We start from the raw sequence: 144,179 nt of genomic DNA, 5'->3' as shown, positions 1-144,179 counted from the left end.
CCAGAGTTAGACAAGACATTTCAATGGTGCTCTCTGAAATGTCATGTAATAAGCAGGGCAGCTGACATTTGGACATTAAAAGGTTTTGTTTTTGCTCAAATCTGACAGCTTAAGTTGTCGTCGTCTTTAGTTTTGCCCTTAAATGGAAAGATAGGCTTTTTTCTCTTCAGTGTCTGTGTGTTTAAGTGTATTTATGGTGGTTTACAGTGATCTATGTCATCTTGAATGGAATGGTGAGATGCGTCGTTCCTGCAAGTTTTATCAAAATCCAGTCAGTGGTGTCTGAAATAAGGATGATTTAGAAAGTGTTGGAACGCTGTTGTGAAATGCATCATTATCCCAAGTTTCATCAAAATCCAATCAGCAGAGACTTGGGTTTCTATGTGACACATTTGACAAATAGAAATGGGCCTCATGGGGGGGTGTTTGCTCATTTGTTCCTCTGTTTCTCCTTTTTATATATATATTTTTTGGGAGTAGTCCTATGGTTTGGTTGCCATTAGTTTTTTCTTCTGTCATTGGGGTGTCACAGTGGGGGACAAAAGATGGTAAATTCTTCCAGGGTAGAACATTAGAGCGTTAGACTGAAATATGTACACAAACCCCAAGTGTGTAGAAAATTGCCAGAAAACGGTGCATGACACCAACAATCTGAACTCCATTGTTTTTCAACTCTCCTGTTTCAACAAAAGCACTGTGTTTCTCTCTATTTCCATGGGAACAATTTGCACTTGACAGAGAGCAAAGGCTCTGCGGTGGAGGAGGGCAGCGAGGGAGGCGGCGTGCTGGCAGGCAGCAGGTGATGTGTCTGCCTCCTGAATGCCTCCACATGCTCTGTGTCCGTGGATTTATGGCCGTGCCACCGTTGGCCCGGATCCCCTGCCAGGCCGGGGGGGGTCAGAGGGCACCGCGGTGCCCTGTACAGCCGGCCAGCTGGTCCTGCTCGGCCCTGCCACCCACCAGCTGTAAAATGGAGAGCTACACACACAGGCATATAGTGCACTTCCGCACACTCACCGTCACGTACTCCTGGCCAGATAGCCAACACAGATGCCCATGCAGGGCAACCACGTCGGCATTGATACATCCTTGAGCGAGTTTGAAAATGCAGTTGGGGGGAACAGGCTGGTAGCAGACGCACTTAACACAGAGAACTGTACAGACAGGGCCTCACACTCTGCATAATAAGATTGTTATATTTGATTCCTTACTTAGCAATAGAAGTATTATTTCCACTTTCCTGCGTTCCACCTTCTTGCTGCACTGCAGTGTTTTTGAGTCCAATTTCTATACTTATGAAGTAGCTAAGTGGAATGAGATATTTCAGGTGTACATGAGTATGTGTTCTGCATAGACAATGCTAGTTGAATGGCAGTTGCAGCACTTCAAGACCTGGATGGACATGAAACTCTCCTGGTTAAACCATCAGTACAGACGATGAAGAACTGCATTGGTTCTTTGGTGAGAATGTGAGACTTCCGAGAAGAATTTTGGTAAGAAACATCTAATCATTGAGCTTGATGCCGTCTTCATCATGTCACGTCCTAATTATTGTGTTTACCCGTTTCTGTTCATGTCACAGCCCAGCCGCCGCAATTTTTTTTGTCATTGCTGCAAACCACGGGAACGTTAAATGTGGACGTTTGGGATTGACAGTTATTGGAATATGTGGTATAATAACAAGCAGGCAAGAAAGTCCACTAAGGGCGGGTGGACGGGTCAAACAAACACAGGACTTGTTTCCTGGAGACCACTATTCATGTCCTGTGTTAAACCAGAAGTAATTGTGGACTTATTATTGTTATTACTTAACATTATATGTTAGTTACATTTTTACGGTATACGCTTTGTTGTAATGTTATTATTTGAACACAAGCCATGATCTTTTTCCTAACCTTAACCAAGTAGAGTTGTTGTTTAAACCTAACCACAACGTTTCACAATGGGGCATTGCTACTGTGGTAAAACAATATAAACATATTTTCCATTAGCTGATAATAGCCTGTATCGATTGGCAATTAACGCATTTTTTTTTGTCTTGACACATACAAAGTAGAACAATAGTTTTTTTTGTGTTTCTAGAGAGAGAGAAGTAGAAGAGACCACCATTCAGTCTCTTGCTCTCTGTGATCACCTTTACTGTGCTTTAATTAAGCCAAATTCATAATATAGTTCTTCTTTACATATTTTTCTGTCTCTGTTGTCAGACAACTAAACAAGGATGACATTTGATCACAGCTCATGAATACAATGATGACCAGCAGTCAGTAAACTGCTCAACTGCAGATGAAATTATTACTTTACAATCATGACTGACAAAATAAACAAAAGTCCAGGTCAATCGGCTATATTGACTCTTAAAATGGGCGATGATAGATAGATTCATGCTTGTAAAACGAGGAAGATGTCTATGAAAGATGTATATTATAAATGCGGCTGCTGATGAACAGATGCTCCGCTTCTGAATTGTCTCCAGTGGACATTGAAACTGTGATGGAGCTGTGACTGAGCCAGAGTGCAGCCAGATGTACATTCAGCTCTGACTTTGCAATCCTAGATTGGATAGTGATGACTTAGCTTCCAGGTCAAAGACCCCATTTGATAAGACTCTGCTTGTTGGACATGATTTAAGCCTTTGCACACCAATTCTGAATTTTTGGTCCAAAATGTTCATTATTAAAAGTAAAATAAATATTAGAAAAATACAACCTCAGGTTGTGTCAATCATGTTTACACACCGTTTCCGAAATTTTTGGCCATCATTTAAGTTTTCGGAACAGGTTTTATTTTCTCCCTTTCTTTGCATCGGTCAGAGTCGTTTGACCAATCAGAGCCACCGTTAATGCAAACGTCATCATCTGATGAGCCGATTCACCTCGTTCATTTTTCTCCCTGCACAAAAGACTTGGCAACAAAACGAAGGAAAAAAAAGTAAAGAATACAGAGCTGCAGAGTTTAAAAATAGATCGTGGCCGGTGATTGCAGAACAGTTTGTAATCGGATGGTCACAAAACAAAAGATGTAATAAAAACTAGACTAGTTGTGTTCGTGCTCCAGGCAGCTAAACGATAGCTTCTTGATAATGCCTTGTTTGGGACTAGCCCTATCCATTGCACCCACTTCATTAATTCAGTTTGGTCTTAAATTGCAGATTTTCACAACAAATAGAAAAATCGAATGCATCGGACTGAGTGTGCAAGGGTTCTGTGAGTAACTATTTTTATTGGATGACAGATTGGAAAAAAGGAATATGAAAGATACGGACTTGGTGTGCAAAGGCCTGAAGACCAGAATTCTACAGTTGTCAACTACAGATGAGGAGATAACCATGGAGGAAGTGAAACCTGTGATCTGGATAGTCAATCCTGTGGCTCTTGCTCACATTTGGCTCACTTCTATAGTGAATTAAATAGCGAAAATATTATTTCCCATTTTTCTGGGGACCCCCTGATACTCCCTCAAAGATGGTGGATCTCGGACCCACACCTCTGCATGATAATAATATTGTGGATCCAAATAAATATTACCTGAAGACCATTGTTGTCCTTCTTTCAGTGTCATATCTGTCCTCTGGGTGCTATTCTAGCCAGGCACATCCATCAGCTAGAACACTGTTACCCAAACTTCATTTTCTGGGGACCCAATTTTTTAAATGACAAACCATTGCAACCAAATTCACAATAAACCTTTTCTATAAATTGTGAGAAAAGCAAATGTATGCTTAACTGAACAATTTTGTACTGCCATTTCAACATCACCTTATATACTGTAAGTTTGATAATCTAAAACATATACAACATATTTAGACTAAATAAATGCATTTAGGGGGAGATAACGGGCTCTTGTTTTTACCTCCTAAACAAACAGAATGTACACCAGCCATTCATACGAGATTCAATGTTAAAAGTAAGCTACAATTATTACAATTATAACAATGCCAACATTCAGCTTCCCTCATGTGGCTCAAAAGTGTTCTGCAGATATAAATGTACAATAAAAGTCTATGGAAGAAATTTAGCTAATTTATTGCACAACCCAAATAAAATCTCCTGCGACCCACCTGTGGGTCCCAGCCCAGTGATTGGGAATGACTAAGCTGAAGCAAAAATATTCTCTCACTCCTCACATAGTGGTTCCGACCAGAATCCGGTCAAAGGCCGGCCTGCCATAGACAGAAATTAGAGATGAATGTTAGAAAGGTGATACCGGAGTATTGTGGAGGCACTTGTGGCGTTACACACACACACACACACACACACACACACACACACACACACACACACACACACACACACACACGCACACACACACACAAATGATAATGTGTATGAGGTCAGGGCGCCCCCGGATAATAAATGAGTCTCCAGTGATCAATCCACTCAGATGGTGTGTGTGTATGTGTTTTTACATCTGTATGAATTTGTATATACGAGCCCCCCCCACACACACACACACACGCACACACAGGTCAGTGCCTTAGCCCTAGCATAATAAACAGCGGCTGTGCGTATCCACTTTACAACACGACACTCTCCATTCACAGCGCTGTCATCCTGCAGCCAGTTATCGCCTCCCATAGCGTTCTGCTGACAGACATTTTAAATTAGACTAATAAATTGCCTCGCGCTCTGCCTCGTGCTTTCTAAAAGAGCCCCGTTACCCGGAGACAAATTAGCATGCTGCAGGTATAAAGACAGGATTCTGCACAAAAGGCCATGCTGTTGTTGTTTAGGCAAGGCCTAAATATCCGAATGAAGACGTGAGGGTCGTCCGAGGAGGGTCGTATGAACGGAGAGCGGCGATAAGGACAAAAAGGCTTTCATGTATTAATGAGGTGTGGGCGCATAGTCAGTACAGTACAACGCATCCTGCGCTGATAGGATAGATGTGTTTCAAAGTCAGTAAGAATGTGAGAGGATGTGTTTTGCCTTGTGATCTGAAGCCGGGGATGCTGCTGGCTGACTTCCAGTCAAAGCAGCGGAGAAGCGAGAAGCAGGTTTGAAGTGTCTCTCCGCAGAGCAGGTCCCGTTGTCGCGGCGCTTTAGTCTTTGTCGGCGCTCGTTCGGTAGCATTCTTTCAACTCTCTGAGCGAGCCTTAACGTCCCTCTCCAGATGAATTGAGCCGCACTTAAAGCCCAGAGTGGATGGGAAATTAAGCGCCTACACAAAGCGTGGGCAGCTCCGCCAAAGCGCGTGACAAAAGTGGAAAGTGTTGTATTTCAAGCCGTATAATGTTTCTCAAAAGTGAGACGATGCTGCCAGCGCAAAAAAAAAGGGAAAGTGAAGAGAGGAAAAGAAAAAGGGAGAAGGAAAAAAAGAAAGAATAATCTGTATAGCCAGCCAGATAATTGACACTCTCGGAAAAGAAGCCAGCACTTCTCCTCTTCCTCTCGCCGGCTGATGCCGTGCTGTTGCCAAACTTATTGTGCCCATTGTGAGTCCACAAAGCAGGGAGGAATGTTTGGCCGGCTCTCTGGGAAACGCCACTTCAGGGCCCACAGCTGTCACAGCCTGGGGACTTGAATTCTGCCACAGGGAGGTTCAATGGCGAGGAGCTGGCAGAGGGAGATATTCTTCTTCAACTTAAGGGTGGCAAGCTGCGAGAGGACTTGATGTGAAACCAAACCCTGGCTGCTCTGATATTCAGTTAACTCTGCTCACCTCGGTAGCATGCCGTCGCCGTCATTCTCTCCCATCGCTCTGAAACTCTTTAAAACTTCTCCTCTTCCTCTCTCTTTTCAAAAGCTCCGTCTCTTTCTGTATTGGGCCTAAAGTTGAATAAACAATCGGCTCTCTGTGACGAGAGCTTCCCATCCCGCTTCCTAAAGGAATGCTGCCCCCAGTCCTCCGCCTCACCATGGTTACGGGGAATCTGCTGGGAATCACGTTTTTGCATCGAGGTGAATACGGGGCACTTACTTCAGAGAGACTCTAAACACTGCACCAATGTGCATTTTTATAATCCTGCATGCACTCATTTGAATTCAGCCTTTGATTAAATCCTTGGAAACAAAACATGAAGTGTCTTCATGTTTTGTTTCCAAGGCAGGCAAAATCATGAAATGACAACAAGCAGGTGCAGAGTTGATCTGACATCAATTAAGTGACATCATTGCCAACAGTGAAAATGATTGGAATCACTTTTTTGACACATTAATAATCCACTTTTAAACATCAGCTTTTGATTTAAGTGACTAGAATACCAAAACATTTGTTGGAGTGAGCTCTCAGTATTAGTCGTAGACTATTTATTTTTATGAAAATATGAGAATTTCTGGATGAAAGACACTCCAAGGTCAGTTGAATAGCCATCTTCAAACAGGGCCGTCGCCATGTTGTTTTTTGGCATCCAATGAACGGAAGTTACTTTATTTGGAATATGGATTAGTGACGTATTGACGACGGATACTTCTCTGGTAGCAGCAGCGACCTGTCAATCACAGTAAGCCCCGCCCTAAAGCATACTCTGCTTTATGGTGTATTTACTCTAAATGGACCATCATTTACTAAATGAACATCATGCTGTATTGAAGAAGACTTGAAACTAGAGAATGAGACCATAAACTCATGTTTACAATGTTTACTGAGGGAATAAATCAAGAGAGAAGTAGAGTCATTTTCTCATAGACTTCTATACAACCACAGGAGTCGCCCCCTGCTGGTCAGTAGAGAGAATGCAAGTTTTAAGACACTTCCGAATCGGCTTTAATCGGCAGAACCGGACGTCGCTGCCTGCTTTCATCCCACATGATCACCTGAGGACCCGTTTTCATCCAGAATTTGCCTGATGATCCCAGCATTAAACAAAAAAGTCCCTTTTGGTCCAACAGCCTTGACATCAAATTCATTTTAAAACCTTGATTCAGTCATTGTGTTGGTCCACAATTGGCTCCAGAACACGTGTGTTTTGGTTGTAGTCTACATGTTGCAGAGCCTCTTCTCTCATTATGATAATGACTGAACCCTCACGTTCCTCCGCGGTGATCCTGTTTGTGTAGCACAATACGTGTGTGAAACCAACAATGTTTTGGCAAACCAGAGAGCCCTGGAGATCTATAAAGTTCAAACACTTCAAGGATGACGGGGGAATCGGAGGGCAAAGGAAACATTGCACCACGCTGTCTCCGTCTATTTGTCTCTGAGCAGCCTTGGTCTGCTCTGCTGAGAAGACATCGTCTGTCTTCGCTTTAATAGCCTGGCAAGGTTGTTTCCCTCCACGCCCCTCCACCTACCAACAATTACAGCGCTGCTGCTGGGTGCACGTTGTGCCCAAATGTGTTGGTGAGTGATAGAATTCATTATCAGGCATGAGCTCAACACGTGTGTTACTGAATCATAAGGAGGAGAAATATATAAAGATATATATATATATATCTGATCTTTTCTTTTAAACAAAAGACTTTTGATTGTTTCATTTAAATCAAGATAATCGCTGAATTCAAAGTAACGGGTAAAATGCTAATGGTAATAGGAGGCGTAAAAAGAACCATTGTATATATATGTATATATTAACAAAAAATAAATCTAAATATTACATTTGAAGTACTGCTTTCAAAATCACATTTCAGTAAAAAAACAGAAGTGCTCATTGTGCAGAAAAATGTCCCATGTGACTGATTATATTGTTATATGCGACATTATTACATTGATAATTCTAATTAATGTGTAAGCAGAATTTGAATAAAGAAGAATACAAAGAAGAGGAAAAAGAAGTTTATCAATCCTCTTGTCATATCACTCCGTTGTTACAAGGTCCTCCTGTGATGGTACATTATATATTTTGTCGGCTTGGATTTTGGAAATCCTCAGTTTTATTTTGAGAATGCTACATTTCAGTAATTGTTATTAGAAAAAGGCTAAGACTTTTTACAACCGCTAATCCCAAATGTACACAGATTTTTAGTAGCATATTTGTTTTTCAATAAGCTGCACACGGTACTGGAGTGAATAATTTAAATTAAGGGAAATATAAACCACTCAAGTACAGAAATCCCTCCTACCCCCACACATACACACACACACACACGACAAACACTCGCATATTTCTCTAACAATAATGCAAATCAAATTTTGTGCACTTCCATCTCTCCTCTCTCCTTCCTTACCTCCCCTCCCTCCCCCGGCTCTAGCTTTGCCATTAGAGCTATTTGCATCTGACTGAGAGGCCATTAGAATAATAATTAGCCTGACCCACCAGAGAGGGAAGGCCTTCGTCAGCTCTACACAAGCCTGGAGGCGCGCACACACACACGGACACACACTATACTGGCTGAGAGAGAGAGAGGGAGAGAGAGAGGCCAACACATATATGTAATTCCATTAGCCAAATACATCTCCGCAATCAATCTGCACAAACAAGGTTTCTGGGGTTTTTGTTTTTGCCCAGGTGGGCTGGAGTGTTTGTGCATAAGTTTCTTTTCTTTCTTTTTTTGTGTGTGTGTGTGTTGCAAGAAAAAAAAAAAACAAGCGAGAAAGCTTTCAGTTTAGTTTCGGAGGGGACCGAAGAGAATGCAAGAAAATGCAGCATGACTCGTCAGAAAATCTCCCTGAAATCACTAATGCATACTTACTGCATGACTTTTTTTTTTTTTTTTCACGGAATTACTGAACTACTAGACTCCATACTGGCAGCAGAACGCACTCCTGGTAAATGGGATGAAAAATGGGTGTCACATGCTTTTAGCGGCCACGTGCTAATGTGTCCAATTTCCAGGCTCATTATGGCATTAGTGTCCAAATACTCTGGCCTGGGTGGTGATTATTCACATTGAAGGCCGAAAGAATCTCCACTAATTAGCTGTGTTTGAGTATCGCAGAGACCAGAACCCTGTTTTTATCGAATGTCATCGTGTGTCCTTGACAGACTTTGAGGTTTAACTGACTGATGTGTGCATTAGATGCAAAGGTATGTATAGAAGAAGCCCTTTCCTGCAGCAGTAGCACCCCTGTACACAGTTTAAGGTTTCTATTGGCTATTACCTGCACCTATTTATCACGATAAATGACTGCGTAAAATCGTAGGATCTCACCAAAGTACGTGAAGTGACTCCAGCACCACGGGAACAATGCCAATTGAAAGTCCAATTGTGATCCTTTGTCAAGGTGGACACACAAATCCCCAGGTTCAACAGAGAGATCTTTTAATCAAAGTGTGTGGAAGAGGTCAGGGTGGATGCTCAAACACAGGACATTCACCTGTGGACTTTCAACCTCAACCTCAACAATGTTTTTAAACCTATGTGGGCTACGTAAGATGTTAAAAAACAAAAACGTAGTTCTTTTAACCCAAATGGATTTTTTAACTTACGTGGGCTACGTAAGCTGGTCCATGACAAACATAGCTCTTTTAACGCAAACCATGCTTTCCTGAACCTAACAAACGTACAAACATTAGGTTTAAGAAAGACGGAAACGTTTAACTGTTTCAAGCGGTTACGTTGCACGTAATGTGAAAGGGGGTTGGCTCAAAATGACAAACTCACAAGTCCTTTTCCATTTGTTGTGTTTATCCTCCGACGCATTTCCTAAATTAGTCCTCATACCTAAACATAACAGACACAATGTCAAACATGTGGTTAACGTTGTTAAATGGTTAGAGTTTGGTTCGGTCTTTGGTCAGCTTAGCAACATGTAATGAGAACATGAAAAGGTAATGCTACTTAAAATGTAATGTTGTCGTATACATGAAAGGTCACTACCTACAATTTGGTAAAGAACATATAGAAGTGCTTGAATTTGGTTAGTACACTATTTCTATCTTTGTTCCATGCATCAGCGAACCCTCAGCGTTAAGGAAACGGAGTGAATGGCATTTAAAAATGTACGATTTTGGTTGCAAAACGCATAAAAATATGGATTAATAGTCTTAATATTTTTTTCTTTGGACCATGGTCAGTTGGCAGAGGCAACAAGCATGTGTTTTTAGTTTGTTAAATGATTCAGGTATGCTTGAATCTATTGTGCGATTTCATGCTAACACACAAAAGCAGGACATACTTTAGTTAAAGTCCAACACACACACGCGCGCATCGTGTCCTTTGGCATCCTTAGATAAAGAGGATTGCAACCCAGGACCTTCAGGGAAAGCCGCCTGGTGTTAGAGGGAACCAATCAGAGCATCCCTCACAGGCCTCCTCAAGAGGAATGTGTGTGCGTGTGCAATGAGAGCCTCCATCTGTCTAGTGGCTACTGTGTATATACAGTATGCATGCATGAATCCTTGCATATGTTTTTGTGTGTGCAGGTAAGTCTGGCCTTATGCCGTCTGGCTGTGTGTGCACACAATTATGAGCTGTGTGTGTGTGTGGAGTAAATGCACCGACATTTGCACGCATGTGTGTACGCATTAAGTATGTACATGTGCAAACATCTAGTTAGTATCGTTTCCAGTGTACACATGCATGCCTGTGTGTAGCAGACTGCTGCGTCTCGTTGTATTTATGTGTGTGTGTGTGTGTGAGCGTGGTTGCTGCAGGCAGGTTGAAGATTGTCTCCCCCCCGAGGGCCTCTCTCTCCCTGCAGCATGTGGGAACCGTGGCGCGTTGCCAGGATACAAGCCCCTCGTCTGTACTGACAAGAAGACATGAAGAGCAAAGATTAATTATTTACAAGCAGACCCCTGTACGCCGCGTCTGGCTTGGCACTTCTCCTGCATTAAATGTCACTATCTATGAGGCTGTCCGTTTTATTGCTTATTCTGGTGAAGCACTGGAAAATCTGTTGCGTCGCCCCGAATACTGTCATATGGAATTCCAGCAATTGTTCCGTTTCAATAAGGCTGTTTTATATCACAATAACCAGCTATGACGATGCTTTTTTTTTTTTTTTTAAAGACGTCTCTGCACAAAAGCCCATTTTAAAGACCAGAATGCTCTCTGCTCGTTCTCTCAGCTATTTTCAGTGTGGTCGCACGCTGGGATCAGCAGTGTCCTCTGGGCAGCCCCCCCCCCCCCCCCAGCTTCATCTAATATTTATGGCGTCTATATACGCCGCTGACTGACTGGCAGGTCCGCCTCTCTGAGCAGATATTTAGCAAAAAAACATATCCGAATGATTCAATTACAGTCGCGGTTCGTCTTCGGCGTTCCCTCGGCCTCCATCTCACTAAATGACGAGACGTCCGGAGTCACCGAGAGGGAAGGAGGGGGAGATAGAATGAGTTTTGAGTTTATCGCCCTGTATTGTTTTCATTGTTGCTGGAGAAACAGACGAATGCGTATGAAATGCGGACTAAAACACACGAATACTGTATCAAAAGTCAAAGAGTATCAGATGCATATACAGTATATTCCAGTATTATTAAGTTGTTGTGGTTGTGACAGAGCTGGAAGTGAAGGCATCTGTGCTGCTTCAACCCTGAGCTGCTCCTTTGTTCTCATTCCCTACCACCTCTTTGTTGTGCTGCTGACTGTCTGTCTGTCTGTCTGTAGCCGGCCAGGGTTTATTTGCATTCCTCAAGCACATCCATATTCATGATGGAAGCGGGTCACTCCACGTGGAGGTGTGTGTGTGTGTGTGTGTGTGTGTGCGCGTGTGCAGGATTTAATTGGGCTGCGGTCAGAGGGGATCCTCCACACTGAGTCCCAGGTGGAGAGGGAGCAGGGATCCCACTGTTCAGAGCATTATGCATTTTTTCCATTGTTTCCCTGCTCGCTCCTCCCGTACGCGTCGGGCACTCCCGCAGCGACGGCACAAGACGCCTTTTCATCAGGCTGAATTCGGTCTGATCCGGCGCTAATTCCGCTCATATCCGACGAATTGATTTCAAGGACCACAGGCTGAGAAAGATGTATCTCGCTGTGTTGTTCAAAGGGGAGGGGGGAGGGGGAGGGACAATAAGGGACAACATATTTTAGCAAACACTGTGGGTTATTATTGGCTCATATGCAATTGTGGATTTTTTTTTTCTTTGTTGAGAAACAGGAATATTAAATGCAAATCTCTAAATGTACTGCAGGAAATAACGACTAATATTCAACATGTTACCCTTTTATTAAATGACACGCATCACAAAAAACAAAGCCACCTTCCCGCCCTGCAAGCGTTTGTGGCTTTGTGCAAGGGTCTTTTATTATCACCACCAATGTAATTGGACTGTTGTTGAAGGACAGAGGACGAGAAGAAGAAGAAAAAAAAGGGATCAGGCTCTGAGATATAAAGTAGGCTATACGTGCCAAGCATTGAAGCCGAGCCCACTTCTCTCCTTTCTATTTCCCCGCCAGTCTCTGTGACTTCCTTACATGATGGGGCTATTGTATCCCCTTAACCCCCCTGTATGTCACATGTCAGGAGACACAATCGTCGCTGCAGCCTCCTTCAACCCCGAAGTGGAAATGAGCATCAACGGCGGGCTGGGATTGTATTGCAGAACAAGGCTCATTACGGAGGTCAGCCGCTCGGGCTCACACCTATCAACGGTCTGGGGAATGGAGGACAGAGCCTGCTTTGGTTCTAACATGACGATTTCAGGTCAAGGAATATGTGTCAGGTGTTTTTAATATTGATAAATGATCAGATAAATCAGTCTTTTAACGGTGACATAAAAGTAAGCCTGTTGTATTTGTGTAACGCTGCAGGATGATGGTGTTAGGGGCTGTAAGGAAATTATTAGGAGGAGAAAGATGGGCAAAAGGGGGGTTGGGTTATTTCTATTTTAATTTGGGGGGGGGGGTAAAGAAAGGGTAGTCTGAAATATTTGGAACAGCAGAAGAGTGTTGATTTTTATTTTTATTTTGAGACAGTGAAACAGAACAGGAGAGCAACGTGCACATATCTTCAAATGAATTGCACACATTTGGTATGCTGAGAATGCTTAGTGAGCAAAATCCGATAAATCTACTCCGACACAATTCATAGCCGGCCACTCGCAACCTAAACACGAGCTCAGGGCGATCATTCCTCTACAAGTTCACCAGAAGATCCGTACAATAACCTCTTGTGAGGATTCCTGGATAGTAATTTCATTTTTGTTTTGTTGTTGCACGTTTGGCTTGTACATTAAGGCGATTGTGTCACATACAAAGTGACACTTAGCTAACACCAAGAATACATCGCTTTTTGGATCCTCACTTGAACAGGAGGCCAGAATGTTGTTGTTGATGATCAGTGGACATGACCACAATAAATGCAAATACATGCCAGGTTGTTTTTGGCACACGGCAGAACACGAATCATCATATTTACTTATTGTATTACCTTATTACCATAGGATTTATTTACTCTGGGGATTTATTTGGCATTGTACAAAACAACACGTGTTGAATATTCATTGTAGTAAGAAGGCGCTAAGAATGGATGTTGGTTGATTCCAAAGTATTTTGGTTCTCTCTTCAAAGACCTGCATCTGTTTCTAACAATAAAATCATCAACTTTCTGGAGCGCTCAAAAGAGAGGCCTTACACGAAGAGGTTCTTCATTTCAATGTTCTCTTGCTGACATATCTACTGCAGCCTTCCTTTGAGCTGCTGCCTGTGGTAACAACTGCTCAGGTAGTGGCTCTTGGCTCTTGGTTCAGCTTTAGCTTTTACGATGAAACAAACTGTGCCAGTTCACCTGTGAGTATTTTGGAGATTTTAGTTTTTTTTCTACATCAAGGTAAGTGTCAATTGCATTTTTTTATTGAGTTGGGAAGGCCCTGCTTTTTTTTAAAAAAGTGAACCATATGTTTCATTTCCATACAGTCTCTTTATTATGAACTAACTTTCTCCCAGAAACACAGCTGTTACAGGTATCCACCCTCAAACTTCCTCTGTGACAAACGGTGAAACTACACAGGAAAGAAAAGAAGAAGAGAAACGCAGAAATCCGTCTCTCACCCCTCTCCTGCCAAACACCCAAGCTGTGCATATTATGACGCCGCCTCTAGGTAATTTCACGTGAAACGCTCACAGTAGGTCTTAAAACAATTAGCGGCTTTTGTTTGATGGGAGGAAAGAAAGAGAGTCCACGAGAACTGATTATTGCGATGGGATTTTATATTGCTTTTTAAAAACCAATTAACTCCTGAGAGCTTAGTGGCTTCTTTCGACAAACGGCACGTCGTTAAAGTATTGTTGAGAAACATTGTTGGGCGTGATAATTGGCATCCATTCAGAGCGGCCCTGGCAGACTCTTAGAAAAGGGTGTCGGCGAACAATCAAGACACTCAGAGACAGAAGCCTGAGTTGGCATTTCTCTGGCCTTTTTCCCCCCCTCATCGCAGATTCTCTCTCGCAGCCATTCCTCAATCCTTATCTCTGCTCCAGCGCTGCAAGTGCTCACTCTTAACGGGCAAAGTGAAAGAATACCTTCGCTGTAGCCGTTTGACACACAGCGCCAGTGACATTAGGTGTGCGTATTGTCCGTTCCCTCTTGACATTGAATTTTAAAAGAGCTGTTTGAATCATCCCGCTGTTTCATACATTTCCTAACAAGTTGCGGAGATATTCTCATTGTCCGGCGAGAGTACCGCAAATGTCAGCAGTCTTTTTCTTTTCCTTTCCTCTTTTGAAAAAAAGAAGTCCTGATATAATCTACGGTCCTAAAAACGTCAGCAGTATTTAAATTGAATCTTTTTTTTTTTTTTTTTTTTCATTGGCCATGGCCAGATGTTTAAAAGGCATCCTAGAAATACAAGAATGCAAAAAACATATACATATACTATACATTAGTCTAGCTGATCAAGTTGAGAAGAAGGCAATTAATATCCTAATGCTGACATATTTGTTTATAAATGAGCCACATTTTTGGAGATCTGTGCAGCAGGGTGAACAGGCTGTGGCCTGGTGAGTTGACGATACCGTGGTGACGCCAACTCAGAATGCGAGGAATCTGGGTGTGACCCTGGACGACCAACTGTCGTTCTCAGCAAACATTGCATCGGTTACAACACACTCCTGCAGATTCCTGCTCTACAACATCAGGAGGATTCGCCCCTTCCTCACTGATGAGACGGCGCAGGTGCTCATCCAGGCTCTGGTCATCTCCCGCCTGGACTACTGCAACTCACTACTTGCCGGAACCCCGGCGTCGGCCATCAAACCTCTGGAGCTTGTCCAGAAAGCTGCAGCTCGTCTGGTGTTCAATCGCCCCAAGTTCTCCCACACAACTTCCCTTCTCCGTTCTCTACACTGGCTCCCTGTAAGAGCTCGCATCCAGTTTAAGACTCTGGTGCTAGCCTACAGGGCAGTGAAAGGAACAGCTCCTTCCTATCTCCAGGCCATGATCAAGCCCTACACCCCCGGCTGACCACTTCGCTCTGCTGCCTCGGGGCGATTGGTTCGCTCAGAGGTCCCTGCGGCCGATCGACCCGGTCGCGGCTGTTTTCTGTCCTGGCCCCACAGTGGTGGAATGAACTCCCCACTGACGTCAGGACAGCAGAGTCACTGCCCATCTTTCATCAGGCTGAAAACTCACCTCTTCAAGAAGTACTACCCTGAGCCTTCCACTCAGCACTTATTGTATTCGTATTAGTTTGTTTCTGCACTGTACTCTTGCTCTGGTTTATGCTCTTAGATGCTTGTTTAAAAAAGGAGATGCACTTGACTTCTGGTGACTAGTAGTTCTCTTGAATACCTATGTTGAACTCACTTATTGTAAGTCGCTGTGGATAAAAGCATCTGCTAAATGACTGTAATGTAATGGGTTTTGTCTTTTAATGTCCTTTGGGCTCTTCGCAGGCACCTCCTATCATCAATATCGCCGATGTTTGGTAGATGGGTAACAATGATGTTCCTTGTGGTTTTTTTCGCCCACTGTAGAGCTTACCTGTCCTGGGCCGGGCACCATTTCCAGTCAGGATGCTTTGTATTGCTCTACTTTAAAAGTGAACAAGAGCTTAGCAAAGGAATATTGTTTTTAACATTCCCTTGTTTCTATAAATTTCCTGTTAGAAATTCAAGAATAACATGTCATTTAAAAACACTCCAATCAACCAACCTGACATAAGTCTCCACACACTCAACTTTCCTTTTGGAAATGGAACAATAATCCATATTAGAATGTGGGGGTTCACACTGACACAGAGTTGGAGTAGGTGATCACTAAAAGCTGCTTCGGCACACTGAAGCTGATTGGATGGATGGAGAACACCCCCCCCCCACACACACACACACACACACACAGAGACACAGACACACACCTGCTGGGTTGCTCTCCATCTCTAATCGAACGGACATGTCGAACTGCTCTCTGGGGCTTTCTGAGGCCCGGACTCTCTCTCTATAGAACATCAGACAGACAGACAGACAGACGTTCTCCTGGGAACTCAGAGACACAACAGACACTTTCCTCCCATCTTCACTCGATGTACTTCCCATCCTTTTAAACGAGCCTCAACTAATGTAACTAATGACAATATCTATCCTTGTAATGGGGATTATTGTCGGTGTTATTGGAGCATTTCAATCATATTGTTATTAATTTTTCCCAGAAATATACAGTTCACCTGAAACATATTGAAAACCATATTCATCATGCAGTAAATACACATTTACCTCCCCCATCTCAACTGTCCCTCTACTGACCTGCTAGTGCCACACAAAAGGAACAAATAGAGTTACTACCCAAACTATACATACCGTACATATGTATTTCTCCAACATCTACATACACACATTCCTACTGTATTTATAGACATACACAGACAAAAACAACAACAAAATAAACTTGTAGTTGCACAAAACACATCCAAAAAAAAACCTGTATATCTAAATTTGCAATATCTGCATATATTGTGCATTCCAACCCACAAAACTGTACTTGTATATATGTTTTAACACCACTCGTGTGTTTGCACAGCCGAGGGCACTTTTTTCTCTTCATCTGTATTCGGTTCACACTTTTCTAAATGTTCTAATGTGCTTTTCTCTTGCTTCTTTTCTCTACTCAGTCTCTGTTGACTCATGTTAGTCGTGTTTCTCTACAGCAAATGTTTTTTATGTATGCTAATACATTTAACACTGAGTGCTTCAGTCTGCTTTCAGTTACATGCCTTCTCCTTTTGCACCTCTTTCTGAAGTGCACGCTGAAAGAGAATCTACTGAACAGTAAAAAGAGGAGACGGGTGATCAAACATGAGTATTTGAGCGGGAATGATGTATTTTAATCACATTATAATAAACAATCTGTAAATCTACGATGGTCAGAACCGGATTAAACGTTTGCATTTTAACAACATCAGATGTGTACCATTCAAATAATTTGGATTAAAAGGTAATCTCGTATGTGTGCCGTCGTGAATTCAACAACTTTCCCCCATCTCAAGTCAAGGAAACAATATTCCTTTGTGCTGCAAGTACTGTGTAATGAACCCAAAGGCGTTTTCTGGTGGCTGAACCTACTGAGAGGAAAGAGATGAATAAAAGATGAAGACGCGAAATACAAACCGCAGCGAATAAGAAGCGGTAAGAAAAAAAACAGAACTTTGAACACACCAAAAGTTTGCAGTCTTGCATTAAAAAGACATGAAAAATCCTGTTGTTTGCTTGAAGAAAATGGGCTTCTCTTTTTTTTTTGATCGCGGCTTTGATCAGAGTGACACAAACGGATCCAGAGAGAGAGACAGAAAAACAACAACAACAAGAAAAAAAGAAACTGATTGACAGCTTTAATTAACAAAAGCAGCGCGGGCTCTGTGCATTTCCTCCCGCGGCCTCTGGGGGCCCGAGCAGCGGTAACGGGGAAAACAATACCTGATTTTTAAAACACATTATCTATTCTCCGAGCGGTTGCATTCATGTATCTTTGTGTAGGATTTTTTTTTAAATGAGGACTTTAAATTTGCTGAGCTAAATCAAACTGGAATCCATGCTGCTTGATAGTGTGGAGACAGCACCTAAAACACTGTATTCTCTTAAGGAAATGAGTGAGATACCATATGTTTCTCTCACAGTTTCACCGTGATATCTGTATAGAGAATGTTCACCGTCAATACACATTTGATATGATAGCAACAAGTTGACAATTAATTCCCTCATTCGGAGGGGTGAATGTATCAGCTGCTCCATTTGAATCATTTCATTCTACAAATAAGATATGTGTGAGTAAGAGACCTTTATCCATGAAAATCTAGTGGTGTAATTACAGAATCTGTTATTCTCTTCCCCGGCTTTGAAACAGACCTTCATGCCGAGGAATGAAATGAACAGATAATCAGCCTTCAACTGAATAAATACAAAATATTTAGGCTCTTTCTTTGTGGTGTCTGGCTGTACTCCACCGATTTTACACATGGTCCATCTGTTTATTTGTTACATTTGTCAGATAAAAAGAAAAGGCTTTTACATACTGGAGATGAACAGTTTCAAAGACATGGGCATTTACCAGGCAAGAAGGGACAGCAAAGAGGAGAGATGCAACTGAATAGCATTATGGGATATGTAGGAATAAAGGGACGATATCTCAGCCTATGCTCCTTTAATCAGTTTCTTGTGAGTACTACGGCCTTTAAGGGCAGAACAAAATTGCTCAAGTTCCCTTTTTAATATTTGTCATTTGTCCAACTTTTTGCCTAATATGGGCATGAAATTGTGAGCATTTCACAAGGAGCTTTCATTCAACATAAAGCTTTTCATTTTCATGAGAGAATTTTTTTTTTAAATCAGAGAATTTGACTTGATCTATATTAATATGGTCTGCCGCTTATTTTGAGGCATAACATGAAATCTTCATATAACTGATGTATGTATATTTTTGGGATTCTAAAACATTTGTTCTTCCAAATAAAAGATTCTCCCTCATTTGAAGGTGAAATAGCTTATAAAACAGCCGCGTGTTTCATTTAAAACGGATCACATTCATCATGAACAGGACTGTTTTTGACTTTAGAGTATATTACCTGTGAGGAGCAGGGTTGGTCAGCGTTTTTTGTATGCAGCAGCTTTCCGTCAGCAGATTTCTCATTGCTGCAGACATTTCTCTGAACGGTAACCTTTAAACAGCAAGGAGTCGTTACAAGAAACAAGACTAGAAAGGACCAGTAAGAGGGGCACAAGTACCAGGCACTAGCACGATGTAAACACGGTGACAATGGACTCCTGTATGTACTTTCAGTGCAGCATTCCCTCCATCCAGATCATTACGTGCAGCTCGGGAGGGGGGGGGTGTTCGGGGTAACAGCCACTGATTATGGTGTAAGGGAGCGGAAATGGCAAGCAGGCATTAGCGCACAGCGACATTAGGGCCGTCCCAGACAGCCTGTTAGCTGAAGTGGGTTTTAATTAGCTATTTTCTAGTTAGTAAATGGTGGAATTATCAGTGGCCCCAAAAACAAGATTGAAAAGTGAGTTTGCAGCCAACACACGCAGCACAAAAACACACAGTCACTCACATGCGTTCACCTACTTGCATGAGCATGCATGAGCCCAGTCACACACACCACCTGACACACACACAGACACGTATACAAAGGCTGCGGAGTACAAAGGCAAACACTCCAAGTAAATGACAGATACAGGCGTATCATATTAGCATAATGCGTGGCTCACAAATGGAAAAACCTATTATCGAGTTTTAGGGACAAAAAAATTTCACCTGCCTCCAAACAAATCAGAGCGCGCTCAGACAATTCTATGCTTACTGTAAGTGTTTAGAAATGCAAGATTGCTTTCAATTTCAGCCCATTCAGCCGGTGAACGGCAGGCACTCCTGGGTTTCTTCTCCTCCTTTATGGACCTGCTCCGAGCCGTCATGGCCGAGGCGTCGCATCAGGATGATAACAGAATGCGGAGGTTATTAGCCAGCTTTTTAATTAGATTCTGCCCTTCCAACCCAGTCTTGTCACCTCTTTCTTTTTATATGTGGGCGCACCACGGAGGCATTATTAATATTTAGATGAGAAGCCCCTGCCTCTTGCCTCGGAGCAGGCTGTCTCTAGAAGCAGCCTCCCCCCAATAGCGTCGGCTGGTTGGATGGAGGGAGGGATGAATTCCCCTGATGGTCCTTCATCTCTGCTGCTGCCACGGCCGTGCAGCTTCTCTAATAGGGGAGACGTGGATTCGGGCTGTTTGTCGTGCAGCTATACCATGTGGTGCCGTGCAGGAATTCTACTACAATACTGTTAAAATGAACTCTGTATTATGGGATTACTATGCTGTGTGTGGGTGGATGTTTTATTTTATTTTTGTATTCCTCTGGATCACTGGCCCACATGACATGACACCATGTTGAGATATTTCTAACACTGCTACAGTGATGCTTGATAACAGACAAATTACATGGATTTTTGAACAATCACAAATATTTGCATAATAAAAAAAGAGTCATATATATTATATAATCCGATATAATTTGAGTGTTTTCTTTTTTATTAATGATATATTATTGCCTTATTATGAAGATCCTGTTTTTGGATGTTTGTGTTTGTGCATCTCTGTGTCTGTCTGTCTGTCCACGGCTAATCTCGCATACTACTGGACCCATCAGCCCAATAATTTCTGTGCTCGTTTATGACGGAATTCTCACGGACTGAGGGGATTCACATTTAAAAAATATATATTTTATTGACTGTTTAATACTGTCATTGATTCCTGACTGCTCACTACTCTTAGCCGGCCGATAGGGGCCGCAAGTGATCAACAGCTGCTTCCCTTGATTTGCGCGCCAAGGTAAGACAATGTATAACTATCGCTCAGCAAATGAAACAACTGAACCGAGCACTGACTACAAAGGAGCACGTCTTCTTGTGTTGGTTGCAGTGGCGGAACGTGCATTTTATACCTGGGCCTTCACTGCTGTCCTGCAGCTGAAACACAGCTACGGTTATTATTTGTTTCGTGTAAAAATGAAGCTCAATACCTATAAATACACTGACCAAACAAAAATCCATCTTCATAAAAACAAGTTGTACAAATAATAATATATAAACAAGCATATTAAAGCTACTGCAGATGTAAAAACAAAAGCAGTTCACTTACCAGAGCTGCTGTTCACTATTTAAAGATAAAGTCCATCCTCCTTTCTTTGTTAACAAAGAGTTTAATCTCACGGTTGTTCAGTACATCCGTGCGTTTTAGTTCCAGTAAGAAGTCCTTCTCGATTCATGGACGCCAGTGAAGACAGTCGAGCCTCCCCAGTTGTATTTCTTGAATAGGTTTTAATGCGTTTGAGGCTGAAAATGTCCGCTCGACAGAGGCAGCAGATATTGGGATTGTCACCGCTCAACATGTCATGCTAGCCCACTGACCAATCACGTATGGCTAGAACAGCTAGAAGGCTCTGACATGTCAAAGAATACGCCCAACATCTCAAACTAAAGATCTGATTGGTTGAACACTATGACAATCAACAATATCGTCCCCATTCACTTAAACTGCACATGGATTCACTTGTGAGTCTGCAGGCCTCGGGCCTCTCTTCTTACCTAGAGACACAGAGGTGAACTCTGATTGGATAAAAGCTCTACTTAAAACAAGCTGCACTGGAAGCAGAGCAACTGAGGAAGACAGTAGCTGTGCAATGAAAAAATAAGCTAATGGGAAAAAAATGTATAATAATGCAGTGTATTTATGAAAAATTATTAAATTATAAAATAGCTATAACTTTGTGATTCTGTCTAGGCCAGCAGAGAAGGCCTTGCTGGCCCTGACGGCCCACCACTGGTTGGTTGTAAATATCACTTGCACAAATTTTTTTTTGAAGCAACTTTCAGTATTCAATAATTTACACAAAATACTTTACAAAATAAATAAAAAAATCTGTGTAAACACTGTAAAATCAGTCGTATCTATAGCTGTCAAATAATGCAGTCTCGAAAAATACAATATTTCCCTCTGAAATCTCATCTTGGAAACAAAGAGGAAGTAGCATAATATGGAAGTACAAATACATCAAAATTGCAGTACCTTATTTGGGTAAATATAGTTGTAAGTCACTTTCCAGCACTGCTTAGGGGTGGGCTATGAAGGCAAATCACTGTCAAAATTCACTCTCGCGAGAGCAAAAGTCACTCGCGAAGCTTAAACCTGCTCGCTCGCAAAACTTTAACCTGCTCACTTGCGGGTAGTTTTTCTTTTTGACAGTAAGTGGGCGGACCCAGTCTCCATTGTATCTCTACATCTAATTGGTTACAATCCTCGTCTTTGGATAAACCGGATATCACTGACGCAGACGCTCGGGGGAGATTTTCAGATTGCAGGTCAGGGGCAAATAATGTACATTTTACTGCACGGGTACTTTTACTTTCTGCACATTGTACATTTTGCTGATAATAACATTGACTAAGGTTTTGAATGCAGGTATTTTACTCGTAGTGGATTATTGTTTCATCAGTATGGTATTAGTACGTTTACTGCAGTGAAGGATCTGAATACCTTTTCATCCACTAACTACTTGTCAGTGATTTAACAGTTAATATACAAACAGTGGTCCCTAATCTTGGCTCCAGATCTTTGAGCAGGTCCAAATTGTTGCTCATATTAAATACAACTATATTATATCTCTTCTGTAAACACAACAGTATGATTAAATATGATCACATCATGTTTTAATCAATTAAGATCAAAGAGTTTCTTTGAGCTGTTTGTCACAAGAGGTTTGAGTATCAAACACGCATTGTCTGTAATAGAATGATGGAGTGAACTTATATCAATCTGAGCAACTTGACTTTAACACATTTTTAATTATTGTATTTAACAACTCTATTAATATAATTTGTATTTCATCAGCCTCTACAGTCTGAAAAGTTTACAAAACCTGTCAGACAAATGTAGAACATCCTGAGATGTAGTGGAGTAGTGTTTAGTGGCGGATTGAAAACCACCTCTATCAGAACTAGCGTCTGTGTCAGAGTGATATCCGGTCTATCCCAAGACGATGATTGTAACCAATTAGATGTAGAGATACAATGGCGACTGGGTCCGCCCACTTACTGTCAAAAAGAAAAACTATCCGCAAGTGAGCAGGTTAAAGTTTTGCGAGCGAGCAGGTTTAAGCTTCGCGAGTGACTTTTGCTCTCGCGAGAGTGAATTTTGACAGTGATTTGCCTTCATAGCCCACCCCTAAAAAAAGTTTAAGTTAAAGGTTAAAGTTTAAAGAGTGACTTTTGCTCGCGCGAGAGTGAATTTTGCTCGCGGAGTGATGCAAAAGCGCTCGTCAAAGTAAAATACGTGCGCGGCTGTTTGATTTTCGCACGCGCATGGATCTCATTTGCGCTCTCGGATTTTGACAGTGATTTGCCTTCATAGTGGGCAATATAACTGAAATCAATATCAAATTGTAAATAGAAAAGAATAGAATATGTTCAAATGTTGACATATATCTCATCAAATTGAGGATCAGTTGTGTTTTTGTAATGCAGACAAAGTAACACCTAAAGCAACAACTTTGATAATGCATGTTGTTGGTTTTCATGTACAATATTATCATTTTCTGTGCTCACATGTACTGTAAAAACAGCTACATGTATTGAAGAGAAGAGGTCTAAATATTCATAAATACTCATAGCATTCATAAATGCTTCAGCCCGACAACCCAAGGACATTTCAATCACATTAACACTGAGGTGTGCTAATCATGCAAACAAACACTGTGTGTGAGTTCAAAGGAAAAGAGTTTGCAACAGACAGCAGAAAGTCCCGAGGCTTTGTCTAACTCTTGAGCAGACTTATTGGAGTGAAGGTAGTTTTAGGGAACCGAAGCTGAACAAACATCTGAAGCCTTTTCAAAATGAATAACAATTAGGTGATTCAAAAAAGAAAAAGAAAAAGTGTCCCAGTCCAAATGGTGTGTAGGAGAGACATCTGTTTCTGCAGGTTAGCTGAGGTGAATCCAGCGGGATGGAGACAAACTCCCTGTTGTTACAATGTAGCTGTCGACTTTCTTGTTTCTTAACTTTGCCAGGGCCCGGCTGTATGCATCAGGTTGCTTTTACACTTATTCCAGTTTTAAAAGTGATAACAGTATAACAATAAACAGACACTCAGGTGATCAGTGATGCCCAATGGCTACCAGATGTTTGATTCCTTTTCAATAACTGAACTTTGTGGACAGAATTACTAATAAACAAAAAAAAAACGATGTCATGTTGTGCAGTTTAATAACATACAGTGTGTCAATGTACAGCAGGTCAAGGCTCACAGCTGGTACAATCCCGACATTAAAACGTCAAAGTTACAGCACGCTGAATGAATAAACTCACCTCTTCAAGAAGTACCCTGAAGTATCCACGTAGCACTTATTGTATTCGTATTAGTTTGTTGCACTTATTGTATTTGTATTAGTTTATTTCTGCACTGTACTCTTGCTCTGGTTCATGCTCTTAGATGCTTGTGTAAACAAGGAGATGCACTTGACTTCTGGTGACTGGTAGTTCTCTTGAATACCTATGTTGAATACACTTATTGTAAGTCGCTGTGGATAAAAGCATCTGCTAAATGACTGTAATGTAATATAATTATGAAAAAAAAATGTTTTGGTATCAAAGTGGTTGGGGCATTAATGTATAAAGAGAACAGGATGCAGTGTCTCAGGTGGCGCCCTTTTCATTTCTGTGAATGTTGCTCAGTGGCGCATGACACAAAAGAAAAGTTTGACTTCCGAGTGTAGAATTCAGATAAAAGTACCCGGATCTTCCACATTATGGGGCCCATAGAACAAGAGCACTTTCTTTAACCCCGCCTCCCAGCCCTCGGTCCTGCCTCGTTTTCGGGCTCACTCACATGAACGGAGGAAGGGAAATAACTCCGTTCTTTTATAATCCGCTGATTTACAGACATTTCTTTCCCCTTTCCTATCGGGGAAAAAAGTTTTTTTGGGCCCCTTGGCATCACGCGACGGACCAGGAAATTGTAATTCTACCGTTTGTACACTATGTAAAATTTGCTTCGAATCCTGGCACTCTTCCTGGGGGGTTTGGGTTGGGGGCCTGACCTTGCACTATGAAAACAAAGTGTTAAAAATGTAGCAAAGATGCGTTAGCAAAATATTATTGAAAAGTTGCTCAATGAGCAATGGATCAAAATTGTGTAATGTGAAAAGAGTGTTTTCAGTTGGGACAGAGCATAGACTGTATAAAACATGAACGTAGTCTTGTCGCTCCTGATGTCAGCAAGTGGTTTCTGAAGAGCTGCAAAAAACCAAGATGGCGATCGGCAAAATGACAATTTTGAGGCTTCAAAAAGGCAGTCCGCAAACCGATGGGTGACGTCACAGGTTTGACTCACTTTTGGAGCCCACATCAAGTGATTGCACAACCTCATGTTAAATTAGTCTGTAACAACATTGGAAAAAAAATCTAATCTACCCTTTAATCTTAATGTGTCATTCTTACTCAAAATGTTTAGTGGCCTATATGATAGCTCTCTGGTCTGAAAAACAAATAACTCAAATAAAATAAATCCTGAGCTACAGTTTATAGAAGTTTGAAAGCTCTGATCCTTTGAATCAAACTAACTCGCTGCATAAATTAGACCCCTCGTGAGCAGCTGCCATGTAAACACTCCCCCGTCTTTCCCAAGTCGCAGCAGTCTTGAAAAAGTCATGTGGCGGAGTCACGGTGAATTCTCATCGACTGTGACATCTCTGTGATTTAAATGGAAGACCTGTGTACCTCCGAAGTTTACCACCATCAAATATAAAACAAAACAAAACCTCCCCATTCCAGCGAGACCGCTTCGCTGCTAAATATTTCAAAAAGCTTCCCCCTTTTTCCTCTTGCCGGCAATCAGGAAACAATCTTTCCTTGTCTCTCCCCGGCATCTTCAGGGACTCTGGGTACAGAGTGTGAGGGAAGACGTCTGAATGCGAGATGACTGCTCCAGATCCGATGGCGGATGGGTGTAGCCGGTTGGAGGGAACTTTAATTGGAGATGCGGCTGGCTCCTGCTCCAGCGGAGGGAGAACAGGAGCACGAGTGGCTCCCAGTGGCTCGGCGCATCGCATAACCAGTGACCTAGAAAAAGCAACGCCGATCACTCCCCGGAGTTGACTGGGAAGGAGCCGCACCTCTAACGAATGCACGAGTCTGATCAGGGCAAAGAGAAGCATTGTGGGTATGCGGGACAGGCAGCGGCGAACGTGTGACCCCAAAGTGCTGAGGTGGAAGAGATGCAGTGAGTTACTGTGGACTGCTTTGTTCAGATAAAGGATGCACGATCAAATCCAGTTCATAGAATTTACAAAAACAAGACAGGAAATTGTGGACAGAGCTGGACATTTGAGGACATAACCTGACAGGACTTAGCAGGGACAATAAGACGTCTAATCCGACGCAGCCTCAACCTAAAACAAACACAGGACACTCTTAATTTCTAAATTTCTCTCATTCACAGCGTCTGTTAAAAACAAACACTGTACTTTTATTTAGCAACGATACGAACACTTTATACAACATTATAGTTTAGTTGTAAGCAGTTATAAGCATTCAGTAATGTACAGTCTCAATGATTATAACTTCCTATAAGGATAAAGAATTTATTTGATTACAGTAATTACTCTATTGTCATTCAATATATATTCATGATTTACATCAGCTTACAACTATCTAATAGTGTGCTATTAAACATTTATTTAATGTTTGCCTCTAATTGATCAATGGAGGGTTGAAGTGTTGGCAGGAAATCTTGAAAAATACTTCCGACACTCGGCTTCCTCGTGCTCTCGTCTCATCATCCATTCAACTGCACTTTTTACTTCCTGCCACAACAGTACACTATAATACCTCCATGGACCCAGACTTTCAGTCCCCTATACCATTTCATTATCTAAACAAAGTTTAATGTCATCTAATTGATTCATTTGACAGAGCACAATGACTGAACTAGACTGCTGAAATTAACATCTGTAAGGGGACGTAATGAGAATTTCAACAAATACAAGATAATAATCTTTATGAGGAAGATTACCCACCCTAGCTTTAAATGGCACTTGGACTGCCCACAACCACAACGTGTATCCGGTATGTTAATGAACCATTATTTCTGTTTTTCACCCTTTTTCTTTTTCTCAGTTTTCTATACAAGGCTTAAAATGCAGCAGAATACTTCCCGTCTCTCGACACGTCAGGTCAAGTTGGACTGTGCCACGTTGGGGAGGGGCCGTGCATTTACTCCCCTACTGCAGACTGGCCTGCAGCGTAAGCAGTGTGTTTGAATATGGAGAAAGACTGGAAATGCGAGCACACGGCATAGTCAGCTCAGTCCACAGAATGGTACCAGCCCAATGGGGGTGTTTCATAGACCTACTAATTGCCACCCAGCCACTGGGATATAATGTTACAACATGGGGCTGAACAGTTATCAGTGCATGTGTCATTTACAAATGACTAACGAGACAATATCTACTATATAAAGAAATGTCTCAAAAGGCTGCATCTCGAGCTTACGTTTCCCCATCTTTAGGTACCGTGTGTGAACATTTCCTTTATAATGAGGTGAATCAGACAGAGAAAGAGAGAGAGACTCCCATTAGTGGTAGGGGGGGGGGGGGACTCCTGCGTTTTCTTCCATCAATTAGCACTGCAGCCAAACCAGAGCAGTAGCGCCGCTGATCGCTAAAGGAGCTGCAGCAAGCCAGCAAGACCAGCAGCTTGGTCACTGGATGACTTCTGATTCAGAGGGCCCAGATGGGGCAATGACAATCCCAAGCTGGAAATCACTCACACGCCTAACCACGAGGTTAGCTCCCAACGCAGCCAGTTAGTCCGTTAGCCATGCCATCAGCCAGACTGGGAGATGGTTAGCCAGTCCTCTGACGCCGATATTCAGCCTCTCCCCACACACTCTGGATGTTTCTATACATGCTGTGCTGTACAATGAACGTACATATGAATAAATCAGACAACAACAAAAAGCAATGTGTCGTGATTGGGTTTCCTGGTTTGCAGGATGCTGTTAGCTGCAAAGTACATCATGCAGTTTGGAAGAGAGGTTCCCAATTTGAATCTCCTAGTGGTGACAAGAAGAAGAAAAAAAAGGTTATTATATATCAATGTCTTTTTTATGTGCCTGTAGTCTTTTATTATTTTACATTTTCAGGCCTCTAATGATTATACAGATAAATCAAGGGGCTAAATCTGACCTGGACGTAACACATCTTTAACATGACAAAGGGCCACAGGTAGCCTGTGCTGTCAGGGTCACAAGCCCAAAAAGGTCGGGATAACATAGGCGACCGCGTTATTCACCGCGATTTGTCCAGAATTGAAAAGAAAATGTTCGACCGCGTCCTCGCTTCCCTCCTCAAAGAAAAAAGCTCTCCCCTTCCTTTCATTTGTCTCCCCGTCGACGTGCATCACAGCCTTCACATTAATCACCAGTCTGTCGCTCCGCTCTCTCCTCCTCCTGGTCTCAATTTATTCACATTCCTCTCTTTTCCCCTTCCTTTACCGTGAATCACGCCTAATTAGGCGCTCTCCAGATCTGATTTTCATAAAAGGCCTGGGGGGGAGGGGGAGTGGGGGTGGGTGCGGGGGCGAGATTTGGTTATGACAATTATTTTTCATATATGGAATGGGGACAAAGGATAAATGGTTATTAGTATTCCGCACCTAACGAAAATCACAGAAAGATCCCGCTCTTGATTCTGCAATTACAAAGGGACGCTGCTGTTTTTTTGTTTTTTCTTTATATGCGAGGAGATGAGACACGGCAGATAACGGTCAGTAACGATCGTGAAATGAAACATTAGATTTGATAAGAAAACAATCACGGTAAAATACCGTGTTCACCGGAAATACAAATTCTTGTAGAATTTCAACAGTAAGGGACTCGCTAAATATCCGCCGAGCCACATTGGACTGGGTGTTTTTCCATGTAGAACTGATTGGGTCTGCATCTGGCTCTCCTCAACACCGGTCTCCTGCAGTCAGCTTTTTTTTGTCCCAATTAGTGGCTACCATGGTTGCAAGTGCAGCCCTCTTCAGCGGATCCGTATCAAGACGTAGAAACAGAAGGCAGCAGAGAAAATGACCGGCTTAAAGGGTGAAATGATGCCATGATGTGCATATTCCACACACACTCATACACACACACATTGTCCAGTTTTTCTCATGCATTGAATAAGTGAGTCTCTACATTATTCAGCATGTATTAAGAGCAGCAGCACCTGACAGCCTCGGGGCGGATGCAGGGGGTGAGAAAACATTGGTTTAGGTGGGGAAGATCCGGTGACGTCCCCTGTTATATTAACAACAGACACACACACACACACACACACACATATATATTTATGTACACTGATGATGCCATATTGAGTGGGCTCTATTGTTTACGGCCCCCTGGACAGGGTCTCCAGATGGCAGGGTGCCTATTACTGCGGCCCCTACTGTGAGGGCCCCACTGTGTGTGTGTGTGTGTGTGTGTGTGTGTGTGTGTGTGTGGTTGCATGTGTTCTATAAATGTGTGTAGATGCAAATACAGAGAGATGTTCACCTCGATATTTGTGTGCATTTCTGTCTATATGTCTGCAGGGCAGGTCATGTGTGTGTGTGTGTGTGTGTGTGTGTGTGTGTGTGCGGGGTGAGGGTGAGGGTGAGCCAGAGGCGACGTACAGTGAGACACCGGTGTGACATTCCTTCAAAGGCCTCATCAGAGCCTTTTCGCCCACAAAGGAGAGTGCAGCGCGTGTTCCTCCGGGGGGATTAGCTCGGGCATTGGTCATTAAGGCCTCAGCCAAATGGCTCAGAGGAGACGCTGATCTATAGCATGAAACACACACACACACACACACACACTCACACGGCCGTATGGTGGGCCCAGCTCATGAATATCATTACATAGTAATGGAGGATGCAGGGATAAAGCCCGGTGTGCATCACACTATGTTTCACTGACTATGACTCAAGACATAAGTGTGGACATTAAATTAAAAGTCTGTATTTTCTTTTTCTTTTTTAAGATTCTTGTCTTTGTGATTTGGGTGAAATGTGTGGAGTAAGTTTATGATGCGATGTTTGAAACTGAACATAAGTATGTTACGTCCTCTTCTGGTGGGAAACTGAAGAAGAAGAAAAGAAGAGAAAACATGTCTAGTCATGGGGGGGGGGGGGGGGGGGGGGGGGTTCATCTCCATCAGCTCTCATTGACGTCTATCATCCACCTCTGACCTTTTATTGCCGATCAACAATACAACACATTGATCAGCAGAGAAGAGCCGTGGCGTCAATTTGTCAATCAATCGCTAAAGGTCACTGAGGGCCAGAAACAGATTGCATGTGATAGGATCATGACAAATTGGATTAAAATAGATTGGGGCTTTGTTAGCGTTACTGAAATGAAGGAGGTTCAATGGTTCTAGTAATGGAAACGGTGAGATTATGCACAAGGTCATTTCATTGCACTTGTGTACTTGATAATATATGAATGTTGAGTACGTCAGAAGGAAATTAGAGTTATGGTTTAGAGCTGAAAATGATATAGCAACAGAGTTGAGGTGCAATTTACTTTTTTATGTAAAAATGGCAAAATGAATCATCAGTTCCACGTTCCCAAAATTGCTCGTATATTTGCTTGGTTTTTATGGTCTTCTAGTCAATACTAGCATTTGATAATTGGGTTTGGACTGGTCCGATAAAACAACATTTATTTTCGTTTTTCTGACATTTTAAGAAATTGAAAGAATTATCAAAACATCTGGAAAATAATGAGCGGATGATTCAATTAGGAGAATAATCAGTAGTAACTTGTCTTTTTAAAGTTTTTATGGTAATCGGTTGTTGAGTTGTTTCTAGATTCTTTCTACATCTGCATGTTTTTTTAAATTTATTTATTTATACCCAGTTTAATTTGTCTGCGTCTCTCTTTCACGATCTAATGTACAGACCACCATGGAATCATCAGAAAATGGTACATTTCCCGCCTGGACCACACCCTGACGGTCACTTTCGACTTTTTGAATAAGGACATCTGACATCTAGCAAGTCTGTCAGATTAACTTAAAATAAAGCCCCCCCCCCCCCCCCCCCCCCCCCCCCCCAGTACAATTTAAAAAAATCTGTCAAATCTGCTCTGTATACAAGTGACATAAGAGGGAAAGACTGACTTGGACAGATACACAGGAGAACATAAACATCTAGAGAAGCTTCATGGATCAGTATAAATATATACCTCCTGCCACCCCAGTGACATATCTGAACTGTAGACAATTCATTACCTGCGCGGAAAGCTGACAGGACGTGCTGCGATGCTTCCTTTTGTATATGGCACAGAGACACGCTGACATTTCAACATAATGGTGCCAATAATGCATTCATCTGTTCACCGTTTACGGACCAGCAGTCAGGAGTGATGTGATGTCATGATATGTACCTCAAGCTGCTGCCGCATCTTTTAGATTGGGGAGCGTTTGACTTTTACCATTTGGATAAACAATGGATCGAAGAAGATAAATGGAGACAATGTGGGTTTTATAGTTTAGAGTTCTGCTATTGGAGACTGTATTAGCGTTCATCACACATTTTCATCGCCAGTAATAATCTTCCTATCCTGGCCGTCTACTCTCCTCCGTCTCCATCATCGGCATTCTTTGCACAGCATTGCTGTTCCCTCCTTTCTTCAGTGGGTGATTAATTATTTACACAGTGGTATAGATCTACGAGCTCTCAGTGCGTTGCGGTTGCTGAGCCACATGGCCCAGAGGTGGAGGAAAGGGGGTGGTTGAGACGGGTGGCCCGGTGCATTTTTTTTTACGAAAGAGAGAGCAAGCGAGGCGAAAATGCAGCGCTCTCCGAAAGGTCATCGCCACCCACCGGGTCTGCTGTGATATTTTCATTATTGAGGTGAAAAAAAAAACGCCCGCTCCGCCACACTCAGCTCTCTGTGTATGTGCACCACCTTCAGGCCTGCCGCAGTAATCCCCAGTGGGCCACACTATGTGATGGAAGGGAAGGGATGAGGGATGTTTGGTTTGTGTGCATGTGTGCGTGTGTGTGTGTGCGTGTGCGTGAGTGCGTGCGTGCATGCATGTGGAGAGAAAAAGTAAAGGAGAAAATGCAAGCAGAGGAGAAAGGAAAGGAAAAAATTTGGAAACGGAAGAAGAGGAAGGAAAGCAATTGAGAGAAAAAGGAGTAAGAGACCAAAACAGAACAGAAAAAGGACAGAGAGAGAAAAACAGAAAGAAAAAATAAGTAAGGAAAGGAGGGAGAAAGATGGAGGTGTGAGGAGATAAAGGAAGGAAGAGAGACTTCATTACATAGACGTCTCTCCGGCTAAAGCTGGGAATCAGATAGGCTCTGATTGTTTTTCTCAGATACACTGTAATCTGGCTGATCTCCAAACAGTGCTGTAATTGGATTCTTCTGGGATGATCAGAAAAGAAACGTCCTATTAACTGTCTCCAAACAACAGGACCCAGAGAAGTAACGACGATGACCTCAATGATGGTTACAGGTTTGGATTTTTGATAAGGAATTCGATTATTTTGTAATAATTAGGCTTTGAGATGTTTGATACAGCGTCACATGTTTCGATGCTGAAATACATATTTATTATGATATTATAATTACTGTCAGACATACTGTATGTGATCAGGAGATCTGCTGATATTTTGAAACATATGCTTCCTTAAGAAGCAGGACGTCCCCGTACTGATGATGTTAAATGTTCAAACACAGCACTGGTGAGTCCATTTGCCTCTTCACTTATTGGAGTATCTCTCCATTAAATATGAAGCTAGAGCAGGCCCCCAGTTAGCTTAGCTTAGCACACACTTAGAAACAGGTAGCAGCACCGCCTAATTAACAAGTTATATCGTGTTTGTTTAATACGTTCGAAAATAAAAAGTAAAAACCACAATAACTTTGTGAGAGGTTATCTTGTCGTTTTCACGCTTGCTAAGTGTTTCCTCCGGTTTTCAGTGTTTGAGCTAAGCTAAGCTAATTCCCATGTCGTCTCATAATTAGAGGTTCTAAATGCGAAATTGAGAACATACCAATTGCCTCTCAACGACTTTCAACATGGCAATGGCTGAGCCGGCGGCTGGCAGCTAACCATGCTAACAGCGGCAACAGCACTGAAAGAGCTAACCTGAGGAAGAAATGTCGGCCGAGACGGTATTATCAGCTGTAACCGTCATATAAAAGCAGTGCAGAGCGGCAGCCGTGAGCAAACCAGTGGTGCACGCTCACATGCACTAAATCAACCCTATCTCTTAAAAAAAGCCGCTCCCATACAAGTAAACTGCACTTTCAATTACATTTTGAGGGAAACATATTTTCCTCCGGAGCTAACCGTCGCAGTTTAAAACAATTTGAAACACGTGGTTATGAATTGAAACAAAAGTAGAACAATGTGACAACAATCACAATCATGTTTGTTCCAATTCAGTTCGAATTACGTGCAAACGTCTTCAGTGTATTTTTCGTAATTTTTGTTAGGATCTCTTACAATAAATCATAAATGACTGTATGTTATCTATGTGCATGCTTGAAGAAAACGACAAGATGAATAAAAAAGGGATGGGATTGATTTTTTTCTCTGTATCAGAGGTCAGTGCTTTTTCCACCACACACACACACACACACACACACACAAATAAATACACGGAACAAACATCTGCCACAAACACTGTTTGCATACAAAAATACAACTCCTTTATTAGTTATGACGAGATATTGTTCTTTGAACATTTCTCGTATAACCCCGAAGCAATTACTGTCACTGAAGGTGTGTGAAATTGGTGTAAAAACACCGAAGCTGACTGTTAATTAAATCGTCCTTTGAAATGGCATTAAAACTCCCCTGAAAATATAAAGTCCTAATTGCCGTAGTAAACTCTTCCAGGGATGCTGAGGAGGATATAAACCGGGCCAAAGCAAAACAACTTTGCCGTAACAGGTTCATTTGAAAGCTTTCTTCCATTAAGGTTGTTTTTTTTCCTGACTCCTTCCTCTCTGCCACGGGGCGGGGAAGCGGGCGAGTGGAGAAGCCGGAAACACTTTTAAATTTCCCTTTCCTCAACAATCCCAGCTTTTTTTATTTCTTCCTTTCTCTTAACTCTACTGCTCCTTTTCTCTCCATCTATTTCCGTCCCGTGTCTCTCTTTCCCCCATCGGCCCCTCCTTTATTCTGGAGCCAAATCCTTTTAAGGGTTTCATTACAGGTTCAAATCAACTGATGCTCCTCTGATGCCAGCGCCTGTTGGAACTTATTTTGAGGGCATCTATTGATCTTCTGGGCTGGTCCCCCCCCTCTCTCTTTCTATGTCTCTCTCTCTCTCTCTCTCTCTCTCTCTCTCTCTCTCTCTCTCTCTATATATATATATATATATATATATATATATATATATATATATATATATATATATATATATATATATATATATATATATATATATATATATATATATATATATAGTAACACCGCTTTCTATTTAGATTCTACACACCGTCCGTCTCAAAGGCAGACACCCCAGTGGAATACTGTAGGGTAAAAGATACGAACACGTAACACAGCAAAAGTAGCCAAATCGGGCTACTTGAATCGTGTGATTACAGAGCTAGAAGTAGGGTGAACATCTTAGATGAGTGAACAATTCCCAGTCAGAATAACGGGAGGTTTCCCCCCTTACTTCTCAATCTGCTGACCAGTTTTTTTCCCATGACACAATGATGAGAGGCCGCTGACGCCATTAAACTGTCTCTATGTCTACATGCAATATGACAGGAAAAAAGACAGGAAAAAGAAACTAAAAACGAGGTTGACTAAATATGATTAAAAAAACTAACTCACGAGGACATCTCCAAAACTAGGCAACTCACACCAAAACAATCTAGACTGATAAATAGCACTACAAGTAAGGGGAAGATTCTGAGGTGAACTGTCCCTTTGAAGTTTCATGAAGCAGTATTTGACCCTCACCTTGATGTACTTGATGCTGCGATTATCAAACAGTCTCTGTCCCTCCAAATATTTCATATACTGCTTTTCCTGCTTTTATCTTCTATTTCCTTTTCTTTCATCCTTGTCGTCTTTTCCTCCTCTCCGTTTCTTTCTTTATTCCTCTTTCACAGTCTCAATCGCTCCCCTCTGCAGCTTCACACAGCTTTCTCTCTCTCTCCGCTTTCTTTTGATTGACCACCGTTCTCAATAGCGGCGGCCAAGGTTATTTGGCAGCCGCCACAGAGCACATTTGTTTGTCCCTCTCTGCGACTGAAGAAGACACTCTGCTATTCTAATGGACTCCAGAAGAGAGAGTCCTTTTGAATTGGTTTAAAAAGAAAGGCCAGCAGAGTCCCTCTTTCCCTCTCTCCTTCTCTGCCTTTGTGGATGCTGACAAAGGAGTCTCTCTGTGCTTGCCATGGGACCAGATGCACCCAGGCAGTAGACAGGATGCTAACCCCTAGAAGTCCTTATGGTCCTCCTGCTATAGGACATTAAAGCTACACGGGGCAGCTTTGCATATTGGCAGCTCCGAAAAGCCGTGTGAGGTGGCTAGAGACCTGATCCTCAGTGAGCATAGAGGACGTAAGGTGACCAAATTGCGCCTCACTTCAGTTTCCGACAAGGTTGGGCTTACAATGACGGAAACCGAAAGGCACCGTTACAAATCGCTGTTAGTGTATCGATCCGTTGCGTGATGGGACAACGTTGTATAAGAGGTCTGGTTAGTTTAAGGCACAAAACAGCTGCTTGGTTAGGTTGAAGGAAACATCGTGGTTTGGGGGGAAATGATGACTTCCTGAAGGAAAGAGGAGCTCCATCACAATGGCTAAAATAATAAAACACGTGGTCATGGTTAGGGAACAATAGTGGTCGTGTTTCAAAGGAGAAAAGAAGTTGAGTGTAAACGATGAAACACAGTGTATCCCGTGTTTAATCCAAGCGTCTCACTTTAAAAAAGTACATCAAATGGACGAAAGTGATACATTTAAACCGCGGTGGTATTACAGGTGGGGTGCAGGGGGAAATGCAGACTTTTTTTATTTTTATTTTTTAAAGTAATTAATAAATACATGGCGAAATGCCTGTACTTTCGTGTAAATGTTTACGTTATGCCGTTAACAGGTTACGCTTGCGCATGCGCGACGGCCATGATCCTTGGCGACTCACATGTGTGGCTTAGTGTTCCAAATGAAGAGACATTTGGCAGGCGGGAACAGAAAACAAACCGCAAGCGATGCATCCGAGATGAACAGCAAGCAGCCAAGAAGAAAATATGATGATGCCTATCTTGCTCTGGGTTTCACAGTGAACGCGGTAGGAGATGAGGAGAGACCAGTCTGTGTTTTATGTCTGAAAACTCTAGCTGCGGATAGTATGAAACCCAACAAATTAAAAAGACACTTGGAGACATTACACCCCACTCACGTCAATAAGCCACTGGAGTTCTTTCAGAGGAAACTTGATGAATACCGCAAGCAAAATGCAGTGTAAAACTCTTTATAGCCAAATATTTGAACTTGTTTTGTTTAGTTTTTCACAGGGTGCACTTTATTGTTATCTTGAAAATATGTTTAGTGCAAAACAGGTTAATTGCAGCCAATTGCAATAAGCTATTTTTTGCCAAATTGTAGTTCTTTTTTTGCACAGATATAACTGTATTTGCATTGTTCTAACAAAGTGATTGCACATTTTATTAGTTTTTGTCTGATGGAGCAATCTGGTTTACTTAAAAGTGATTGCAATTTTCTTTATTCTATTATTTAAAAAAGCACAGACAGAGGAGTCACAAAATGTTATTTCAATAAAAATTCAACATAGACCATTTTGTTACAATTTTGTTGGGGCGGTGGGGCATGAACATTTGTCTTCCTCCAAAGTGGGGCGCGACAGAAAAAGTTTGAGAACCACTGCCTTTGAGGACAAAAATGTTGTCTCCCTAAAACTGCTACAAAATATGATATATTAATATAATTTTCCATTTTCATTTAGATTTTGTAACCGACACCAGTTCTGATCATAACTTCCAAATATTCATTTATTTTTTTAAATTCAACCCTTAGAGTTTGTTTCCATAACACCACCAGAGAAAGGATTATTTTCGGTATACTCAATGCTATGGGGATTTTTTTTCAATCAATGATTAGCAACAATGCTGATTTTGATGCATTGCATAAAACACATAATGCAGCAGCAATGCCACGAGTGGTGACCAGTATAATATCATGTATTTGAGCCTTTGGGCAAACATGAGAAAATGAATCAATGTGGTGGAAAATGGTAAAAAGCATTTTGAAGGCAGGGCTCTGGATTGACTGGTATGATAGAATGCATGATTTTATGCTGGAATAGCCTTGGGATCAAAACTTGTGGTTTTAATGGGGACATTTTGTACTTAAGGGGTCTGATTGTCTGTATTTTTCCGACACAATTTATTATGAACTTACTATCCCCCCCCCCCCCCTTGCTTCTATTTATGCCGTATGCAATTACACGGGCAAAATGATGGAAAACTTAAAAAGCCAAAAATGTCCCTCGTGACCTTTCAGTTAACAGTCGAATGCGCTCACCAATTGCGCCACAGAGACAGGCCTGATACAAAGTTGGTTAGGCCCGAACTGCAGGGCCCACCCACTTGCATTTGCTATTCATTGCTAGAAGGTTGGCCTCTACATTTTGTAAAAGTTTATTTTCCTGTTTGAAAAGTTCCCCTGGAATAGCTTAAGGTGCGTTAGCTTTCAAGAGATTGTAGATAGATAGTACCAAGGACAAGATTTCTTAATTTGTTGGTTTTTGGAGCTTAGCTCTGATCGTGCCAACTACCTTTTTCACCCATGTGAAGTCTGCTCTTTTTATAAGCTCAAAACATCCCTGGGTGGGCTTGAACCACCAACCTTTCGGTTAACAGCCGAATGCGCTGACCAATTGCGCCACAGAGACAGGACTGATACAAATTTGGTTAGGCCCGAACTGCAAGCCCCACCCATTTGCATTTGCTATTCATTGCTAGAAGGTTGGCCTCTACATTTTGTAAAAGTTTATTTTCCTGTTTGAAAAGTTCCCCTGGAATAGCTTAAGGTGCGTTAGCTTTTAAACTATTGTAGATAGTTGTACCAAGGACAAGATTTCTTAATTTTTGGAGCTTAGCTCTGATCGTGGCAACTACCTTTTTCACCCATGTGAAGTCTGCTCTTTTTATAAGCTCAAAACGTCCCTGGGTGGGCTTGAACCACCAACCTTTCGGTTAACAAATGCACAAGGGTTAAATATGCATTCGTGCACAAGGGTTAAATGCACAAGTGTTAAATATGATATTTTGTTGACCCTCCATTCACCCTGACCCCTTCCCTTTGTTGCTCATGACTTCCTCCTTTGCTCCCATCATAGTTACTACGGCCGCTACAGGTTTTAGTCGCTTAAACAGATGTTTTTCACTTGCTGAAACCACACCCAAAAGTAAATGGACTGAACCTCAATTACTGAAACTTATGGCAGCTTGGGTGATGAGATCGAGCTTCTCGGTGTGGTTCCTCTGCTGTTCCTGTGCTTTCTATCTCCAGACCTGATTGAGTTTAATCAGCAGCATGGGACACACATGGCACGCGCTTGAAAAGCCTGAGCAGCAGCAGCAGTGCCGGGCTAGCAGAGCGCCTCCCGCTCCATATCTCTGTGTCACGACTTTGTGTTACCTTTTCTACTTTTTACAACACAACATACATGCTGCCCATTCTTACACATCCACTACAAGCACTCCTGAATCTATACAGATTGGCTTGACTTATGTTTTGGTTGTTAAATCACTTTATTTTGTTAAGAAAACCTGCGTCGCTGTCATTTTTGTCACAGTTTCAGAGCTGGGCAATGTAAAAGTCTTAATTGTGAAAACCTAAGTTGTGATTTAGAAGTATCGCTTGTAGCTGACCGCAGCACCGCTGAGTTTGTGCTTGAAACCAGAGACATTAGAAGAAGAACTCATGTCCACTATTAGAACAGATTTCAGGTATATCAGACACATTTATTGCAGGGCTCTGTCACAGTCTCAGGAATACACACGGTCTAATTAACACCCTCACACGTTTCCCTCTTCCATAATTACATTGTTTTCAAAAAATTTAACTATTCATATAACCCGCAAAAAACAGCACATAATCAGTGGTAATTGCCAAATTCAGTGAGGGGGAGATAAAAGACATGGAATAATCCCACAAAATGTATTCCACTATAGAATCACTTCCCTCCTCACTTGTCGCATGCAGTATATTCCAGCTCAGTGCTAAAGGCCTGACAGTGCAGCCCCATATCCCTGCTGCTCGAGGCACACGATGCAAAACAACCCGGAGCTGGATTGAAGTCGTGCAGGGGTCAGCGGCTCCCTCGTGAGAGGAGTGGGAATGTTTTTTTTCTCTGGCCTATGAGGGGGGGGGGGGGGGGAGGGAGCAGAACCCGATTATTTGATAAAGATATGATAGCAGCACAGAGAACTTCAGCTTTTCTCTGAGCGACAATCACATGCAATGGTGGTTTTGTTTGTGCGTGCGTGATGTTCTTCTAGGCCGATATAAGTCGAGGTAATCAAAGGACTGCACACCGAGGGGTCATTTTCACATCACCTATATTTCTCTATGAAGCATTCCCTTTATTTCACTGATCAGTGTAGTTTGATGTCTGTCCTTTGGGTATGCATTACAAATTTATTCATTTCGTATTTATTTGCTCTATTTAGGATTTTTTTCATTCAATTACGCATCTTTGGTTTCTTGTTTGCTTTGATTTCTAATGTGTTGACAATCTGGACCGTACCAAGTGGTATGGTTGGAGGGGGGGACAAAGCAATGGGTGGACATTTAAAACTAAATTTATTGACAACTTCAATGGATTCTTTTATGTCACCCTTGCTGTTAGCCATTAGCTAGGTGGTTTGACCAGGGAGCTTTTAAAACTCTTTCTTTCAGCAGATATTTTACGTATGGACCGGGAAATCTTCTCTTTATTTGTTTTTTGTTCGCAAACATCAAAATATGAGTGGCCCACTCAAGAGCCAGTGTCTGGTTTGTCCACTCTGGGCTACTGTAGAAACATGGATGTGCAACCATACACTGTAAGTGGACATCGTCATCGTGACGTCACCCATTGGTTTGTGGACTGCTGTTTTAAAGCCACGAGTTTGGTGAATTCGTTGTCGCCATCTTGGTTTACGGCTGTCGCCATGTTTTTTTTTTTCCATATTTGGAATGCGAAGGAGTGACGTAGCGACGCCGTATATGGCTCTGGTAGCGGCAGTGACCTGTCACTTACAGTAAGCCCGCCCTAAAGCATACCCTACTTTATGGTCTATTTAAATCGAAATGAACATCATGCTGTATTGAAGAAGACGTGAAACTAGGGATTGAGACCATAAACTCATGTTTACAATGTTTACTGAGGTAATAAATCAAGAGAGAAGTAGAGTCATTTTCTCATAGACTTCTATACAATAACATTTCTTTTTGGGGCGACTATTGCTCAGAAGGTAGAGCGGGTCGTCCTTTAATCAGAGGATCAGCAGTTCCCCGGCTCCTCCAGTCCATGTCAATTTGCCGCCTGGGTGCAACATTGTGGACTCCGTAAAGAGGACCCGCTTGGCTCCCTATGCAGAAATGAAGGGCCCATTCTAAGCTAACGAAAACGTAGCTTAAACGTAAAGGTGATTATACACTAATGATAATTATGAATATTATATTACATTTTCGTTAATAGATCCCCTGAAATATTACACACTGGCCCTTTAAGGGTTCCAGCTAAATAATATCACTGGCTTTTAAATCCATAACCAACAGACAAACAGACACTTTTCCCACCGAGATGTCCTCCCGGTCCAGGGATTGAACGTGCAACCTTTTTGTCACAAGCCTACTTGCCTTCGAGTTCTTTGCTTGGATGTATAATCTTTTTTAAAAGATAAATAAATTGAATTCCATTTTAATCTAAATAAACCAGTCAGCCTGTGGGAAGATCATGTGTTCGGACGTGTATGTGTGTGTGTGTGCCTGCATGCATCAGTCTGTCTGTCTGTCCATGGCTTATCTCACATACTACTTGACCCGTCACCCTAAAAGTTTCTGGGCTCATTTATGACTGTATGCTCAAGGAGCTCTCGAGGTTGCAGTGATACGCCATCTTGACTGTAAAGAAAGCCAGGAGGGACAATTGAGTGAGATTCAACTTTTCTTTGACAGGCAATTCTTGTTCCACAAAAATAAAGTTTTCCTCAGTGACAATAAAGTCAGTTTATCAAATGATTTTGAACCATTGTGTGGGGCTGCCCTCCATTATTCTTAAAAATGAAAGAGTTTGAATATGAAACGTATAGCAAACGTGGTCCTTTGTACACTCATGTCCCACAGTTGCAGGACATCCCACCACTGCCACTTCGTTCATCAAGGTGGCGTCAACGCTCAGGGGAGGATGGGGAGGCGGGTCGAGGATGCCGTTGCCGTATTCTCTCGCATCGAACAACAAGCTCATTAAACTGCAATGCAAACTGACATTTCACCCTAACTTCTCCCTCCCTATCTCTCTCTCTCTCTCTCTCTCTCTCTCTTGTTTCACATCATTACATGTCGATGCCGGGCTCAAAGGTAGCCGGGCAAACTCTTTGAGGAAAAGCAACGTTTTTGATGAGCTTGTCACTCCCTCACCCCAAACACGCCTCATTAGTAGTTCAGTCGAAACACCTATCTGCACCCCCCCACCCCCACCCTCCCATCACACACACACTGTTTCTGTCTCTTTTCTGTCTCTCGCTCCGTCTCCCATCTCCCTCTCTGCCCCCCCTCCTGTTTTTCGCAGCACTAATTAGCTGGCTTCTCCCTCTTCTGTGCTTCCCCCAGTCACAATCTCAAAGGGAGACGGATATGATTTTTCTTTAACCCAAAGGCCAACTTAATCAGCTGAATTAATGACTTTATTACCCGTTAGGCTCCGGGCCATGCAACACATTTCCCCTCCAATGCCCGACGCTGTCTCCCTCTGCCGCTCCTTCTCTTATCCTTACTCTTATTTCAAAAAATAAATAGACGAGAGAAAGAGAGTCAGCGTGACGAGGAGGTGGGTGGCTGGAAGATATGATATATATATATATATATATATATATATATATATATATATATAAATTTAAATATTAGACAAAGATAACACAAGTAAACACAAAAAGATGAGTGGGCCAAAATTCCTCTACAGCGCTGTAAAAGACTCATTGCCAGTTATCACAAAAGCTTGATTGCAGTTGTTGCTGCTAAGGGTGGCCCAACCAGTTATTAGGTTTAGGGGCAATCACTTTTTCACACAGGGCCATGTATGTTTGGATTTTTTTTCCCCTTAATAATAAAAACCTTCATTTAAAAACTTAATTTTGTGTTTACTTGTGTTATCTTTGTCTAATATTTAAATTTGTTTGATGATCTGAAACATTTAAGTGTGACAAACATGCAAAAAAAATAAGAAATCAGGAAGGGGGCAAACACCTTTTCACACAACTGTATATATATATCATCCATTCTGTTATTTAAATACGTTTAATTAATTACCACCTGTGTCTGTCAAAGATGGCAACACACACACCCAAACACACACACATACTGTAACCGCAATGAAAATCCCTGCTTTTTTTTTGTAATGGCTAAAACGCTGTAATTAGTTGATACATCAGCGTCTGTCAGTAGACGTATTACCACAATTGAAAAACACAACTGATAAGGAGATGCGCCATTAGTCTTCTCATTTACTTGAGAAACTCTAACGGAGCCCAGAGGCCTACACATTGTGTGAGGTTCACGCGGTGACAACGCAATAATGAGGTGGTTTTGCAAACTAAGAGGGCCGGGCCTTGAGGAAACCAGCTTTTTTATTGTCTGGACCGCTACCAGAGATGAGCGTCGTGAGCCGGGGACTCATTTTGTGTAAAAATGACTGGACTCATGGATCTGTAGTGGGTATGTGGATAATGAGTTATGAGCTGTTTATTACCCAATATCTATTGCACTTCAGTCATCCTGATAGAGGATCCTCCTCTGTTGCTGTCCCTAAGGTTTTACTCCCTGTTAAAGGGTTTTTAGGGGGAGTTTTTCATGTTCCGATGTGAGGGTCCCGGGACAGAGGACAGAGGTATTTGTACAGATTGTAAAGCCCTCTGAGGCAAATTTGTGATTTTGGGCTTTAAAAAATGAATTGAATTGAATATGCGTTAGTGTGCACACACCTCAGCAGAGTTCAGCCCCTCTTTTCTCAACATGCTGAACATTCACCGTGTGTAACGTACGTGGCCTTATCATCTTACAGTAATGCTTCGAAGCTGGAAAAGTTCAGATCATGTATATATTTACGGTATATTCCTGTGAAAATGGATGGACACCACATATTCAAAACTGATTATAATTTAGGTTCAGAATAGTGAGCATGAGGCATAACACATTTGATTTTCAAAAGGTTGCTTTTTTAAATTAATTGTTGTAAAAACAGAAACCAAACCAGCATCCTCAAGGAATTTTGGGACCTCAATAAACTAAAATGGTACTTACTCTCCACTCACATATTTAGTAAAAACAGAAATTATTTCTCAATGAAATTCCGTCTTTGACCGCAAGGCATAATAAAACAAACACGGCACAGTAATACGCCAAATTTGGCTGCGAGCTGCGATATATATTTGTCCCAATCAACACCATCAATAGAGACTGATGTTGCAGTTATTGGCAATACTTGTGAGCTGCAAGGGGGTTTGTCTGCAGATGGAAAACACTCATTAGCAGCTGATGCCACCTCAGAATAGGAAGACGGTTATACAGTATGTGTGAAAACCAACGTGTGCCCACGATAATTAAAACGGAATCGGAATCAGAATTTCCATTCTGTCTACATCCACTTCATCACTAACTCCCAAAACACAGGCGTTTACACTGTGAAGCTGATAATTCATTCATTCAATACGTTGTCTTTCCTCTTCTACGTGTGACTGTAACACACACACACACACCAACAGTTTATACAGAAATATTGAATAGGATACACTACAGGTGAATAGGGTAAATATTTTAACTAATAGATATCACCATGAAACTTCCCCAGTTGATTACTTACATCAAGACAAATGTTTTTTGAATGACAAGTTTTCTGAAATGTTACACTTAAATAATGTAGGGCATGATCTACTAAATATAATCTGTAAAGCCCAAATGTATGTTTTATTTTGTTATCATATTAGAGTCAAAGGATTTTACAGAGGAAATGTTGGATATCTCTTTGTATCATTCCATAAATCAGAAAGTACTGTCAACAGACATCAAAAACAATCTATTCCCACCATGTTTTTAGTAATAAATGTAGCATAAATCAGGCTGTGAATGATATATGAACAAACCCCTCAGTACAAACCTTCAGACTATAGAGAGGAATGAAAGTGTAAAGTTTGGTGCATGTAAGAGCTACTGAAGTGGAGATTTCTGCATCAGAGTCTGAGAAAAAACTCATTTAGAGAAGATGGCATTTAAAGATATGAATATGACGTAACAGGTGAGTAGGGTACAAAATTGAGATATCAGAAATGAAAATGAGGCATTATCTAATGGTAACGTTTGGTGAATTTAGGAGAAATCTACAGACGCAAAAAGACAACGTAGTAAAATAAACAACTAAATGTGTATTGTGGATGTGTTATTTCCACTATCTGAAAGAAGGCATGTTATAGAAGCTCAACAGCCCCAAACCTCTAAACTGACCAGCGCTTGAAAAACAATGTTTTTGCCTGAATGCAAACACTGCGTTATCAGCAGCGGTGTTGAGATGCGAGGTGTGAGTGATGGTTTTGTTACACTATAGAAACCCAGCATCCCCTCTCTCCTCTCTTCCGGTTCCATACATCCCACAGGACCTATTAGTCAATTACACCTGAGTGCTGCTGTTTAATATGGGCTGAACACATACCTGAGTTCCCAGCATCAAACACTTCCTCTGCTGCACGCTCTTCCTGTGGTATACAGTAATGAGTGAAACGGAAGTGTGTGTGTGTGTGTGTGAGTGACATTCAGTAAAAGAAAAAGGGAGGAATTATTCATTAGCTCTCCATTTCGCTCTTTCAGCCTCCCTCCTGATCTTCGTGTTCAACAACTCTGGGGCAAATGCAGAATTGCAAATTAGCTCCCGGAAAAAGAAGAAAAAAAAAAGGAATTAATTGGCCATCCTCACAGGCTTCTTGTCAAAAAGTTTGGGGTTGATGTGTCAACGATTCCCCCAGAACCTCCAAACAGCACGGAGCAATATGGCGGGGAGCGTTTGAAAAAAACAAAAAACAAAGCACACTCCATAGAAACAAAACTCGCCTCTGCATGTCAATTAATAGAGCACTTCAATCAGGGCACAACTTTCCGAGTTGACTTCCCCGAACTGCACAATAACTCACTGAACCAGGCTGCTGTCACTTTGCCCTCTCTGCAATTTCACAGTCGGCCTTGAATTAGGCATCGACGCCGGCCTGTGGGGTTTCAGTGGCTCTCCAGCCAGAACAATGGCTTTACTGTGGCTTGTGAAAAGCCAAACATATCTTCAAACATAAAATAAAAATCAATTTAAATCTGTTAGTTCTCCCTGCAGTGGGGGGAGGGGGTTCTGCATCTCTATTGATTTGATCTCCACCAGGCAGTGAGTGCTGGAGTGGACCCGTGAAGTGACCACGTGTCATGTTAACCTGTCTGAAGACGCTCTGAAGAGGGGCTGCCGGCTCACAGGTCCACTGTGTTTGCATCCAGCAGCTCAGGATGCAACAGAAGGCCACAGCTGCATCCGCCGAGCCAACGTCTGTCTTAACACACCATCTAGTGCCGAGTTCATGTATTACAAGACACGGATATACCACAGAGGATCCCTCAATGGCTTTGGCTCAGTTTTCACTCTTTTATGCAAAGAACATTTCTAAATTCTTACCTGCAATCTACAATATTCAGAGCTGTGTTTAACGCTCAGAGCATCAATACAGCAGCAGACAACTTGTTGCTATGTAAAGATAGATATAATGGAGTGATGTCAACCTGTGCAGAGAATGACGTTAATATTAGCCTGGCAATGAGCAGCATTGCAGCATAATTGCTAATTACTTCACCACCACTGCCATGAATTTTAAACATGGTCGCCAAAAGAGAGAAAAATAAAATAAATGCAATTTCTTTCCTTTTGATTACTGTTAAAATGTTGTGTGGAGTGTTAATCGTGCTTTAATGTTATATCATTTCCACCATTACAGCATTATTGCAGCTTGCTGTATTTTACATGAGTAATCCTCAGAATGCGGGCAACTCATTATAGCTGTGTGTGTTCTTTAATTAGAAGCTATTGAGAAGTCAAAGGTTTGATGTCTTGAAAAGCAACAAACTTTGTGTTGGATACAGAGCAGGTCTTCTGCATTCTTTTAATTTGATGTATGCATGTTTTTACTTTGTGTGCTGTTAAATGTTCTCATAGTCCGTCTCCTTTTATATTACGGCCACCTCAACCAGGTCAAAACAATCCAATCCAACAATTGTTCCCATTCTATGTATCATTTTTGTCGACTGGATTCTCTATTTCTATTTTATTACGTTGGTTATTCGGTACACATGACGTGTGTTGCCCGTCTGTCCGTAGGATCCTTCTCAGTTGCTCTTTCTTATGTTTCTTCCATTTTCTTTGTTTAGGCGTTTCTTTATCCAAAGTGAGGGTTGAAAGGACAGAGAATGACTTCAATAAGCTCTAAAAAGCACACAGTGAGATATTAAATAAAAAGTTCCATTTATTTACAAAAATAGATATCTAAATACAGTTACGTGTAAACATCTGTACAAGTCTATAAAGGCCTGAGGATCACAGCAGAGACAAACATCTGTCTGAGTACGAGTTCATTTCATTTCAGTCTCATCGTGGGTCCAGGTCCTCTGATGGACTAGCACCAGGTCCTCTGATGGACTAGCACCAGGTCCTCTGATGGACTAGCACCAGGTCCTCTGATGGACTAGCACCAGGTCCTCTGATGGACTAGTACCAGGCCTGTGGTTTCCCTTCTGTCTGGTACTTTTTGGGGACCGTCTGTGCGACGGTCAGAGTACACAGCGGTATTTACATGCAAACATGAGCCACACTGCACATGCGTTCTCCGGGTAGGCAAACACACGGGCGCGGACCGCGAGCCTCACATGGTCACCACGGCAACACACTATCTCCTCACAGAACACAGACCTGCACAGGAAGTGACAACAGACACAACATATGATGCACTGCAAAGCTTTACGTTTCATTCATTTCACTTAAAAGCAATACTAGATATGCTGGAGTGACTTTATATATATTATATGATATCTCAGTTAACCAGCAGGCTGCTTCCATTCATTCTGTATTGTAAACCATTTTGTTTATATTAATTAGATGTTTTCTTTAAACCTTTTATTTTGCACACAGCCCATGTCGGCTCGAATGTTCAAATCCCAGTTTCCCCTATTAGTTAAAGGACTAGTGTGTAGGATTCAGCGGCATCTGTTGGTTGACTTGCAGATTGCAACCAACTACATCTCCCTCCACTCATTCCTCCAACCAACTACATCTCCCTCCACTCATTCCTCCAACCAACTACATCTCCCTCCACTCATTCCTCCAACCAACTACATCTCCCTCCACTCATTCCTCCAACCAACTACATCTCCCTCCACTCATTCCTCCAACCAACTACATCTCCCTCCACTTATTCCTCCCTTTCCCAGCATGTCAGAGAACTACAGTGGTCTTTAGGGAACGTGAAAACGTTAAAGGCCCTCTGGCTAAAGAGCCAGTGTTTGGTTGGTCCGTTCAGGGCTACTGTAGAATCATGGCGATAGAACCCCCAGGTTGGGTTTTAGATGGAACCCTTCTTAGCACCCTTAGAAGGTGGAAAGGTTCTGGATAGAACCTCCGGAGAGGGTTCTGGGTCTAACCATTACACCATAGAAGGGTTCTCTGTAGAACCTCTATACAGGGGATTCTGGATGGAACCTTTCACAGATTGTTCTAGGTAGAACCCTTTACATGCTTCTAGGTAGAACCCTCTAGAAGGGTTCCAGGTGGAACCTACGTGGTTCTAGTTCGTACCTTTTATTTCTAAGATTGTCCGTGTTAATGAACACGCCACACACATTTATTTGGCAAATTAACGTCAAAGAGCGTTGTGTTCATGAACAAAGGGCTTCGTCTTCAGAGGGTCAATCAAACTGCTTATGATGTCAGATGTTTTGTGTCTATCTGCATATGACATGCTAAATACAGCCTGAGCAAATAACCCCTAGATCAACATTGTATTCCCATCATTTACCGTTGATTCCTCTTGAAAGTTTCCACCTTGAATATTTCTGTGATTTTGCAACCCTATCAGGAACCCTTGCAGGCACAGAAACCAGACGGGGGGGGGGGGGGGGGGTGTGACTCTTAAGCCAGATTTCAATCTTTGTAGCCAGGAGCTCAGGACACAGTGGAGCACTGTGTGTTCAATACTGGCAGGATTTGTAAGAGAGACGTGGAATGTTGTTCCTATCGGGAGATTTTCTTCTCTCTCTACAGGGAGCTCTTAGTTCAGGATCTGCTACAATACGCTGCAGCTGGTGGGGATTTGCTGCCCTAAGCCTGAGGTATAGTGCAAACAAAATCGTCTCACGGGGGAAAATGGCAGGCTTTTTGCAGTGCTGCCTCGGGCTTCGATCACTGCAGTACAAGCATGCTACTTTCCAGAATTTGTCGAAATGGTCCCACAGCCTCCTCGCTGAAAGGGGTTGAACGATCAGATTGAGGGATTCTTCTCACCACGCGTTCACCGTAACCATGCACTAGCTCACCTGAGGCAGGTGGCAAAGGCTCTGCGAGCATTGCGGTGCAAGAAGTGGATGGGGAAGCCTTTGAAGGTGTGCCCGTCCGGCACCGCCCTCCTCACCGCGTCCTGGAACTCCTCGTTGCCGCACGAGACGCCGGTGCAGCGCTCCAGCTCGTAGGCCGACAGCGCCGAGGACAGCAGGTAGGACAGGTGGTCGTCCCACACGGTCGCCACTTCCAGGTCCTGGAGTACAGACAGACAGACGGACAGAGAGAGAGGAAGAGAGAGAGAGCACCACAGAGCTCAACACTTTGCCCAGTAAATCTCACACTTAAAAGGGTCCTGAATCCAGCTAAAATAAAGCAGTGGCATTTCTCAGTGACTCATACATGACCTAAAACTCCCAGACTCTAAGTGTCCTCATCTCGTCCAGCATTGTGTCTTACCTTCCTGTGCTCGGAAACCAGGAAGCGCATCTCCAGCTCCAGCTGGTTGCTGGCAGCAGCTGGATCCAGAGATGGGGCACAGAGTGGAGGCAGAGGGGGCAGAGAGGCGGTGGAGCCCGGGGCGCAAACGGACTTCAGAGCCTCTTCGCTCATCGCCTTCCACCGAGACTGATTCTGGAGGAAAAGAAGGAGGGGAAAAGAAAAAAATGAAGCTGATGCTTTTATCTTTATTCTGTGAGAAAAAGAACCACTAGAGTGTAGCCGCTGGGGCTTCGCTGCCAGCCTTCAGGGTAACACGACAGGACGGTGAGTTGCTGATGAATGGAACTGTTGCCGATTTCATTTCCCTGGCACCCGCCCACTGCTCTCTGCTCCAGGCTGTCTGACTCCCACATTGCACTAGATTTTCTCTGGCAGATTCAATATGCGGTGTAAATATATTGACACTGTTAACACAATACCTGGCAGAGAAAACAACTGCGGCAAGCATGATGACATTTTTTAATAGTCAATAAATACAACAATGGACATATAAGTAACACACGAGAGACGTGTGAGGGACACCGTTCTGTTACCTGGAAGTCAAAGACGCAAAGCTCCACAGCGTCGGAGGGCTGGCAGTTGGCCAGGAAGGTCTGGTGGTTGAAGACGCAGCCCACAGTCCGGTAGGGGGAGGAGGGTTTGGGCTGGGGGGCCAGGGGCGGGGCGTCCGGGTCTATGGCCCGGTGCAGGTATCTGAGCACACATATGGGAGTTCAAGGCTAATTACTGTCATGACAAACACATTAACAAAATTGAAAGAAAAGCCATTATCATCAAATCCAAGAGGCCATGCTGTTTTGAGGGCGCGACTTAAAGAATAACTTTCAACCTGGACCCTGTTTTCCCATGATTTTGTGTCTAAGTGACTACTCGGGACAACAATTTCTTTAATTGCAATTCTTTTAAATACAATTTAGTGTCCTAATATTATCAGTACAATTCAACATCAAACCCTATAGTGCAACACTGTACAGCACAATACAATACATAAATACAAAGACCTCATCCTTGGTGTCCAAATCAGCTAAACATTCAGCCATGACATTGAAACACTAAGCTACGTTTTCTCTCCTCAACACAATAAGCCGACACTTTTCCGCCGTCTCCCGGCAACAAGTGACGTCACCAGATTTCAGAAGGAGACTTCTCTTTGAGCGAGACTCTTGCCATAATGTCAGACACTTATAATACCAACCAGAGCCTGTCAACAGAAGAGATGAAATCAAGTCTGTCTTCATAATAAGATCAGTGAGTTATGGACAAAAATTCCAGAACTAAATAACCACCAAAATGTAACTGTTTCTCAGCCCAGAGTCTGACTGCGACAATTTATGGAACCGGCTTTCTGATATATCCTGCTGACTAACACAAAGACTGGCTCATCAGCTAAACTGATGCAAAACAAAAGTAGTTCAAATGATTCCTCAGTGTTTGGTTTGAGCAGTTACTAAATAAAAATGTGCGCATACATCTTTTGTATCCTACACATTAAAGGGGGAGCAGTAAAAGCAGCTGTGTTACAACTTATCGGCTGTCTGAACAACAACAAAAGAAAAAAGGACCTGTGTGCCGTCAGACTCTCCCAGAAGGTGATGCTCCCATCAGTGCCGCGGGTCAGGACCCAGGTGTGGGGCGTTGCCTTGGCTTTGGTGCCCACGCACACGTACGCATCCAGGCCAAAGCCCAGCAGGAGGCTGCACAGCAGGGCGGTGTGGTCCTCGCAGTCCCCCTGGGGAGCACAGACAGGGATGAGCTCAGGTCCTTTGAAACTACATTATAAACAGTGTGTTTAGTGTTCAGAGCTCTCTTAAAGTCAGTTCTTCTAGAGCAACAGGACTTTAGAGCTGCACAGGTATGACGGATTCTTTTAACCCTAGTGAGACAAGCAATGAGGCTCTAGTGAGCTCCACTCACAGAGGCTCCACATCCTAGTAGGTAGACCTATGAACTTCCATTATTTAGGTACACATCATAAATCCATATTCTTAAAGTCTAAGAATTCATTTCCATTCTCAAATAAGCCTCCATTTTTCTTTGAGGGTGGCTACGCGGCAAAATGAGCGACAGCGTATTTGAGCATTAACATCTTAAAACATTACAACTCTATTCATGAATTATTCAGATTTTATAATGCAAATACTCTTAAAATATTGTGACTTCATATGCCTATAATTACAACTCTATTCTATATAACTATTGTCGAAATGTTCCAACTTTATTCTAAAAATTAAACAAATTTATTCTCAAAAAATTACAACTTTATTCTCAAAATATTGATCTCTATTTTTTTTAGAAGTATTGACATATTCCAAGTCCCAATATTGAGACAGATTTGAAGATGTTTACGACCGTCCTCATACCATCTGCTTGACTAATTCAACATGTCACTGCATGATGAATTAGACCAGTCTGTTTAAACAGAAATACAACAGTCGGGTTTCTCTGCACTGTTAGTCTTTCTCAAGTGTTGAACACAGACAAGAACAGTCTGCTGGAGATTGCCAGTGGCAGTAAGCAAGTCTTATTTCACTCGTACATGTTTTCCGGTAGAGAGGCCTGGGTTTGTGCTGCGGCTGTATGCTGGCTCGGGCTACTGGCAAGTCAGAATGATAGATGTTCCCCAGAAGTGCTAATATGGACGGCAGCATCGGAACAGGCTGGGGACTGATGAGGCTAAATTAATTTTCCCTGGAATGAAACCCATAAATCACAGCTGACTAGGGCCACTTTGCGAGAGTTGCGTTGTGTCTGTCCTGCCAGCCGCTCACAGAGGAGAGGCAGGGAACATTTATCCTGTGGTGGGTCTGGGAAAATCCCCGCTATCTAGCAGTGATGAAAACGCATCAGTCAGTCGACTCTGCGCAAATCTCTCTTTCTCAGAAATGACACAATCGGCTGTGCTCAGAAATGGAGTGAATGTAAACGCAGCTGGGCCGAGTTTATGTGACGCCTTCTGACTCTCGGAACAAATCGTTTTAGGACACCATTGATATTAGTTAGCGGGGGCAGACTGAGGTTATATGGGGATACGGTCAACGACACCTTTTAATGCATTCTGCAGATCACGTATCATGCATTCACTTCACTTTTAATGATTATGATTCTTCTCACACTGTTCCTCTCATCTTATCAGTCTCTTCTTTTACCACACATCCTCATCAATAGAATGAATTACAGATGATTTTAAAAACTGTAACTCTGAATCTATTCAGTGATTTTCTCTGATGCCGTATGTGCTGGTGTTGAATGTTGCTAATAGTTTAGCCTTCTGCTAAAGGCTGCAGCTAAGCTTTTAGCTACAGGCTCAACTATTAAAGAGATGGACAGAAAATGGCGTCTAAGCCCTTGGCTATGGTTAGCAATAGGATACACTAATAGAGAGATTGAGAGAAAATGTTGCAAAGAGTTGAGCCTTCTGCCAGCGGCTGAGGATCAGCCTTTAGCTACGGTTAGCAGAAGGCTAAACTCTTCAAGAGATGGAGAGAAAATGTTGCTAATAGTTTAGCTTTCTGCTAAACTTTGGGCAACACTACTGCTTACACTCTGCTTAATCACTAGCGCATAAGGCTACAGTTAGTAGAAGGCTTAACTGGCAGAGAGATGGAGACAAAATGTTGCGAATTGTTTAGCCTTTTGCCAACAGCAGCCGAGAGCCAAGAAAGTGAAAAAGAGTGTCAAGACAAGCGCAGTAAAAATCTGGTCTGCACTTGTTGATATGCTCAACAGCTAGCGCTGTTTTTTTGCCCAGGGACAAAGATAAAACCTGCCTACCCCAGCTTTACCAGGAACCGTGGTGTGCATAACTCTGCCATTGTCTCTGTCTTTGACAGTTCAGATCTAGCAGCACAGTAAGTGCATTTGTCTTCTGAAAAATGAACCCATCTCTGTTGTTACTGCCAAGACGTCGGCCGGTTCCTCACCTTCCCTCTACACAGGAAAGCCATTAATGAGCACCACTGCTCCTGCTTGCCTCCTCCTCCCACCATTGGGGCCTTCTCGTGGGCCAGCAGGCTGACAAAGCGGGCCGCCTGTCGGGGGCTCTCCAGCAGACGGCCCGCCCGCAGGACAGACACGTAAGAACACGTCGGCCGGTTGCCGCCGTTCTCGTCCTGCAGAGACAGACAGACACACACACAATGAGACAGGTTGGAGCAGATATGAATTCGAGGAGTTCAGGATTCAATATTCCCTAAACTGGTTAGGAATATGAGAAGTCCTCTCCCCAAACCACTAACACACTAAACCAGGGAAACAAATGAATTAGGTTGTTCTGAGGAACTCCCTCAGCAGTGTCTGCTTATACAGTACATGCAACACATCTATTCAGTCCTCAGGTCTAAAAAAAGAAAACGTGTCGAGAAACAAATGTCCTTCAAAGTACGAAAAACCATGTCATATAAGGGTTGAATTTAGACGAACCTGGGCAAAGATCTTGACCATTTTGGATTGGTTTGATGGACGTATCTCAAGGAACTCCCTCCACCACTGTTTGGCATAAACCAAGAAGAGCCTCTCCTTCTCTGCCGTCCTCTGCCTCTCCAGTGATTGCTGAATGAGAAGCACACAGTGACATCAGTTACTACATATAGCTACAATGCTGCCTCTAGACCGGCTCTGAGGAAGATCCGATTCTCAACAGCGTCGATGATTCTCTGTTATCTCACGGTGCCGTTTTATTAATGAATACTGAAGCCAGCGAATAATAAAACACAGACGAAGAGACTCCGGCGTGCTGACCTGTGTGCTGATGACGGCAGCGCTCAGAGTCTCTGTGAGAGGAGGGTAGAGCTCCAGACTGACGGTCAGAACACCAGCCGGGACTTTGCATTCACTTCCTGGAGACACACATACATGTTACTGGAAGCTTGTTGCTGCAACACTTACGAACGAACCGCAGAAGTTTTTCGAAAAACATATATTTCTAGCATACGCAGACTAATTTACTGGTGGTAAACAGACAGAACCGTTAGCATTGTACAGCGCTGCTTTCCAGCCTGGGGACTCCAACCCCTCCATGGATTCACAGGATAATCAACCGGACAATAAATATGGTTTGTGTTATTTTGATTTAATTTTCTCTTACCTTTATTGTAAAATACTACAGAAGTCTACATGTTATGGCCTCTTCACAGTATAACTGTAAATGTTTTTCAAAAGGGTTGGAGGCAGGCAGCTTTTAATGCTTTAAGGGCTCACCAGCCAGAAAGGTCGGGAACGATGTGTTCTGTGTATTTTGACTGCAAAAAACACAAGAGTTTTCATTGTGTAGCCGGGATGATGAACATGATTTATAGTAGATTACAATACATGCAATTTATAGTTTACTTCAGAATAGTTTCTAAAAAGGCCAATTACTTGATGGCTGTGTAAATAAACCTATTCATAAACAAAATCGTATAAATTACAATATTTTTTAAATATATTTATTCTTTATTTATGCAAGGGGATCTTATGATTACCTTATTTAATATTGCTTGTTTATTTTTCACCAAACTTGATGTTCACTTAAAAAAAGTGAACATCAATAGTGACCTATCTGTGATGCAATAACAGAATGTAAGGTCAAGTGATTCCAGTATGTTTGAGTGTCATTTGAAGAGAATTTAAGCAACTGTTGATGATTATCGGGATAATATATATATCACAATCATTTTTAGATCATCCTATGCCTAGTTGGTACATAATACTACACTAATGTAGAGCATAATGTCAAAAAATAATGAAACCAAAACATCTGTGTGTGCACAATTGACTTATTTTACTGCTTATTGTATGATAATTTAAAGGCTTTTAAAAAACTAATTACATCGTCTTCCGATTGGATGATTATGAAAATTTTAGGAAAGGAGATTTTTGTGACTGATTTTATAAATAAAGGTTAGTATGGGAGAGGAGATATTCTTTGTTTGGAATGCAATTGTTTCACCACTTCAACAGTCTGAGCAGGGCACTTGTGTATGCAACAACAATAAACTCCTCTACTCTACCAATGAACGGCATTAATCATTCTTCACTCCTCGCTGTAGAGATGTAACCTTTTAAAAAAATAAGCACATTCATAATTCAGTATCACACTGTCACTCCTGCATTCACCGCAGCAGAATCACAGATTCTCACCAACTCCCATCAGCTCCATGGCAAAGCAGGTCTTCCCGCTGGGTGAGCCGAGGACCGCCCTCCAGTCCAGGAAGTAGGACGAGACCAGCGCCGTCTCACCGGAGGTGTCCGTCCTGATCAGCACCAAGTGAACCGGGTCACACAGAGACAGCATGGTGGTGGCGTCCGCCATTTTACTGCCCTCACCTACGGTACCAAAATTTAAAAAATGAAAGAATCACAAACTAAGTATAGATAGCTAATTAAGCAGCACCATAACAACCCGTCTGTCCCGACTGACTGACGTACCTGTGCCGTCTCTGCGGATCTCGAGGAGGAAACCCTCCTTCAGGTCAGGTTCGCAGGCGCAGGGCACCGGCTTCGAGCGGAACCTCTGGTTGCGGAAGTGCAGGTAGAGCGTCAACGTAGAGCACACCTGACCGGGTAAAGGCTCTGGCTCCTGGAGGTGCTCCAGAAAGGCCTTACCGCCAAGCACTTGGATGTACAAGTGCCGCCTGGAAGGGTCAATATTGGCTGAGAGAATGAAAAGAATGTCTTCACTTAACCGTTCCAACATTAAGAAGGACAACTTGAGGGAAAGGAAATAAGCCATGCTATTATGTTGGTTTATTTGGACTTGTACGGGACGTTACTTACTTTTTTTTAGCGGAGTAATATTCTTGTCAACAAAGTGAGTAGCAGGCTTTGGAGGGGACCCTGTTTCAGCATCTGTTGTGCCTTCCTACCAAAGCAGACCAACATGACAAAAATACCAAAACAGTCAGCTGGTAATTGAATTGATACCAATTTGTACAATTTAGAAATTGTTATCTTCATCTGGGTTCAAATTAGTATGACATTATTTAAGAAAGTTTGTTATTTACATTCAGTTATGAATCAAATTAATCTACATGAACTGCTTAATCGTCAAGCATTCAAATCTGAAAAATTGCCCGTTGAGTGTCGGCCGACCTGGGTAAAGTGTAGGTCCTTCATCACGTCCTCTATGATGCCCCTGCGCTGCAGAGCGTGTAGGAAATCAGTCTCAGACAGCGGTCGATGTGCCGGGCCTTGCACATCCCTCACAGTCTCGGCCAGCACCTCTCGGATCCTCCCGTGGATGTCCATCTGGTGACCAAAAGAGACCGGATGAACACACCACTCCCACACACTTCTTCCTCAACAAGAGTCACAAGCAGATGCTGCTGGGGTCAACAATGTATCAGAATATCTTGTTAAGACAGACTACTTTTCCCCACCCCCACAGCAGATTCACCATTGATCAAATTGGACTACCGCTGACATCACACACTGACAAACTTCATCCCCCTTTGCTGTGTTGTGTTGGGAGGGTGGTGGGTGAAATGCAGCAGTGATCAAAGTCTTGAAAGTCTTCACGAGGAAGAAGTAACCCATCAGGTTTATTATCAGTAGATATTTTCAGACATGAATAGCTTGATGCAAAGACAAAAATAGTGGTCCCATAGTGAACCAGTTGCTAGGATTAATCATACAGGACCAATACCCTATTACATTAATTCTAACACTGTCCATTAATGTATCGGTGCATCTCTACTCATCTGACCTACTTCTTCTGTACTTCACAGCCTGCTTACAGACCTCTGTAGGCTAGACAGGCTAATAGCAGTTAGCGTAAAGTGCACTAGCTTGAAAATACCAACCAAATGTTAAATAACGTCATCATATACATATTTGGTACAGCCGAACTTAATACAAGATTACGTTGAGTTGTGCCAGATCTTAAAAAAAATATTTATAATGTGTACACTTTTCTTCAATGAGGACGTAGACTTCAATTTGTGTATAGTTTGAATGGCGTTTGGTGTACCAGCCTCCCTTCAAGAAAACACATGTGTAACTATTAAACCATGTATCTCTAGAATTATGGCACACAAAATGACCTTCTTTAATAACATACACGTACAGAAATAGAAGTAAAGTAGTTCGCTCACCTTGAGCAGATGGTTGCGAATGATTTGCTTCAGTTCGGAAGCTTTCTCTGGAGGCAGAGACATCACAGTAACAGTTGATGAGCTCGAGCTGGTTTTCAAGCAAAAAATAGCTAGCTACGTTAGTGATAGGGTACTATCAGGAACGTTACACTTGTGTTTGAGCAATACTCGATACTTGTAAACATTGTGTCGTCTGTAACATAATCCAATTTGTGTGACAGCCGGTGGATGAGAAGCACCCATAACCAGCACAACTGCCAGTTTGAACTGTGGCGGAAAAGCAAGCGGGAATACGGCCCTACTGATGCCTGACAGCGTCCTGCGCTCAATGTTGTTGTATTTGACAATTCTGGCCTGGAACGAAGTAATATAGATCGAGTGGACTCTGTCACTGGATGCCCCCTTTATTTTAGGGAACGTTTAACTTCATTTCGTTTGAAGAAATATGACATTTTATTCAGGGATTGCATTGGTTGCCCTATTGTCGCGTGTGCTACGACAACCCTTAAAGGACCCCTTTGTAGTCCAAATTGCAACAGCCCAGTTACATCTTTTTACCAGTTATTATTTCATGTTAAATCAACTAGTTTTATATTATAAAAAACATTCAGTTGTTTTGCTCTCCAATATATAGCATTTATGTGGTTATGTTTATAGTACTCAAAAGGAAACACAAGTAGACAACTAATACAACAAATACAGTACTTCCTTCTCCACATACGCCAATTCCATCCCAAAGACAAGAGAAAATTAAATTACTACGGCAGTCGATATGAGTAAGACCTCTTCTTGAAATATTGAATCAATTCCTGGAATCCATGGTGGGAGGCCTCTAGTCTGGCTGCATTGATTTAGCTCATGGTCGGAATGAAATTACAACTGTGGCACAGCAGTGCAGCACAGGGGAAGCAGAGCTGTGGTGGACACTGTCAAGCTGCTTTTTACTGACACAAGAAATTAAAGAAAGAACACAAGCAGACAAGAAGGGTTCGGTAAAAAAAAAAAAAAAAAGATGAATGTTTTATTTTAGGAAGTATTTCATGTTTTGTTTGCTCTTTTTTTCCTCTTTCAAAAACACCATCCATCATGTTCTCACTGCAGCATTTAGCAGTGTACAAAAACTCCCCTGAAACCTTAGATGTGGAAAAACAACATGAATGGAATGTTACGGTCAAATGCGTCTCTTCTGGGCTAAACGAGTCAAAACCATGTCCAACGGCGGCAAATGGCGAATCAGCCACACACCCATTTCATCTCAAGGGGTCAGTACATGCTTATGACACATTTGGTGTACAATCAACTCCTGATACCACTCCCTGTACCACACCTCAAGTTGCTACAAACCGGTGAATGCAGCGCTAATGTGTTACGTGGGAAACAGCAGCTCTCGTGAACCTTTATCTGATCATGCTAGGGAACCTTGGAGCACAACCATTTTTGTTTTCTTTTCTTTTAATTAAATTCACTTCAAGGCACATTTAAAGCTATCTCCACCAGCGATCAAACACCTAACGATCTCCCGACTACAATCCCAAGGTGCTCTGCTCCAACTTCTCAATTGCACCATTATAGCTTTAGATTGGTCCCAGTCAATTCACAACCAATTTGTCGCCGCTTCAATGTGTTCAAATTAAGAAGTCGCCCGTGATATTTGTGTCAGTTATGTTCAAGAGATTCCAACGGAAAAAATACATTCCAGGACAAGATTTCATTCATTTAACACCTTGCCTGGCTGTTACAGACACCTTTGCTTTGGTTTTCCTCAAAAAAACAAACAAAAACACCCTGAAAGTACACACATAAACCCATCCAGTGGGTAAATACACGCACTAAACAGTGACGAACTTTTACGATGAACGAGACAACCAAAACTTATGAAAAAAGGTGCTCATATAACAGAAAAAAAGAGGTTTGAAACATCAGCAGGGCAGCTCTCCATGAAGTATCCAGTCACACAAAAATATATATATCTGGCCGTATCGGGATGCCCTGCTAAATGTGAGTGGAAGAACAAGTGGTGCTCTGGAAAAACCTCTAAATGTGTGCATGATATGCACATTTCATTGAAGAAAAAAAACAACTATTTGGCTCTAGACTCTGGGTTCTCATGGTGGGGCGGACAGTCAACGCAACAAGTCATTTGAAATGTTAACGGTGTCCACGGACGATCGACACGCACCTGACCGTTACAAATAAGGAAAAAACTAAACGCGTCAGAGTTATTATTATTGTCTTGCTTCGCACTGCACCTTTCATAAGTTTGCTCTCAAAGCGGTTCGCTATGATACAGTACATTCATCGAGTGGCAAGAAGGAAAATGAAATCGTCGTGCTGGCACCAAGATCCTGAGATGTTACTAATTTTTTTTTTGTTTGTTAAGATCTTAACATGAAAAATATACACACACACACACACACACACACACACACACACACACACACACACACAATCGTATTTTTGATCTAGCGCTCCCGCAATTTCTGACCTTAAGAAATAAATACCCTCAGTTATGCTCGTGTTACCGTCTACGTCTACTTAGGGGAGTACCTAATCCCAGGTACTGGTGCAAAATAGGAGTCCATTTCTTTTTTTGTTTTCTTTCCAAAGTGTGTTCACTGGGAGTATATCCAGCACACCAGCAGGCCGACGGCCACGGCCGCCCCGGCGCCGACGTTGAGCAGGATGGGTCTCCAGTACAGCCACTTGTCTCGTTTCCTCTCCGAGTGGCTCAGTCTTTGTTTCATCTGCTGGACCTTCTGCGCGGTGCTGGCGATCCTCTCCTCGCGGTGCCGCTTTCTGATGCTGAAATAAGAGGCGGTTAATGGGTGAGTGGTCGGCAAGCGGCGGCGTGGGAATCCCATCAATACTGAGCTCAATTATTACAGAAGAATAAGAAACGGAACTGTAGGGAGGGGTCAGGGATCAGTTTCTCTGGGGTCCTAAAAGGGTGACATGCATAGATGACCTGACAGCGAGCTTGCTACTTACTGCCCCGAGTCCTCTGCCACGCTGTGGCCGTCCGGCACCCCTGCCGACAGGTGGTCTTCCGAGGCGGCCTGGAGCTCCAGACGGGGTCCTGGTTGACCGTTGGGCATGCTGTCGTTGAGGTGAGGCCGGGGTGGAGTTGGTGGTGGGGGTGGGGGTGGAGGTGGTGGTGACGGAGGGGGCAGTTCTGGCACCTCCAAGCCGTCTCTGGACATCCCTGTCTGCTTGTTCTGCTGCGAACAGGGGACGAGACACAGAAACGCAAAGTTACGACGGAGAGGACGGACGTTGGCGAGCTGAGAGAACATTTTTGGACTCCACAAGACTGTCACGTCTATTCACAGTAAATCTCTAGAAGAGCAAGTTCACCTTTGTGTTTGTACCATTTCAATTTACAGACTGAAAGCTTCAGAATAGCTATGCTGAACTTACAGAAATGCTAAGTTTGTTGTTGCTTTATGGGGGCCGTCTCAAAGGCAGACCGTTGGTGGCAAATGCATTGCTACAACATTTAAATAATAATAATAATAATAATATATATTTTAACAGATTTTAGCCCAAGAAAAAAGGACAGGGCATTGTTGCAGTTTTAATATATCCATTTTGCTTTCACGCCATTATCAGGAGCCGGTAGAGGAAACAATGTAAACATCAGGTGTGCTGGCTGATTGCATAATGATGATGATACTGATAATGGTTTAAAGTAAAAACAAACAACCAGAAGAGTGATACTGCAACAATGCCTGTTTTTTTAGGCGCGGTTGCAGCCACAAGGATTCATTTTGATTCATTTATTTCTTTTTTATTTGTTAGTTCTAATCAGAGTTTCACAAAACTAGGGTTTAAAATGAGTTAATCCAGATTCAAAATGAAGCAGAGCTCTGTCGCACAATTCAATAGAATCTCTGTTTGTTTTTATCAATATGAAGCTTGCTTGACCAAATTACAATGAGCGTGCCGTCATGTCCCATTAACTATACAAGAGGAGGGGGGCCGTTAACTTTAGGCTGCTTTGTAGTCCTTAATAAAACAGTACATTGTTTGTTAGCTAGTTAGCTAAAAAGTCAGCTAGTTAGCCCAACGTTACTCGTGTCGACTCGGCAGAAAAGTTTTAATTTCTCCTCCTTAAAAAAAGAAATTGTTGGCCCAATAATTGGATCAACATGGCCAAATATTATAGGATAAAAAACACAGCCAGGAAAGAAAAGAGACCACCAGTTGGTTCAATCTTCCTGTTTCAGCTCCAGAACAGTTTCCTTACTGGACCGGTATCTAGAGAGGAATTCAGCAGCAGCATCATAAAGCTCAGCTGGTTGAGTCCGTCCCTGAACTTTCTTCGAGGAACTTGGATGATTTTACTCAATCCATCTCAAAAAGGGGCAGATATTGTTAAAGTCAAACCCCCCCCAAGTGTAAGTTAAAAGTTAATACTGGATCACGTATTGGATCAAAATTTGAGTTTTGGTGCACAAGAATTCAATCTAACGAAATTTAGAGTGAAAAACTAAACTGATGTTTAAATAGAGGCTTGAATGGAATCTTTTTAAAAGTTCAGTGCTACGTGATTGAAAGTTAATCCCAGATTTAATGGAGTTTAAACAGCTACCTGGGCTACTGAGTTTACTGCTGGGATGAGCTTGGCTCCCTCGATGACGGCCATGTAGGAGAAGCGGAGCTGGTCGGGGGTCTGGATCAGGCCCATGCGGTATTCCCTCATGTCCAGCAGCACCTTCTGGATGTCCACCGACGACGGGTTCTTCCTCCTGTCCATCTGCCAAAACACAAAAGAAATGTCACAGGTTTACACTGAAATCCACTTCTTTGATTAAATTAAAAAATGACCTCTGAAGTATAATCCCAACATGCAACAATTTCTCCCTCTAAAACGATCACAGAGTACATTCATAATGTCAACCCCCCCCCCCCCTCCCTCTCTCCCCCCCTCTCTCTGTCCTCACCAGCACCAGGCAGGTGTCAACCAGGGCGAGGGTCCCCGAGCGTCCGATCCCGGCGCTGCAGTGCACCACCGAGGGCCCGTGCTCCGGTCCCAGCGAGCCGGACTCCCGGACCTTGAAGAGGAAGTTGAGGAAGGAGGCCGGGGATTCCGGGACACCGAAGTCAGGCCACGTGGTGTAGTGAAAGTGGTAGATCTCCCTCGACTCCCCCGTCTGCAGCGGAATGTGATGTCAGGCCGTGTTTAGCAGCATTGTGGAGACAAGAGTTCTGCATGACTCGAGGCTGATTTGTCACTTGGAAAAACATCACCCCCCACCCGTCAAGCAGAGCACCGATCATCTCCATACGTTTTAGACTAAAGCTGTGGCTGCACTCGTCTGTTCAAATCAGCCAGACCACATGCAGAGGTGGGCCCGGCTCGCATTGAGATTGGATATCAGTGAGGCTTGGACAGCATCTGCACAATTTATAAAACTTCCATATCGTCTTCCCTCCACACTGGAGTTCTTCTCCCGAGGAGAGCAAAGGGGAGGAGACCAGCGCTGAGACCCGAGCTGTGTTCCAAATCACTAACCTTTTCTTTTTTACTTCCAGTACGTACTGCTGCTGCCCTTACAAAGTACGTACTGCTGCATGCAGTGTGCATTCAATAGGGACATACTACTTCGTCATAACATTGCATCTTGACCCTCTTGCTCATGTATCCGCTGTGCAGAGGATTGTGGGTAAAAATCCCCAGAACAGCGTGCTGACTTGCACAGTGCAAAATGTGGATGCAGAAGGACATCCTGGTATGTTTTGGCATGCTGCATTTGACATACTATGTTATGAACACACTACATCTTTTTTCTGGCATACTAAATAGTGTGCAGAATGGGTACTGGGGTATATTGTGGAGAACTTTGAGGAATATGTGCTTATCGCCGAATGACATGAGCTTCGTTAACAAGCTATAACAAGTCCACCAATAATGCAGGGAGGAAGTCAGCAGAAAAAAAGACTTGACAGGAAATGAAACCTGTTAATCCACCATTTTACAGCCGCTCCTATGGCCGCAAAATTTTATCCTATCTGTATCCGATCAGGCAGTGGACACACACACATGCCCCCAAGTAACGCAAGCAAGATCCGGTCTCGGATCAGCTAACTATCAGAACTGGTCCTGGCAAGATCGGATGACAAAAGTCGCATTGAAAAGACAAGTACAACCACGGGCTGAGATGCTTCACAACAGCTACGACCACGCGGGATAACGCGAGCTGAGAGAGGTTAAGTAAAGGTCAGAGCCAGTAGCTGTCCGGAAAATTTAAATCTGGATGAAGTGACAGAAGCAAAGCAAGAGGGAGAACGGATTCTTTACACAGTTAACACCCTGAACTTTTCCACAACTAGACACAAAGCGTTTTCCCCCACCGACAAAATATCAACTCTAAAGATCAAACTATATTATAAAAAAAAGTTTCTATCTCATAGTTTGCCTCTCGTGCTCACCACTGTGTTCTGCAGCTCCAGCACCCGGACCGTGTAGTAGGACCGGTCCTCCTCTGAAAGCAGCCTGACAACGAACCCCGTGTCCGTGAAAGACATCTGCAGCTCCTCTGTGGTGGGCCAGTACTGTGCACACTTCTCCTGTTGAGACAAAGAAATGAATTAAGTTAGTCTTGGATAAGAAAGCCACTCGCTCCCCCCAGGCCTCTGAAGGATGAGTGGAGTCTTGCGGGATGAAAGCACTTTGATTGAGGATCCATGGCGTACTTCATTCCTAAGAAGATTGCATGAATTCAGGGAATCCATCTTCTCTACCAATGTAAAGGAATGCACTGTGTACAAATAACACTTTGGATCACATTACTTTCCCTCAGGGTCACTACAGTCAATAGTGCTGAGATACTATACCTGATAGGACTCGGCAGCTTGTTTACCACAAGTCATAAATAAGCAGTTCCCACAAAGCATTGCAACCCTGATGAGACCCAGTATGAAAGTTTTGGCTGAAGGGGGGAAAGTTTCTCTGTGCTCACCTTAAAGGGACAGTTCACCCCAAAATAGAATAAATAAATGCATATTTCTTTCCTTTTACCTGTTACCTATCAGTCTAGATTGTTTTGGTGTGTGTTGCCTAGCTATGGCTATATTGGTAGTAGAGATGTCTGCTATGGTTGAAAGAAAATAGTTCCTACATGAGCTTGTAGATTAGCTTGAGTAACCGGCTCATGCTTTCTGGAGAGAGACATTGCTGGAGTTTCTCAAATGTTTTTTGCACTTTGAGTACCACAAGCCGAGTGCCATCTAGTCCCATTATATTCAAGAGAGGAAAAATATGTATTTTTGAGGTGAACTGTTCCTTTGAATCTTAGTTAGTTTGGAAGCCAATCATTACACAAGTACAATGTGGAAAGTTTAAAACCTCCAGTGCACGCACTTTTAAAGTGAAGTAGGAGGCATCTTGTGTCCAGTAGTTAAACTTTTGAGATGAAAAGATAGTACAGTATATATTTGCATCTTCATAGTTTCTAGTTTTCACCGAGGGAGAAGGAGTAGATGTGACTTTTAACGAGGTTCTTCCATCTTTTCTTAGTGGAAAGAAATGACAGCGGACACAAATCACTATTCAAAGCAGAGGAGGGGATCATTTGGGTCTTAACAGACTCTTGAGAAATAGCTATAGAGGACTGATGAAGCGTAATGATGAAGTGTTCTTCAATAGATGACCAGAATAGGCAGACCTTTTCTAAAGTTGGAAGGTACAGTATGTTCTTGAATGCATTCATTTGAGTAAAACCAGTAGCTCATATATTTCCAGCCTTAAGAATGACTGATAAAGTAGACAACCATAGACGATGTATGCAAAGTGCTCTGTGTGTAGCAGGAACATCTACAGCTAACGCTATCAAGATCTGACACCTGGAAACAAGAAGATCTACTCACAGATCCCTTTTCAATGACTCTGTTGAGCATTATAACAGCTTTGGAACACTGCTCCCAAATCATCAGCCAGAAATGACCACAGGTGTTCCTCAAAGGCCCCTGTGGACGCAAAAGAAAGAAATATACAGAGAGAAAAAAAGTCCTGTCGTTATCAAAAGCTCACGTAAACATCAGAGTGAAATCCTGCACATTCTTCTTCTTCTTCTTTTAAACGTTTACTTATGCAGACACTGCTTGTGCCGAAGCCGTACCTGAGAGAGAATGTAGGCTCGCTGGGCTTCCTCCACCATGACTAAACTGGCGTTGATGTAGTCATTTTCAGAGTTTTCGAGTTTCACCCGACTGTGGTCGTCTGAAACCAGGTGGAGACAAACACGGAGCGATTACAAATCACACAGACGTCGCTCACTTCGCAAGAACACACGTTGTATATTAAGAACCTCGTCCGTCTCATGACTCACATGGGCTGACGTCTCTGTAGCGGTTCAGATTCCGATTCGCTGGAAGCTTCGCCACTTTGTAGGGATATTCACTGGCCTGGTTACGGATCTCCTGCCAGAGACCAGAAACAAAAGATACAAGTGGGAAGTTAGGAGTGTCCCATTACGTTGATGAGGAACCAACGGCGGTGGGACACACGCTGTGAAACAAACCGGTGCATACGTATAACATACACCTGCTGTCTGACTGAAGTGGAGGCCGGTAATACAGCCAACACTAATGTGCATACCACACAATGATGAAAAGGTCTTTAGTACAATATGTATGCTGTGCTAGATTCATAGGAACTGTGGTTGTAAGATGTTCACGGTACGATGACCGTCACAGAAAATATCAGTTTGCAGTATTACACTGTTATAAATATTATGATCCTTATTATCAGTTATAATGACCTTAAAGGAATGAGAACGGCATTATAAAAAAAAAACTAAAAAAAAACCTGATAAAGTATAGCATGGAATCGTAATGTTATATAGCAAGTTTACATGCATTTTGATTATTATTACTAATTAACATAAACTGTAGATGCGCCACAGACTATACCTTTAACTGAAACACACACTCACTTATGTCAATATTACCATCTATTTAGTTACCGGGTCTGATAGTTAGTCAAACATGAGAAAAGCAATTCCCCTTCTCATGATATACTTATTACACTCTGCATAGTTTTAGACCTTTGACTTCATTAGTACTCTATGAAAATAGATTTATATACAAGCCCGGGACAGTTTATCCAGCTTTAGCCATCTACTATATTTATAATCGTCTTTAATCTATAAAAGTGATTGTTTACGTGTGTTTCTCTGTAACTTCCAAACAGGGCAGCGTTAACTGTTAGCTACAAAACCTCTCCAATTGCATGTTATCCTCGGGTTAGTAGCTTGCTGATTATTATAGTTCAACAACCGGAACAGAAATATTATAAATGCTGAGCTCTCTCAGACAGCTGGTGGTGAAACACATGCGCTATTCTCTGGAAGTCCTGATGAGTTCTCAGAAACTGCAGCTGACGTCTGCGAGCGTCATCCAGCATTAGCTAGCTAACCGAGCTCAACTATGCTGCACGTTTTCTTGCTAACGTTACAAGCTTTCTAGCTACGGAAGTCAGGGACTACTAGCGCGGACTGCTAGTTTCTCATTCGTCCTACATACGTGCATAGTACTGTACATAACCTCTACATGACGTGATGAAGTCTATAAGTCACCACAAGTAACTGAGTCGACTAGAGGGCTAAAAGTAACCAAATACTGGGAAAGGAGTCTAACGGGTTAGCTAACCAATTAGCTCGCCAACTAACGTTAGGTTAGCAACTGATCGTCATAGAAACACGATAGGCCCAGTGTCCCGACTTACATTGAAGAGGTTTTGCCATCTCCCGGACGAATCGATATCTTCAAATTCTTCCTCCATTGTGTCGTTATTCGTGCCCCGAGACACTTGCTGGATGATCACAGAGTATATGCAGCACCGTTCACTAAGTTACTCCTTTCTGTCAGCCATCTAAACAGCGCTGTGTGTGTAACCCTGGGGATCCCTGCGGGGAGTCTGCTGCTCAACACAATACTGCATGCACGCTGACTGACTGGGTTGCCAGTTATGTGATTTTGTCAACCTACCAAAAAAAAAAAGACGTAATCACATATTGCTGTATTAAACATATTGTGGATGTTTTATTATATATATCGACATGTGTCAACACTGACTCTTGCAGTAAACTATTGAATTATGAAAGTTTGTTCAACCCTAGTTTTTTTTCACATTATACACAAGGCATGATTAGAATGACAAATAAAGCACCACACAATACAAAATAAACATTTGACAAACACTTCTGCCACTGATCTCTTGTCTTAAAGTGTTCAATATGAGTGTTAATACAAAATGTAGATAAAGACTCCACCAAACTTGGCAACCCCAGTGAACGGAGGAGGAGGGCAGTTTACTTGGTAGTGGAGCTAAAGTGTAAATTGTTAGAGTAAACTAATTTCTCAGCTTTGCATTTTCACATTTTTCCAAATTATATTCTGGTTGCTGTTCAATTCGACACGACAAGTTTCAACATAGACTTTATCATAAAGTAACTCGAAACATGATTTACCCACAGGATTAAACAAAAATTGGTTTGAATGCGCCCCTCTGTGGTCAAGTCGGGTAATGCGCACACACTGCGAGGACCCGCCAAACATTATACACGCACACGCGCGCGCACACACAAGTTACGTTTAGACACATGACAGGCCTACAAAGCAACCAGGTTAGCTAGTTTTGCTGCTAGCCGGATATAATCATGTTTGTAGCGCGTAGCATTGCAGCAGATCATAAAGATCTAATTCACGATGTGTCGTATGATTTCCACGGCCGGAGAATGGCAACTTGCTCCAGTGACCAAAGTGTCAAGGTAACGTCAGTTAACATGACGTATTATTCAGCAGTTTGCTAATGTTAACAAGCTAGCGTTAGCTGCTAGCCTGTTACAAACACCCGTATCTCGTTATTGGATTTGCTGTCTATCTCCCACCACTTGTTGAGAGACGTTACGTTAGTTAATTTGCTAAATCTGTTGCTAATTCTGACTATCGCATGCAACTTCACTTTATTACATTTAGCTAGTTTGCCTGTAGCATACAAGCTAGGGTAACGTTAGCTGTAGGTAACTTAAGCTGTGTAGCTAATGTAAACACTGCAGAAATACCCCGTGCATGTTTAGTAAGTTTACACCTGTAATTTAGTAAATGTTACCTAACATTACTTGTAGTTGTAAACCTAAGGAATGTCATTGAAGGTCCCATGTTACCAGCTCCACAAGCGTGCACACAGAGCCTATCGTCTCAGCAATATGTCCTATCATTGTTTCACATCTTCTTTCTCTCAGGTTTGGGATAAAAGTGAGAATGGAGAGTGGCACTGCACAGCCAGCTGGAAGGTAAGCCTCCTGCTGCTTCATTCATTTTAACCATTAAAGGCTTTCCTGGTCAAATCTGAGTCTATAAGACAGCGTGCTTGCATAACAGCATATCAATGTATGTCCTACTCTCTCTCTTGTGGTCTTACTGATTATAGATACAGCTTGAAATGTAAATTAGTGTTATGATTTATTGGTTTGTGAAAAGATGTATTCCCTTGTGTGCAGACACACAGTGGATCAGTGTGGAGAGTGACCTGGGCTCATCCAGAATTTGGGCAGGTTCTGGCCTCGTGCTCCTTCGACAGGACAGCTGCTGTGTGGGAAGAGATTGTGGGAGAGTCCAACGACAAGCAGAGAGGACTGAGCCACTGGGTTAGTAGCATCACGGCTGGTTATCAGGCTGGAAACCAGGCATCAGCTTCTGGTTATCGAAGCTGAAACTATTGTTGCCATTTTAAGTCACCTTGTATATGTCAGCCGAATAATGAAGCGACTTGTACACATGTTATGTGTGTGTTGCGGATGCTTTGCAGTATAATTTTACTTCCAGCACAAAGATGCCGGGATACTTCTCCTCTGGAGACTTCACAAATTTCCTTTTTTTTTTTCTTTTTCAGGTTCATCTCGTTCTTTGTCAGTTTGAATGTATTTGTTTGTGATGTTGATGGTTATGTTTTCACCCCAAAGTCAAATAACTTAATTAGCTTAGCTGCCAGTGCCAATTAGCCAGTGCAGCTTTATTTCCGGTTCTGACTTTAACAGCAATATTTACAATTTCGCTAATGCAACAAATATATATTATATAATATATTTAGTTTGTTGTCCCTATTTTTGATGTATTAAAAAGACTTTTCTACAGTCGTCTGTTCGAGCCTGACCAAATAGTTTCCACGCTGTTCCGTTTTTAGATAAAGAGAACCACTCTAGTGGACAGCAGAACCTCGGTGACCGACGTGAAGTTCGCCCCTAAACACATGGGCCTGATGCTGACCACCTGCTCCGCGGACGGAGTGGTGAGGATCTACGAGGCCCCCGACGTGATGAACCTGAGTCAGTGGTCCCTGCAGCACGAGATCTCCTGCAAGCTCAGCTGCAGCTGCATCTCTTGGAACCCCTCGAGGTTAGACCGCAGTGTGACTTTGTTTGGGGGGGAAAAAACAGTTGAGACATTGAAATGTGTAGAAGATTTACGGTTCTTCAGTTCCAGTCCAAGCTGTAATGTACCTCGCCTTGCAATAAAACTTAGTATTGATCGGGGATTCGCAAGATAAATGGAGGTCGGGTAAAGACAAAATATAGGATCTGAAGCGCAAGTTTAGTTGGGTGGAGTTGGAGGATGTGGGCGAAACAAAACGGATTAATTTACTTAAATAATAATGAAACATGACAATTAACTTTAGTCGTTGTTTTTTGATAATCAATAATACATTAAAAAAATCGTTTAGGGGCAAGTAGAAATTGACTTTGGGCAAGTAGACAACAAGCATTGATGTTGAACCCTGTCGTGGCTCGCTGGGACACTTGGATTGATCATTCATGTTAACATGTCTGCTGTGAAAAAGGCCTTTTGTATTAGTCTGAAACCTAATACTTCCTGTCTGCTGTGTTCAGCGTCGGAAATACACGAGGGCAAAGGGCAAAACTGCTACTAAGAAATATAATTTTGCCCCTGATATCACTAGGAGAGGGGCAAAAAATGCCCCCGAACTTTCTAAACTAATAAATAAATGGAGCGCTTCTTCATCAGACCTGTGACTGCGAGACTGCGGTCAACTCAGCAGACACTTCAATGTTAGTGCACCTATATGCTGAAATTCACGGTAAACGCATTCAAACGGCACAGATCGGGAGCGAGCGAAGGACTTTGAAAGTTAACGGAAAGATTAACGTGAAACAACATCCGGTTTCTTCAGACGAACATCCGGTTTTCAGAATAAGATGCCAACAAAGTATACATATTGCATAATGGAAATTAGATTAAATGAATTATATTCACATTAAGTATAAAACATGCTACCTGCATCTCGTGAGTTAAAGGTAAAATACACCTAAATTGTGCGCAAAGTGTCTTTATTCTTTGATTTGAGGGTTGCTGGAAATGAATAATACCTGACTGACAGTCAATTAAGATTTTACTAAGCAAAAACTCTGAACTGAATTTGTACCTTCAAATGGCACATTTTTGAAATTTTTAAGGTGCTATAAAAATGTTTTTCTCAAAAATTCCACACAATGACTGATGCATAAGTTCAGGACAAAAATGGGTAATATCACAATATTTAAGGTGCGACAAAAATATCTTTCTCAATAATTCCATACAATGACTGATGTATATGTAATCAAGGCATCGTTGACTTAATAATTGTTCATAGTTGTTTAAAAAATGTAATAATAACAATAAATAACTACAAAGAAATAAGAATACAATTGAATATGATTGTCTGATTTATGTTTGTTTTTTGTTAAAAAAAATCTAAGAAAACACTTTGAATCTGTAGACTACTGCCTAATAGTCTTATTATTGCCATTTGATGACAATTGCTCATATACTGTAAGCCTAAATAAGTATATTTATTATTTTGAACAAAGGTTAAATGTTATTTCACAAGTTTCAAAAAGTGCGGGGCAAAAATTGCCCCCAAAAAAATATGTAAATTTCCTACCCTGGCTGTGTTACTGCCTGTATGTGCTCCTCACATGCTCTTATTTCCAAGTTGAAAAGTGGAGTTACAACTTAACCCACACAAAAACACACAAAACTGTGCAACAATTATTATCAATCACAATACAGATGCTATTCACCCCAGGCTGTGGGATGGAGTAGGAAAAGTGTTGCTCAGTGAACTGTTAGTAACAGAAACAGTCATTTATGCAGGATGTGAACTCTAAAAAACCAATAACTTTGTCTTAATAACCAGCTGTGTGTAGTTCTGGAGTTGGACATTCAATTAAATCATTTGTCTTCACATTAATAAAAGAAAAGAGTTGGTCCTATAAGTAACATTCTGGCAGAGCGGTGTTCAATTCAAGATGTTCTGTAAATTACCTTTTCAAATGGAAGGTTCTCTCTGCTGCTGACCTTTTTTAAACATATGAACTGTGACCTTGTGACACTTGTCTCGTGTGTTTCCATCCTACCACCCAGCTCTCGTGCCCACCCGCCAATGTTTGCAGTGGGGAGCGATGACAGTAATGTGACGTACGGTGGGAAGGTTCAGATCTATGAGTATAATGAAAACACCAGGAAATATGCCAAAGCAGAGACGCTGATGACGGTCACCGACGCCGTCCATGACATCTCATTCGCCCCAAACCTGGGGAGATCCTTCCACGTGCTCGCCATCGCAACGAAAGACGTCCGAATCTTTAAGCTCGTTCCCATGAGGTGACTGATTCCATATGCATGCAACGTCTTAACGGACGCGCTTCTGCAGCCGCAACCGATTTAAAACTATTCTAAATGACAGAAATGACAAGCTACCGCTGTGTAAAAACATTTTCTGATCCATCGGACAGGAAGGAGAGCACCTCCACGGGACCCAGCAAGTTGGAGGTGCAGATTGTGGCTCAGTTCGACAACCACAACTCCCAGGTGTGGCGTGTGAGCTGGAACATCACCAGCACCCTGCTGGCCTCCTCCGGTGACGATGGCTGCGTGCGCCTCTGGAAAGGTAAGACGTTACTGTTGGCTTCGGTCGACGACGGCTCGTCTGTGTTCCTTTAAGTTTGGTGACGGCTATACTGACAGCAGTTTTTATTTTTTTATTCCAGCATGTTTAAAATGCTAGTTGGAGTGAACTCTCACCAGGTGTTGAGTGACTTTGGCCTATGCGTTGTTGGCATCAGTCGTCGGGTCGCTCAGATACAGTTATTCTCAAATCATCTGAGTTGTTATGATGTACGGTACATTTCTGTATAATTGGGCCAGTGTACAAAAAAAGGTTTCACACGAAGCCAAACATGGGACCTTACCAGTGTGCCGTATTTCACCACTAGGTGTCACACTTGACTCAGCTGCCGCTCCTGAGTGGAACCTAAAAAGCAAACCAAAAGTTCCAGTCTGGGTCACTGTGGGCCGACTGTCTCAATCTCACATTACGCACATGCACACTTTTACACACACACACAGAGGGAGAGAGAGTTTTCTTCCCTCTCATGGAAGGTTGTGTGTACTGTCTACTGTGGCATCTTTACTCACTGAGCATCCCAGTAGCACCGCCCCCTCTGTTCAGTTCCAGTTCAGTCGTTCAGTCAGGAGTGCAACAAAACGTCAAGCAGGATTTAAAAAAAAATTTCTCACACCTGTGGTAATTGTTTACTTATATTGTACTTTACTTTGCCGTTACTGTCTAATGAGACATGAGTGCACAAAATGTGCAATGATCACATCAAATTACAGCGATGGGACATAAAAACGAATTAGCCCACATGCATGGCTATAAGGTAGTAAATGAATGAATAGTTTGGAGGATTGGGCAGCAAATAAAATAAAAGACCTGGCCTTGTTGAGACTGTCTGTCTATTGACACACACAGCAAACAGCGCAATCTGTATGAGAATAATTCATAATAATGAATGTTTACTGAATTCTGTGTGATTACTTTTCCAAATGTCATGAGCTTTATTTTGGGGTGATGCAGCTGCATCACGTGGTGGTTGTCCCTCGGCTCCCTCTCATTTCTGTCACATTTTCATTCTCCATGTGTGGAATGTAAAAGAAAGAAAAGTACCAAATGACACATTCCTCCATCAGCTTTTTTCCACTTTATGGAGGAAATGATGAACTCATGGTCACTTGTCAATCATGTTGCAGCGTGAACACTCACTTTACCATCCCCCGCCCCCCCGCCCTGCAGCAAACTACATGGACAACTGGAAGTGCACGGGCATCCTGAAAGGGGACGGCAGCCCGCTCACCGGCTCCTCCGGTCAGCCCACAGCCATGAGCACCGTTGTGGGCTCCTCGGTCCAGACCTCCCAGAACGCCCTGAACGGGATGTCTGCAGGAAGGTAGGTGGTGTGGTGCGTCCGCCGCCACTCACCCAGCCCGACCCGAGCCGGTCAGAACTGACAGCTTATCATGCCTCACACTGACCGGGACTGCAGCCGCTCACTGACACACCTCCTGGGCCCCACACTGACCAAATGATGCACTCATGCAAAGAGCTTGGCTTCCGAGCCTGCGGAGTTGGATGTGCTGTGGTGTGTTTGTTTTGTTTTTTCCTCTTGACTTGTACAGATGCATGCAAGAGTAGTTTCCACTTTGCATTGTCAGTGTTAGCGCTAACCACACTCTTGGTATAAAAAGTTAAATAAACCGCTTTTATATAAATTCGATATGTGACGATTATTTCAAATTTATATTTTGGGATATGCAGCAGAACCATTTTGGTGTCGGGTGACATTATTTTGTAAATATTGAGAAATCTGATTAGCTTGAGGCGCCTACGTCTCAATTGGCATTTTGAGATGTAATTCTTCTCATTTCACTTTTCAATTTCAATGCATCCTTGAGCAAGTAATGCCCAACTCTTTGCTGAGCAGAAGGACTTGAATGAAGCTCATTAACCAACCGTAATAACAATATGAGTATGAATACAGCCACTGACAGTTATGACTCTAAAGCCAGACGATGTAACTTGTCACAGAAGAGATAACGGCCTTTCTTTTATAAATGAAATGTTGAATTCATAAGAAATAAAAGTCACACTTTCTCAATTCAGTGCACTCAGGTTGTTGTTGCTCCGGCCTTTACTTGGTCTGGTATGACCAGTCGCCTTAAGTGGCTAAGTGACTCTTCATCTGCTACAGGTACAGTTCATGTTTTGGATTACAAATGAGTTAATATTGGATGTTTGTATGAAACGGTTTCAAAAGTGTTTGAGCTCATCAGAGTCGGTATGTGGCTGTATTTATGTTCAACTTTAACAACCCTCTTAACTTTACAAAACCTCTGTATTTACCAGCTTTGCAGTTTCCAACTTAACTCTAGAGTCATCTCTAACCTTATTAAACATCTGCGTATGACGTGCTCTGTTGCGCTCTAAAACCCAGATTTGATTTTTGTAAAATGACTTTGCATAAAAGATTGTCTTGCATTGCGTCGGGCTTGTTGAAGTAATGTGGTATTGTACTGCTTGTTGCATGCAGGATTGGCAAGAGAGCTCCCTTTGCCCCTCCTCTGCGGCAGCAGCTGACCTCTCCAAAGACAAACCAGCATCCTGCGTATTACTAATGTCTCTGCACCAGCTGCCACTTGCCCTTGTGTCAATGCATTTGAATATGTCATGTCCTAGCTGAATACTTGCTGGTGAAGGGCTCTGTGATGGAATGTATACCCTCACGGTTCTGCTTTCACAGCTTCCGCTTTGTTTAGGTTCCAACCTGTTTGTTAGAGAACAACGCACATCCACCTTTTAGAGAATAAACCCTTATCACTTCTCTGTCTGCCATTCTCCCCTCTCTTTTTTCAGTTTCTAAAGCATACATGCATTCTTTTTAAAATCTCTCATTTCTACTTCCTTTTGACGTGTTTCCCCCTCCCCTATTCCATCGTCTTCTCCCTGTCCGTGTGTCTGTCGTCTGCGTCTCCATCCGTTTTTTTGTGTTGCTTCAGGTATTTCTTTCCGCCTCTGGATCCTCCCAGAGCGGGGACCAGGTATGGTCACCTGCTGCCTCCCTCCTCTCTCATAGAGCATTGTGACGCTGAGCCCGCTCAGCCTCAGCAACAGCCTCTTCCCCACAGACTCTACTCTCGAGCACTGCTGCCCTTACCAGAGGCTGAAGGACTGTGATTTTTGGGGTGTTTTAGCTCAAATAAAAAGGGATGGGGTTAGGGAGGAGGGATGGGGTTAGGGAGGAGGGGTGGGCGGGAACAACACAACTGCCATTCATTTCTAATAAAGATTCTGTTTTCTAAATGTTTTGTTCTTTTTCCTTCATGGAGATTTCGTGAATGTTGCATTACACGGCCAGTGAAGCCATTTTGATAACCATTTCTATGTATGTGAACAATCAACTAAACATTCCCCCTATTCAGTTTTGTGTTCTAGTTCTTTACGTTTTTGGAATGTGCATTAAAAAGCGCATATAGTTTTCGTTTTTTTGGGGTCTTGAGACGGCCGGTAAGTTTTATTTTTATTTTATTTATTTATTTTTTTTTTTCCCGAAGGACACGGATGACCCGCAACCCTCAGTGCCTGCAGAGGAAGTGTTATTGCTCAGTGGTTGAAAATCGCTCATGGTGGAAGTCAGAATAAACGCCACAAGATACGAAGATAATTTTATTTTTGAATAGTTTTCCTTCCACACACACAAAGTGACAGCATTCATTCATGAGTGACTGATTACCATGTGGGACAGCTCCTATATAGAAATAACACATGATTCATCACATTTCTTTTGTAGGACATTGATCCACTCTATTTTTTAATGCTAAGTTGGGTGAAAAGTCAATTATTGTTGACACTTTATGAATGATATTCTAAAACGTGTGAACTGGTATGGTTCTTTGAAGGCAACTGGATGTGGCCTACTTCTTAAACTGAAAAGTCTTCTCCCAGCTTTACTCTGAATTAAGGGAAATAAAGGGCATGTCATTTGTTTTGACAGGAAGGATAACATTCATTAATTTCATGGCTCACTCGTATTGATGCCTCACAAAGTGGAATGCTCGTGATGCAGCTGTCTGCTAACTAAGACTCCTGCAGCTGCTTGGGAGGAACACTTGATCCAACAAACCACTCTCAACCTGCAACAAATATAATGTACTTTTATGTCCCTCTGTATGGTAGGAAAGTAACCTAACTTAAACTCATTAGCTTATTTTTCAACCTAATGCTGGATCTTTACTCTATAAATTTCCACAATTTATTGTATATTGTTGTATTTTATATTGCCATTACATTATGGCTGCAGTCTAAAAATACCCCCCCCCCCCCCTCTCCCTCTCTTTCATTCATCTTGTATGGACAAACACGATGGATGCAGTGATGTGCCGATGCCCAAACTGTCTAAAAGTCCAGCGGAATGACGTGAATCCCAGCCTATCGAGATAGACAATTCCCTCCTCCTCAGTTTAGTCGTCCAACCAAAGCGGTTTCAATTGGTTAAGTCCCGCCCACGTGACATGGACGCTCACGCGGGCTTCCTGTGGATTCTGGGCGCTGCTTGGGTCCTCCGAACAGTTGTGCGGGTTGTTTGTTGTGCCTCCTTTTAAGAGATAATGACTAACTTAAGTATTTGGGAAGTTTCTTTTGGAACTTAACGACGCCTCGCGACGTGTCCGCACCAGTGTATAGAGACAAACCTCGAGTTGGACAAGAGCCGAGCTCTCGGCGGTCTTCTGGAGTGTCGGACGTGAGTTGAAGTCCAACTAACGTGAACGTTATGATTTAGCGCTAACGTTAACTCTCTTGCTGAAATGGCTTTGTGGTTATGGCAGCCCAGTTTTAGTTAACTTATCTGTGTCGTCTGTAACTTGTGTTGCAACACTTGTATCGAACTTAATAATGGAAGATAACGTCAGTTAGCTCAGATTTTGAGTGTGTTGGTGCTTTTGACAAACCCCTCTTGTTTTTAGCAAGGGGCGCTATACGAGCTAGCGTTGAAAGTAAGCTAACCTAGAGAAATCAGGTTAGCTCGTTAGTGTTAATTACTTTAGTAGCTAGGCCAAACTTTACACCCGTTGAACCAATATGCATGAACATATTTTTTAAAAAGTATTCGCGGTAAACTACTTTTCTTATCTGATTTTCGCAGCTGTGAGGTGGTATCAACACGCCGACATACAATCTAAATGGTCCCATCCCTGCCAGCGCACTGTAAAGTTTGCATGTATTTTACTTTCAGTTCCTAAAGTAATACCGACCTGCCTTTTACGTCCCCTAGTCCTAGACATTACAGATGGTCTTCACCTGCTGAACTGAGGTCGAGCCACATTTGGCTGTCACCCTCCATTCCAAACCATGGCGGAAAGTTTCTACAAGCTGGAAGATGAAGCCTTCCCCAGTTTCTTCTGCAAGTCCCTGGACAGCACCGGCGGCCGCGCCACCCTGGGGAATGTGACACTGGGTTCAGGCCCAGGACTTCCAGTGGCTGCCTCCACAGTGGCTAAAATTAAACCCGGCTCTGACAACAGGTGGGATCCCGCTGCTGCTGATCGGGACAGATGTGGCTTTTTGTGGAAATGCTCTCATGCATTAATCTGTGACTCATGACACAAACTCTTTTTGACTTAGTGTGAGAATGAACGCTGACATCTTTTCCCAATTCCTGTTTTGGGAAGTTTGTGTTTTTACAAATTTAAGCATTGAAATGCAACTGGAAAAATGAAGTATTTGTATGCTAAAAATAGATGAGATAGGAATACATTATGACAAAACACTGAGACATGATTGCCAAATATAGAACTGCATATGGATACATGTTGCAGCCCTTTCTGGTGTCTTACAGTTCCCACTAAAGTAACAGGATGTTCACAGTGAGTCAGTGCTCTGTTGCTAAATGTCATTTTGGAGCAGTAACCCTGATGTGGAGCTGTTTAGCATGATACAACCAGTTGTTTTGTACCATCAGTGCCATGTGCTCTTGCTTTACAGAGGAGATCCTGTTGAGGCTTCATATCTGGAGGCCAACTCGCAGTCATCTGTTCGAGAACAGCCCAAGTTTGCCCTCAGCTTCAAGGATGACTTGTGAGTATATAAATACATATAGTTCACACTGCTGATTAATTGTTTTAGCAATGTTGTCGGGGAAGAAAAAAAGCTGATCTTGTGTTGCAGTTCGTAGAATTGCTTTGTAATAGCAGATTGTTTTTCTAAATTAGTTTTAATTGCATTGCTTGTTGACTAATGTCAGCATGATTTAAATCAGTGCAGGAGATTGTCACCTAAAAGCATAAGCCATGCTATGAAATGCAATTCATCTAAATATTCATTTATCTTTTTGTGAGTCAACCCGTCTAGGTTGAATTATTTCACTACGTACTTTCCCAGTTATGTACATTCGACAGTTGAATTCAATTACAGTGAATCATGCTAAGAGTATCAGCCTACTTTTAACTCATGAATATATATTTTGTGTGTAACTATGGAGGGATGGACATTCTTAATGTCTTAACTATATTAGTTTATATTCCACCTTCTTTTTCCATCTCATTTTTGTGTGATTGTTTACATCCCGCCTGCTTTAAAGGGACAATGCGGATGACTTCATTGCCGCCCACCGTCTCTCAGACATGCTGGTGAAGATTCATTTGGATGAAAGCGCATCTCAAAACCGAGGCTCCATGCTGGGGCTCCCTACCACGCAGATGGGCTCAGTCCATGGCCGGCACACAGAACTTGGGACGGGTAAATATCAACGCACCGGTCTATCTTTGTTGGTGGTTTTATTGCCAATCTGTTGCTGTGGCAACGGCTTTGGTCCACGTTTCCTTCCTGTCAGCTCGTGCACCAACAAACATCATAACAGGAAATACAAAGGAGTCCATTTAGAATGTGTTATGATGTAAACGGCCAATAGGTATAACAGTGTGGCGATACTCAGAATCAGCCTCAGAATCAGTAATTACTCTTTTCTTGATTGGAAAACTTATCAAAGGTGGGTTCACCGAATACTATATGGACGTATATTTGTGCTTTCTGATACATAAAGATGAAATAATTCTCATTACTAGATGAAGACACGTTTTCTTTGAATGATACTAATGTACTTTGTCTTTCCTGTCTCTTCTGACAGATCTGTCAACAGGCCTTCTGACATTTGCTCATTTTGGACATCTAGACAGCACGGATGCAACGGTACACATTTTGGTAACTCTTGACCAGCTGACAGTTGTACATTTTATGTGATTGCTCTTTTGCAGTAACTCGTAGACCCAAAACTGGGCCATATAGATCATAAAGTTATTTTTTGCTCATAAAAACGGGGACCTTTTTCATGTGCATATCAGAAAGAGAAAGCCATGTGACCCATGTTGAGGCTTAACTCGTATAATTGAAAACCCTTTATGTTGCTTAATTTTCAGTTTAATGTCTTTATAATTAGGCATATTTCGTCTTTTTAACTAGTCTCGTTCTACCCCGGTTCCTTACAGGATATAAAGGATTTTAAAAAGTATTTTTAAATATAGGTTGGTGTTTTGGATTTGAAACAATGTTTCTCGTGTATAAATGCTGTTTTGACCTCCAACAAATCTCTGATCAGGTGCCTGCGAATCCGTTCTCGTTTCCTCGGCAGTTCAAACAGGCTCAGCCTTTACCAGCTACAGCCGAGGAGGACAACGTGCAGAGTGAGGGAGAGGACAGTGACCATTTCAGTGGCAGCAACTCGAGCTTCCTGGTGAACGAGAAGCTCATGTGTGTGGACAGCATGAACAGCGACATCACAGGTTCATGCAGCCTTGATTTTATTTGTTAAACATAGATTACAGATTTTGTCAAAGCTTGAGTCCTTTTGTGAACGTGCGTTTGATTCCCAGATGATGACATTGATTCGAACGACTTGCCTGATGATGAGCTCGAGCAGTATTTCAATAATCTGGTGCCTCCTGCCATGCAGAGAGGCAGAGTGGAGGGCCAAGAGATTCCTGCAACAGTAAGTCCCCTTTGAAACACTTTGCCTCTTACACCGTACCAGCACTAGTGAGTCATTGGACAACTGTTTAAAGTGGCTTTTCATTCAACTGTCATTTACTTGATCTATTTGTCTCACTGTCCCCATTAATATGTATATATTTGTTCATAGGGACTCCCCGGTGTTACTGACAACACATCAAACCCAAGTTCCACAGAACCAGACCAGTATAGACACCAGTTCCTGGATGACTACAATCAGGTGAGCACATTGACGCCCTTACTGTTTTGTGCCCATGTGCTGCTTCCAGCTTGCATGGAGAAGAGTATGAATATGATCTTCCTGCCTGAAAATACTGTTGAGTTTCATGAATATCAGCTGGAAATTTGCGGTTTGGCAAAGGCTGCCCAACTGGTCTGACTATCTACCTGCAAATCTGTCGTTACTTTTGTGAATCATATATTTAACTCGAATCAAAAGACCAGTAAATGTTTTCCCCCTATCATTGATTCTCTTTTCTCTGACTTTTCGTCAGGAGGACTTCCAGATGCCGGATGTGCGTCTGGCTGCTACGGGTATGGACTCGTGTCCTGCCAGCGACGAGGACACCGAGGACGAGCTGGAGTGTGTCAGAAGGGGCAGCAGTGCCACCAGGACCCGGCTGCTGCCCAGCACCTCCAGACAACTGGTCAGACATAAAAACCAATATTTTCAGACTTTAAAAACTCTCAAATATAATAATCAGTTAAAGACTAAAAAAATCCTACATCCAGTAGCTCCATCATTTCGGATTGAAATGTACTTTACAACAGAGTGTTGCTTTATGTCATTTCTGTTCGTATCTACGTGTGCGTGTACAGGTTGGAGAGAGTAACCGTCCCAGTTTCAGGCCGGGCTTAGAGGGAGGCAGTTCTGATGACGAGGCTTCCAGCAGCCGCGGCGGTCCATCTCTGTCTGGGATCGAACACAGACGATCTGCTGAGGGACAAGTCATCAACCCTCCAGTCACGGGTACAATATGCAGCTTCAATCACTGTCCTTCACTGCCTTATTATTCCTTTTTGGTTCTCTGGCTGGCTTTCCTGTGTTCTTGATGAATTGCATGTGCAAGTGAATGCATGTTATATGTATTCAATAGTAGTTTTGAGGCCGCTTTAATGTTAAAGTGACCACCGTTTTTTGTGTCATTGCGTAACTCCAGGGGATGGAGGAGGTGGGGATGGGAGCAGTGGGAGTGAGGAAAGCGGAAACGACGGAGGAGTTTCGACCATCCCCCTCCCGACGCCCGTCGTCCAGACCACCTATGATGTCCTGCGCGGTCTGGGGATCGTGGGCAGCAGTGCTGCTGGCGAGGATGAGGACGGCGACCTGAATCTGCCAGGACACGGAAGGAGCGGTCTCTCCAGACATACTGAGGTAAGAATGAGGCTCACTTCTGGCTGCACTCCGGTAGCAGCGAGGTTGCTCATCGGTATCATTAATGTTATCAGACACTTGGGCTTTATCTGCAGATTTTATACACACTTTAAATCCTATTGATGGCATCTTTTTCTACACCTCACATACTTCCTGTCTGCCCTCATAATGTAGATTTTTATTGGCCCACTGTTATCTTCCATAGTTTTTTTACAGTTTAATCATTCCACAACGTTTGCAGATGGGCGACCGTGTGGGTCCTGTAGGAATAGGAGAGGTCAGCTCTTTTGGACCATCGAGGGGAACTCGGAGGCTTTCTCCCGTCAACTGGAGCATGGTCCTGGACCGACAGGAGGCACTGGTGAGTACAGGTGCACCACAACCTCCAATGTTACTATAACAGCCCCACTGGCGGGTCATTTAATCGGGCATATATTGATTTTATAATATCATATGGTATTTTTTTATTTTTTTTTTATTACTTCAATTGAATGGTGGTGATACTTAGAGAAGGTTAGTGAAAAATAAAAAGACAAACTGTTGAACAAGAAAACGCTAAGCCCTGCACAATAGAACACAGTATTAAAGTTAAAGCTGCAATGGCTAAAATACTGATGAATATGATTTATGGCTCTGTTTGTCAACGTGGTTCTGATTTGAATGGCAGGATGCGATGGAGAGCACCGAGTCTGGGCCCACTGTGGACCGACTGCTGGACTCAGCCTACCTGAGGAGTGGAGCTGGACTCAGGAGACCTCAGGACTCGGCAAATCTAACTTTCTCCCACCTTCAAGGCACCCAAGGAAGCTTCCACCTCTCCCAGGTACAACACGCTCAACATGTAACATTGCACATTTCAACCCATTTTAAAATCAAATTGAGAGCTCAGAGACAAGTATCCAAACAAATTGTCGTTGTTATGCAGCCTTATACCTTTTGTCAAAAAACTCACCCTTAGGTGCTGCTGCCAGAATGCGATGATGATGATGATGATGATGATGATGATGATGATGATGATGATGATGATGATGGAGTAGATGAGCCTGATGGATCCAGGCCTTGCTTGGGCCTAAGGGGTGGGCCTTGTGGTGAATTGACAGCAGCAGAGGCCTCGGACAGCACCAGTGAGGACGGCAACAATCCCCTTTCCACCTCGCTGGAACTCAAGTACTTCTCCCAGAGCTTCCACCAGGACCGAGAGGATTCAGATGACGGCTGGAACCATTGCCCAGCCAACCTGGAGATGGAGTTTCAACAAGGTTGGCTTTATCTGTGACGTTTAGATCTAGGTAATCAAACTTAATACACAATGGGCCTCATGCAGCAACATTCTCTTAAATTCATCTTGTATTTTCTCTTAATAGTTTGTTAAGAGAAAGAATAGGATTAGTCAACTCCAGATGCACAAAACAGTCTTAACCATCCAAATATGCTTATTATTATTATTATTATGTTTTGGGCATTTTATGCCTTTATCTGACAGTGCTAGTGGAGTGGGAATGTGGGCCGAGAGAGTAGAGGAATGACGTGCAGACACTCCGTCTAGCTGTGAATCTTACCTGGGAACCTCTGCTCAGGGTATTTACGGCCTAATCGCTCGGCTATCGGGTCGCCCCTAAATGTGCTTCATGTCTGCTGAAGGATGAACCCCACATGATCATAAATTTGAGGCACGTGGCCATGTTTTTTTATTAAACACTATATAAGGGCCGTGTGCAAATACTCTTCATCCAAATGAATCTTTACCATCGTGTCTGAAAGTCAATGGGCTGCAATGAAGTCATCAGTATTGGCCCTGCAATGCGGGCGGGAATTGAAATAATACTTGTTAGGATCACATCCAATTGACATGGAGAGAAACGGTAGAATATAAGTTATTATAGTTACGACTTTACTCTGGCACAAGCCCAAGAATTGAAGAGGCCACCAAAAAAAATGAGGAAGAAGAAGAACTTCAGCATTAGTGAAATCGATGTACTGTTTAATAAGCTGTTTAAATAAACATGTGTCAGTAATGGTGTTTCAGGAAAACCAGAAAGAATCAAAGAGCAGCTTGTAAGCCATTCAGAAGCTGAACACATGCCATATCGCCCAGGGGTTTTATAGAGTTTGTTAATTGGACCCAATGGACTCACAGTATTTTCTTAATAATCCGATCATTATGATTCCTCTAAAACATATGATAATCTACATTATATGGTAGTCATGCTTTCTCATTTAGAAATGTTTCCTTGTTGGATAAACAGTTTGTGGACTGTGAAAACCAGATGTTTTTTTTCTTATCTTGGTAAGAGTGCTCTCGTAAAATGTTCTCTAACCTAAGAAGTGCAAAAAAAGAAAACATTGACGAATTCCAGAAATCAATGGATACCAACAGAATAGGACCAAATCTTGGATACGAAACAAAAACAAGAAGAAATTTGTTTATCTATCATTTCCTTCATGAGGCCCATCGTTGCGTGGTGTAAGGTGTTCACAGCATTGCTTGTCTCTTCAGGGGCCAATGCCACTCATAGTGTGGTGTACCAGAACGAAGAGGGGCAGTGGGTGACCGACCTGGCATACTACTCCTCCTTTGAGAAAGAGGTTGACGGGAAGACATCGGAGAATGTTGCCCAGTTTCAGACTGAGGACTTTGTTCCTGCCAGTACGTACAAAGGCCACAGCTCTGTTGCATATACTCAAAGATTACTCTAAGTTAGCGTTACTGTTAGTGCAGGATACTGTTGATACATTGACACTTATTTTTCCTCCTTGCAGGTGATGCTATAGGAAAGATAGTTAAGGATCAAGAGGAATTTGAGAAGGAGCACCAATTCATGCAGGTACACAACGGCCCCATTTAGTCCTTGATGTGTTTGTGCCGTATCGTGAGAGAAGACACTAACAGACTGCTAAAACTCTCAGCTACCATGCATTTTCATAAAGCACAGCCGTTTGTGGTTTATTATAAGTATTGCTGTTTGCACAGGAGGAGCAGATTGAACCAGCCAGCAGCAACAGCACCTTTCAAAGCGACTCCTCTTGGAAGGCCCCCACCAACAGCCACGTCCTGATGAGGGCCTCCCAGGTCTCCTCTGAGTTCAAGCAGGGGGACCACAGCTACCTGCGACTGACTTTGGGGCAGTTTTTTGGACAGCGCTCTGAAGCCCTGGGCTGTCTGGGTAGCGCCGATGATGTGGATTGGGTGAAACGGGTGAATGTTTTGTTTTTGTTGTTGTTGCTGGGAGACTAATATTTATGGCAGGGCTGAAGAAGATTGTTTTAAAGTCTGTCTGACTGTAACCTGTATTAATAGCTCCATCTTTGTTCCGCTAGCCGTCCTTCGGCTACATCATCACCTCTCCAGAGAAAAGGGAACCGTTTCCCCTGATTCACCCCTCAGACTTCTCAGCTAGTCACAATTCTCCTCACAGTGACACCATGGAGCTCAGCGAAGCAGACAAAACCCTCAACCCAGGTGTGTTCATGGTATCGCTCGGGCTGAAGAATCTCTTTCTAGGCTCATGTAGTAGTACTGGCTGTTTTCTGTGTTTTCCAGTAATTCACACTGTGCTGTTACTCATGATCATCTCCTTGCAGAGGACCTGGACAAAACTCTCGAGGCACCAGGTGAAAGGATGTCATCGAAAGGTGTTACTGATCCAGAACCACGTGAACAGGAGGTACAGGGACTCTTTGGGATGAGTTGATGCTTCAATATCTCCATGTAGGGTTACATGCATGGCAGTATGGCTTTCTGACATGAGATCCCTTCTCCTCTTTAGGACCACGCTGGTAGAGCTGCACTACCTGACCACACTGAGGCCTCTGGCTCTGATTCGAGCCCGGGAAACCAAAGCTGCGTGTCCCCCAACAACAACAACAACAGCAGCCACCTGATGCTGAGTATTAGCACAATCGCTTCAGCCATTGCCGACGCGTCCATCAGCACCGACCCTTCGCAGCTGGCTGCCATGATCGTGGAGCTGACCAAGAGGAGCAGGGCGAGGAATCGACCTGAGTCGGCAGGACTTGTTGGACCTGCTGTCAACAGCACAGAGGAACCACGCTCTGCTGAGCATGTAAGGCTTTGCTTTTTTTGTTGTTTTTGTTCTTCAAATATTAGTCTTATAGTTAATAGTATGTACCTTGATTTGGTCATTACCATATGCTGCAAAAGTGCTCTCAATCAGAGTTAACATTGTTTGTTTTCTGGTCTAAGATCAAAGAACGTAATCGACAAGATTAGTGCTCCAATTCCATATTATGAAATATATTAATCTCTCTTAATATATTATGTCTCACTGGGACAAACTGAAAACATACATTCCCTTGAAAGTAATCATCTTTAGAACTACACAAATTTGTTGACGTTAAATACTTAAATTACTATCTGTCTTTGTGCTGCAGCGATCGGCAACATTGAAAGTGCGATCTCCTATCTTCCCATTCCCAAGTGGAAATGGAAAATAAAAAAACAAGATAAATGTTTCCCTCTACATAGATCCTCCCTGAGCCAGAGCAGAGCGGCCTGCTGGACACACTGCAGAGGACCTGTGTCGGAGAGCTGAGCGCCTTCGACATGGAGAAATACCTGAAAAAGGCCGATGTGTCGGGCAGCAGCGATGTCTCTGCGGGGCACACTATCTTTGACCTGACCGGCTGGGCCGACAACCTCAGCAGCTCTCACAGGAGCCCCGAGGCAGGACGTCCTCAGGAACAGGGGAGCTCAGCTCAGCGAGTGGATAGCGAGACTCTACAGAAGCCCACGAGAACAGAAACAGAGGACAAAGACGGAGGAAGAGAGACGACAGTAAACACTAGCTCATCGTTATCTCCAGGTCATAAGGGCCTCTCAAAAAGAAGCTCTATTCCTCGTCCTCGTACATCTTTCAGCTCTTCCAGAAGGTCTGTGGGCTCAGGGCAGGCCTCCACTGTCTCGCCTCCTGCAGACAAAATGACAGCATGCGAGAAGACATGTGCTTCCTCCAGCAGGACCCTCACAGAAAATGGTGTAAAGCCAGGGGAACTGAACCCACAAGCATCCAGCAATACTAGGTCTTCCCTCGAAACATCACAAAAGAGTGATGAAGGCTCTGCCGCCTCACCTGGCTTGCCAAGTATCCCACCAGGCCTGAGGACAGGTCAGTCAAGCCTGCCTTGTTTTAAAGGTTCCTCTCCTCCGCCACAGAGGGCGAGGACTGCAGGCCAGCAGCAGCAGGACAGACGGAGTCATTCTCCAGAGAAGAAACCACCACCACCCAGGAATATCTCAGCCGCTCCGCTACCTCGCTGCTCTCTGGAGAAACATGTTGGCTTCTCTTGCCAAAACACTCAGCCTCCACTGGACTCTGTGTCCGGTGAGTGAAAAGCAGAAATGACGGGGCTTGTGATTTTAACAGCACACATGCAGCAGTTGTCTGGGCAGTCATCACCTTTATTCAAACAACTGTAGAGATCAGTAGACAGCATGTTGCACATCATTTGAAAGTATTGCCACTGTGAGACTATTGAGATGACATCTAGGGCTGTAAGAAAATATCAATACTTTGCTATCTAGCAGTAGGGGGGTTCAAACACAACACTAAATGAGCCGCGTTATCTATCTTCCGCCTCCGTAAAATAGTGAATACAATAGAATACAATCGTTTAATAAAAAGAGAAAAATAATTCTTTCTTTTTTGGACAGTAGTTTAAATTATGAAACATGCATCAGCACAAGGGCAATTTTATTTCTCCTGCTGTCCACAAATTTTATCGAAATTGGGTAACTTGGTACATTTCTGGTGAGGGCACGCAAGAGCAATGAAAAATGTGTCGGGAGGAGGAGAGAGACTTCATTCGATACCTCCACAAAATCTGGCCTTAAGGCTCGTACATATTTGACCCACTTGGTCCAGAATTTAATAAACATTTTTCTGAATACAAAGGAGAAAAATAAGTAATAACATGAATGTAATTTACTATATCTCTCTGTACCCCTACACTCGTGTATCGTACAGGAAGTAACCAGCGTCTTGCAAGTGCTTTTTTTACAAATGGATATTGAAATGCCAAACGTGTATCCATCAGGACGCCTTGCCTGAAAATCTAAATTTCCTGAAAAATGATTGTCGTGGCAGATCAGTGTTCAGTATCCTTCCAGTATCTTAGTATGTAGAATCATAACCCTTGTATCATATGGCCAGAGGCTTGCCCATACACAGCCCTGATGACATCATGAGTGTGTATGTTAACGATAACCTTGTTCCTCAGAACTGCTGAAGGGTTTCTCTGAGCCCGGTGTGGAGGAGACTCAGTGTAACTTCAGACCGTCCACCTCCCCGCTCACTCACTCCTCTCCAAGTCAGACCTCCGTTCCCAGTGCTGATGGGTACTGTATCACACATGGTCCTAATATATCAAAATAATTGAATATTAGTACTTTTTGTTAAGTAGTAACTTTTTATGGCTTCGGTTTTAACTTTACCCAAATGGATAAATTGATTACTTGACAAGAGAGTAACTGAGTAACCATTCATCTTAAACATTTAGTCTCTTGTCCGGTGTAATTTAAGTTTCTACTACTGACAGACAGGACGTTTGTATTTTGAGTTATTATTTATTACTTTGTCTTGTCTCACCAGTATGGCGTCACCCGCGTCGTCCAGCGGTGGTCTGGCAGACAACCGTCCAGGTGTCGACCTCTCTCCTCAGTCTGCCTGCTCCAGCCCGAGTCCCAGCAGGCTCACGTACATCTCAATGAACGATGGCACTGTCGTACCTACACCTGACAGGCAAAAGGTACGGTAGGACAAGGTCCAGCGTACTGATCTCAGCTGCAGCAGCACTGAAAGTTCTGTTGAAATGAAGCAGTCAATATGTGGTTGAAGTGTAGACTTTCGTTTTCTTTTTTAGACCATAAGTGTCCTTATGGCCCTGACTGTAATACCCATCCTTATGCGTGAGACATGAAGGGCAGTTCTCTTTTGAAATGAATGTTGCAAAGCCAGGTCACTGTCAATGTTGTTGAAATCTGGAGACATGCTCTCGACAAAATACATTTCAAACGCTGCAGTTTGACTGTACTTGTTAATGTTGCAGAAATTAGATGTTAAACATGTATTTTTAAAGGAGTACATATGCACTCTGACCTAAAAGGATGAAATAGTGAATTATGTTTTCTGCGTCAGTTGTTTATTGGAGAAATGTTTTTAGTTCTTTATTAATCATGAGTGTGGTATTGAGCGTCGTGGGTTGTTCTTCTTGTTGCCGTCCACAGAACAACTGCACCATGGCACTGAGCACCACCATCATCCGATTCAGTCCGACTCCCCCCATGGAACCAGATGCACAGTCCGACCTCGATATTCTCGGCCGGCCCAAAAGCCTGGACCAGGTGCAACCACAACATTCTAAAAGTCTCGACCCGCTACCAGCACAGCAGTGTAAAAGCCCGGAGCCCTCCCGCAGTGCTTCTGGTCTGAGCTGCACACGCAGCCAGAGTGAATGTAACTACCACTACCATGGGGACAGAATTGGAGAGCTCTCAGCAGGTTGCAGGAACCACAAGCAACTCTCCGAGTACAACGCGAGACAGCTCACTAAACAAGTGGACTCTGGCTACTGCAGCAATGTGAACATCCAGCAGAGCAGCAGCAGCGCCGCAGCTCCCCAGAGCTCGCAGCAGTGGGGCGCTGCTAGCTCGGTGTATGCTGGTGGGCTCGGCATGCCTCCATCCTACTCGTCAGACGGACTTCACTATGTGCCCATCCCCAGCTTTAAGCCCCAATGTGCTGGCTTGATTGACCTTCCCCACCAAGCAGATATGCAGTCCCTCTTCACTGGGCGCTCTCTCTTCAACCCCCAGCTGGCTCAGCAGTATTTGGGACCCGAAGCTCCACTGCATCCTGGTGGCTACCATGTGGGAGCAACAGGAAATAGTCTCTTCAGCGTGTCCTCCACAGGCATGTCTTTTCTGTCAGCTTTCACAAATAATGATGCCGAGTTATTTGTGGCAAAACGGTAAAATACCGATAATGGAGCAACTGCCTCATCTTCTATTTTTTTTCCCCAGGCATACCCAACAGTAATCTCACAGTGAGACACGTCCATCCCGCATCAGGTCATCTGGGGATTTCTGGGTCTGCTGGGTCCCATCACCTCCCCAGACCCCATCAGGGCCAGCAGGACTTACCCTACAGTCACTATGGTTCAGAGCCACTGGTGGCAGGTGGTCTTGAGGAGCTGAGAGGTAGCAGTGGATTTGGTGTTTATATGAGAGTTAACTTCCTTTACCCATTTTAATTCCCTGTGTTGTCGTCTTGTTAATATTCTTTGTCATACCATAACTAATTATATATGTGGTCAGTTTGTTAAATGTAAGGGAGATGATCATTTTCTTGTGCAAATCAGAAAATTGCCACAAACGGTTTAACTCTTAATTTGTAAATCCTGCGATAAATTATAGTGCTCAAGTCTTTGCATCTCTTACAATCACTGACAGTAAAGCATTACTTAGCACTTCTTCTCCACAGAGGGGCAGCGTTTCCCCGTATCGGCTATCCCTGTTCCTCTGTCGTCCTCAGGCCATGTGGTGGTGCCAGAAGAACTGCGGTTCCCTCACGCCTGCTGCGTCGGCATCGCCTCACAGACCTCCCTCAGCCTCTTCAACCCCTCCGAGAGATGGCAGCAGGTGTCGATCGCTGTCACCAGCCTGGCCATCGATGGAGAGAAGGTGAGCAGGAAGCACAGAGTGGTGACAGATTCAAAGGATACGCTAGAAGTCTCTTCAGAATTGTTTTAAAATATCCGGCTAAACCAGCTCTATTAATCATCACTTTTTCTTCCGTCCCCGATGCCAACCCCTCCAGGTGGACAGCTTGCCGTACCAGTGGCTTATAGTGAAGAACAAGACGATCATTGCCCCCAAGAGTACAGAGGAGCAGAAGGTGTTGTTCATCCCTCCACAGGCTGGCGTGTACCAGTGTGTCTTCAGCGTTTGCTCCTGGCCCGCATCAGCGGAGACTGAGGTCGCTGCCAGGGCCAACATCTTTGCTAAAAGGGTGGTGCTGTTTGCCATAGCAGAGAATCCTGCACTAGAGGTGGGAGCCGCTACTGAAGGACCCGCGAATGACATTTAAATATGTTGCATAGCACGTGGGACAGGATCTCAACTTCATTTTGATTCTCAGGTTGAAGTAAGCAAATCTGGCTGTCTGGATTTTGGAGACCTTCCTGGAGGCGGCGCCAAATCTCTTCCTCTCAAACTGCTCAACAGGACTCATGCCACAGTGCCCATCAGGCTGGTCATCAGCGCTGTGAGTCAACAGTGCTTTTCTGCCAGAAATGCACCAATTGCCTTTTTATTAGCCAAAGTCTGACCCGCCGATTCCAATTTTCTTTCTAAGAACTAATAGTTAGTAGCTTTTTTCACCAGCGTCCCACTCTATTTTATACTGCTGTGAAAACCTCTCCTTCACTCTGTATTCTAGTTTATCACGATAAGCCTCAACAGCATGACTGGAATGAATTACAATATAATATGTCTGATTTAATTCAGTTTTTTCAAAGTGAACACGTTTTATTTTGCAGTTGTGAAACATTGCAGAATCACAGAAATATATTTATCTGCTGCCGATCGATAAGTGCATCTGTAATTTCTACATATTCTTAAACATAATCTAATTCTAATCTAGGTTATCTAAACACTGGATTCAGTTGGTCCTACATCCAGCATAAATCTGGTCTTAACTCTGAGGGACTGAAATGGTTTTATAACAACTTGCTTTGCAGCAGAAACACAGCAGTGAGCTTAATAAATGCTATCTGAATGGTTCACGTTTGACCTCATTTCTCCAGAACGCTACAGCTTGGCAATGCTTCACCTTTTCCACGCAGCCTGTCTCCGCTACATCTGAGGCGGCGCAGCAGGCTGGACACATGACGGCGGTACCCTCCCCCTCGGTGATGAATCACGTGATGCATGCCAGCTACGGAGAGGTTAGAAATGCTTAAAACATCCTTCAGCACCTCGGGTCACTGATATTATTTGAAGCTGCATGTATCTAAAGCTTGCTGAGGTGATTGTGGTATTTCACTCCAATGAGTCAGTGTTTTTGTTTGGTTTCTGAAGGAGAGGCAGAACATTAAGATATGGGTAACACTCACCTATTAAGCAGTGAAACTGGCTTCATCAGTCTCATGATAAGTTGTATTTATTTATTCTTTTTTTCAGAATCCACAGGGCTTCATGGTCTGGGTTCACTTCAAGGCCCCTCAGAAGTACACTGTTTCTTCAGGTAACCAACCTTACATCGACACTTAATGTTTAGGCTAAAGTCAGCGGGGTGTGTTAACTATTTAATATGTCACTTAAGGTATAAAGTACAGTGTATGCTGTATGGGCAATTTCCAGGGGGAAATGAGTATTACTATTTTTAAAAATACAGTTTAAAAAGGAATATAGTACAGAAACAAAAGCAGTCATTAATTTAAATGTATGTATGTATTTATTTTATTATTATTTATGCACGTAGCATAGATGCGGGTAGAGGAGGTGCAGCACCTCCTAAAACCAGGTATTATAAAAAACATCAAAGTTTAATGTTAGTGTAGTACACTAGTATTTGTGGTGGGAATGAGTATTTGCTTTGTCTTTTACCCCCTTAAGAGCTCAAACCATTTAGCACAAAAGGTAACTGATTAAATGCGGTACAGGCTATTTGCCTACATACAGGTGTCCTCTCACTCCCTCTTCTCTTTGTTGCATCCAGTAACTTTTTTTTTTTTCTGTGATAAAGAAAAGCACCAAACAAAAGCTAGTCATTTGCTGCTAACACTAACTGCTTGTGGTTGTGCTCGTCAGGAGAGCTTGGTCCGGCTGATGAGTACAGTGCTCGGGTGGACATTGAAGTGGACTCTCCTGGTCCTAGTCATGTGATCAGGAGTATTCTCCTCAGGGCCAGGTCTGGAACGGCACGGGTCCATGCTCCTAAAGACCTGCAGGTACTCAATCGGCCATATGGCTATTTGTTTTTTCAGACTGATAGTGTAGCTCTGCACACAAATACGTGACAGACATTATTTATGCCATGTGACGAGTAAGTCTTTGTAGGAGTGAGATAGAGCAGCTGGTTTTCCATTGGCCAATCAAATGTAACTGACAAGTACTGTACCAGCACAATGTATATTTGAAGAAAAAGAAAAAAGTAGGTCAAACAAAAAAAAATGGAAGAAGAATACACGGGGACTATTGTCATTAGCAGTGACCAACTTAGACAAGCTAAGCTAAGCTAATCAGTAGTGTTGCAACGGCCCGTAGTTGATCCGTGATGTGTTCTGTTGGGGTGGTTGAAATCATGTCAAACATCAACAAAAGCAAAAGAACATCATCAGGGCAGCTCTGACAGTTTCATTAGTCCTCCTTTTTTATCTGCTGATCCGATCTGTGACGCAGTCGATCGTAGTTTACTTCACAGCGGGCAGATGAAGAATGAGTCTTGAATTTGCAGACCGCTTTAACCCTCGACCATTTTTAAAGTTCATGTCAGCACACAGAGCCCAACTGTGAAAAGTTAACCTGACGGGATGCAGAACTTTTTGAGGTACATCATCATGTTTCATTCCTTGTTCAACTTCCCGTGTCCTCTGAAGAGTTTTTGTGCTACTTCTGTCTAGACTGTCAGCCTGTCTGCTCCAGCGGGTAAATCCAGTCAACAGACGCTGCCATTAAAGAACGCAGGAAACATTGACGTGCAGCTGAAGCTCAAGGTAATTCTGACCTTTTACGTTTCCTATTAGATCTGGGTAAGCCTCTGTGACATTTTGGGCTCAGACTGTGGCTCATGCAGTGGGGATTCAATGATATTTCGCTCCTGTTTTTCTTGTTTTCTCAATTTAGTGCTGGACGATGTGGCCGAAAACTCTAATCTCAGATTTTTCAACTAGGCCGACAAAGGAATTATTAACTTTCATCAAACTTCACTTCAAAAAGAAAAATGAGTTAAAGATGTTTCTTTAAAAAAATGCATTCCATCCCTGAAGAACAACACTTTTTTTAAATGAGATTAAACACGTTGGCATGTTGGATGCCATTCTATTCACATCAGCCTTAACCATGGTGGTTGTGTAATTACCCGAGTTAAAGAGTCCTAAACTATTCAGATGAATTGATAAAATCAATTTATGCCCAGCTCTATCTATTTATGTAACGTCGTTTTCCTCCTTGTTGCCTCCCAGCGTTTCTTTGCTGTCTTGTCCATAGGTTTGCCCTCTTCTTCTCATTGTCTCTCATTCATTCCTGTTTAAAGGGCAGCGATGCTGAGGACAGTTTCTCCGTGACACCTGATGAACTGTCTCTGCGAATGGGAGAGGAGCAAAGCATCGTGGTGTCCTTCAAAGCACAGGCCAGCAGGAAATGTCGAGAAAGGTATCCAAACATTTAGTGTGTGTGTGTGTGTGTGTGCGTGCGTGTGACACCACGTTTCAAATGTGCATAATGTGTCTTAAGATGTGTATGACATACTTGAGACTGGTGAAAAGAAACACAAAACTTAAAATGTGTAACTGTTTTTGTTAATAGAGTTTAACATGAATGCATACTTAATGAAAAATGCTCGACTCACTACTTGTGATGGACTCTGTTGTGCTGGTTGTGTTGCAGCCTTCTCACCATCCTGGTGCTGCCATCGGGTCCTCAGTATGAGGTAACCCTGAGAGGAGAAGTTGTCCCAGAGGACTCTGGGAAACCTGCCATTCCCTCTGCTGCCGTCTTTGGTCCCGGCATTGCCGATGACGTTCCTCCAATTCTCTCCAACAAGCAGTTCGTAGCCTGGGGAGGGGTCACTCTGGGACGAGCTGTGTAAGCAACTTTTCATTTCCTCATTCATTTCACCTTTACTTGGTTGCAGGAGAAAAAAAAATTACTTTTTTTTAGTTATCAATTATTCATTGGAAAGTAATCAATAAAAAAAAGTCACGGCCCGATGGGCCTTCTTATTCTATTAGGGCTTGTATAATGTTATTCATGAGAAGGGACAGAGGGTCTCTACAGGGAGTGTTATTTCTCAGAAGCTATTTCAACATAATGCTCAATTTATTTATACTCATTGAAGGGAGGTAAAGTACAGACAGCAGTAAGAAGGCTGAATCCCCCACAGAATGGATGCATTCTTTAAAGGTTTAACTGGACGCAGGGTTGACTTAAAGTAGGACATTGAGATAATGACTCAGTCTCAATTCAAAGTTTTTCAAAAGCATCGAGTTTGACACAGAACTCCTTCACACCAACTTTTGTCACATAACCAACGGTCGCCATTGTTTTCCAGCCAACAGAAGCTGGTTCTCAGGAACAACTCGAGCCACTCCACACAGCAGCTGCGGCTGCTTATTCGTGGTCAAGACCAGGACTGTTTTCAGGTAGGTTGTAATATTTGCACTTCTCGAAAACATCTCATCTCAATTCTTCCTTGTTCGGAGCGTCCTCGCATGGTGTTTTGTGTGTTTCGACTCCCTGCTAGGAATCACATGCAGAGTTTCATTTCCACAGTGTTGTTATTCAGCGATCCACTGCAAGCGTTTGTGACCAAAGCTGGTTTTATTTAATCAGGATTTTCTTTGTTCAACCGACTGGACCGCACAGACGCATGTAGCTCGAACCAGATAGGAAAGAGGGCCGAGGTGAATACATTCATGTGGCATTAAAGGAGTACTGCACCGAATAGCATTGCATTCCTATAACATTGCTGGACTCATGATGGACCATTTTAAGTAATCGTTTTAGCCGAACCAGAGACGTTGTCTTTTTTTATTCTGTGTATTCTTCTTCTTTGAGCCTCGATCACAGATGAGAAGTGGCCTACAGAGGTCTGCATCACTTCTACTTTATTTTCATATTCAAACAAGTAGTCTTCAACACCACCCAAAGCTAACGCAAATACTGGTGGAAACAGAAAACTGTGGAAACCTGCATTCTCTCTAGTGTCCATCAGGGGGCGACTCCTCTGATTGTATAGAAGTCTATGAGAAAATGACTCTACTTCTCTCTTGATTTATTACCTCAGTAAACATTGTAAACATGAGTTTATGGTCTCAATCTCTAGTTTCAAGTCTTCTTCAATACAGCATGATGTTCATTTAGTACATCATGGTCCATTTAGAGTCAAATAGACCATAAAGCAGGGTATGCTTTAGACTAAGTGACTAAGTCCACTTCTTATCGACAGTCTATGCTCAAGTGACATCATATGAGACAATTTATCAGACTCCACACAGCTCCCTCCGGAGCCACACAAGGCTTCATACAACTGTTTTCAGAAAAGACGAGTTCTCCCCAAAACCTGTAAGCCGACTTCGATGTGTGAAATCAGTGGAGTTCCCTTTTAAGGGTCCCATTTATTTATTTATTTATTTTACTTTCTCCTGACCCTTTTGCAATTGATATACCATCTAATAAAACAGAAATGCAATAAAACCATGATGAAGCATTTGTTGAAGATATAAAGTATATACACTTTTTTTTTTTTTTTTTCCTCCCTCAGCTCCAGAGTATGTTCAGTCTTGAAGAGCGTCTGACCCGACACGGGGAGCTGTCCATCCGTCCCAGAGAGGACGTGACCGTCCACCTGCTCTTCGCTCCCACCAGGGTGGCGTGCATGTTGGCCAAGCTGGAGATCAAACAGTCTGGAGTCCGGCCCTCTCAGCCCGGGGTCAAATTCACTGTGAGGATGTCACCGTTTGTTCCCACCTTGATCTCTGGCTTCTTTCTCTGTAGTCTGCGATCTCTTTACATTGTCTCACTTCTGACTCTCTTTTCTTGCCTCGTTTTTTTTAAATGATTTCTATAGAAAGAAATGGACTTAAGTTTAAGTGGGCTCCTATATTTCCCCATCCTCAGATTCCTCTGTCAGGCTACGGCGGGACGAGCAACATCATCCTGGAGGACCAGAGGAAGCAGGCAGACGGCTACGTGGCAACGCTGAGCGGCATCGCCGTCAGCCGCGTCAGCAAAGTGTGCCTGTGCGTGAGGAACACGGGCTCCAGAGCAGCGTACATCAAAGCTGTGGCCTTCTCCGATGTGCAGACACGATCGGTCATGGAGCCCTCTGTCATCAGCCTGGCCCCGTCACAGTTTGTACTGAAGGAAAGGACGCAAGAGGTAGGAGAAGTATTATGATAACACAACAATATAGCGATAAATACAGACTTTCCCTTCATTTAGTCTTATAGCTATCGTTGGTACTTTTCTTTAGAAATCTCTGATTCTTATGCATCTTGTCCTTGTTGCTAATACTGTTTGTGTGTGTTTCCAGGTGATCACTGTGCTAATGAAGTCCACCCAGAGAGAACAGGCCCTGTGTCAGTCGGCCAATGCACTGCTGGCTACTGTCTGTCTGTTTTGTGGAGATGAGGTCTCCAGGCAGCAGTATAGGAGGTGAGACCTTCCAACGCAGTTTGCTTTTATGCTGTTAAAGTTGTAATGCAGCGAGTTAGTAGTCAATTATAGCTGATAATTAAATCTGACCCGTCCTAATCAAAGGTTTATTACAAAGCTCTGATGTAACCAAAATGTCCTTTTGCATTTTATCAGTTTGCTCCGTTCACCACGACAGCACTGTTCTGTGTGTCATGGAAAGTTAAGTGGAGACACTCCAGGTGTATAAACATTGTTTTTGATACGCTGGTCAATTGTAAGATTTCAGGGCTGTTTAGTGTCATAACATCTTTCAGACTAGTGGGAAAGAAAACATTCAGTTTTTTATTTTACTACTCTGAAAGAAGAAGACATTTTTTTTTTTTACCCAAACCACATGCAGTATTTTCAAAATGTTTGGAATTCCACAACTCATTTCTTTAAAGGCAGTTCTCTGAATCCTAAAAAACAGGGTGAAAGTTATGTCTGTTGTATTTTTGCTGATTTATAGAGTGATACAAAGATATTCAAAAGTCCCTCAGTAAAACCGTTGACTCCAATATGTCTCCAAAATGAAACAAGAATTTTTATCCTGGCTTTATCCAATGTTTAGATGTCTGCAAATTAACACATATGTGGTAAGACGATACCTAATTTACATATTTAAACATAGATTTTCAGAAAAATTATAATACAAAACAAGATAATGGTTTTAATGATAGACGTCAGCATGAAACGGTCAAAGTGGATTACTATTAGTTTTTTCATTTTTCCTCTCTTCACCTTTATTGCCTTAACTGTTTCCAAAGAAAACATGTGCACTTCTAACCTGGTTGTACCAATGCAGTAAGAACAATGCAGGTGAACTGAAGCAGTTGACGTTGATCAATTCTTTCATTTTCTAATTTCCACAATAAGATCAAAAACAAGTATTGTCTCTGGTCAGCTTTGTAATGCACAAAGCAGTATTTGTGTGATGCACCTGCCTACAGATGACTTGTATGCTGTTATGTACTGTATAATAATAGAAATCTTTAAAAGTGCTGATTTTATAAATCCGATTCCAGATAGCTGTGCTTTTGTCTTCTCAGATTGCTTCAGAGTAAACCTGAGGCTGTGCGGAAGGCTCTGTCTGAAAACAGTCTGCTGAAAAACATCAACTTCAATGAGAAGTTCCTGGGAGAGGACATCGTCACAGAGAGTAAGATGTCCAGATAATGCTCGTCAAAAGATATGTTCAGTCTCCTCCTAAAATAAATAAAGCTGAGTCGGCAACCCTGTTCACTATGACCTCTCAGCTAATACTAAAAGGTAATAATGTGCAAAGTTTTCACATGCTGATTAATTACTGAAAAGTGATTCGTACCCAGCAGTCAGTTCTTCAAAGCTTCTATATCTGATACTCTATACGCTGAGGTTGGCGAACCAGTTACTATACATGTACAGGGAATGTACTGGAAATAGCAGATTCAGTTTAAATAGGGTTGTTGGAGTACATGTCTCAAATATTGGTGTCGCTGTAATTCTCCACTTGTTCTGTAGCCTACGACCTGCCCCAACGGCCCAACGAGGCTCACATTTTCTACGGAAACATGAGCAAGGTAGTGGTGTCGTTGCTGGGAGGCACGAAGAGCACGGCCGCTGAGCAGAGTGACCACACTGAGCTGCTGCTGCTGCCCTCCTCCAGACACCGTCCAGAGACACACAGGTACTGTCCCACTGACTTCTAACAGGCACTGTACTCCGACACAACACATCCATTCATCACAACACATCCATCCATCCATCCATCCATTTTCCTCCGCTTATCCGGGGTCGGGTCGCGGTGGCAACAGGCCAGGCAGGCTGACCCAGATTTCCCTCTCACCGGCAACATGTTCCAGCTCATTCTGGGGGATCCCGAGGCGTTCCCAGGCCAGCTGGGAGATGTAATCCCTCCAGCGTGTTCTGGGTCTTCCCCGGGGTCTTTTCCCAGTTGGACGTGTCTGGAAAACCTCCAGTGGGAGGCGTCCAGGAGGCATCCTAATTAGATGCCCGAATCACCTCAGCTGACCAGCACAACACATCCATTAGTCTTTAATCAGTATTGTAATGCATTTCAGTAATTCTACTTTAAAGGAATGCATAACGGAATAGGAAGCAAAGGGGTCTCTTGTGTATCAATGACTCGCCCCGTCTTGCCTCGAACTCTTGGAGAAAACGTTGTTGTTTTTTCTCGCATGTCTTCACGGTGAACAGAGAATCAAACTGAGAAATGTCTTGATGAATCAATGGGGGCTGCTTTTAACAACTGTAAAGGGGGGTTTTGATACAGTTTTACTAACTCACACAAAACGTGCAGTACAAGCCAAGTCTCCTGTATCCAGTCGTATGCTCGCTCCTTTCTATACATAACACTGAAGCATAAACAAAAGTGCTCTTCACCAATACGAGGTAACGCAAAGAGAGTAATTGATGAAGTGTTCCTTTTTAATGCGCACACTGATTATGTAAAAAGCAATACTGTCAGACTGTAGGTCTGTACATGTTTTTAAAGTGAGCACATTAAATGAAATGCATCATATTAGACGCAATGTACCTTTTAATGTTGTGTAATACCCAGCAGCTTGGCCAACAGCAATGTGTCTCTGGACGTGCTGCCGGTGAAAGGTCCCCAAGGTCCAGCACTGAGAGTGGCAGAGCCCTCCTTAAAGGTACCAGAAGCCCCTCTGTAATGGACTTTGATGGTTTCATTGTGTTCAGTAATGAGATGCTGCTTCTGCTGGATGAGATGTAAACATTTCTTACACTGCATTTGACATAAACAAAGAAAATACTTCTCAATGCAGAATGCCTCTTTTCCCTCCAGGCTTCAGAGCCATTGCACAGGCAGTCTGAGTCCTGGACCATCCACCCAGAACAACTTGTCCTTGCAGCTCCCACCATCAGTGAGTGGAATCTAGATTACAAAAGCCCGTTATGTGCCATTAGATCGCCTTAGCTTTCTATTAACTACAGATTTTGAGTATGGTTGAATAACCCCTGACCCTTAGGTGAGTGACACGGCGCCCGATGAGGAGCCAGCAGCATGAATTTCTTTTGTTGCTGTTTTCAGACGGCACAGCCAGCACCAGTCAGGTTCAGATCTGGAACAATACATCCAGAGAGCTGAGCTTTGATTTGTCCTGGCCCGCTCACTGCCTCACCATCACCCCTCAGCATGGAGTTATCGAGCCCCAGTAAGAACATACGTGCTTGTGGTTTCATTTGCATTGTCCACACTGTATAGGTGATACCATACGCTAAATGTTGACAGCTTCATTTGAGGTGTATGTATGTAACCGGGGCAGTGCAGCCCTTCACAGCTATCGTCAGCACAGCTACACTAAAGAACAATTACAGGAAGGAAGTCCCGTCCTGATGTGATCCTAATCTTATGTGACTGTGTGTATATATGATTTTTATTAATCCACTTGTGTCCTGTTTCTTTATTAATGTTAAACAAGGTGCCACCTGCAGATTTTGATCAGCCCCAACCCTTCACTAGCAACGAAGTCTACCCTGCTGCCGTGGAGCGGACAGATTTATGTCCAGTGTGACAGTCAACAGAAGGTATGGGACACTTAAGACATTCAGCTTTTCAAACCTCCAGTCAGTCAGTCATCTTGTCATGTGCTGTGAGAGCTGAAAGGGATGGTTTTGGTTGTATGAAGAACCAGTCGGTGTATTAGCTACAGTAGCTGACACACAGGAGCAAAGAAATGTGCTGCTGTGGACGGTTTAGGTGTCTGCTACATTTAGAATAGTTTCACCGCTATGCGTTGCTGTCAGACAGACCTTACTGATGATGTCCATGCTTTTTATCAAAAACGTCAGATTTTGTTTGGTATTTTCTCAGATGGATATTTTTATTCTTTCTTAAAAACGTTTTATTATATTTATTGTATTATGTCTTTTTATATCTGCAATTAATTCATTTTTTCTTTTATGGCGCCTCCCAACAAAACCATTTCACACAATTGTACTTAAACCAGGGTAACAATAAGCATATTGTATCTTGAAGTCACACAAACTAACCAACCAATCAAGCCAGTGGTTTAGGTGTCTAAAATATGTTTTGCTGTCCCCGTCCACATCGTCCACATTGCTTTGCTCTTGTGCTGGTACTTCCGGCTGTTTCTCCAAACTGGGGACCTGCCGACCGACATCAACTGTAACTAATACACCGACTATGGAAAAGAACCTCATACAACCACACCAGAACAAAATCCAAACTGTCCCTTTAACGAGAGCTAAACGTGTGCATTGTGACCACTGGTTCAGTTTATTAAGGTCCAGATTCGCGGGGACCTGGCTCTGGATGTGTCCGCGACCCCAGCAGACACCACCCTGTCAGCCCTGCCTCCTCAGGCTGCCACCCCGGTGCTGCCTGTGGCCAGGCTCGCTGCCAGGCCCTCGCTACCTCCGCAGGCCCCTCAAGCCCTGGTGGAGATCAGCAACAAGACCATCATGTTCCCCACCACCCCCTCAGGGGAAACATCAGGTGAGCAGGTCACTGACCAGAGGACGGAGGTGTCTCTGGTCATACACATTTTCATCTAGAAGCCTAAAATCTTCACACTGATGTGGTTTTAAGTCTCACTTAATACACTTCACTCTCCACCTTTTGTAACTTGAGGCCCACTTTTGGTTGTTTAAAAAAATACAAGGACCACCTTCTCAAATCAAATCAAATAAATGATTATAAATAAGAAACATGAGAAAGGAGGAAATATAAACTGTGCTTTAAATATGTGTTACGCCACTGTCCGCTGTAGGGACCAAAATATATTATGAATCCTAATTTTATGTATTCATGGTCTTTCCTCACCGCATGCTTTGGCACTCTTACTGGTGCAGCGTTGTCTCCCACAAAAACGATCCATTTTGTGTCACTGCATCCGACGGAATGTTAGCCAGCTAACGTCAAATCACCTTTGTGATCACCTGATGTGTTGTCATATTTAAACCTCACTGGTAATTGAAATGGAGCATTTTGATTTGATGTCCGATATTCATGTGAACTCTATATTTAGATATCAAAATAACTAGCTTTGTAAATTGGCAAAAATTGTGATTTTTAATTTAATCAAACCGTTTAGCAGTAACTCCTCAGCCCGGTAGATGGTGCTCTGCTGCCCACTGTTTGAGAATATCTGCTCTAGGTAGGTGTGTGTGTTCCTGTGGGAGACTAAGACTCTGCTCCTCTACTTCAGAGGCTCAGCTGGAGGTGCAGAATGGGGACGGTGAAGTGAGGTGGTACCTGTCATCATTTGCTCCTACATATGTCAAGGTGCTTTTCTTTTTGTATTATTATTATTATTATTCTCTCTTTCTTCTGTCATTCTGTTTACTGTTCTTCTCTTTATTATCTGTACTCGGAAATTAAAAGATTTTCTTTGTTTTGAAGTTTAGTTCCAACTTCACTAAACTCTCCTCTTGTCTCTTGACTCACTTTATTCATGGGTTTATTCTGTAGCTTCACATGTGGCCCGTTGAGTGGCGGCAGTGACTCGGGTCAAGCTGTGGTCTCTTCTCTCTCCTCAGGGCGTTGACAAAACGGGAGACGTCTACCGGGCCACTTACACTGCTTTCAGATGCTCCAGGATCTCAGGCGCTCTGGGAGCTTATGAGAAGATGCAGGTAGGCAGGGAACAGCCGCCTGTGCTCCGTTAAGTTAAGTTTAGACTAACGGATCAAAATAGTCTGCCTACCGGGTCCACATATAAACACACATTTTCAGGGCATCTAGGTTAACAGATTAACATCACCAATAGCTAGAACACAGTCATAATTAAAGACACACCAGTATTCACTTTATGAACCCTGTTGATATTCTTTCATGGCGTTTGGTTGTTGGTCCAGCTTCTGTGGCATAATTCATTGTTTGTTTATTATTGTTTATAGCCAAATAAAACAAACATTTCTTTTCAATGGCTACTTTTATAGTTTAGGACACTTTACATGTAACAGACTTCAGTACTCTTGCAATTATAGTAAAGGCTTTTATATACTATTTACGCTTTTTTGTGTTAAATCATTTTCTCAGAGAATATTTGAGTTTCTCTTAATTTAGCACTTTAATATGCTGTCGTGAACCAAAGTCCTTTCTACCACCTATTTACCTGAATGGCTCTGTTCCATTTAGGTGTGTCTGTTAGCGTGCTAGAGAGACTGTACACAGCACCAAGGCCTTGGAAGTGGTACATCTAAATAGAATGCAGCCATTGTTTTAACTGACCAGTCGAAACACTGTGAAGAGGGCCTGGAGAATTGAACCGCTGGTGTTTTAGTCTTTTTTCCCGGGGCAACAGCACTTCACCAAATCCCATCTTGTTTGGAGCACCTTGTCAAGCCAGTGCCTCAAAAAGTTCAAGCAAAACCGTGTTCTGTTGTGAAAACTGCTATGAAACATTCTCTGAGCTAATCTATGCCTTTAGAAAGATCTAATTATAAGCTATAGTTGCTGTATATTCCACCTGAACACCTTGCAGCAGTAAAACTATATCGAGTTATGAGGCAGTTGGTGAGTTAGATTTTCCTGGAGGTCAGCCTCTGAAAACGTAAACGAGTACAACGATCATTTATACGGTGAAATCCAGTCGGTGTGATTGTTTTCTCTGATTCTCTTGCTCTCCCAGGTGCCCATTACTTTCCTGCCCAGGGACAGAGGGGACTATGCCCAGTTTTGGGACTTGGAGTGCCACCCTGTGTCTGAGCCCCAGCAGAAAACCAGAATCCGCTTCCAACTCTGTGGCACTGTGAGGACTCGAACACTGTACTACATAGAGCACATAGTCTTTCAGAGTTTTAGTTTTACTATAATCACTGTTTTCTTATTTGCTCTCCTTAAAGGGTTAGATAGGATTTTCTGAAGTATGTTTGTTTGAGGTTCTTATCCATAGTCGGTGTATTAGCTTCAGTCAATGACAGCCAGCACGGCCCAGTCTGGAGAAACAGGAGTTCCAGCCTCAAGTAAAGCAATGTAGTGCTGTGAAAACATCTTTTTAGACACCAAAAAAATCTATTTCAGTTCAGTGTACGGTATATTTAAAATGTTTTCTCCGCTTTATCTTGCTTAAGACAGCCTGACGAGGAAACTCTTAGCCGTTATCAACGCTTTCTTCAACTAACCAGACTCCTTTGACAAAAAGAGTAAATTTACCTCACAGAGCATGGCCGTTGTTGGTCTAAATATGCCTCGATCGCTTAGTTTGTATGTGTTATTGTGTAACTGATGTTTTTAAAGGGCACGTTCGGATTCAACAAAGTCTCACAATAACACAAACAAACTAGCCAATCAAGGCAGCGGGAGTAGCAGCATCCCCTGTGTGCTTGGGAGGTAAAATGACTGTTTTGGGCAATAGAGTTTGGTGGGTTCTGAAGCTTGAGTTCCCCATCGGGTACACTTAAACCGATAGTGTATTACTACAGTCTAAAAAATAAATAATAATAAAGAACCTCATAGAACCCCACTACAAAAACTTCAAACTTTAACCATGCTTTATCTCACCCTTACTGAAGTACATCCTTCGTTCCTTTACAATGTGGAGCAGAAATGTCCAAATCTACATTTATCTTCCATATTTATCAGACCTTCTGTTGAACTAATCACTATTTAACTTGTTTCAGTGTTTTACAGCAGCTCATATGGTAGTGTAGTACCTTGACTGGCTTTGTAGTGTTACAGAATTAACAAATGAGAGAAGTGGGTTGTGGGATGGTAAGGAGAGCCCCCCTCCCCCCCGCTGAGATGGGGCCCCAGGCTTTGCGTGTGCGCCGCTTTAATGTGAAGTGTTATGACAGACCCAGTTAACTTAAGAGCATACATACACAGCGAGTGGAATGTCTGATAGATGGCTCCACATAAAGCAGGTTAAGTGGCTGCGATGGTGGCGCTTTTGTTGTCGCTGTATTTCTTAGATGCAGCGTTTATAAAAAAATAAAAATAAAAAATAAAAAAAAGTGCCAAATCCCGCGGTGGTGTTAAATGCTAATCTGTGGCTCTGGTTCTGCGAGGCTTTGATTCAGATATGCGCCCGTCAGTCTGATGTGGAACTAAAATGGGTGTGATGTGTTTCCCATCTAGTTCTTAATCATGTCTGCAGTAGATGTAGCAGTGCATGATTTACTTGAAAGATGTTTGCATGTGTTTCTTCCAACCAGCTAGTTTTGAAGTGGAATGGAGATTATAATTATTTGTTTTTTGAATTTACTAGCCGTGATCTTAAAGATTTGTCTGTGTGTCTAAAGGGAGTGAAGTCTGGACCAGTGGAAGGACCACAGGAAGGAGACTGCTCTCTGGTGAAGACCGAGGCCACGGTCAAGACCCGGAAGAGGGCTGATGCTTCGGCAGGCAAGACCAGGTGAGACCCGGGTTACAAGCACCCCCCCACTCTCTAATATCTATTTGTGTTGCTGTGAAAACATCTCGAACAACTGGATTTGGTCAAGTTTCTCACCAACACTGCATTTTACGAGATCACATGTGAACACATCATCACGTTCTAATTCACCTTCGCATCCAGTACTCAATAATTCAAAGTCATTTATGTTTTGTCCTTATTTTAAAGTCGACGTTCTTTAAAAGAGTTTAGTGTACCGTAGCTTGTGTTTTCTAGCAGGTGTCTCACCTTCAGGTGCTGCTTGTGCTCTCTGTTAAAACACATTTTCTGCCTTTCAGTCAGGAGGAGGCGGTGAGGAGGGGTGTGTACTCCCCACAGGACCTCTACACCTTCCCGGCCACGCGGACGGGAGAATCCAGCACCCTGAAGGTCAACATCCGCAACAACTCGTCTGACACGCATGAGGTGAGGCCCGCCTTATTCTCGGGAAGACACGGGGAGGACAAACGTTTGCTTCCTCACTTTGGTCCAATCTACAGGTGCTGGTCATATAATTAGAATATCATCAAAAAGTTGATTTATTTCACTAATTCCATTCAAAAAGTGAAACTTGTCTATTATATTCATTCATTACACACAGACTGATATATTTCAAATGTTTATTTCTTTTAATTTTGATGATTATAACTGACAACTAAGGAAAATCACAAATTCTGTATCTCAGAAAATTAGAATATTGTGAAAAGGTTCAATATTGAAGAGACCTGGTGCCACACTCTAATCAGCTAATTAACTCAAAACACCTGCAAAGGCCTTTAAATGGTCTCTCAGTCTAGTTCTGTAGGCTACACAATCATGGGGAAGACTGCTGACTTGACAGTTGTCCAAAAGACGACCATTGACACCTTGCACAAGGAGGGCAAGACACAAAAGGTCATTGCAAAAGAGGCTGGCTGTTCACAGAGCTCTGTGTCCAAGCACATTAATAGAGAGGCGAAGGGAAGGAAAAGATGTGGTAGAAAAAAGTGTACAAGCAATAGGGATAACCGCACCCTGGAGAGGATTGTGAAACAAAACCGATTCAAAAATGTGGGGGAGATTCAGAAAGAGTGGACTGCAGCTGGAGTCAGTGCTTCAAGAACCACTACGCACAGACGTATGCAAGACATGGGTTTCAGCTGTCGCATTCCTTGTGTCAAGCCACTCTTGAACAACAGACAGCGTCAGAAGCGTCTCGCCTGGGCTAAAGACAAAAAGGACTGGACTGCTGCTGAGTGGTCCAAAGTTATGTTCTCTGATGAAAGTAAATTTTGCATTTCCTTTGGAAATCAGGGTCCCAGAGTCTGGAGGAAGAGAGGAGAGACACACAATCCACGTTGCTTGAGGTCCAGTGTAAAGTTTCCACAGTCAGTGATGGTTTGGGGTGCCATGTCATCTGCTGGTGTTGGTCCACTGTGTTTTCTGAGGTCCAAGGTCAACGCAGCCGTATACCAGGAAGTTTTAGAGCACTTCATGCTTCCTGCTGCTGACCAACTTTATGGAGATGCAGATTTCATTTTCCAACAGGACTTTGCACCTGCACACAGTGCCAAAGCAACCAGTACCTGGTTTAAGGACCATGGTATCCCTGTTCTTAATTGGCCAGCAAACTCGCCTGACCTTAACCCCATAGAAAATCTATGGGGTATTGTGAAGAGGATGATGCGAAATGCCAGACCCAACAATGCAGAAGAGCTGAAGGCCACTATCAGAGCAACCTGGGCTCTCATAACACCTGAGCAGTGCCACAGACTGATCGACTCCATGCCACGCCGCATTGCTGCAGTAATTCAGGCAAAAGGAGCCCCAACTAAGTATTGAGTGCTGTACATGCTCATACTTTTCATGTTCATACTTTTCAGTTGGCCAAGATTTCTAAAAATCCTTTCTTTGTATTGGTCTTAAGTAATATTCAAATTTTCTGAGATACTGAATTTGGGATTTTCCTTAGTTGTCAGTTATAATCATCAAAAGTAAAAGAAATAAACATTTGAAATATATCAGTCTGTGTGTAATGAATGAATATAATAGACAAGTTTCACTTTTTGAATGGAATTAGTGAAATAAATCAACTTTTTGATGATATTCTAATTATATGACCAGCACCTGTATACAGAACAAGATGAGCTGAGTTAAAGCAAGGTTTTAAAAGAAATCCTTTTAAGTTTCTGGACATTTTTATCTCTGGGTCAGTGTACAAAGAAGATCTTAGCTCACATTGTTTCATTTCATTCAATATCGCCAATACAAATTGCACGACTGTCTTGTCTTTTGTTGTACTAAATGATGAATGGTAATAACTCCTAATGATTGTCATTGGGCTTTGCATGGATTTGGTATTTGATGTGTGGCTTCTCTAATTGACTTGCAGCTGAAATTTGTAAACCCTACGGAGCCCTTCCACATCAAGCATTCCAAATATTCCCTGAGGTGAGTCCAATGGTCCTTATCCCAGACTCTCTCTCGTTCTACACTCTTGATGGTAGCTAGGTGACGCATTGGGAAGATAACTCATGCCAACTTCTGTTTTTCTTTGTTGCTACGCTTCCATTTTAGGTTATTTTTTTGTGCTCTACACAGATTTCTCCCATGGGTCTAAGTAGCTAGGTAATCATGTTTAGTCAGATATAGGACACACAACTCTAGACGTGCTCTGTGCTGTAACGTAGAGTGTGTCTTTGGCCCGTTGCGACCGCTCACTGCGGGCGACGCTGGGACCCGGAGGACGTTGCTGTATGCGGGGAGCACTCGAGACCTCGGAGACCTGGTGTTCCCTAACTGAGGCCTGTGGGAGGGGGGTTGCCTGGCCACCAGTCGTGCTCTGCCGATGAGGGACTGTGTTCAGAATGAGCACAGCATGTGTTTTTGTGTTGTTGAAATCGGAATAACAATGTGGTGGGAAAAAATAATATACATCGAACTTTATTCACTTCCTCGACAAAAGCGTTGTTGGACATACCGTTTGTGTGTCATGACTTTTTGTATCTCCACTGTGTGTTTGCCACAACCTGAACCTGAGCAGCCCTAAAGCAGGTGTGTTGTGAGGCCCCCCCGCCCCTCCCCCCCCCCCCCCCCCCAGCATGTTGTGGCTCTTGTCATGTACTCTCATTACCGTGGACCGCCCCGCTCATTTGTTATGCTGTAACATTTTGTGTGCATGTGGATTTCTTTTTCTCTCTGTATTGGGGCTATTTTTTGTTGTCCAGCACAGGGGTGCCATTATTACATTTTTTTATTAGTGTGCCACATCGACATCAAGGTAACATTTAAAAAAGCATTTTTCTCCAATAATCAGGACATTATTATTATTATTATTATTATACAAGAAGACTGACCTCTTTATGAAAGCATCCTCATCTGATTGAAATCATTAACCCTACCGACCTTCCACCAGCAATAAGCTTAACAGAAATCAACTCCAGTACTTTAAATGACGGGGCAATTCAACGTTTCTAAAAAAAAAAACTGTCTTGCACGCGTATTGCTCGAGTGCCACAGATTTAAGCTGCATGCTGTAGGTCGCCTACCGCTGGTCCAGCATGTCATGGTTCATAAAGTGCAATCCCAAGTACTTTATTTTAGTTTTATGTGAAAATGCATGTTTATGTTGTGTAATCATGCTCAACATTTCAAATTGAAATCCTTTTTTGTAACTATCCATCTGTTGACCGTCGTTCTTCTTTGCCACCCATTAGGTCGCAGCACTATCTGAAGCTGCCCGTCCACTTCAAGCCCAGTACTGCAGGCAGACACGCTGGCTTGCTGCTCATCCAGTCGGAGACAAGTGGAAGTCTTGTTATTCAGCTGACCGGTGAGGCACTGCCTTGAGTCTAACATCCTACTCCACCTCCTCATGCTGGCTGGCTCTCGGTGGACGAGAGCACCAAGAGAGGAAAACTGCAAACGGCTATGGATCAAATGAAAGCCTTGAATCCGTCCTATATCTGCAGCTCTGGAGATCTACTTAGTGGCTGATTGACTGGAGAGGACTTGAGACTCTACTGCCAACACGCCCCGTCTGCCTCTGGATGTGGCACAGGTGTCCTCAGCTGGCTCGCGGAAAAAAAAAAGAAAAAAGATTGCATGCCGTTTTGGCACCCGAAGCCGAATGATTTGGTCTGGCTGGCTCAGAATTAGTCTGCACGGCTCTGACATTTCACAGAGCTAATGATTTCTGTCACTTTACTCCGGATCTGGTGTTGGCCTCGTCCCAGAGTCGCGTCACAAGGCAGCGTTGTTGTCTCCACGGCCGCTGTCAGACGGTGCCAGTCGGGATGCGTTGCTTTGAGTTGGTCACACAGGAAGGCCTTTTGCTCTGGGGATTTTTTTTGTGTCTCGACCCTGATTAAGACTACATGAGATTTAAAGACTACCTTTGTTGTTGTTTTTTTTGTCTACATTTCATAACATTTCCCTAGTCTTCAGTGCCGGTGTGGTTTCTATGGAAATGGCTCCTCCTCTCTCGGAGGCCACCTGCACAGTGGCCTTTGTCGGCAGAGCCACGTGTTGACTTCCCGGCAACCTCCCAGGCTCGTTTCCAAGCGGTCCAGATGTACTTGATTTAGTCTGGATTGCTGCGGCTGCATTAGGATGGTTAATGATTGTTATTACGTGCTAACAGAGTCTCCCTCTGGTGGGGTTTTTGTTCGGCAGCTCGCCAGGCCCGCTTAGTATGGTTACCATGGCAAAACAGTGTTAATCACCGTTCCAGTCACAGAAAATTACCTCCCCGCTTCCTCTTTTGGCTCTGGGGCAAATGGCCAAAATTGCTTGGGGGGGGGGGGGGTTATTGGATTCACATCCATAATTGTTTTTGGAGCTGGAATATCATGGGGAAGCACACGTAAACTTCATCAAGGATGTGTTGTTAACCTGTTGGGTACCTAACGCTGTGGCAACACTTTGGAAAAACACTAGTGGAGCATTGTAGAGCTCCTAGTAGAGCAGGTTCTGATATGAAGGCAGTGTGTTGTCGCAGGCTGCTATCCTGACATACTTGGATACACAATTTGCACATGCTTTAAATAGTATATAATGTAATATATTGTATGTACACATCTTAAATAAAGTTTTGTGATAAATAGCTCGGCTGGCTTTAATTGTGGGAAAGTTGTCAGAAATGTGTTTGACAGGTAGCTTTCTATTCATAGCGTTGGTGTTTTTGCTCTATGATGGATGTCCTGTGTGCAGAGCTGTAAATAAGAGATGAGGATGAAATGGGATTAAACCAGCATTACGTTTTGATGGCATGCACACATGGTGATGATAATAATGAACTTTATTTATATAGCACTTTTCTTAACATTACAAAGTAGTTCACAACAAGAAGGGGAAAAAAACAATAAAACCGTGATAATGAAATACAATAAAGCTCACATAAATTGCAATGAAATAATAATTCACAGAGAATCTCTTTTTAGAGGAAGAATCTTTTTAAGAAGAGATTTAAAAGTAGTGGTGGGTTAAGCAGACCTGACCTCAGCAGTTCCAGAGTTTGGGGGCCCAGACTGCAAAAATCTGATGGTCCTTAGTCAGCAGTCGCGCTCCGGGAAAACGCTCAGAAGGCCACTATCGGCTGATGGAAGAGGGCGCACACAGGCTCTAAAGGGGTTAGCGGGTCTTTCATAACGCGCAGCATATAGTTGCTGGCAGTGTAACAGAAGAAGTGAGACTGATGTTGCTCCTGCACCGTCTGTCATGAAGTCCATCCCAACATCAAAGCACAGACTGATATATTCTATTTAAGGTTCTATTAAATTACTTTAAATTCCTGTGGTCTGCCTCTGCTTTACATTTAAAATCTGTTAACTCCTTATTCTGCACCAAAATACTGGAACAATCTCCCCCCTCAGTATGTATAGACTAGAGTAAAAAATTATAATATTACCAATGGTTTTAAGCTCTATTTAGTTTTATTTCTGTTTGGCAACTCCCTGAAATTGTATGCTACTGTATTATGTTCCTGTATTTGAATCAATGGGAAGAACCACCTATTTAAACTATTTGCTGAACTGCTTCCAACACCGGAGATGCTGTCAGCGCGTCTCTGAGCCCTGAGACAGAGATGTGTCACGCTTTTAACCCGTGCGGCTGCTATATGGAACGAGACCTGCAGGTGTCGCCAAAGCTTCATCCTCAGCTCGCGCTGTACAGTGGAGTAGGGCAGCTGAGCTTTTATTTTGCTTCCCCAGACTGGAATCCACTGTAGTGCAGTTGGACTTGACGTCTAGCGACACAACATCAGACTTTAAAGCAAGCAGACGCGGCGGCTTAGCGCGTCAGCGACTGCGTTTACAGGTAGGGACTGCCTGCGACATGCTCTCCCCCCAACCAGTTATTTCTGTACATGTGTATTTTTTAACTGCATAATGCTGTAGTCGTGGGCGGCTGGGGGAACGTTGTGGTTGTGCTAGCTGGTGTGGCTAAACGCTAGTCTGGGCTGACCGGTGTCCGGGGGGGGGGGGTTGAAGTTGCGGTTTAGGAGTTGAAGCTGCTTTCCAAGCTGCGCCAGGAAAGCAGAGCTAAGCTAACGTGGGGCTAAATCAGCAGCAAGCTGGCAAGCCTTGGCTCCCATCCATTTGCAGGGGCCACAGCACCCAGTCCGCTATGTCCCCCCCCCCCCCCGTCGGGTACCGCTCCCTCCACCCCCCACTGACCGTGACCTCCGTGTTAACTGTACCGTTTATGCCCCCCCCCCCCGAGTAGAAACAGACGCGAGTGTGTCGTCAGCTGCCCCTGTTTTGAGTTGATGAACAAGCTAGCTGGGAGGCTAGATGAGACACCCAATACCCCGAGCTGTCTGTCACTCGTGTCTTAAGACAAGGGGCTGGCCAGCCGGCGTTTTTTATGCAAATAAGGCACGCGGTGCATATGATGACGCGGTGTCACCAAGTGGTTTCACCTGCGGCGAGTTGGTGCAGAGCTGTGTGTGGTGTTAAACTCTGTAAGGGGGGTTGAGGACCACAGTGATAACATCCATCCTCTCATCATGCTCATTAAAAAGGTTACCCATAAAACACCACTACACATGTCCCTCTCCTACGAGAGCGAGAGAGAGAGAGAATGAATTTGATTTAGCAAACACTCCGTCTTACCAATGCCACGTCGCAGACCCAAAGTTCAAACATGACAGTAACATGAATACATGTGACACCATACTGTGGCAAAGCACTCGTCCCACTGTTCGGGTTTACATCATTTTGATTGCTGACTCTTGAAAAGGAGAATTGTAGTGCATGCATAAGGGTGTGTTTGGTTTATTTGCCCTGCTGGTTGGCTGTACAGTAGTCGCCTTGTCTCTGTCTCCTCTGTTTACCTGCCCTGTTCTCGCCCGTTTCTGCTGCTGCACCGGCGATGTGACCCGTGCAGGTGAAGGCTTGTTGACTTGGGTGCAATGAGAGGGCACCTGTGGATAATGAAGATAATGCGTGTGTGTCAGGGGAATTAACGTATTAAGACATGGGACCGATGTTTGCTTTAAGTGCCAGTCCTCTATATGTAGAGCCTTTTCTGTACACTATCTCTGCTAGTGTTTGGACTGGCGGTAGAGTCGACTCCACTCATTGGCATTTATTATTTTTGCAGTTAGAAAAATGAGGCTTTGGAGTTCATCTGAGATGGATTATTTGTTATAGACAAAAAGTTTTTCTATTATAACTGATCATAGAATCTTTTCTAATAATTTAATTTAGCTGAGTTTCTTACTTGCAAAATAATTGTAAAGTCCCTAAAAAAAAGAATACATTAGAATAGTTGCAATTAGCTCCGGAGACCATAACTTCTTCTTTCTAAAGTTAAAGGTACCCTGTGGAGCTTTCCAACACACAACTAACCTCGCTTTTGCGATACTCGTTCCCGCTCTCCGTTTTCACGCTATTCCACCGATGGCAGTAAAACGCCCTTTAATACTTAGCAAGAAGCTGAGTCGTGGTTGTTGAGTTGTGCTTTATCTTCACGGAGGAGAGCGGAGGTTTGATTTGCATCGAAGCGTGCACAAAGATTACCATACAGACTTCATCGTCACAATATTAGTGCGTTGTTTGGTAAATGTAAGCAGAATGATCACATGTGAAATAAACAAACATATTACACTCAAACATCTTCAACTTGACCGTATCACTTGGTCTTCATCAGCCAATGTGTGTTCAGTTGCCCTGAATCTTGAGCCACCTTTTGTTGAGAGTGCTGTGATTGACAGGTCGCTGCCGCAACCACTCCTTTGCCTTCCAAATATGGTAACTTCTATTCATTTGGTTGCAAAAAAAACATGACGACGGCCGTAATCCAGGATGGCGACGTGTTTATCCCCTATCCTAATTGCTTGCGCTAATGCTAATCTCTAGCATGCACACATCCTAGCCTTGCATGTAAGCAATGCTACACCCGTTGTCTGTCACGTCCGTGATGCCCTGGGGTCCAAAAATACTTTTTTCCCCCATAGATTTACAGTGAGAAAGAGAAACCGTAACTCATCTGTAATCTGTCATCTAAAAGTTTCAAAATGGTCTAATAACCCACTCCAGAGTTATTATCCTTCCTCCGGTCACGTGATTGAGCCCGAGGACTAGGCTGGACCGAGGGCTGGGAGGCGGGGTTAAAGGTCCATGGGCCCATGGATGCAGAAGACTGCTGGAAGATTCTGGTTATTTTATACTGACAAGTTAAATTATTATTTTTTTGCTTCATGCGCCTCTGGGCAACTTTCACAGGAATGGATGGTGCACCACCTCCAAAGCTGCAAACCACGTTTGTTGATCGATCTATCAATAGAGTAAATAATCGTTTAATGTATATTACATGGGATAACAAACGTACACATTACCTGACAGCCATATCGGCAGCGTCTGAGCTTCAGCGGTTCCTCTCATCCGTTTCTTCACCTCCTATTTGAATGGATATCATTGGCAGACTTCAGTCGGGTGATGCTGAAAGACTTTACTGAAAGATACTTGACCCTGTCTCATAACCGGGCATGCGATGAATACAATACAAACTCTGCATATGGCGCAATTATGCAGGACAACTTGATTATCAACTGCAAGATAAATGTAAAGAAGATACAGAAACTAGTAAATAGAAGACTATTGCAATTTGTGCATAAACCATAAAAATAATCATATGCAGATGTCATGTGCAATTCAAGGGCTGCGGTCTCTTGTTTAATTCAACCTTTATTGAAACCAAAGAGCACACAGGGCGAGCTTCTCCCGCTTTTTAAGGTCAGCTCTGATGTGAGCCGGCTAAACCGCGGCGGTGGACTCTTAATTCACGAGCGAATAACAGGCGTCACCAAATAATAACTGAGCGGGAAAGTTGAGGAGAAAGTGAGCGAGCACACCACGTGTATTATTAGCCACGGCGGCGTGTCGCCCGTCTAGTGTGTGTGTGTGTGTGTGTGTGTGTGTGAGTGTGAGAGAGACTGAACGTGCAAGTGTATGCACGCGTGTGCACGTGTGTGTGTGTGTTTTTCACCCTTTGCCAATTAGCGGCTTCTCACCTCCCGAGGCGAGAGGCCGAGTGTGTGTTAGACAGGGGGGGAGGACTTGACTGGGCTTGTCTGCCGCTGACGGCTCACCCTCAACCTGAACTCTCTCTCTCTCACACACACACACACACACACAACACACACACACACGAATACTTCCGTCTGGCTGAACACTCAACTCCAGCTCACACAAACGCACACACGAGCTCCAGCCAGTTGTTGATAATACCGCCTCGTCTGTCTCCGAGCTCATGTGACGCGACAAAAATCGCGACGGTATTGTGTCGGTGGAGTGATGGCGCAAAGAGGTGTGTGTGTGTGCGTGCGTGTGTGTGTGTGTGTGAGAGAGAACAAATGCACTGTCTGGTATTGTGTACATGACTTCACAGGTCACGGTAGCCGCCTCAGAAGAAACCCAAAACGTCTCATTCAGTTGGTTTAACTGTGTTTTTTTCTCCTCGGAGCTGTTTCCTTCATGTAATCATCCGAAATTGATCGTTGGCGCTGCTGTATAATTAATCACGAAAAAGTTCATTATGTTTACGCTACCAGCTCAGGTTTCTCCATCTAATCTTCTCTGCATCAACATGAGAAGGTTTTTTTCTTGGAGAAACAGCTTGATACCACAATTTCCTTTTTAAGTTATTTGGCAATCCATTAAAAGAAGAAGAAGGAAAAAAAACACATCCTTTGAGAAGCACTACAAGCTAGACTCTCTGGCCAGAGAAAGGAAAACGTTCTTAACATTTCCAATTTCACCATTTGTTTTTTTAACCATCTCTTCTCGAGCAGCTCGCTGAGTTCTGACTGAATGCATCCGGAAAAATGTTGTGCTACTCAAACGGCAGATCAAAGTGCCTGCGCGGGAACCCTCGGAGGAATGCCGCGGTTTTATTTTTAAACCCCGGTTGGCACGCCGTGATAAGTTGATCAAAGAAGTTATTTGCCAAAACACGATGTGTTCTTCTGTGCTGCAGAAGTCCTGCGTGAGAGTTAATCTCACTCAGTCACTGAACACAGAACAGCTCTTTCAGAGATGTTGCCGCTCAGGTTTTCAGGACGGCAGCAATCCCGTTCATCTCCATCGGGGGTTTGCGAGATTATAGGCACTTTCATACAGCTTCGATGATTTTTTTTTTCTTCTTCTTTTCTTTGGAGGAATCTTTCAGGGCATATCAGTCATACTGCTGACATGTTCAGCCCCTATAAATAGTAGAAATAGGCGGCCTGTATGAATATGAGAGTTAATGCCAGATACCAATGCTGTTTATTGCCTTACTTAAAGAAATGTGCAAGTTATGACTGCCCTGACTGTGTATATCTTATCTGTAGGGCATATTTAGATACATTTGATCATCTTCAGTAATACGCCGTCTGGCCCATGGGGGGAGCTACATTATTTGTTTTGACACGTGCCCATGCAGCAGCTCAGATACCAATAACTGTGGTTTGTCTTTTACAAAGAGCTGTGTAAATGGTGTATCATCTCGTTTTCGTACATTGACTGAGGCACACATGCTACAGTCATAGGTGGAAAGGAAGTGGGACGTGTGGGGGTGGGGCTACATCATTCATGAAGGGAGACATGTTTGCTGTCTTAGCGATGGTTATCATGAATAAAACACAGCTCTCTTTCCACCAGGACTCGCTCCACTCCCCTCATTCTCCTTGCCTTTTTGCTTCTTTGGGATAACCCACTCGCCAGATCTCACAGCATTGGAGCTCTCCAGAAGACTAAGTCCCCAGCATTTGGCTGACTGCTGCACGGTTCCCACACTGATTAGGAGCCGTCCACAAACTGCAGCGTGGAGCCGTTGATTAAGTAGTTAAGAAGCCCTTGAAACGACCGGAAAGAAAGCTGCTGGAGATAGCGATACCGTTTTTACTCAGTTTCACGGAGGACATTTAAGCAGTTTTTTTTATCGGGCAGCATTCACTTACTGCTCAAATGTTTTTAAATAAAGTTCACCCTTGTTTGCAGCTTCATTTAACCAAATAGTGATTTAATAATTCAGTTTAGAAAAGACTGGAGAGAGAGAGGGACACCCTTTTCACATTGATGCTGATACCCTGAAAACCTTCCTCCTCTGAGCTTTTTCATTTGACTCACATTAAACACTTACTATGAATCTCATTTAAGACTATAAACGATATATATTTTCCACAGTTACATCGTGAACGTCGTCCTCGATTCCTGAATCATTTTGAGGTGTGTGTGTGTGTGTGTGTGTGTGTGTGTAGTACGCTCTGCTCTTGTGTTGTGATTGACGCTTCGCTAAGTCCCGCCTCTTGAACGCAGACTTGCCAGTCATAGCATCAACCAGCTGTGACCAGGGTCCAACAACCACGGATATAAAACAGTAGAGGTGTTCTAATGAATGAATCACAGACTGCGTATAAGAAGTGGACGCAGTCGGCGTGACGTCACCCGTTGGTTTGTGGACTGATGTTATGAAGCCTCAAATTCGGCAGTTTGACCAGTGAACAGAAGTGCCCATATTAGGACTGTGGGCAAGTGACATAAAGACGCCGTATACAGCTCTGGTAGTGGTAGCGACCTGTCAACGGGGGAGGAGCTTAAGGGTCAATTCAGTGGACCAGCGGTTCCCAAACTTTTTAGGCCACGCACCCCCTTCTACATCCCAACCGGGTTCACGCACCCCCAATCCCCCACACCTTTAAAAAAAAAAAAAAAAAATCAGTTTGCTCGCGGTGGCGTTTGTTTACAAGATTTAGTCCGCTGTTAAATGTTGCAGTGTGAACACAAACCGAACAAAGGGGCAACTGCAACATATTACATTACATTACAGTCATTTAGCAGACGCTTTTATCCAAAGCGACTTACAATAAGTGTATTCAACGTCGGTTTTCGAGAGAACTAGTCACCAGAAGTAATAAGTGCATCTCCTTTCCTCAAACAAGCATCTAAGAGCATAAACCAGAGCCAACGTACAGTGCAGAAACAAACGAATGCAATAAGTGCCACAAACTAATATAGAAACAATAAGTGCAATAAGCTAGTATGAATACAATAGATGTTAAGTAGTTCTAAGCGGAAGGGTAGGCCTTCTTGAAGAGGTGAGTTTTCAGCCTGCGCCGAAAGATGGGCAGTGACTCTGCCGTCCTGACGTCAGTGGGGAGTTCATTCCACCACTGTGGGGCCAGGACAGAAAACAGCCGCGACCGGGTCGATCGGCCGCAGGGACCTCTGAGCGACGGGGCAACCAGTCGCCCCGAGGTAGCAGAGCGAAGTGGTCGGGCCGGGGTGTATCATATTAATCCCTGAATCGGAACAAAGCAAACGAACTACGGGTGTGAAAACGCCCTGAAACACTGCAACAAAGTTTCAATAAATTTCAGTTACACAAGGCGTCACTTTTAAAGAGCAATAAGGATGGCGAGGACACACGCACAGGCTCAGAGGCAGACTGCATCACATTTAATTTACAATTAACCACACATAGCGGTTACATTGATCTGAATCGAATTACTATAAAGTTACTCTCTCCAATCATACATTCCACCATCTCTTTGGCAGCTGGCAAGCACACGTCTTCGGCGATTGTGTGAGGTAGCCCCTTTCTTGCTATTCTGTGACCAGATATGAAGCCCGTAGTGCGTGTTTTGTAGACCCAACACATGAATGAGACTGCAGTTGTTTTTGGCTGTTTTGTAACTCCTCCGATTTCGATATAAAAAATGTAAGGGGCTTTTGACTTGCACTGGCATGCTTGGTGTTCAGGTGGCGACGTAAATAAGAGCTAGGGCTTCAGACAGCTGTTAGCCAGAACCTCACTGCACACCACGCACTGTGGCTTTGGGCAATCTGCATTACAATCCAAGTGAAGCCCAGACCAGATCATTTTCATCATATTTCCTCTTTTTTTCCCCCAGTCTGATGCTCACTCTCGTTTCCTCTTTTTTCACCTTGACTCCGCGATGGGCCTATGTGCTCCCCATTTGTCTGTGCTATCCCTTCCTCCTTTTCGGTCTCCTCCGTCTCATCTTTCTGACTCCTGCTCGATTTCTTCTCCCGGTCTCTCCCCAACGCACCTCTCTGTCTCTGTCTCTGTCTCTGTCTGTGTGTGTGTGTCCCTCTCCTCTTTTATGACTGATAGCTTCAGATGTCCCACCTGACAGTTTCCCAGATTTCAGCCAGTTTATCATATTTGCATGAATGTTGCTGAATGAATGAAGTTAGCTGTTAGCTGACGTTAGCTGCACAAGCTAGGCTAGCTAGTGTAAAAGACTGGTGGCAGGAGCAGAAGTGCATTTATTTATTAAATTGTAATTTTTTTTTAAATTGAAATATTACAAAGGGTATTTTTTATAATTCATGTTTTTGTGAAAAATCCCACTTAAATTTTTTAAAATTATATTTAATATCAATTATTACACCATTAGACTGTAGTGTTATGTGTAAAGTAAGTTAGGAGACCGTAGTATCTTTGGCTAACTTTATTAGCTCCACATTAGCATAACACCAAGACTGTTGACTGACTGGATTCATCCAACTCCCAGTGCGGACTGCGGACTGTACACGCCCACATCTGACATCACACACACCTGATCACTCCGCTCTGCATGTCGATAAAGTAGTACCATTACATTACATCACCCTTTCTTTGAGTCATTTAAGACATGCTGCAAAAACGCATGTCGTCTGTCAACATCTTCTGTACGTCTAACTGGTCATTGTAAAACTCAGAACGAATGCTCTATTAAGTAACACAGTATCATAACAACATACATTTACTTTTCAAAATCTCTTCAGGATTTAAACTTCTTGTGGCACTTACACTGGCACTTAACAGTTTTATTTTGTATTAATGAAACAGTCATTTAACATAAACCAATCCTGAACTATTGTGATCTGGGTGGACTACCAGCCACCAACATAGCTGCAGTGGATTATTCTGCCACTTGATGCAGACTATGTCCTAACTACTTAACATACTCTCCGTATCGGTCTGGTGGTTTTACAACTCTGCCGCTGGAGGTTGTGCGTGTTGCAGTCTGTGTCATAGTATCTTGAGATGTAACAGGAGGTGTGTCTGCATCAGAACCAGGTGAACTTAACTCTCCATCGTTCACTATACATCCGTCCCCTCCCTCCTGGAAAGTCTCTGTAGGGCTTTGGAGAGGTCTCAGATGGCGACGGTTCCTGCGCAGTACTCCTTTATCCGTCTGGACTAGGTATGACCTCGGTGTGTCACCTTGCTTAATGACCGAAGCAGACTTTGTCCAGCCTCTCTCATCATCCAGCTTCACAGCAACGCTGGTTCCAGGCTGAAGGTCTGGTAGAGTTCTGACGTTATTCTTGTCATTGTAGGCTTGCCTGTAGCTCTGTTTCATCCTCTCATCGTTCTGTCTCACTTTGTGGAGGTCTGGCCATCCAGGTTGTAGATTAGCCTCCAGTGTAGGAACTGTAGTACGGATTTGTCTGCCAAGCATGAGCTGAGCTGGGCTCACGCCTGTGGCTTGAAGCGGGGTCGCTCTGTAGACCAAGAGGGCTAAGAAAGGGTCAGTTTGTTTCAGGATCCGTTTGGCTGTCTGCACAGCTCTCTCTGCCTCACCATTTGCTTGAGGGTAGTGAGGACTGGAGGTGATATGTCTGAAATCATACTCAGAGAACTGCACGAAAGCTCTGCCTGAAAATTGGGGGCCATTGTCTGTGACAAGTTCATTTGGGCACCCCCATCTAGCAAAGATGTTCTTCAGCTTAGCTCTCGTGGTTTCACCTGACATGTCGGTGAGGTAGGCTATTTCTATATATCGTGAAAAATAGTCTACAACTACCAAGAAGTTCTGTTTGTTCAGCTCACATATGTCGGCTGCTACTCTTTCCCATGGGCGACTGGGTAGCGGGGTAGTGATCAGGGGTTCTCTTTTCTGGGTTGGCTTGGACTCCTGACAGTCCTTACATGTGCTGACAGCGTCCTGGATGTGCTTGCTTACTCCAGGCCACCACACACTACACCTAGCCCGCTCCCGGCACTTCACTATGCCTTGATGTCCATCATGTATGCGCTGTAATATCTCAGACCTCATCATCCGTGGTACTACTATTCTATCATTATACAACACCAGTCCTTCTGAAACCGTGAGGTGATGTCTGGAAGTGTAGTAGTCTTTTACCTTGTTAGGCACTTTAACAGCATATTTGGGCCATCCCGACATCACGTAGTGTTGAACCATCTGCAGTTCTGCGTCCTGTAGGGTCTGTTGTTTGACCATGTCGAGCTTGGTGGGTGAAATGGGCCATGACTCGTGGATTGCTTTCTCATAGGCTTCGATTTCACTGGTCAGCTCCGCGATTTCCTGTGTGACAGTAGCCTGGGGATGTCTAGACAGTGTATCTGCTATGATAAGTTGTTTCCCTGGCACATACACCGCTGTAGGGTTGTAACGCATCATACGTAGTAAAAGTCTCTGACACCTCAAAGGCACTGAGTCGAGATCTTTACAGTTGATCAAGGGAATAAGTGGCTTGTGATCACTCTGTAGAGTAAAGGAGTCTAGTCCATAGAGGTACCTGGAAAACTTCTCACAGGCCCACACTGCAGCAAGACACTCCTTTTCAATTTGCGCATAGCGTTGCTCAGCATCAGTGAGTGTTCTGGAACAAAACGCTACTGGTTTCAACTGTTCATCATGTTTCTGTAGCAGGACTCCACCTAAGCCATAACTACTAGCATCTGCACTGATAATGGTAGGCTTACTCACATCGTAGAATGCTAGTACAGGTGACTCTGTGATGAGTTGTTTTACCTTCTTAAAGGCCTCCTCCTGCACTGCACTCCATGCCCATGTCACGTCGTTTTTGAGTAGGTCGTTGAGGGGTTTGGTGACGTCAGACAGGTTTGGCAGGTACCTGCCTAAGTAGTGTATCATCCCCAGGATCCTTCTCAGATCAGTGACATTGTTTGGTGGCTCAAGCTGAGTGACGGCCTTGACCTTAGCCTCATCTGGCCGAATGCCATGCTCATCGATGCAGTGTCCAAGGTAGTTGAGTCGTCGCTGACGCAGGAGACATTTGTCGTGGTTTAGCTTTAAACCAGCTTTCTCCAGTGTGTCCAGAGTCTTTTGGAGTCTCACTTCATGGACTTCTTCCGAGTCTGAATAAATAAGGATGTCATCCATGTAAACCGCCAGGCCTTCTTGATCTTGCAAGAGCTCCGTCATTTCACGTTGAAAGATTTCTGGTGCACTTGTGATTCCAAATGGCAGTCTATTAAAGAAATACCTTCCAAAGGGAGTTATGAAGGTAGTGAGTTTGGCACTCTCTCTGTCTAGTGGTATCTGCCAGAAACCACTTGCTGCGTCCAAAAGGGAAAACACTTTTGCACCTGCGAGTTTAGGTAGGATGTCATCTATTGTGGGCATAATAAACTTCTCCCTCTTTACTGATTTATTCAGGCGTTTTAGATCAACGCAAATCCTTGGCTGCTCTTTGTTCTTCTTGGGTACAGCAACCATCGGAGCACACCACTCCGTGGGCTCCTTGATTGGCTCTATCACGCCACTAGCTACCATGCGGTCCAGTTCTTTTTTTACTTTAGGGAGCATAGGCACTGACACGCGCCTTGCCGTAGTCACACTGTAGGGTACAGCATCCTCCTGCAGTCTGATTTTGATTGGCTTTATCTTCAGTCTGCCTATGTCTGCTGGGCTGGCCTCACTCAAATACTCTGTGCTTTTGATCTCTTCTATTGGCTTAACTAGGCCCATAGCAATAGCTACATTACGGCTCAGCAGGTTGCTGCCATGTGGCCCCTTTATCACATTTACTTTAAACCTGAATGTTTGCTTTTTCCACTCAGTAGTAGCTGTGAAGTAACCCTTGCAGTTCACTCTACCTCCTGGGCTGCCTAATTTGGTTACACCAGTTTTCAGTCGTGGCTTATTTGTCAGGAGGTTAAAAGTCTTTTCTGAAATGACACTTAAATCTGCCCCTGTGTCGATTTTAAATTCTATTTTAATATCTTGCACCGGCAGTTTTACCGTCCATGCTTTGTTTGAGTCGTCCACATCTGTAATTTCCCCCAGGAATTGAACGTCTCTCCCGTCTCCCCCCTTGTAGGGTGCTGTGACCTCGTTGATCACGCGGGAACGGCATACTGCTGCAAAATGTCCTAGCTTCTTACACTTGTGGCATTCTGCATCACGTGCGGCACAATTGTCTTCTTTAGCATGCACTCTGCCACATCTAGAACATTTGTGTCCCTTATCACCTTGTTTCGCTCTGGCCTCTTTTGTATGCCAGCGTCCGTTTCTCTGTTTTTCATTGTATTGCACACGCTGCTTGTAAGCTACTTCACTCAATTCAGAACAGTTAGCATTAGCTCCCTGTTGGCTAATATGCCCCTTTACTTGCTCAGACTGCCGCACTAGCTCTACCGCTTTATCGAGCGTCAAGTCTGGCATTAGCTGTAGCTTCTCTGATAGGTCTTTATCTAATATCCCTATGACTAACCTGTCGCGGATATTTTCATTTTTCACATCTGCAAATGCACAGGTATCAGCTAGCTCATACAGGCTTCTGATGTACTCCTCCGAGGTTTCTCCGTGCTTTTGAGTGCGCTGATGGAAACGTGCTCTTTCATGAATCGTATTCACCTTCGGTACGAAATACCCATCCAGTTTCGCCATTACAGTCTCATAATCATCTGCATCTTCCTCGTCCTCTTCCATAAACGTGAACGTTTTGAAAACATGTTCGGCTTCTTTCCCCAACGAGTAGAGAAGCGTACAGACCTGTACTTCTCCGGGTTCTTTATTGAGTTTCGTTGCTATCCTGAAGCGATGAAACCTCTGGCGCCACTCCGGCCATTGATCCGGGCGAGAGAAGTCGAAGTTTTCGGGAGGTGGGAATTTGGCCATCTTCTGACACCATGTAGTGTTATGTGTAAAGTAAGTTAGGAGACCGTAGTATCTTTGGCTAACTTTATTAGCTCCACATTAGCATAACACCAAGACTGTTGACTGACTGGATTCATCCAACTCCCAGTGCGGACTGCGGACTGTACACGCCCACATCTGACATCACACACACCTGATCACTCCGCTCTGCATGTCGATAAAGTAGTACCATTACATTACATAGACCACCATTACATTTTTCCTCTCGCGCACCCCCTGGAGGCACACTTTGGGAATCCCTGCAGTAGACTATTAGGCTACAGAGGCTGTTCACATGAAAAACAATCACACTCCTGATTGTGTCTGCATGTACATGCTGCACACTCATCCATTCATGTATGTGTGTGTGTGTGTGTGTGTGTGTGTGTGTGTGTGTGTGTGTCCTAAAATAGCCCCGGCCTTAGCGCTCTTGTTCTCATGGTGCCGGTCCGAGACGTCTTCAGCCTGCCTTTGTTTCAGCGCTGTGTCGTCGGGCAGGCCTCTCGCTAAAGGCTGAGATGTTAGCAGGCTGTGGTCTCTGCATTATTGATGCAGACGGTGACCGGGCTCTGCAGAGCCATAGGGTAACAACTTTTTAAAAAAATCTGAAGGTGGAGTGAACTCCGGCTGAACTCGCAGGGAATCCAGCAGCAGACGGTCGCAGTCCAGTGCAGAGGTTTGTTAAAAGCAGGAGCTGAGAGACGACCTGATTCTGGTGACACGACGAGTTTTACCGGTGCATTCTAATGAGCCCGGGGTCCCAGGGTGAGACTCGGTGATTAAATCTGGCTCATGGGCCGGAAAAGTTGAACACATTCAGCCTTAGATGGGGCTGATCTGCACTTGGTCTTTTTGAAGTGGATACAAGGACTGTATGATAATGAATTCTGTAATGTGATATAATACATATGTTTAATTCACTCATTATCATTTACATGCTCTTTTACAGCACAGCAGACTATGAATCTCATTGAAAACTATACAATTCAGAAGTGGAAATGTCACTGACTTTTACCACAGACTGTATATAACAAGTGGACGAAGTCACGGTGACGTCACACATTGGTTTGTGGACTGATGTTTTGAAGGCTCAAGTTCAGCGATTTTGCCAACTTGGATTACGGCTGTCGCCATGTTGGTTTTTTTCCGCAACCAATGAACAGAAGTGACCATATTTAGAATGAGGAGGAGTGATGTAGAGGCGCAGTATACGTCTCTGGTAGCAGCAGCGACCTGTCAATCACAGTAAGCCCGCCCTAAAGCATACCCTGCTTTATGGTCTTTATGGGAGCCACCGACACCCCCCAGATATGAGTTTGTCTTACAAGGAGGATGTATTGGGACATTTCCTGATATTATGTATCCTTCCAGACCTCGTGACACTCAGATGACCTGGCTGACTTCATACTTCATCCTAGTGAGCAGGCGGAGAATGTGAAGAAAACCACCGTTTTGCCGTAAAGAGAGAGATTTGATATCTTTGCAAACAGTAAGCTGCTAATGTCCAAGAACAGGACAAGATAAGATGGCCTAGACGCTTCTGCAAGACCCTGTTTTTGCACCACTTCAAGAAAATGTGTAACTCACTCTCTCTTTCTGTCTCTCTCACTCTCACACACACACGCACACGCACACACACAGTCTTAACGAGGTTTCTCCTCTGTCCTTTGCTCATTTTGCGCCTGTCTTTCATTCGTTCGACTGTGCCGTGAGTCAGGCTGCAGAAACTGCCGCCACAAGGACGTTTCTGAGCTGTTCATCCGCGCTGTCTTCTAGTTGTTGGAAAAAAAACTAGAAGAATGAAATGCTACTTTTTTTTAGGTCCGTTGGGGTGCTTCGCGTGCACAGATTCCTCTTTGTTCCTCACACCTGCGCCTCATATTGTGACTACGTGCCGTGAGCCTGACCGTGACGGCAGTGAGCGGAGAAGAGAATAAGTGGAGCTGCTTCGCTGTCAAGGATTTTATGTTTCAAAGGTGCAGAATGTCGTTGGCGTGCTAGTTTGGTGACTTACTGATGTTTTGTTTGTTTAAGGTTGCATGTTGACCATGACACAATGTAACATTACATCCTGAAGAAGGGACGAATAAAAATATACTCGGTACGTCTGTCTTCATCTAATGTCATTGAACTGTGCGGGTTTTCCTTCTCTTACAATTGTCCGCTTTGTGCGACTTATTCCAGGAGGAAAGCTTTTCTTTTTGCCAGAACTTCAACTTTTTCTTTCACAACCAAAACTGTCGCAGAACTCACTTTGCCTTTGAAGGAAAGTGAAAGAGGTGATTTGCTCGGTCATGAGTGATTGCCGGTCATTACCAAACCTGTTCTAACGTATAACCCAACCTTGTTTCCAACTGTGCCGCAACTCCGGCCACAAAATATCCCCAAATCAGTCGGCGGGCCTTGTGTGTTCACTCTGTGCCTCTGGCTGCACTTTATACAAGACCATTGGATGATTTATGTATTCAGACATTTATTATTTATATATCTAAGCACTTGCATAGTGTTTAATGCAGGCTCTGAGTTCTCAAATGCGAGGCTTAGAAATGTGACATCGTCTCGGTACACAGATTTTTCATACAAATCATGCAAATCTGATATGGAGATATGTTTTTGTAATTGGAGTTCTATTTATTTAATTCTTGCTGGCATTAGAAAGTTCTTTGACTTGGAGAAACTTGCAGACACTCTGAAATTGGGACTGCTGATGCCACATAAATGCAAATTAGCAGATGACGTCCCGTTAGCCCTCAGGACAGGAGCAACATTTTTTAATCGGGAAAGAAGAAATCTGCTAGCTGGCATTCTGTAAGGAATCCCACACACCCCTGTTTTTAACAAAGGATGTAACATTGGAAAATGTCTCTTCAGTGTTGCTCGTACCGAACTCCGTGGCACAAGAAGCCGAGCGGTTCAACACCATCACAAGTTGCTTCCTTGAGTCTGCTGCAGGCCGTTTGACTTTTCCTCCTGTCAAACTCCTTCTGTTCGCTCACGAAGCCCTCCATAACCACACACACCCACCCTCTCCACTGCTGGGCTCCTTCTCCCAGCCTCCACGCTTCGTGACACCCGCCTCTTGTCCACCATCCAGGCTCGAGCACCGGACCGGCGGTGACCTTTCCATGACCAGCCCTCCCTCTGGACCACACTCCCCTGAAAACATCCAGCCTCGCTATGTCTCCTAAAGCTCACCTATTCAGAGCTGCTTTACTGTAAGTGTTTGATTCCATGTCCGTGTCTACACTATTTTCTATTTATGTACCTAATTACGCTTTGAAGTCTTGAGTTTGGCATTTTGGCCGTCGCCATCTTGTTTATTTTTTGCAACCAGAAGTGACATGAGAGGGCGGAGCTAAGTACAAATGAATGCTGAATAAGACAATTTTAGGCGACCAAAATGTTACAATTAACTTTTATGAAGTGAAAACACACTCTGAAAGGGTTCAAGTTCCAAGACGAAAACATGGACAACTCCCAGACCGGACAACGCCGTGGCAGCGACCTGTCAATCAGTAGGTAGCCCCGCCCTTAAGCATACTCTGCTTTATGGTCTATTTACACTAAATGGACCATAATTTACTAAATGAACATCAAGGTGTATTGAAGAAGACTTGAAACTAGATATTGAGACCATAAACTCATGTTTACAATGTTTACTGAGGTAATAAATCAAGAGAGAAGTAGAGTCATTTTCTCATAGACTTCTATACAACCAGAGGAGTCGCCCCCTGATGGACATTAGAGAGAATGCAGAATTAGACAATTGCGGCTTACAAACATTACGGCAGCATCCTTGCAGACACACCTCTGCACACTACTGAGTGCACTTTTCTATTTTTGGGATGTTATTTTAACAGCTTAATTATTTTTAGTATATGGAGTCTGACATTAAAGCTAACCATCAAAGCTAAGCTCATGCTCAACCTGAGCAGAGGTCTAACGAGCCACAGCTGAAAACACCTCTATGGTTGTGCCGCTCTCTTTGTGCTTCTTGCTCCGATGTTGTCGTGATGTTGCAGTGTCGGCCATACATGCTACCAATTAATAAAATCCAACTTATCATAATGAGCGTCTACATTACAGTTCAACTGATTGGTTACACTATATTTCCATCAGCTCATTTCAAATCACAGACTAGTTCTGGCAGTGAATAATTGAGAACATTTAATGAATACTAAAATCACTAAATTGAAAGTACTTTTTTTTTTTTTTACGAAAGGACTTTGCCTGCGAAATTAAATGAACACCAACAATAGCGTGAAGATTAGCAGCGCTAGCTGTTCTGACTCTATTTCCCACAGACTTCATGTTGCTCCGGAGGCAGACTCGTTACTAGGCAGCTGTACTAACTGAAGACTGCGTGTTTGTCTGCTCGCGGTGTGTAAATGATCAGTCGGTGTGGGTTAGTGCAGGCCGACGGAGGCTCAGGTAGGAAGGTGTGTGTTCATGTGAGATAACACGGAGGTCAGCCGGGGTTATGGGTTGGTGTGTGTGTCGGCGTGGAGGAGGCACAGCCTCCCAGTCACTGCCAAGACCTTCAAGGAAGTTTCCCTGCCTCTGAATCCGCAGCTTTAATTGCCGCGAGCCAAGGGACGGCAACTTACTCACCCCCTTTCTTCTAGTCCCTCACCCTGTCTGTTACTCTCCTTCTCTTCATGTCCCTCTTTTCCTTTCTTGCCTTATCAAAGAGTCCGGGGTGTGTTTTCATCCTTAACTTGGGGGTGGTGGTGGGGGTGCTGCGCTGAGCAGCACTCTGAAGTCATTACGACGGCGTATTGGAGGAGATTCACATTTCCAGGCAGCCTTTTGTGTTGTTGGCTGAATTGTTCTTTTGCCTCATCATCAGCCAGTGCACTCATCGAAGTCCTTAAAGTGGTCGACTTCCTGAGTTTGAAGTTGCTGAGTCACTTCTGTACAGTTTGTGTGGACACACTTTCACTGTGCTTTTTTTGGGGTTGCAGCCGTTTAAGCAGAGAAACTACAAAAACAAGGCAATTATAATGTCCTTGTTATTAACTTAAAAAGCAGGAAATAATGGGACAGACGATAATGTAATTTGAACAGGGTCACTCATAGTGACGATTCCACAGATAGTCATCACCAGACTGCAGTGTCCCTCAGCTCTACGGGCTGTTTCAGCATCTTTTTGCTCATTTTGTTTTTACAGACCACAACAGTGATGTTTGGGTTCAGTCCCACCGGTCTCATCGGCGTCGTTTCCAGCATCAGCCGGCAGCTGTTTTCATCAAAAACGTTCTAGAATCCCTCTGTGTGCTGCCTGTCTGGGACCAGACTGCAGACAGACAAAGTTAGCTGTTGAACACAGTGGAACATTTAGTTGATAAAGATCCAGATGTTTTTCTCAGGAGGTGGTGGAGAGATGAGAAGATCAAAATCCATCACGTCCATGCGTTAAGTACAGAGCTCTACTCTGAGGTGTTTAGCCTAGTTTAGCATACAGATTTAGGGTAGGAGGACAGTTTGGTTCTGTTCAAATAAAAATAATCTCTCCCCCTCAACGGGTGGCTCTGCTGTATGTTTTTGGAGAATGCTACGACCCAAGCAACCTCGAGATGACACTAGATGTCCGTCGCTTTTTCACCAAGAATCAGTTACACCACGTTACTTCCTCTAAAAACTACAAATTGTTGTTTCTACATTTCTATTAGACCACAAGCTAAACACTTTAGATTTGACTTGATTTTATCAATGAGATTTAGAGTTGTTGTATTGTTCTTTTCCACTTTGGATAACCATGACTCTTAACTCTGTACCTAATGCATAGACATAAGATTGACATCAATCTTCTCATCTCACTCTTGGAAAGGAAGGAAATAAATGAAGCATTTAAAGTATTCCTGTAATGAGCTCACGCGTACGTATTCATTCTTGTTCATATGCGGAGGATTGAATGAAAGCTCTCTCTCCCTCCAGCAGTGACTCACTCACTGAAAATAATGGTGCAAACCTTCTACAGTGCTGGAGAGCCATCTATTCTTTAACAAGAATCTCATCCCCTCTGCAGAGAGAGAGAGAGAGAGTGTGTGTGTGTGTGTGTGTGTGTGTGTGTGTGAGAGAGAGAGAGAGAGAGAGAGAGAGAGAGAGAGAGAGAGAGAGAGAGAGAGAGAGAGAGAGAGAGAGAGAGAGAGAGAGAGAGAGAGAGAGAGAGAGAGAGAGAGAGAGAGAGAGAGAGAGAGAGAGAGAGAGAGAGAGAGAGAGAGAGAGAGAGAGAGAGAGAGAGAGAGAGAGAGAGAGAGAGAGAGAGAGAGATGCCACTGGTTTGTGCAGAGCACTGCAGTCTTGTCTCGCCAACTGTTCTGAGGTTGGCACCTGGCCAACTGTGACAGGACTTTCTGGGGCGTCAAGTTGAACACAGCGCGCACACACACACACACACACACGCACTCTCTTTCAGACACATGAGGTGATGGAAATGCCATGAATCTGTCAGAGAGGCTGAAATGAGCTTAGTGCCACCAGAGGGGTGTGTGCTCTTCAGCACCGTGTGCACTATAAAATCCCATGGACTATAAAAGCCGATCTGTCGCGCGAAACCGTGTGTACGTCTCTGTCTGCACATGCAACAAGCTCTGGAAATATCCCTCTCTCTCACACACACACACACACACACACACCATCTGACTTTCTGTGTTTGTTTCTGCAGTCTCTCTTTTCTCTCTTATCTATCTGTTTAGCTCTCTGTGTCTCTGTCGCCGAGTATTATTATGTAAATCATGATATGTCAAATTGTTACAGCTGATAGTTTTTTCAGAGAAGGTTTTTTTTGCTGATAAAGCAATCCTTGATACAGCAGCACTGTCACACTTGTTATCAAGTGAAAGACGATTGTCTTTTCAGAGGTTTTCAGAGCAGATCTCAACCGGTGTGTTAAAATGTTTTTGTGCTTTACGGCATTCCATGAACGTCGGACGTTGACGAGGCACCATGTACGGTGACCTGCCGCTGGTTGGTGCGTGTTCTTCAGCCACTTCATCCCAGCAGACGGAAGTTAATTCACACTCCCCCTCCGCGGTGCCGGGATTAGGACCCGTTTGTCTGTCCATCTGTCACACATCGCTTGTCGCACATAATTTAGGATTTGGACTAAGTTCGTGCCAAGGGCATATCATTATTCACTCGACAATCATGTTGGGTAACATGCAGCCTTAATGTAAAGTAAAGCTTTGTTAATCACACGCCTGCAGCAGTTTATTGTAGTACTGTCGGAGTTAACTCTTTTAAAGAGTTTAAAGAGTTAAGAGGCTGTGGCGTGCTCAGTCTTAAAGCTGGAGAGAAGATACTATCATATGAAGTCTCCTCTTTACAGACATGCCCGCTTTATGATAATCAGATGCAGTTTTGGGCAAAAACCAGGCAAACACATTCGAGAGACCTTCCGAGCAGTCAGAGGATGAATGGCTCGCCCAGCTATATTGACAAATTCTGAGCAGTTTCCACAACAGAAGCGCCATCCAATCGACAAAAATTGCAATTCTTGCAGAAATCTCCAAATGTAAAAATGTTTTCATTCCAAATCACAGCAAGGATTTTTTTTTCCCGCAAGGTCTTGGTGTCTTAATGTGGTATTTTGGAGGGTTTTTGAGCCTTGTTCTCATTGTTGAACGGTCAAAAATCGTAAAACTTTTGCACCAAATCCGTGTCTCAAACAGTATCAACCAGGTGTCAACCTCCGGTTCTGCCAAGTAAAGCCAATGCTGAAGTGCTTTAAACCTGCATTCTCTCTACTGTTCATCAGGGGGCGACTCCTCTGGTTGTATAGAAGTCTATGAGAAAATGACTCTACTTCTCTCTTGATTTATTCCCTCAGTAAACATTGTAAACATGAGTTTATGTTCTCAATCTCTAGTTTCAAGTCTTCTTCAATACAGCATGTTCATTTAGTAAATGATGGTCCCTACTTCCATCACAATGTTCTAAGCCTTTGTACATTATCACAATCCATTTCAATTAATGAATTATTTGTTATCTCTATTTATATTTTTCACTAGAACTTGACACACACTGCTGAACTGCATGTCATATTACTCATCACACTCCCAGCTTTCTGATGGTGTACACCACGTCTATGTGGCATTCTACTGTTGACCAGCTATCTCCCCCTAAAGATCCCCTGTTGTTACATCTTGAACATCAGGTTCACGTTTGGCTTTGTTGCCGTACTCAAAGCTGAATCTCTTCCACTCCAGCACACGTCTTTACTCAAGGATGTCTATGTTTTTGGCTCTGTTCATACGTCTGCTCAGAAGCATTCCCATAGCATGGTACTGCCATGCTTCATTGAACCCATTATAGTTGCCATGTTCAGTGCTGAAAGTTCTCTTTTTGTCTCGTGAGACCGGACAATTCTTCTCCTAAATCCACATTGGACAATCAAACTGCAGCTGCACTGTCCCTGCTTTGAGTCAAAAAACTCTCCAGCATGTCTCCTTATAACCGCCCCCCCAGTCAGCTACATTGAAAATTGCAGTTTCAGAACACTGACAGGCTCCGGTCGACTCTGGTCCAAAGAGTGCAGCAGTGGTGGTGAGTTGTTGATCAACCCTTCTAGTTGCTGATTGGCAGACTGGTCGTGTGTGCATCTGGCTGGTTCTCCCGTCTTGGCTGAAGAAACTCAGTTTAGCGTTTGGGCCAGTGTCATCATTTTCAAACCGGTTATATCAAGTTGAGCCAAAACACCGAACCGGACCATTTTTTTTTACCTCTGGTGACGCACTTAACTTCATACTCGTCGTCACACACAAGTTATTTTTTCTGTTTTTCAACCACACACTCGCTAGTTTGTTTTTTTCCTCATTTTGTTTCCTTTCCAGTCGGGCTAGTGGGTCAGAAATCTATTTGCCTGAAATCCGCTTGCTGGAAGTGAATTTTTTCTTGCCCTAATAGATATAGTTTTATTCCTTAGCTCACTCCTTAGCTACTACCATCGTCAAAACCATGTGTTTGATTATTTTTGACTTGGCCAATCGGGCCAGAGTTACTTACTAGCCCAACGTGGCATTGTACTTGGCCCGGGTAGGAAGCGGGTGAGCCCTGTAATATTACTTATTGATAATGCAATACAAGTTGGATTTAGCACTGTGACGTCGTAGGCACAGGTTACTGGTGTAGGCAACTTTTTTATTTGCCAGTATGTCTCACAATGACATGCTGATTCAGCCGATTTGCATAAAGTCAAAGGTATTAACCTGTACAAAACCAGAAAACAACCCAACTTCAGCCCAGTTACATTGACCATTGGGTTCTGAGTTACCTGCCTCACCAAAGCCCTCCTTGTTCAGTGCTGAGTGTCAATGGGTGGCCATGTTTGGGTTATTTTGTCGGTTTCAAACTTTGTTTAATTTTAAAATCCTAGATCCTTTTTTCTAATTCTTGGGCCGGACCAGGTTCTGTTGGCCATGCTCTCTCAGGTAGTTGCACAGATTTTCTTTCTTCTGATTAAAACCTTAGCGGTCATCTCCTCTGTGGCGTTTTCTACCCTGCGAATCAGACCACACCAGAATAGGTCAGCTCACTTTGGTGCACACTAAAAGACCATACCGCCTCACGCCATTCTCAGCCAGGCCCAGTTCGTGCGTGTGTACGCGCTCCAGCAGCATATGGCGGTAACATGCTGTCAGGGGAGCTTGTCTCCTGGCCCGGCCTCCCCCGGCCCTGGGACAGATGGCGGCTCGCTGGGCTGCTCAAGATACCGGGCCCCTCTCCGTCCTCTTACCTCGGCTCCTCCTGTCTGCCCGGTGGCCTCTTTTCCCTGGAGCGCCTCCTCGCATGCCAAGGCTCGTCTGTATGCCGGTGGACTCTGATTTAACTGGGTTACCATCCAAGCTGAATGGGAGAGGAAACTCGATAAACAAAATGCACCCTGTTGTCACGGTTTGATCACTCAAATTGCGGCAACAAACAACACGTGAAAGTAAGTGCATTGTGCTGTACTGGAGGGTTTCGCTACACTGCAGAGCACTGACAAACATTTTATCTATCATTGAAAGAAATCTTGATAAGTTCGTGATGTGAATTCCAGCCATATGGTCCAGCCCTACTGGCAGTTAAATTGGTATGATATGACACCACAGTAAACATGTTATTTCTGAGCCTTTGTGTTGTTGTTTACGATCCCTGGTTGTCCTGGTAATGGGCCAATGAACCTACCGCTGTGATCACACCCTCGGTATCTTCAGAGCATAGACATGCCTGTCTGTGTGGCTCACATACTGTATTTCAATCTGTGCTGTAAGACCACGCATGCTTTCTGAGAGACGCCGTCCAACTGCGTAGTTGGTTGGGGTTCAACTCCCTGAAAAGGATAAATGATCACCGTGGCAGTGGTTTCTACTTCAGCTGGAGCTGTGTGTCTCATGTGAGTTCTACAATTACAATGACCACTATACTACCATAGGATGTAGTACGAGGTGTGTATATACCAGGCGGCAACCTCCGGTTCCGAAACGTGTCTTAAAACTAACATTCTCTCTCGTGTCCATCAGGGGGCGACTCCTCTGGTTGTATAGAAGTCTATGAGAAGATGACTCTACTTCTCTCTTGATTCATTACTTCAGTAAACATTGTAAACATGAGTTTATGGTCTCAATCTCTAGTTTCAAGTCTTCTTCAATGCAGCATGATGTTCATTTAGTAAATTATGGTCCATTTAGAGTCAAATAGACCATAAAGCAGAGTATGCTTTAGGGCGGGGCTACTGTGATTGTCACGTCGCTACCAGAGCCGTAAACACGTCCTTTTCGTCACTCCTCCACAGTTACTTCCCGCTCACGGGTTGTAAAAATCCAAGATGGCCGACGGCCAAAATGACGAACTCGAGGCTTCAAAACCACAGTCCACAAACGACAATTCTTGTTTTCTTTCTCTTTTAATGTTGCAGGTTTAGCGGCGGTAAAAGCCGCGCAAACCTTTTGTGAATTTTGTCACTGAGTGTCTGACAGTCACAACAAATATCACACAGATATTGGCTGTGCCCCCCCCGTTAGTTGTTTGAGACAATGGCTTCAGAGAGAGGTTGAGTAATAACAGGCTTCTCATGTCTAGTGGTTTTGTAGTTGTACATCTCTGACTGTCGTATTGATTTTGCAATATAATCTTTTACTACCTATGAATACATTTGAATATCGATCTACTTCATTATGGAGGCTGTAAACACAGCTTCACTTCTAGTCCAAAATGCAATTTGGTTGTAGGATCCAGGCTTATTGAAGCCTGGTTTAAGTGTTCTCATGTCTTCTGGACACACACAGAAAGCACGTCCAATACCACTTTTGGTGTCGACCACAGCCAGCAGAAATCTCTTCAGCAGCAGATCCGTGGTGCAGCGTACAGATGAGCTCCAGTTCAAGGACTCGGCTGTAAGAAGACTTGAGCGAATTGTCGGCGCTGTCAAATCACCGCCGGCCCCTCGAACACTTTTGTCTTTCTCACTCGACACAGGAACAGAATCAATCTGAGGGTTTCAACGCCGTCTGCTCACACTCTCAAACACAAACACATTTCACAGACACACACACACACAGACGCTTTTCCAGCCATTGAACTCGCTCCCATTACAGAGATTCAAAGGTGCCTTTTCACACCTGTAGCAGAACTGATCCGTTTGAGTCATGTGTGATCACCCCCCCACTCTCTGTCTTCACCTCCTGCCCCGCTATGAAGAAAAGGAATGTTTTCTCTCCTTTACTTCTTTCCTTTTTTCGTTTCCTACCCTCTTTCTCTCTTGCAGCTTTATGACTCCTTACTTGCTCTCTCTTGGATGAATGAGCGTATCGATAGCTCTGTGCGGTGTTTCAATCCAGTCAGAAGGGAGAGGAGGATTCCTGAATCTTCTTCTTTTTTTTTTTCTTGAGAATATTTCTCAACGTATGAGTGGAATCTTAATGCGTTTATTTGGAAGAGCGAATTGAAATTCAGACAGACCCCAGTCAGCTCGGTTGGCCGTCAACGAGACACACACACACACACACACACACACACACACACACACACACACACACACACACACACACACACACAGGGCTCCCTGCTCATTACCCTATCTCCATTGCTACCCATCAGCAGCGCCACCTCTAGCAGCATACATACATCACTGGCATACAGCACACTCTGTCATGTGTGAAATGGGCTGTGGTTGATCCCTGCCCTGGGAGAGGAGAGGAGAGGAGAGAGTGTTTCAGCAGACGAGATGAGAGCGGCTCTCTGAAGAGGAGAGGAGGACATGGGGGGGGGGGGATAAATAAAAGAAAAGGAGTTGCAGAAGGTGACGTGAGGGTTAAAAAGGGAGGAACGAGCCAAGAGTTTTAAGAACGAGGAATTTTTATTTTTTTTAGCAGAATAAATGTGGAGAGGAATGAGAGAGAGAATAGCAGAGGAGAGACGAGATGAGAGGAAAGTAATGTGGGAAGGAGAGGAGATGAGCTTTGAGGGGTGGGGAGAGGGGGATGATGGGATACTGGAGCGAGAGGAGTCCAACAAAAAGAGTAGAAAGGGGGAAAATGACAGCGAGGAGAGGGCAGAAAGACTTCTGAACCGCTGCCCACATCAACGGGTTGATTAATCGATCAACATTAATTTATTCACAACTCTTTTGATAATTAATTAATCTAGCAAAAATGCCAAATGTGAGGATTTGCTGCTTTCCTTTGTTTTATATCATTGCGACATGTTACATTTGGGTTTAGCGTTGTTTGTTGGGGGAAAAAACAAGACAATTTCTCTGCCAGGAGATTATGTGTTCCGTCATGTGTGTGCAGGCATCTCATTGTCTGCCTGTCTGTCCACGGCTTACCTTGCATACTACTGGACCCATCAGCCTAACATTGTCTGTGTTCGTTTATGGCTGTGTGCTCAAGGACTTTCACACTTTTCAAAAACTTATTGTATTTCATGCCGGTAGGTGGAGAGCTAGTTAGCTGTTAGCAGCCGACGGGCAGCAGAGTCCTGCAGTGTGTGTGGCTAACGGCTAACGGAGCTAAACACACAGCTTGACTGACAGTGTGTGGTCAGAGGAAGCGTTAAACAGTGGACAGGGACATGGATTAAAATGAGAGCGAATCCTGGCAGAGATCTTTTCTGGTTGGTATTTAAACAACGTTATGTCTTTTTACAGACTAAATGATCAAAAAAAAGAATGGAGAGAGGAATCGGTAATGAGTATAATCATTAGTTGCAGTCCGAAATACAAAGGCTGTTTCGTGATGTAATAACAACCTAGCTAATCAGAGCTTTTTTAGGTTGGATCTGGAATAGGACAGCACCTATATAGAGTTTGCAAAGTGTACTTTTATTCATTCTGTGTTGCCGATTGCAACTGTGAGTAATGTCCGTCGTTTGGCACGGCAGATGGATCCAAATACTAATACATCCGTGATCCCAGGCCGCTGTTGCTATAGAGGACAAACCAATTAGAAGCACGGATCTGAACTGTGATTGCAGTTTGCGAACACAACACATCACCATCAAACCGTTGCAGAAGAACCGGACACATGTAATTAAAAGAGCGCCAGTCAGACCTATGACATTTCTTTTTGTTTCATGTATTCATTTGAGGAAGGTTACAGTCTCCTCCAAGCCTTGGAAGTGGTCCAGCTATTAATCAGCCAAAATCGAAATGAAACTTTTCCGTCTGGAACCAGGCGCACCCAAAATAGCTCCTCCCACCTTGCACCTTTATGCGAAAGCCTGAACAAAATAAATAAATAAACTAGCAATTCAGGCTGATTATGAGGCTACAAAAATGAGACAGACAGCTAAATATAAGGGCGTAGGAACGGAGGAGGGGATGAGACAGGGGGAGATGAGGAGTTTGGACAGGAACTGGGAAGATGACAACGACAGAATAGCAAAAAGGAGGAAAGAAAGTCTTAGACGAGATGAAAGTAGATCTAAGGAGGAGAGGAGGTGCAAATGTTGGAAAGGGAGGAGAGGAGCATGTTGGGGAGATGAGAGGAGCCGAAGATGGGATAGGAAACCAAAAGGATATGAATATGGAGGAGCAAAGGACGGGAGGTTTTTGTTTTTTAGAGGGTACGATGGGATGAAAAGAGTTGGACGGAGAGGACGGACGGCTAAAGAGGAGGGACAGATGGTGAGGAGAGGAACGAGAGAGCGAAGAATTGTGCGAGAGACAGACAGAGAGAGAGAGAGAGAGAGAGACAGAGAGAGAGAGACAGACAGAGAGAGAGTGTGTGGCGCTGCACCACTCTGCAGCAGCACCGCTGACTGACAGCCATAGGCACACTACAGACTGTCTGTCTGTCGGGCTGACTGGCTGGATGCAGCAGTGTCCCCACAGCTTTGCCCTTCTCTCCACCTCCCCCCCCCCCCCCCCCCCCCCCCCCCCTCTCCGTCTCTCAGCAATGCAGCATTAAGTTGCTCTGGATTAGAGAGAATACTTATGATTTGACTTTTTTAAAAAGGAGGACGAAAGAAGAAGAAGCTGTTAGCGGTGCTGTTTTTCAGGCCTTGTGGTAGTAAACAACAATCTCCCTTCTGAATGTCTCACCAGTGCAGCGTATGAATAAAAAAAGGGATTAGTGGTTGCCCAAATTCCAGCTGGAGACGTCCAGCATTGTGTCGTCTCAGTGTATCCTCTAGAATACTACATACGGTCTTTTCTTGTCTAACCTTGGGTCTTTTCTTTTTACGTCCAGCAGTCTGTAAACTTTGTTTGTAGAAGAGCGCGACACGACTAAAGTTATCGTAATCACCTCTCAAAAGAGCGGGGGGGGAGATAAATGACATTGAGATACGGCGTACTCTGGGGCCGATAAAGAGTATGTGTGACACCAAGCGTGCTTCTTCCTCCACCGGGTCACACATTATCTTCAGAGAGAGAGAGGGGGGGGGGGGGGTGTGTAACTCTTTAGGTAACTCTCAGATCAGGATCGCCACGGCAGACAGAGAACCGAGGCTCAACAAAGTAGCAACATCGGTCGGCTCTGCTGCTGCAATGCAGCACCACGTTGTCCTCTCTGCTCCTCGGCTCTCTCCCTCCCTCACTCTGTCTCTCACCCTTATCTCCCTGCCATAACACACCACTACCGCTTCACTTTTCCTCGCTCCGGGGGGGGGGGGGGACGACTCTCAACAGGAACCACATCCGGAACCTGTTGTGGTGTTTCATGTAAATAGGAGTGTAATGTTAATGTGTGTGTGTGTGTGTGTGTGTGTGTGTGTGTGTGTGTGTAAACCTGCAGAGATAAACCGGGTTAAATTGTGCGTACAAGCAATAAGCTAGCTTTTGTCTGGGAGTAAAATGCACTCCCCCCCCCCCCCCCCCCCCCCCTCTTTAGGCGTCTATCATGCAGCTTTGTCATGTTAAATCAATGGACTTCCATCTCCAGTGCAACTTTTTTTAATTTGTTTATCTGGGAGTCTCATCAACTACAGTGTAGTTAAGCATCGAAAGCAATCGGAAAGACAAGTGCAGGTTACGATGCCTCTGCTTAATGGTTCTAGATGCCATGGTTACACAGCTCTTTGGTGAGGGCGAGGCTGACACATCCACAGCTACTGAATGTCAAAATCTGCCTCTCCACGTCTCTCACTGTGTCTCACTGCTCATTCTCCCTCTGATTGTCCGTCTCGTCTGTCCATCGGTCAGGAGCCTCCACGGCTGAGTCCATTTAGGGTCCATTTAGGGTCAAATAGACCATAAAGCAGGGTATGCTTTTGGGCGGGCTTACTGTGATTGACAGGTCGCTGCTGCTACCAGAGACGTATCCGGTGTCTCTACATCACTCTGCTGGATGGTAACTTCTGTTCATCGGTTGCAAGAAAACCGCGAAGGCGAAATCACAGAACTCAAGGCTTATAAACTGCAGCCCACAAACCAATGCGTGACGTCACGGTCACTACGTCCACTTCTTATATACAGTCTGTTCCAGAGTCTCTCTTATTTTACTGCAGCAGAGGTTTGCTCCGCTCAGTCCTGGTTCTGGTTCCCCCTCTGGCCTCCCCTTCCTCCAGCGGGCCCAGCAGTACGGCCTGGGCAGGCTGGTTGCTGAAGGAGTTTCTGGTGAACCTGCATTATTTAGTCTTGATTTTGATGTTTGCAGGGAACCTATTATAAGCATGAGGAACAACGATCCAGACGTAGACCTTCTTCTTGTGGATGGTCTTGTTTACTTGTCTAGGTCATAGTGTAGTCACTGAACTAGACTTAATGATTATGAAATGTGCGTCTCGCTCGTCCCTCCACACTTCGACTAAACATCCCAGCCTTTGTCCAAATTAGATTTTCTCCTTCCAGTTTCTGACAAAGAGGGTGCTGAGTGGTCATCTCAACAGAAAGCTAAAATCACTGTTGCTAAGTGATTGGTTTTTCTACAGCAAAGGAGAAACTAGAGAGACAAACATGAGGAGGTTGCTAGACACCAAGCAGTGGCTAATAATACCTCGTTGGACATCTTTTCTGAAAGCTGTTATTGCATAGCCAATACTTTCTGCTTACAATCCCATAATGCAATGTGTCAACATTTTATAGATAAGGAAAATAGGGATGCACAGATCCGACCTTTTCAGTCCCAACACCGCTACCTGGGCTTTGGGTATCAGCTGAAGCCCAGCACTGATCTGATACCAGTGTTCAGTTAATAATCTATACGTCTCCCTGTGTGGAAGAGACGGATCATCAGGCTTGACTTAAACATTGATTTCCTAGCTCTGTACAACAAAATCTAACAAATACATAGATTTATGTGTACTGAAATGTTATTTATTAAAATAATGGTATCTGATATGCTGATGAGCGTTCCTCATGTAGAACGCTGTCGTCTTCGAAGATGCAGTCAAGCCAGCCACCACCTCAAATTTTGATGCGCTCCTATTCGTGGCGTTACGGTACAGGTACTTTGAGCGGCCAAAAGCGAACAAAAGAAAGACTTGCTTTTCAACAATCATTTATATTATATTAATCATTTTCTATACCAAATAATGCAATTGGCAAAGAAGTACCAATTTGATTGAAACAGTTTCCATTCATAGGTTCATTGTAATCCTTTTTCAGGATAAGCGGGACTACGAGCATTTTACTATCTCACTCCAAACTAAACTGAAGAGACGGCAGCCCTGCGTGACTTAAAATGTTGTGTGCAGGACATTACTTTACTACAAATAAAACGCCATTTAATGTTGCAGTGGTGGGTGTTGGATTTCTTCCTGTCCGACTCGTCCGTGGCATTAGAGCAGAGAATGAAAGACAAACACACCAAATGGTGCAATCCAGGGCACGTAACTTTGGCTCAGAAAATGAAGTAGTTTGAGCCCTGAATATGGACTAGCGATTGAGTGAAAGAAGTGTTATGTTGTCTCCATATACATTGGGTCCGCATTATCGAAAGCATCCTTTTCAACCTGTAGGCTTAAGAGACTTTGACGTGTTTAAGAAGTTTTGATGTCATCAAGTAAAAAGTCTTCAGACTCTTCACTCGACTCAAACTAAAGTTCCGTGACACGAGGCCACACACACACATGTTAGCAGTATACGTAGGTCACACAGGCTGCAGAGCTCACTTCCTACCCTGCTGTCTGTCCATTCCCACCCACCTCTATCCGCTCATTCCTCCCGCTCTGTTTGCCACTGTCTCGCTCCCCTTTTTATAACTTCTCATTATCTCTCGCTCCATCTCGCCCCCCCCGTCCGTTTCTCACTCTGTCACTTTCCCTCTGCCTGACTCTGTCATTATTCTGCCCACATGTCTAGACTGAAGAGAAAACTTTTCCCGTTATGATATGTGTGCGGAGTCGGCGTGCGTCTGACTCTCGCCATGTGCGCTTTGTTCGCTGCTTGGCGTCTCAAGTTCAAGCTCGGGGTCGAGATTCAGTCTGAGTGGAGTTTACCAAACCCGGCGAATGTAAAGACTCTCGCTATATGAAGTATCCTCATGATCTATAGCAGCTAAATGGCCATCGGGGCTGTTTCTAGAGATAAATGATGGCACGCCACTTAGCTGTAGCCGTACATGATCAACAGCGCTTAAAGAGCCGTTCTCATGAGCTGGTTGTCATTTGGAGCGATGGGTCTGGTTCTTAAGTGAGTGATAACGCAGCATGAGATGTCATTAAAATTACAGATGCAATAGAAAAATTGTGTCCTTGATATAACCTTATAACAGACTGATTAAACCGGGACTTTGTTTGAGTTTTAAGAGGCTGTTTGCCAGCCAATCAGAAGCAGAGTATTGTCTGTGGCGACAGTCTGAAAGCCTTTGATTGAGCCCGGTTGGACATATACGGTCCCCACTTCAAGTGATAAAGCTCAAATGGAATGGATGTGCTGTTCCATCATGATTCAGCTTGTATCCCGGTGAGCTGTCAGGTGAGCGATGTCTGGTGGAACCAGATGGGAGGGGGCCACTGTTTTCTTTGTGTCTGCAATTTATTCTATTGTGTTTTTACAGCCGCATGAAGGCAGCTGAAATTGTGGAGAAAGTCAGAAACTGCAACATCCTCAGTGAAAGCTAGTTAATGTTGGCAGCACCGGAGGTTCCATTGAGTTACATCATGATGCGTTCATGCTCTACTCAGTAAAAATGCGCAAAGATAAATTATAACCTTATCATGTTGTGTTCAAATGCTGTAAAAATGTAGTTTTTGGTGAGATATTTGAATGTTTTCCCAGCAAAATAAAATGTATGTTAGAATGGGAATTATGACCTGTTTAACTCCCTAACATTAGCGATAATACATCATTAAAACTACTAATGCCAAGATTGTTTTATTAATTAAAATACAATGTTTTAATTCACTATTTGAATTATGTGTTTTATGTAAATAACGTCCATAGATGACTATAACAAAATAAAAAGATAACATTTAGAGCTTTTGACGGGTATACACTGACTTCGGGGCAGTTGGAACTATTTTCGTGAGGGTGGTGGAAAAAAGAGAATATTCCAGACTTGCATACCAGCTGCCATAACATAACAAAACACCAACAAAACACAGTCTGTGTCGGCCAATATGTCTCATCAGCAATCAGCATATGTGGCAAAAAAGAGAATTCAGGGCAATCTCTAAAAATTTGGATTATACCGATCCGATCCGTGACTCCAAACCATGATACGATCCGAACTGTTTTGTGATACGTTGCATCCCTACCTGAAACCAATGTCAATACCCACACTATATCAGCCAGGATTCTTTTTTTTTACATAGATTAAACAAACATTTATGATGAAGACATGTCTTTCTGAAGATGTTTGTAAGTCTAGGATAAAATAGATAAAATGGTCACGTTCCATAGTTACTTTATGTTTTACATTAGACTGACACAGGTGCAGTACCAGCTAGCTGTATGAGCATGTTGACTGTCATAAATACAGGTCATACAATGGAGCTGCACTGACAAAACAATGGGAAACCGTTACCAGTGCGATAATACAGCATTGCTTTTGCTCTCAGGGAGCATTTTGAGGTGAGGTAATGGATTGCTGTTGGTAAATTACACATCCCTGTCCTCTGGAGGGAGGCCTGTATTTTCCTCCAGTGTCACAAAGCCCCGAACTCTGTGACCTGACGTGTGACTGTGACATCAGCTTAGCAGGATGAACGCCCTGCTGTAACGTCAGGGACCTCTGGTATGTTTTTTCAAAGCATTCAGTGTAGAGTGTAGTATTCAAGCCGTCCTCACCGGAAAAAACTGCCGTAAAGGGAGGCGAAGTCCCGCCCCCTCCGATGTCCCCCATGGCACCTTATGTCTGAAAATATATGCACAGCAGTCCATGGCGAGAAACGAATACGTTTCTGATCTCATTTTAACCGCGTCGTGAATAACACATATGACGTCAATGCACGTGGCAGTTTGTCGTAGAATTGTAGTAATATCATTTAGTTTTGTGTGAAACCGCTCAGTGAACTACATCTCTCGTCTCGCACAATGTGCGTCTTCAACACTTCTGTTACCTTCGCTTGCTAGCTAGCTAAGTAGCTTAGCTACATGCACAAATGTAACGTTGTCTTATCCGATCAACCGGGAGGTGAAAGAACGAGCGAGGCCCGTTGCTGGTGTGAGCACATCCTGGTACGAAGCACACTGGCATTGTGGCGAGAGACACTTACGTGACTCTTAGGTGAGTAGTCTTTCTACTTACGTAAAGTCCTGCATGGCAACATTTTTACGACAAAATGCGACTTTCTTGACGTACAAAATGATTGCTTTGTGCTATAGATCGTCTGTGCTGGCAGCTTATTACGACCCGATTTACGCTTGTTGTTATGTGGCGACCTCTAGCGCTTGTAGCAATTATGACGGGAGCAAAAGAGTCAGGGGACTTAGTATGAAGACCAGCCAACACAGTACGTAGTTGCTACGTTATGTAAGTGACTTATCACGTGACGTGATAACCGTATATAAAGCATACTCTGCTTTATGGTCTATTTGACTCTAAATGGACCATAATGTACTAAATGAACATCATGCTGTATTGAAGAAGACTTGAAACTAGAGATTGAGACCATAAACTCATGTTTACAATGTTTACTGAGGTAATAAGTCAAGAGAGAAGTAGAGTCATTTTCTCATAGACTTCTATACAATCAAACTTCT

At 43.4% G+C, this 144,179-nt stretch overlaps 4 protein-coding genes across 18 annotated transcripts; 2 read left to right on the top strand and 2 right to left on the bottom strand.

Moving 5' to 3' along the window:
* Positions 1 to 46,559: 46,559 nt before the first annotated feature.
* cep76 (centrosomal protein 76) lies at positions 46,560 to 57,576 on the bottom strand. 2 transcript variants are annotated; one of them, XM_076096635.1, is made up of 13 exons: positions 57,176 to 57,570; positions 56,175 to 56,330; positions 55,860 to 55,944; positions 55,512 to 55,736; positions 55,224 to 55,409; positions 53,844 to 53,941; positions 53,526 to 53,654; positions 53,027 to 53,215; positions 50,669 to 50,835; positions 49,640 to 49,799; positions 49,065 to 49,238; positions 48,644 to 48,861; positions 46,560 to 47,024 (listed from the first exon to the last, which is right to left on the bottom strand). In XM_076096635.1, exons 1-13 carry the CDS (start codon positions 57,236 to 57,238, stop codon positions 46,886 to 46,888), a joined length of 1,989 nt encoding a protein of 662 aa, XP_075952750.1. In that variant the 5' UTR covers positions 57,239 to 57,570; the 3' UTR covers positions 46,560 to 46,885. The 2 variants fall into 2 exon arrangements, with proteins under 2 accessions (XP_075952750.1, XP_075952752.1); XM_076096637.1 differs by lacking the exons at positions 46,560 to 47,024; positions 48,644 to 48,861 and having other exon boundaries at positions 49,160 to 49,474; positions 57,176 to 57,576.
* Positions 57,577 to 58,163: 587 nt separating this feature from the next.
* Positions 58,164 to 67,127, bottom strand: ptpn2a (protein tyrosine phosphatase non-receptor type 2a). 2 transcript variants are annotated; one of them, XM_076096617.1, is made up of 9 exons: positions 66,903 to 67,127; positions 65,506 to 65,596; positions 65,296 to 65,396; positions 65,045 to 65,143; positions 63,608 to 63,745; positions 62,119 to 62,328; positions 61,767 to 61,931; positions 60,164 to 60,393; positions 58,164 to 59,977 (listed from the first exon to the last, which is right to left on the bottom strand). In XM_076096617.1, the coding sequence occupies exons 1-9, from the start codon at positions 66,957 to 66,959 to the stop codon at positions 59,788 to 59,790; spliced, it is 1,281 nt and encodes a 426-aa protein (XP_075952732.1). In that variant the 5' UTR covers positions 66,960 to 67,127; the 3' UTR covers positions 58,164 to 59,787. The 2 variants fall into 2 exon arrangements, with proteins under 2 accessions (XP_075952732.1, XP_075952734.1); XM_076096619.1 differs by having other exon boundaries at positions 60,164 to 60,390.
* A 631-nt stretch (positions 67,128 to 67,758) lies between these two features.
* Positions 67,759 to 75,492, top strand: seh1l (SEH1-like (S. cerevisiae)). Of its 2 annotated transcripts, none has more exons than XM_076096620.1 (8): positions 67,759 to 67,947; positions 68,422 to 68,472; positions 68,680 to 68,826; positions 69,363 to 69,574; positions 71,600 to 71,839; positions 71,971 to 72,125; positions 73,311 to 73,464; positions 75,071 to 75,492. In XM_076096620.1, exons 1-8 carry the CDS (start codon positions 67,837 to 67,839, stop codon positions 75,246 to 75,248), a joined length of 1,248 nt encoding a protein of 415 aa, XP_075952735.1. In that variant the 5' UTR covers positions 67,759 to 67,836; the 3' UTR covers positions 75,249 to 75,492. The 2 variants fall into 2 exon arrangements, with proteins under 2 accessions (XP_075952735.1, XP_075952736.1); XM_076096621.1 differs by lacking the exon at positions 75,071 to 75,492 and adding an exon at positions 74,605 to 74,901.
* Positions 75,493 to 75,642: 150 nt separating this feature from the next.
* Positions 75,643 to 110,305, top strand: cep192 (centrosomal protein 192). Of its 12 annotated transcripts, none has more exons than XM_076096616.1 (52): positions 75,643 to 76,812; positions 77,344 to 77,593; positions 78,054 to 78,146; positions 78,649 to 78,806; positions 79,195 to 79,256; positions 79,663 to 79,846; positions 79,937 to 80,052; positions 80,203 to 80,292; positions 80,567 to 80,719; positions 80,892 to 81,042; positions 81,233 to 81,447; positions 81,689 to 81,808; positions 82,115 to 82,270; positions 82,406 to 82,706; positions 83,945 to 84,094; positions 84,208 to 84,272; positions 84,419 to 84,643; positions 84,766 to 84,907; positions 85,030 to 85,112; positions 85,215 to 85,511; positions 85,934 to 86,789; positions 87,685 to 87,802; positions 88,056 to 88,212; positions 88,691 to 89,375; positions 89,486 to 89,662; positions 89,997 to 90,145; positions 90,282 to 90,512; positions 90,603 to 90,728; positions 91,270 to 91,410; positions 91,646 to 91,709; positions 92,276 to 92,415; positions 93,088 to 93,180; positions 93,720 to 93,838; positions 94,073 to 94,270; positions 94,737 to 94,827; positions 95,949 to 96,128; positions 96,305 to 96,565; positions 96,720 to 96,841; positions 97,912 to 98,021; positions 98,363 to 98,528; positions 99,423 to 99,513; positions 99,669 to 99,747; positions 99,915 to 100,038; positions 100,306 to 100,411; positions 101,123 to 101,342; positions 102,055 to 102,131; positions 102,386 to 102,481; positions 103,480 to 103,599; positions 105,092 to 105,204; positions 105,522 to 105,648; positions 107,594 to 107,652; positions 108,918 to 110,305. In XM_076096616.1, the coding sequence occupies exons 2-52, from the start codon at positions 77,421 to 77,423 to the stop codon at positions 109,048 to 109,050; spliced, it is 8,463 nt and encodes a 2,820-aa protein (XP_075952731.1). In that variant the 5' UTR covers positions 75,643 to 76,812; positions 77,344 to 77,420; the 3' UTR covers positions 109,051 to 110,305. The 12 variants fall into 12 exon arrangements, with proteins under 12 accessions (XP_075952731.1, XP_075952729.1, XP_075952728.1 ...); XM_076096614.1 differs by having other exon boundaries at positions 79,195 to 79,268; positions 99,426 to 99,513; XM_076096613.1 differs by having other exon boundaries at positions 79,195 to 79,268.
* Positions 110,306 to 144,179: the final 33,874 nt, after the last annotated feature.

This window comes from Anarhichas minor, unplaced genomic scaffold (genome assembly GCF_050575085.1).
Source record: "Anarhichas minor isolate MPS153535 unplaced genomic scaffold, ASM5057508v1 ptg000022l, whole genome shotgun sequence".
Taxonomy (NCBI): domain Eukaryota; kingdom Metazoa; phylum Chordata; class Actinopteri; order Perciformes; family Anarhichadidae; genus Anarhichas; species Anarhichas minor.
The sequence above is the reverse complement of the archived record's forward strand: the minus strand, read 5'-3'. Positions and strand labels throughout refer to the sequence as shown.

Excerpts from the sequence above, each read along its gene's own strand:
- cep76 (XM_076096635.1), bottom strand. The coding sequence starts at position 57,238 with ATGTCTCTGCCTCCAGAGAAAGCTTCCGAACTGAAGCAAATCATTCGC. Across the intron at positions 55,410-55,511 it reads GATCCGCAGAGACGGCACAG|GTGAGGGCAGTAAAATGGCG; the intron begins GTACGTCAGTCA and ends TTGGTACCGTAG. Across the intron at positions 48,862-49,064 it reads TGGTTTCCGAGCACAGGAAG|GACCTGGAAGTGGCGACCGT; the intron begins GTAAGACACAAT and ends TCTGTACTCCAG.
- ptpn2a (XM_076096617.1), bottom strand. The coding sequence starts at position 66,959 with ATGGAGGAAGAATTTGAAGATATCGATTCGTCCGGGAGATGGCAAAAC. Across the intron at positions 63,746-65,044 it reads GAGTCATTGAAAAGGGATCT|GAGAAGTGTGCACAGTACTG; the intron begins GTGAGTAGATCT and ends TTGTCTCAACAG. Across the intron at positions 59,978-60,163 it reads GTGGCAGAGGACTCGGGGCA|CATCAGAAAGCGGCACCGCG; the intron begins GTAAGTAGCAAG and ends CTCTTATTTCAG.
- seh1l (XM_076096620.1), top strand. The coding sequence starts at position 67,837 with ATGTTTGTAGCGCGTAGCATTGCAGCAGATCATAAAGATCTAATTCAC. Across the intron at positions 72,126-73,310 it reads CTGCGTGCGCCTCTGGAAAG|CAAACTACATGGACAACTGG; the intron begins GTAAGACGTTAC and ends CCCGCCCTGCAG. Across the intron at positions 73,465-75,070 it reads AACGGGATGTCTGCAGGAAG|GTATTTCTTTCCGCCTCTGG; the intron begins GTAGGTGGTGTG and ends GTGTTGCTTCAG.
- cep192 (XM_076096605.1), top strand. The coding sequence starts at position 77,421 with ATGGCGGAAAGTTTCTACAAGCTGGAAGATGAAGCCTTCCCCAGTTTC. Across the intron at positions 86,790-87,684 it reads TCCACTGGACTCTGTGTCCG|AACTGCTGAAGGGTTTCTCT; the intron begins GTGAGTGAAAAG and ends CTTGTTCCTCAG. Across the intron at positions 99,514-99,668 it reads TGGCAGAGCCCTCCTTAAAG|GCTTCAGAGCCATTGCACAG; the intron begins GTACCAGAAGCC and ends TTTTCCCTCCAG.